Source organism: Nelumbo lutea, chromosome 5 (assembly GCF_056320005.1).
Source record: "Nelumbo lutea isolate HS-2025 chromosome 5, American lotus-T2T, whole genome shotgun sequence".
Taxonomy (NCBI): domain Eukaryota; kingdom Viridiplantae; phylum Streptophyta; class Magnoliopsida; order Proteales; family Nelumbonaceae; genus Nelumbo; species Nelumbo lutea.
The window spans coordinates 3,553,370-3,676,038 of NC_142688.1; the positions used below are offsets into that span (position 1 = coordinate 3,553,370).

The window sequence follows — 122,669 nt, forward strand, 5'->3', positions numbered from 1 at the left end:
GTGAAAAGAAAACTACTCAATTTGAAAAGAATACAAATGCAAATATATATACAATACAAAATACATATAAAATAATACAAAATATAAGATTTTGTACTCTGCATACTTGCATTTGTACTCCTTCCAAACTGAGCTAAAGAAAAATGCCAAATAATCATCTTTTTTAAAAAAGAGGAAAATAAGGAAACCAAATTAACCCCCCACAACGTCCCACGATGCATCCCCACTGTGTATTGGGAATATCTCCCAATGATAATACCATCATTTTTAAGATTATCATTGAAAAATATTCCCAATGAAAATGTTGTGGGCCGTTGTTGGGAGAACTCTGGTTGGGAGCTGATTTGAAGTCGAAAATAAGGACACATGATCCTCGCGGCAGTAGCATTCTAAAAAAAAGTCTGAAGAGCTGGCGATGTTGACACGTGTACGATTTACATTGCAATAGAGGAATTTCTCCATACAAAGGAAGATAGATCAGGTATGATGAGTGTGACGGTGCCGACTGGCTTTGTAAGTTCGTGTAGCCCCGTTACCAAAAACACCAAGGTAAAGGAAATGAAAGAAGGGATGTGAGAGTGAGGCATCATAAAACTCAACCCGATTTTTCAACGCCTCTGCTTTCTATCAAAAAAATTAGGGACCTAGGAAGCTTCCTGGACGCTGCTTCACTATTCTTATCCCATGGACCAAATTACGAGTTGGGCGTACTTGAAACCATTTTTTTTTATACGCCCTTAGTCATCATACCTCATTCAATCAACAAATTGAAACAAAAAGGTCGAAAATGCCAATCAAAAAACATATATATAACTTCTCAAAAGAAAAAATATATAAAATTAGAAGAATGAGGACATAACTAACTTCTTCAATCAAATAAATGTGAAATAAAATCAACAATAGAACTAGATAAATACATCTTCAATTCACCACAAACCGTGAATAAACCTCATAGAAGAGGTTTTTCAAAAGACTGCAAAGATTCTGTAATAGTATGGTTGGAATAGATCTACAAAGGATGGCAAAGCTCCAGACATAACAATCGCTACCAGAGACAGTAACAGCCATCTATAATTGCCTTTGCCAGAGAATTGCGAACGAGACTCACCATGAACCGCATCCTCCTGACTCAATCATAAAGGCAAATGTGAAGCTACATCTATTAATAACAATCACCTAATAAAAAATTCAAAAGAAGAAACCCCATGTCAAAACGTCAATAGAAAGAAAAGAAAACAGAAAAAGAGACACAAAGAATAGTGGGAAAGAGAAGAACAAATTATGGGGAAAGGCGAGAGAACAATGAATAGATAGAAGAAAAAACAGGGGGAAAGGAGAATCCAGATGGGAGAAAATAGAGAACAAAGCCTCAAGAAAAACTCAAGATGAAGCCTCTCTCGAAATAGAGCGAGAGAGAGAGAAACCAAATCGGAAAAGGGGAAAGGAGAACCCAGATGGGTGGCCCCCTTTGGGGACTCCCCGATGGGAGCCACCCCCGCTGAAATGAAAACCCTAAGAACCATTTTACGATATATTCAAAGTCGGCTAGTTAAATATTTTAACTCAGCTCGAATATTATTGAGTCGAGTTGGCTGGACTCGAATAAGTATTTAGTTTTTTTTTCCGCTTCAAGAATAAGTATTTAGTTGAATAGAGTTAAAGCTTTGGCTATGTTTGGTTTTGTGGGAGTTTATTGGAAAACGTCTTTGTATCAGTGATATTTAAGAGTATTGTGTATAAAATCATTGTTTGGTTTTAACATTTATCAAATAAATATTAAAATAGAAGCGTTTGAATTTATGTGTATAAGATATTAGGGAAATTTTAAATTCTCGTTTTTTTTCAACACCCTAATGTTTATTAAAATGAAATGGTTATATGGAGCATTGTAAGCTGAGGTGGAAATAACTTTGTGGGGTGTTACTTGAAACATCCAATCAAATAACAAAAACAATAAATGTCTAAAGCAATGCTTTTCAATTAAACGTTTATTTGATAAACACTCCATCTGCCCAAAAAAGCAAACACATACTTTGTAATATCTAGTTCGAGTAGCTCTTGAGCCTAGCTTCTAACAAAATAGTTTTTCAATATTTATAATATAAATAAATAAATTTATAATCAAGCTTTCTAATAGCAATTTATTTATATATTTTTATTTAGATATTTATAATATTATTTTATTTGTAATTTTTAATAGCAATTTATTTATAATTGGCCCGAGCTGAGTTGAGCTCAAGTAGTTCATGAGTATCGATACAAGTCAAGTTCAAGTATGAAACTCAAAATTAGATGGAGCTAGAATCGAGCTTTGAGTTTTGAATCAAGCTGGAACTGGAGCCACCCAAAACTTGACTAAACTCAGCTTAATTATACTTGAATTCGCATGAGCACTCCATAGAGTGCACCTCACAGCACATCCAAACCATGTATTGGGAATATTTCCCATTGACAAGTATGGGAGTTGCCAATGCATGCTGAGATGTTCATGTGGGGTGCCAATCTGAACTCATTACACAGGTTACAACTTATAATTAATATGTTAAAATAGTGAAAAAATATGCATAATTTCAATATTCAATAGCATATATTTACTAAGCAGTATTTTTGTAATTTAATTTCTGTTAATACAAAAGCCAGGCAATGCTAATGAGCCGAGTCCAATTTTTAGTTGAATTTTATTATAAAATTTTACTTTATTTTGTGTATCAGTGGTTCAGTTAAAGTAAAATAAATTCTGAAGTAAAATAAAGCAAAATTCAACATGAAAATGAATTAAAATTTGCAATTTTTTCACTTGCACTCTCATGGGTAATAGTGCAACAATTTAGCTAGATGGATCATTGGATCATTTACCAAGTCAGCTTTTTTTCTTTTCTTTTCTTTTTTCTTTTTTTTTTTTTTTTTGCTGCAATTGAATCGTTCAAGGCGAAGCTGACCTAGAAAGGTGGTTGGGTAACGGGTCAAACCCAGTTCAACTAGAGTCCAGATCTCCTATCCACGAGAGAACTCTGCCCACGTTTGTCTCAGTTATACATGGAGAACATCTCATCCTCTACATAGTATTATGCAGGGGGAGATGTTCCCAATTCACGAGGGTAGTGTATTGTGGGTAGGCATGGGCAGAATTCTCGTGGACAGGAGATCCGAAATCGTTCAATTATGCCAAAAGCAAATCAAGTAGAAAACAAGAAGCATTAACTGGTTCAAAGTGTTGGCATGCATGATGCACCATAAACAAATTACTTGTTCTGTGCTCCAAAGGGGTGATAGTACTAGGATCCCGGAGATTGATTTGGCAAGAATGGGGATAAGAACTTGGATGGGGATGGAGAATGAATTCCCCACCCTATCATACCTCAAATGTATATATTAAATTTATTTTCTAAAATAACTTTTAACTAAAATAGTTTTAGGGATTTGAGTCTCTAATGGGATTTTGTCTTTGTCACGGATTGAGGATGAAGAATAACTTTTATCGCTAGTGAAAATAAAGGATAGACTTATTTAAAAGTTGAGGTTGGGGATGGGGAGTATCATCCCCACCCCATTATAATTCTTAGGTCATGGATGCAAAAACTTAGGGTCCTTTTGGTTTGTAGTTGGAATTGAAATTGGAATTGGAATCGAATTAAAATCCTTCCTAATCAGAATCAGAATGATCCAATCCCATAATCTATTTGGTTCAAACAGTAATAGAAATGGGAATTGAAATAAACAGGAATGGGATTTTATTCCCAAGGGAGGAACAGGGAATGGCCATTCCCTTAAATGGGAGAATAACATTCTACCAGGAATAGGAATAAAATTCCCATTCCATCTAATCAATCAGTTAAAATCGAAATAGCCCATTCCAATTCCGATTCTAGACCCATTCCCCCAAACTAAACGGGCCTTAAGTGTTAATCTTTAAACTGAATATGTATGGGAAGGATATTAAACCATCTAATGCCACATGCCCTAAATCCCACTAATTAGGTAATTTTATTTACCCAGAAAACTAATACAAATGGATATGGTCGAAAGTCCAACACATAGCATGGATAAAAAATGGAGATTCAACTTCGGTTTAACCAACTGATGGTGGCTCAGTTGGTAAGGCCTGTGGATAGTTTTAATAGACTTGGATCAATTCCCACCGTCACAAGGATTGATGGGTTGTGGCCTGTGGGTACAAATGGCCCCATGAAAAATAAATAAAACCCTTTGGTTCTCCTATTCCCAAAACCAGAGCTAGACCTGGATTCAATCCAACCCTAGCCCTAATACATCTAATGTCGAAGTTCAAGCTAGGTTATTGGACTTCTATTTCAGGGCTTGGGCTTAAACGGTTAAACCTCAAATTGCACTTAAGCCGAGGCCTTGGTAGATCTAAGTGGTGTTTGAAACAATGGCTCAACCACAATATATTCCATTTTGAAACATGTCATGCCTCCACTGAGTGTTCGGTTGCACCGTAGTGTCACAAGGGACCATTTTTAAGCGCCTTCAAATGCCATCACCACGCCCACAACATGCCATCCGAGTGTCCAAGTGTGTCTTGGGTGAAACATTGCATGTATTTTGTATGGGGGGATTGCCAATAGCATTATTGTAATTTTGTAGTATGACTTTTTATCTTTTTGATGTTTCCTATTGTCACTCCCCCAAAAGCTTAACGTACTCTTTGAGGGGAGGGGAGGTAGTCGAGTGAGTCATAAGCGTGTAAAGGCTAAGCACGAGATTCCCTCGACACGGTACTATGTGCTTGTGCTTACCATCAATCAATGCAATACAAGTAGCCTTTTGACTAATTTGTGTGCCTTCTTGTTGCCTTTTATGTGTTGTTGCTTGCATTCGTAGGCTTTCTTGACCCCATCGAGCGCCGCACGGGCCTCGTTGAATAGTCCCACAACAGTTGGTATCAAAGCAGGAGCTCCTTTCAAGCCATTCGACCCACGACGCGAGTGACAACATGAAGCACAACAGGGACATCGTGGAGGAGATCGAGCATAGACTCTCCACATCCCATGAGGCCGATGATCCACCCACCGATGACATCGGCAAGGACAAGGCACCAAAGCCTAGCAAACGTGAGAAATCCACCAACAAGCATGCAGCCATTGACTTGCGCATGTTACGTTGTGAAGCCACTATGGGTGAGAAGCGAGATTCGTTAGACGAGCTACACCAAAACATGGAAACCATGGAGAGTATACTGGTGGAAGTGGAAGGCCGCCTAAGCGGAGTCATGGATGAGGTCCATGACATACTCAATGGCATGCTCAAGGAAATTTGCAGCATCGCGCGCCAACAAGAAGAAAGCTCATCCAACTCGCATGTCCAAGACAAGCTTGATAGCTTTCAAGCCCAACTCAACGAGATGAAGAGAGAGTGGGCAACATGGAGAAGAACCATCTCCACATCAATGGCCACTCAGGCCGAACTGAATGAGATGAAGACTGAATGGGCAACTTTGATGTTCGTCCTAAACACCTCCGTTGATGTCCAAGCTCAACTTGAGGAAATTAAGGGGGAGTGCGCCATCATGAAGAGAGCAACTACCAAGCAGGTTAGCACCTCAACCTTGCACACTCCTTCCTACATCAAGATTTGAGAGCCAACTCCCTATTCAGGCACTCGCGATGCACGAGAGCTCGACAACTTCTTGTGGCAAATGGAACAATACCTTGCTGCAAGCCAATGTTGTTGATGAAAGGACTCAGGTACATACAACTACAATGTATTTAACTGATACAACTACATTGTGGTGGCGCAGAAAGTGTGTTGACATAGAACACGGTACGTGCACCATACAATCATGGGTCAATTTTAAGCGAGAGTTGAAGAGACAGTTCTATCCAGAGAATGTGGAGTTCCTTGAACGCTGAAGGATGAAGTCCCTCGAGCACGGTGACTCGCTCCACTAGTATGTGAATGAATTCTCTGCTCTCACATTAGAAGTCACCAATATGTCAGATAAAGACCTATTGTTCAACTTCATGGATGGAAACGACGCAATGTTCAAGACCTTGCTTTTGCCATGGCCGTGGCCGAACAACTTAGTGAACTGAGATTGTCGGATGATGAAGGGACCAAGCCAGTCAGCCCATGTGCCGCACATTTGAGTAGGGGAGATAGACAATCAAGTCTCCCGAGAGAGAAGCATCCCTATCACAACCAGCCAGCACAGTACTAGAAGGGAAAGCACCCACAAGGAAGTCGCAGCTCCTACAACAAGTACCAAGGTAGACCAACCCATCCGCCTACAAGCTACATTTGTTGGGGGGAACACTTGACAAGACATTGCTCGAAGTGGGAGAAGCTAAATGCCCCCATTGCCAAGTTGAGTGATGATGACCATAGTGATGGGGAGTAGAGTATGCAGGCGCCAAGAGTGGGCGCCCTACAACTTTTCAATGCTATGATGAAGAAAGGGGCTACCTCCAAATAGCCCGCCTCAGTTAAGAGAGGACTGAGGTATGTTGATGTAACCATTGGCGGGAGGCCAACTAGGGCCCTAGTTGACACGGGGGCCACACACAACTTCATATCCATTGCAGAGGTCAAGAGACTTAATTTGGCCATCTCCAAAGAGCTCGACTGGCTCGAAGCAGTCAACACAGGTGCCAAACCAACTGAAGCCATGGCTCGCCGAGTAAGACTACAACTCGGTACCTAAGATGGAGAGATTGACCTCTCCATCGTTCACATAGAAGACTTCGATGTTGTCCTTGGAATGGACTTGATGATATAGGCAAAAGCGGCACTGGTGCCTCACCTTGACACCCTAATGATCTTGGACAAGTAGTCACCTTGCATGGTCAACATGATCACCACAACCAACACCAAGAAGAAACAAGTCTCAGCCTTGCAACTCCAACACCAACCTCAACCTTTGATGGCAAAGAAATCTACAACCACCACCACCATTGCAACCAAAAGTGATCGCAACAACTCTAGGAAGAAGTCAGCGCCAGCGTCAATGCCAACGTCGCCACAGCCTCAGCAATAGCAATAGAAGCCACCTTTGCAGCAAAAGCCGCACACGCCCACAACTGGTTGGCTTGAGAGAAGACCCAAGGCTAACTTCAACTATAACCGTACCCACTACCTCAATCATTGGGGAAAGCAAGTGTCACCCAAGCAATATAGGAATCACATTCTCACCCTTCCTCAAGCTGAACCACATAGTAGCACGGTGAGCAACCATCCTTGGGCAAAAAAATGCTGGGGAACCAATACCCAAAAAATCCAAACTATCATTTTGACCCAACCTTGGCCACCAATTTTCCTACCACCATCGAGGAACATCCAAAATCCTACCTTAAAGCAACCAAGCAGGGACTTAACTTAGGGACTAGCCATAGGTTTTCCCATCATCAAGAACATCCACAAGCCATCTACCCAACCTCCTATCTGGGCCTTGGAAGAAACCCTGTCTATGGAGCAGTTGAAAAACCTTCCTTCACCAACAAGAAGTTCAAGCCACAAGCAGAAGCTGGTCTTTGAGGATGAAGACGGAATTGAGTGGGGGAGAATGTTACAAGGGACCATTTTGCTACGCCTTCAAGTTCCATCACCACGCCCACAACATGCCATCCAAGTGTCCAAGTGTGTGTCTTGGGTGGGACATTGCATGTATTTTGTATGGGGGGACTGCCAATGGTATTATTGTAATTCTGTAGTATGACTTTTCATCTTTTTTATGTTTCCTATTGTCACTCCCCCAAAAGCTTAACGTACATTTTGAGGGGAGGTAGGTACTCGAGTGAGTCATAAGCGTGCAAAGGTTAAGCATGAGATCCCCTCGACACTGTATTGTGTGCTTGTGCTTACCATCAATCAATGCAATACAAGTAGCCTTTCAACTAATTTGTGTGCCTTCTTATTGCCTTTTGTGTGTTGTTGCTTGCATTCGTAGGCTTTCTCGACCCCATCGAGCGCCGCACAGGGCCTCGTTGAATAGCCCCGTGATAGTAGTGTGGGCCGAATCACACTATATCATAGAATGGTTTTCACCATATCTTAAAATCTTGTCCACAATTAAATCTCGTCGACCTTTCCGCGCCATGTCAGTCAATATCAAAATTAATGTTTCCCTACTTTGTAGAGTGCATTTACCCAAACTCACTAATTTCAAAATTGATGATTCCAAACTTTAGTTTGTGGACTTTTTCCTTTTAATAATTTGTATAAAAATTATGTTTTTTTATAAAATTATTTGATTTTATAAAAAATATTACTCTTGGCAATTTTCAATTTCTAATATATTATTGAATTATTTTTATATTTATTATTATTTATTATTTTTGTGATTTATTATTGCTTTTTATTAAATGGTTTTCACTAACTATCTTAATTATTCATACTATATACAAATGCATTAATTTGTATTTTCATGGTTAAGTTTTATTGTTCTATTTATAATGTATATTACTTTAAAAATAAAATTGTTTATTCTTGATTAAGAACATATATCATCACACATTGTAGGTTAGATGCATGGGATCAAAATATAGAATGTTGACTAAATTGCACAACACATTGTAGAATGCCTATAAGGTGTGATGTGGTTCAGTCCAGCCAGTTTTGTCCACAATGCATTATCGTATTGTGGAGTGGTTTGGACATGTCCATACCACAATTAAGGTGTGGTGTGGATGAAAATAGACCATCCAATATATCATCCACACTACAAAAAAAAAACCCTTGTTGATGAGCACAAGACTTAACCGTCTTGAAAAATAGTTATTTGAGTAAAGGTGATAAATAAAATAAAATAAAATAACATTAGACAAGATGATGATCAACGATATTCTCATCCTACCTACATATTATTATTGCATATAATCATTGTCTCTCCTCGTCAAACCTGAAACCTCAGCCATGTTTTGTCATGAACAACACATTTCAAATTTTCAATAGAAATAGATGTTGAAGATCATTTCTAATTTAAACTCCCAACATATGTTTTTTGAGTCCAGATTTCCTATCCACTCTCTACCCACCTTGAATTGCAGTCACACATCTATTAATTTATAATAGATATGTGTGGTTGCAATTCACGATGGGTAGAGTGTGGGTAGGAAATCCCGTTTGATGTTTTTTGGTCGTGATGGACATGTTTTTAAGTAGATGGAGTTATTATATGCTCCACTTATTACACTGTTATTACATCTCTATCTGTGCTGTAATTGGTTTTGGTGGACCTCTAAGAAAGAGAAAATTCTACTATAGTACCCTGAAATTTAGGGGTAGTGTCAAATTGGTCTCTGACGTTAATTGATTGTCAGTTATCTATTGGAAATGTCAAAAATATCCTTCAAAATAAGACATTGTTCATTGTCTTGTATTTTAATATTGGATTGATTATCTTGAAAGAAAAAGAGAGAAAAAATATGAAATATGATAGAAGGAATCAGGGAAATAATAAATAAAAACAAAAAAATAATTAGATAAAAGTGTATATCGGATTAAAAGTAGAAGACAATGATTTCATTAATTTAGAAACTCAAACACCTCAACCGATTTAGTCTCAGTTTTGAAGAAAATGAATAGTATTTTCTTTTTAAATATAATTTTGACATTTTCAACAGATAATTGAAGATTAGTTGGTGGGAAGACCAACGTGACACTTTTTGAAAATTTACGTAATGCGGTGACGAAGTTATCCCTGAGCCCAGGGAGATTCGCTGATTCGATCTCATCTAAAATCAGGCAAACCCAACCCGGCGGCTGAAGAAGTGAAGAGTCAAGTCAGGACCGCACAACATTAATCTCAAGAATAAAGTTTCAACCAGTGATCGATGTTTATCAAGAGAGAGAGATAGAGGTTGAACAAGTGATGATCGATCATGAGTACGTATTAAAAATTTAAAATAATGCACAGGTTTGCCCAAGCAGGAAAAACAAACAAATACAAGAAGGGTTCAACCAGCGGAGCCACGGTTCACTGCCTTGACGCAGTTGGTATGAACTTCGTACCCACAGTCGATGCATTGGTAAGCCCAGCCAAAGCCTTGCTCATCGCATTCGCAGCAAATAAAGGGTCCACCTCCCGTTCCCTCAGACACCAAGGTGAGCTCATGGCGATGCCCTGCATGGTACTCCGATAAGGGGAGACCCTTGGCTTCTTCATCCTTTAGCTTCTCAAGGAATTCCAATTGTGCCTTGGTGAAGGGGTATGCTTTCTCCTGGTAGAGGTTTATGAGGTTTCTCCCCTGCTTGGTGAGAGTCTTACCATCGGGCCCCAATATCACCAGACAAGGGACTCTTTGCACGTCGAAGTACTTGGTCAGGCTCCTCACGGTTGGGTCCCCAAACGGCAATGCTAGCCACGGCATGGTCCCGAAGTAGGAGTCGAACCCCACTTGTTCACTGTCGCTTGACACGAACACTATTTCAAAGTCCTCATTTTCTTTCTCTTCCACCAACATCTCTTTGATCTTATGGTAGATAGAGATCAGCTTCGGAGTAAACTTGAGGCAAGGTAGGCACCATTGGGCTGAGAAGTAGAGCCCAACAGTCTTCCCCACCAAGGACCCCACATCCACCTGCAAACACCATTACATTACATAATTAATTAAGAAATCTCAAGCCAGAGATATCTGTCACTAATTCAATCAGCACTAGACGACATATATGCATGGTTTGGAAACTTTCACATGTAGTTAATTAACTAGCGACATTTTCTGGACTGGAATGCCACTAGTGATTCAATAATAATTCAGGATTAATAAGTAATGCAGGCTAACCTGTTTAGGTACGGGATGGCCATGGCCCAAGAGAAAGTCTCTATTGTGGTTTGTAAGTAAGTTGGTTATGGTCTGATTCTCGTGCTTCTCCCTCTCTTCCTTCTCCAGCTCTTCTAACCTCTGTTTAGTAAATGGGAAAGCTCGGACACCATACCGATAAATGAGTTCAACACCATCACGTAATATTTCATCCTCTTCATTATCAGTACTGACGGGTTGGAGAATGATTAAGCATGGAATATCTTCGATTTCGAACCTTCGGTTCAAACCCTTTTTTGATTCCAGATCAGAGAATGGAATGGCAAGCCATGGCATGCTTGATCTATAACTGGCAAATGCATCACAGTCTTCATCCGACGATACAAACACCACTTCAAAACCACACCCACGACCCTTCAATTGCTCGTACACACCTGCTAGGATAGGTGTGAATTTTCGACATGGTGGGTACCAGTTGGCCGAGAAGTAGATGCCTACAACCTTGCCATCCAGGTCCGATACTTTCACCTGAAGAGATATAATCAACAAATAAGATCAGCCGGCCCAATCACCAATGCCATGATCCATCGATTCATTAATATCCAATATATATATATATATATATATAAATGCTGGTTTTGGTTTTCTGTTCTGAACCACCAAACAAAATTACAGCAAAGCTCATCAACGTGAATCATTTTTCTTTGTTAATTTTGATCAATTTCAAGAAAACATGACCCAATAGCTTCTCTGAAAAAATATCGTTCCTAAAATAGAAGCATATATAGGCCATAGAAAACATGTTTATGGTTCATAAAGTCTGTGTTTGGTTTGAAAGAAAAGGGCAGAGAAATGTGTACCAGGCTTCCCTAGCTAATTCCTTTCTTTTTCCCTACCTTTACTTTTAAACCAAACACAGCCCAAGTAACACATTTTCTAAAAACAAGAAACTAGAAAACATTCACGCATTCTAACTTTAATTATACAGTTTGGATAGAGAGATGTTAATAATTTCTTGTTTGATAACTAAGACTTTAAGAGTGATGTTGATATGGGCCAGAATCAGTAATGTTTGCTTAAAATTCTGAATCTAGTACAATTTTGGGTGACATGAGGATCACGTGCCATATGATTTCAGATATGCGCCCTACAGCACATCCCGCCATATATAGGGAAAATGATACTAATAGAAATGATGATGTCATCTGTAGATAGATACAGGGCGGATGTGCTGTGGGACGTTGTATGGCGCAGATGTGAACTCGTGGCAGATATGGAGAATCTAATTGAAAATAAAGTATCGATTCGATTTATGACACATGTCCTTCTGAGTTCTGAGATGTGGTCCATGGAGGGGTGATCTGAGCATTTAGCGCGTTTAACTCCAGGAAGACTGGAAAGCAAATAGGACTATAGGAGGTCCCATAAAGCAAAATGTAGATTAGCAGATGTTCTGGCTGGTTTTCGGGATTTGAAAAGCCATTATTACACAAATTGGGACCTCAACCTCTTAATTAAGCTAACCTACTTAATAAATAACAATAGATAATCAATTGATAGTAAGTACAGTGCACTGTCTCTAATTATCTACATTTATAACTACTGAAATTGACTAATCTGAGTGGGTAAGGGCTTTGCATTATTGACTGACATGTCCCCCGTTGAAAACCCATTTACAACATTTATGTTCTCCACTTCTTTGATCCAGGAGGCGGCTTGGAAATTGTAATTGAGAAGGATTTATGGCGAGCGCTTGTTCAGATCTACCCATCTTCAAACTCAAGTATCAATTAGAGAGAGAGAGAGTGGGAGGGGGAGATTATCTTTTGGGATAGGTGGGCGGCGGGGTGGGAGAGAAAATCTCTTTAAGATGAACTACTCTCTTGTTAAGAATATTAGAGAGCAAGATGAACTATTGTCTTAAAGGTTTAAGATTTAAGACACAAATTAAAAACCTTGAGATACATTTGTTAAGAATATTAGCTAGAACTAGAAGCTTTAGAGTATAAATTGATGCAGGAGGAACAAAAAGAATTATAAAAAAAATTAAAGTATCAGATCATGCGTCCGTACTATCTCTCTACGCAGAACGCACTCATAATCTGACCATATCGGATCTGTATTTCTTTTGTTTTGAACAATCAAAGTTAACGCGAGCGAGAGAGAGAGAGAGACCTGGTTTTCAGTTGGAGAGAGCAGAAAATCACGATCTTTGGAGGCCAATAGAGACGAAAATCTGGAGCTCGGTGCCTTGTAGGATTCACTGTTCAATACCCACATCTCATCTTTATTCATTTCCTTCTGGTTGTTGGTGGTGGTGTTCTCCAGACTGCTCACCTCATCCTTCTTCCTCTCTCTCTCTCTCTCTAAAAACATAAAGCACCTGTAAGGCTGCGACGACCCGTTCCTACATCCTTCCAGCTTCCAGGATTTTATATTAGAAATTCTGTTTTATTAACTACATGAGACATGGCCATCCATCATGTATTCTTACATTTGCATACATACCCCATCGTCACACATGTAGTGTCTGTCCTTTACATCTAAAGAGAGGATAACTAAAGTGTTTCACTGGCATACCGTAGTAATGACCCTTCCTCTTCAACATATCCGTTCCGATTAGCCCCAACTGAACCACCCGATATGGATAGATTGTCAAGATCATGGTATCTATTATCTTTTGGTATGGAAAAAACAAAGAAAATCTAAAGAAGATGGACCACGTGTAAGCGTGAGATGCTCTTTCTTTATTGATGGTGCGCAATTCAGCCGGTCCTACTTGTCAACGATCTTACCTCTGACTGGAGCAACGGGAAGCCTGAAACGGAGAAGATGAGGGAACTCCAGGGGGAACCCGGTGAGATTGCTTGGAAGCTCAAGTTAGTATTCTCTCAAAGGCAAAATAAAACCAGATGGCACAAAGTTTGCATACCTTGTTGTTGGGGGTAGGGGGCCTTTTATAATCACTTCGCACACTCACTTCGAGGCTTCTGTCAGGTCGGGTATGATTACTTTTGTGTTTCTGCCAGTTTGGGTGTCATCCCTTCTGTTGGGACAGAACCATCACTGCTCCTTGTCAGAGCAGTCTCTGTAACTAGAGATGGCGGTGGCAGGTGGCCGTTTGGAGTGCGGCTGTCAAGCATCAAATCTCAAGTCAGTTAGGTGCGCCACCCCTGGATACGAACTTCCTCGGTGTCAGGCACGGTACGGTTGTTCAGTTTGGCGTCCTAGAGGTGAAGTGCTGGAGTGGTGAGCGAGGTGAAGTCTTGGGTTCGGAGCTGTGTCCCGAACTGCCATAGGGCAGGCCAGTTTGGAGGTGCGTCCCGGACTGCCATAAGGCAGGCCAGTTCGGAGAGGAGTGTCCCGAACTGCCATAGGGCAAGCCAGTTCGGGTTACTGTCCTTTGAGTGGCTCGGGGCCTAAGGGAGAGTTCGGGCCCCTAGTAGGGAGTTCGGACCATTGGTTCCACGCTCGAAGTGCCTTTTGGGCGAGGGCTCTGCCCCCTAGGTGTCCGCTGCACAGACCTTCATGAGTGTCACGGAGTATGAGCTCGGCTTCGATAGGTCGCAAGCAACGCAAGTAGGGGAGCGTGTAGGACCGTCGGTACAACCATTTGTCTATTAAGACGTATTTGGCTGCCTGGCGCTGCACCCTCTTGGCTGCATTGTGGTCCGTAGGGAGGGTTCCATCTAGTAAGAAGCTCGCGAGTAGGTCGATCCAGCTCGGCTCTGCTTCAAGGACGGGAGCGACATCCTCTGCCCCACCGAGAATGCTAGGCCGAGGTAAGTCCTCTATGTACACAGTTTTCATGGTGTTGTGACTTGTGCTAGTTAACCGGGACAGGGCGTCGGCCTCAGTGTTCTCTGACCTCGGGATTTGCCTGATGAAGTGTGACAGGAAGTTGAGCAAAGCCTCTTTTACTTTCGCCAAGTATGCGATCATAGAGAGCTCGCGTGCTTCGTACTCGCCCGTAACTTGGTTGACCACGAGCTGGGAATCACTGCAGATGACTATGCTTTGCTCTTACCTTTTGCGCAAGGTTCAGCCCGGCTATCAGTGCCTCGTACTCTGCCTCATTGCTGGATGCCGCGAACTCAAAGCGTAGTGCATATTCCAATTTTGTGCCACCCGAGCCGCATAGGAATATTCCAGCCCTGTTTCCCTACTAGTTCGAGTAGCCATCTACGTGAAGGACCCAAGGCTCCTCACCCCAGTTCGCACTTGGCCTAACCAGGAGAGATGCCACACTGGCTGCTACTTAACGGGGTTTAGACTCTATTGGCTCGGGGGCTCCGGGTTTGCCCGAACTGGGGATCTCGGGCTCAACCGGCCCAGGGGCTTCGAGGCTGAATGTGCACTCGGTGATAAAATCTGCTAAGGCTTGGGCCTTAATGGCAGTCCGTGGCTTGTACTGGAGGTCGTATTCGCTGAGCTCGATGGCCCACTTCGTCAGCCAACCGAAAACTTTGGGCTTGAGTAAGACTTGTCTTAGAGGTTTGTCAGTCAAGACAACAACGGTGTGAGCCTGGAAATATGGGCGGAGTTTCCGAGCTGCAATTACCATTGCGTATGCTATCTTTTCTATCTGCAGGTATCTCGCCTCTGCTCCCTGCAGAATTTTACTAACATAATAGACGGGTCGCTGGACCCGATCTACTTCTTTTATTAGTATTGAACTAACCACCTCGTTGCTTGCTGAGAGGTACAGTTCTAAGACCTCGCCCTCCTCGGGCCTGGCTAAGGTTGGCACAGTGGCGAGGTAGCTCTTTAGCTCGTCGAACGCGAGCTAGCAGTCTTGGGTCCATTCGAACCCTTTGCCTTTGATTGCCTTAAAGAAAGGCAGACAACGGTCTGCCGATTTGGACATGAAGCGACTCAGAGCGGCTATGCGGCCGTTTAGCCTCTGAACCTCTTTTACCTTTTGGGGTGGTCTCATATCTAGGATGACCTTTATCTTGTCCGAGTTGGCCTCAATACCGCACCGGTTGACAATGTACCCTAAGAACTTACCCAAGGTGACACCGAAGACACATTTGTTGGGGTTCAGTTTCATGCTAAATTGACGCAGAATTTGGAAGACAGAATCTAAGTCTTGTATTAATTCCTGTGAGAATTGCGTCTTGACGACCATGTCGTCTACATAACATTCTATTTTCGTGCCAATTAAGGGTCGGAAAAGCTTATTTACAAGTCTTTGGAAGGTCACCCCAGCATTCTTTAGCCTGAAGGGCATGACCTTGTAATAGTACAGGCCGAACTCGGTTATGAAGCTGGTTTTTTCCTCATCGGACTGGTCCATCTTGATTTGGTTGTAGCCTGAGTAGGCGTCCAGGAAGCTTAGTAGCTCATGTCCCGAGGTCGCGTCCACTAGGCAGTCAATCCGGGGGAGGGGGAGGCAGTCTTTTGGGCAAGCTCGATTCAGGTCGGTGTAGTCAATGCACATGTGCCACTTGCCGTTTCTTTTTTCACCAGCACTGGGTTGGCTACCCAACTCGGGTAATGAACTTCCCTTATGAAGTCCGCTGCAAGGAGCTTTTCTACCTCCTCGTCGACCGCCCTCCAGCGCTCCGGGGCTAAGTTGCGTTTCTTCTGTCTAATGGGTCTGACTACAGGGTCAGTGTTAAGTTTGTGAGTTATAAGGCCAGGGTCAATACCGGGCATATCAGCCACAGACCATGCAAAAATATCTAAATTTTGAAGTAAAAACTCACTAGTTCGGTTCGTTGAGGCTCTTTGATGGAAGCACTGATCTGTAGCGTTTGAGCTGGATCTGTAGTCGAGGTCGGGATCGTGACCGTTTCCTCTATGGGCGAAGCTCGTTCCTCGCCCTGCTCCATAGGCCGCTCCAATTCGAGGTTGTCGGCTGCCTTGGTTTTTCCCTTCAGGGCGGCAACATAACACTTGCGGGACTCAAGCTGGTCGCCCCGCGCTACCCCCACACTGAAGTCCATGGGGAACTTCATTGCCAGATAGTAGGTGGAGACCATTGTCCGCAGAATATGCGTAATTGGCCGCCCTATTATGGCATTGTATGGGGAGGGGGTCACGACCACCAGGAAATCATCGTTGAGTCTGACTGCGCAAGGCCATGTGTCGACTTCCACAGGTACTGTTATCTTCCCCAGGGGCCTGACTTCCTCTCTGCTGAAGCCCACCAGAGGAGTGTTTGCGGGCTTCAACTCGCTTCTTTGCAACTGTAGTTGGTCAAACGCCGACTTGAAGAGGATGTTCGCTGAACTGCCTGAGTCCACAAGTACGCACCGGACTTCGAAGTCGCTGATCCTTAGTTTTATGACGAGCGCGTCATCGGGGGGATAGTGGACACCTCGCGCGTCGTCTTCCGTGAAGAAGATCGGTTATTCTGTCTTCGGCCTCTTAGGAGGGTTCTGTTCTTCTCAGGCTGCCTCGCGAACTGACGTCCATTCTGCTGCCGAACTGCACCCTGCTACCACCGAACCTCCTACTATTACATTGATGGTTCCCCGAACTGGCCTCTCTTTTGGAGGCGGTCACTGCAAGGCTTCGACCGGTCTACTGCTGGACTCAGGGGCATCCTTTCTGTGCTCCCCTTGCCGACCTACCTTATTATTATTATCATTATGTTGTACAAAATTTCTCAAGTATCCGCGACGGATGAGTCCCTCTATCTCGTCCTGAAGATTATTACATTGTTCGGTACTATGACCGTGATCTCTATGAAAACTACAGTATAGATTTTTATTTCTCTCGTTTGGATTTTGCGTAGGGGGCGTCCTTGATCGTCATCAAGATCTCGGTCTGCCTTGTGTTTAACGGAGTGTAATCCGTCCGAACTACTAAGGGGGCTCGGGACGGCTGGCTTGGCTTCGCCTCTCGGGCCTGGCTTCTTTTGTCGCCTGGGTTGGAGGGCTCACCTTCCCTTTTTCTTTTCTCGACCCCACCTTCGATTCTTTGGTTGATTTCTTCCTCGGTTCTCATGAACTTGTCCACGAGCTTGAGGAAATCGGCCACAGTCGTTGGCTGGCTAGCCACCATATGCCATTTGAACTCCTTGTGCGTTACCCCTCTCTTGGCTGTCGCGAGATGTACCGCGGGGTCTAATCGCGGTATCTGCAAGCATGCTTCATTGAACCGCTTGATATAGCTCTGGATGGATTCTCCTTCCCTCTAGACTACCCCGAAGATAGTTTCCTCGGTTCTGGGGCATCGCTTGCTGGTAACAAAGTGTGCGGTGAAGATCTGTACGAACTGAGCCCAACTTCTTATTGACCCGAGGGCTAGGTTCCGGTACCATGTGCGGGCCACCCCCTTGAAGGTGGTGGTGAAGGACCCATCATACTTGTCCAAAGGTGGGAGCTTACGGTCTCTGGGCATGGGGACTGCCAGGAGTTCTGATGCGAGGGGGGAAGGAACTGAGAGAATTGAGGCTGCTTTTACCTTGTCTTAGCTCGTCTATTCCTTTCCTCTAAGCTCGGGCAGGACACGGGTGGCAATTCAGCGACTTCGTCGGTGCCTTCGTTGAGCGGGCCTAGTACTGGCGCTGCTGGCCTCTATGTTGCCGAGCTCGATGGGCCCAAAATGTTGGTCTGCTGCTAAGGCACTGAACCAGTTCTCCATGAGCGGGAACTCGGGCTTGGAGCGCCGAGGTGCTAACTTTGTGGGCGAGGTTCCCGACCCACCTGCAAGCTGCAAGGCGGGGGTAATTTTTATTTTCTTTCGGCCTGGGGATGAGGCCTAACTATTTGGGGGGTTCTGAAGTTGGGAAGCTTTTCCTCGGTGAGGGCATCCACCTTGAGGGGAGGCCTTAACCGGCTTCGGAACAGGGTGTCAAGGTAGAAGTAGTGACTGGTTCAGGGGTAGCTGAGGGAATTGCTGCTGATAATGGTGTTGGGAGAGGTGGTGTAGTACCTAGTGCTGCTGGAGTTGATGCTGTTGGAATTGTTGCATTTGGGCTTGCATTGCCTACATGCATTGCATTAGGTCGTCCAGCTGGTTCTGGCAGGTCGCCAGTGAGACAGCAGTTAGTTCAACGAAGGTTGCTTCGATAGGGAGTGGAAGAGGGACGTTCAAGGCAGGAAGGTTCAGGGGTGCCACTACTTGTGGCGCACTCAAGCTGGGGGTCCCATCCGATGAAAGAGGGATGGTGAACTGCCCAATGCACACCACAGGAACTTGGAGTTGTTCCCCGGTGGTGGTCGTTTCTGTGCCACGTCCGGCATTGTTGGAGGAAGCCATGGGTGTTGGAGTTTTTGGAAGAAGAGGAGTTAAGAGAGGTAAGAGAGTTTTAGAGGGAGGCTTTTAGAAGCGTTACCACAGACGGTGCCAATTGATGGTGCGCAATCCGGCCGGTCCTAGCTGTCAATGACCTTGCCTCTAACTGGAGCAATGGGAAGCCTGAAATGGAGAAGATGAGGAAACTCCGGGGGGAACCCGGTGAGATTGCTCCAAATCTCAAGTTAGTATTCTCTCAGAGGCAAGATAAAACAAGATGGCGCAAAGTTTACATACCTTGTTGTTGGGGGTAGGGGGCCTTTTATAACCACTTCGTGCACTCACTCCGAGGCTTCTGTCAGGTCGGGTATGATTACTTCTGTGTTTCTGCCAGTTCGGGTGTCATCCCTTCTGCTGGGACAGAACCGCCACTGCTCCTTGTTAGAGCCGTCTCTGTAACTGGAGATAGCAGTGGCAGGTGGCGGTGGCAGGTGGCCGTTTGGAGTGCGGCTGTCCAGCATCAGATCTCAAGTCAGTCAGGTGCGCCGCCCCTGGATACGAACTTCCTCGGTGTCAGGCACGGTACGGTTGTTCAGTTTGGCGTCCTGGAGGCGAAGTGCTGGAGTGGTGAGCGAGGTGAAGTCTTGAATTCAGAGGTGTGTCCCAAACTACCATAGGGCAGGCCAGTTCAGAGGTGTGTCCCGGACTGCCATAAGGCAGGCCAGTTCAGAGAGGAGTGTCCCGAACTGCCATAGGGCAAGCCAGTTCAGGTTACTGTCCTTTGAGTGGCTCGAGGCCTAAGAGAGAGTTCGGGCCCCTAGTAGGGAGTTCGGTCCGCTAGTTCCTCTGGTCCTCTCGCCTTAGGCGCACTGTTGTGTCGAGCTGTTGCCTTTGCCACATGTTGCGTAATTACGAGTTCGGGCCAAATCTTCCTTCATCATTTATATAATAATGAATAATGAATAGGCAGGAGGGTAGGGCCATCGTAGGGGTGGAAAATGATAACAAGCAACAAAATGTATCCTTTCATTAGCCCCGAGAAACCATCATTGTCATCATCCACCTATCAAAGTGAAAGGTTAAGATTATGGAGGGGTCTACCGGTTAGAATATAAGATATATATAAATTGTCCCTTTTAGGTATATCGTGGGTAGGGCCTATATCAATCCTCTTTGCATACATATTTTTAACATCCACGTAAGGAATTTGATATGTTTGATCAACGACTTTTATTCCACCTTGTATTTATTCTAGTTTATAGGATTTCTTTCTCATCTAACAAAATGATGGCATGGTTGATACCCACAAAGATAAGTTTTTTTAGGCATATTATGATTGTCCAAAATGCTCTGCAAAGCAAACATTAAGAGGCTATATATAAACCTGTGGAGGCTGAACTCGTTGTTGGATTCTAGTATCCATCAACTATCACAATGGAGTGAGATGCAAGGGGTGGATTGTGGGTCGGTATTTTGTTTTGTTCAGATTGGATTCGAGATTGAAACCATTTTTGAGCTTTTGTATCTGGAACATATAGGTTGGCGTTTCCTTTCGGGGTTCCTCTTCATCCACCAAGATAGAAAGTCTGGTGTTCCTAAGAGGGCAAAGGCTTCTGGATTGAAGCCAATTTGTGTTGACAGCCAAACTACCCTTGCCTGTGTTTCCAGTGCAGTGCCACAGAGGACACAAATTGAGCCCCCTAAGTGTCTTAGGAACCAAATTGACTGCTTCATTTTTACGCCATTCATTAGGACTTTCCATCCAAAGAGTTGGCATCGAGGGGGGCTTTTGTGGTCTATAATTTTGACTACCTGATTTATTTTCGAGAGGGACCCATAGTTTCAGAGTATGAGAAGCTTCTGTAAGCCAATCAAACCGTGTACTCCCCATCCTTCGATCTTTTCCAAAGAAGCTTGTCCTCTTGGCTTTGTGGGGTCAAAGGAATATTTAGGATAGCTTCGGCTGATAGATCTGTGAAGACATGGTATAACAGTTGGGAGTTCCAAACCCCTTGAGAGGAGATGACGTCTTTGACCATCCAATTCTTGACATTTGGGTCTTACAATTTCTGGGGTTGGGGTTTATTAGAGGGAAGACTTGGGATCCAAGGATCATCGTGAGAGTTGATGCAAGTTCCATCCCCCACTTTCCAACAAAGGTGTGGTGTGAGATTGTTCCTGATACTTAGGATGTTTCGCCACCAATGTGACTGAGATCTCCCTAGTTTGACTTTAAAGATGGACTTGTTCCTTAGATATTTTGCCCAAATTTGCTCCTTCCACAGGTTTCGCTCTCCTGTTAGCAACCTCCAAAAATGTTTTGCAAAAAGAGCTTTGTTCATTGATTCTACCTCCTAAGGCCTAGCCCCCCCCCCCCCTTCAGATTTGGGTTTACAAATCCTACTCCAAGGGATATTGTGGCCTCCTTGTTTGCTTGTTTCACCCTACCACCCAAAATTTCATTGTAGTTGGTCCAGTCTCTTCAAAGTCTTCTTTGGGAATAATGAGGTGGACATTTGGTAGACAGGTATATTTTGGGTGACCGCTTTTAGCATGGTAGTTTTGCCTGCTTGAGAGAGCACTTTAGCTTTCTAAGTGTCTAGTTGGCTTTCTGTTTTTGTAAGAATTTCCGCATGAGGGCCAATGCCTCCTCTTGCTTCATCCATCCAAGCACCCAAGTACTTCATCCTATGTTGCATTAATTCCATGCCTACCAGACGACCCATGAGCCTCTGATGAGTTATGTGCGTGTTCCTACTGAAGACAATGCTTGACTTGTTGAAGTTTATTTGTTGGCCAGCTATTTGCTAAAATTGGAGGAGGGCTGATTTGACAGCAAGGAGGGATTTTGGAGTAGCTTTACTGACAATGAGGCGATCATTAGTAAACAGGAGATGGGAAAGGGGTTCTGAGTGCCTAGCTAGCTTTATGCATTGCAGCATGCCTTCCATAGCCTCCTTCTCTAGAATTTTTGTCAGCATCTACATTCCAATTATGAAAAGATCGGGTGATAGGGGGTCCCCCTGCCAGAGTCCCCTGTTAGTATGAAATAATTCAAGAGGACTCCATTTAATTTTATTGAGTAGGTGACAGTGGTGATGCACTGACTAACAAAGTTGCACCATTTCTCTGGAAACCCCAGTTTTCTTAGGGTTTGGATGAGGAATTCCCACCCCGTTTTATCAAAGGCTTTGGCCATGTCAATTTTTAACATTGCCCATTTTGTTTTTCCCTTCTGGTGCTTGATCTTGTGAGTTATTTCCTTGGCTAAGATTACATTATCTGCAATGTTTCTGCCTTTGATGAAAGTTGCCTAATTTGAAGCAATTATCTTGGGAAGAAGAGGTTTGAGCCTGTTAGCCATTACTTTTGCTAGCACCTTGTAAACTACATTGTAAAGACTAATTGGACGGTGTTGGTCTACTTACTCTACCCCTACTTTTTTTTGATATGAAGAATGGGTAGGTATGATTTAAATGTTTAAGTAGGTGTTGACGGTGAAAAAAAATTAGAATGAATTAATTCCTAATATGTGCCTGTACTTTTGGATGAAGAAAGGAGTGAAATCATGGGCTTTCGCACCTTGTGAAGATTCATTTAAAAGAGAGCTATTTTGACCTTTCTTCTATTGGTGTGTGAATAAATTAGTCTCCATGTAAACTGCCCACTTATTTTGAGTGTGTGCTATTGGAAAGCGTGGGACGATGGGATCATAGTAGTTGAACGATCGTAACACGTTACATGACCGCTAAAGATCAAGATTCTAGATTGATGTCCCGTTTTTTCTATAATAAAATACAGAAACGATAATCCTATGGGCTATAGCTACAGGGCCCTGCTGTTACAAACTCACTGTCTCACACGCCTAGCCTAACAGGGTAACAGTAGTAGTGTATAATATAAATGCATGTCGGCTACATTGGATCAAATTCCCAGCAGGGAGTAAAACTGCACGTTTCTCTTTTTTTTTTTTTTGTTAAATTCTCGAGAAAAATTCGATTCCGTACAGACAGGTGACACGTAAAAAGTGCCAGATGTTACATGTGATCCCCCTTTGAAGATGTTGGCCTGTCTCAAGTCTCAATTATTCCAAATCTTCTCGGGAATCGGGTCCACCACCAATTGCTATGGATATAGCACGTTACCCTTTCAGATCGTCCTGGTCACCCAAGATTCGGACACGTGTCTGAACAATGCCGTGTCGAAGTGGATAAAAGCCAAAAATGTGTGTCTCACACGTCCCACCAAGACCAAGACATATTGAAGATGCTGGCTGCACATGCCTCGAACCGTATCAGATGCCGGCACGCGTATCAATTATAGTTTCGAGGAAGCTGGCCCGAGGTAGCTTCCACTTGTAACGGAATGCGGAATTGAAGATAGAGGAAGAGGAGGATCTCTCACTCCGGTCAAGCTCAACTGCAACGATTACGATTGAACGTGGCCTGAAACCCTTCACACACACAAGAATTTACGTGTCTTAACTGCGACTGAGCATTTTTGACATGGAGGCCCAAATCGAATTTCCATTCACAAAATGTCAGCTTACCCAGTTACCCGGGCCCATTTACTGGATGGTCGACCCTCCTAGGCCCTGTTACCTAACTAGACAAGTAAGCTTCCAAACTTCAAAAGCCCAATCCAATCGAAGGAACGCAACCTTTAGCCTCTTTTGCTTTATTTCATTTAGGTGGCATGAAGCCATGAGTGCATGATTATTGGTTGGATGCGTGCACACCATGCTCTGATAGTAAGGTGATGACGCAGCAGGCTAGTTCTCTCTTTACATTGTCAAAGAAAAAGAAAGAAGGAAAGGAGAAAAACTTTGGCTGTCGACAGGCTTTCTCCACGTGACATGACACGTTAATTCATATAGCCATACCTTCCGCACTATTAAGTAGTACTAAAAAATAAAATAAAAATTATGAAAATAAAGACACGCTCAATATCACGTCTGAATTGAATTTACATTTAAAAAAATAAAATAAAATATAAAGATCATTAGGAGAGACTTAATCGTCACCATATTATAATGTATAATATAGATGTGTTCTGAGTCTTATATTGGCACCATTCTATATTGGGCTGCAAATGGATTGGATTTGATCCGATTTTTAAATTGAATATGATTCATTTAACTTGGATTCAGATATTTGTCTAGCCATAATTGAATCAAATTTGGCTATTGCTTGATCATCAGATGATATATACATATATAAAATATTAAGTTTTAGTATTAAAATTCTTCAGAATTACATTATATTTGGGATACAGATAAGCTTGTTTGCTTTATATTTAATTTTATAAAACTAGACTAGTTCTATATAGATAAATTCATATTCAAGATATCGGGCCAGATTAGGATATAGCTTTAAAAAAATAAAAAGAGGAATTCAACTAAACGGCCAAACCTGCTTCAATGCGTGAATGTGTACCGTGGAAAGAGTGGAAATAGGAAGATAAATGGACTAAAATTTTGGGATGGTTCATTTTGAGGTGAAAATAAACATCAGTGTTATAATAGTATTAGAGCACAAGTGCAAGTATTAATATGATACATGAGGTTTAATTATAACAGTATATGAGATTGGTATTTAACTTTGAGTATAACAAAGACCCCCTGGACTATGACCGTGAGACAAAGACTCCCCTTACCATTAAGTCAGATGGTAGAATGCATTATTTTTTTTTTTTTTGCCTTTTTTCTGTTAAAACCTATTTAACTTATTGTTTTCCGAAAGACGTGAAGAACAATCGACAGATCTCAGATACTCAAATTGGGAAAAAATTACTGTTCATCTTTCCCGAACTTATGATACACGAACAACACCTCAGATTTCTTCACATTTCTCTCTCTCTCGCCCGATATCTCTTCTTCCCCTTCCCCTTTCTCGTATCATTTGGGAAGAATAATCTGACGATGTCAAAATTTCAATTCTCCCTATCGTTGTCGCTCTAAACAAGCCCATTTTAGATTTATAGGGCTGAAGCTTTTTGATCGATCTGTTGGCTCTTCTCGGTCAATCCAAGACTCCGATCCTTGAAAATTGCTGCTCAAGAATCTGGCACTACCAAAAATCTCCCGTCACCACTGTAAATGAAGCTTGCGTCGATGCTCTTAAATTCAATGTAGTGACTTGCACCGGATTTCAGCAACAGGTCCACGGCAGGATCAGCATAGAACAAAACCCTAGGTCCTGAGTTATCCAAGCTGAATTTCCTTGAAGGTTCTAGAGATTCCGGGGATACGTGAGAGATCTCAAAGTTGGAGTACAGAACGGGATTCAAGGCCTTCGACCACGCAATCGCTTTGGCTGTAATTTTCTATTCATGAAGAGTATTCTTTCTGGGTTTCACACGGGAACCCATTTTGAGAGAAAGAGAGGGAGAGAGAGGGATTACCACCGATCACAAAGCTGGTCAAAATGGGTTCCCGTTAGATTATTCTTCCGAAACATGAAAAAAAAGGAGGGGAAGAAGAGAGAGAGAAAAAGATGTGAAGAAATCTGAGGTAAAAGGGATTATCACCCTTGCTGTTCGCGTGAAGTCGAGAACAGTGTTTTTCTTCCTATTGTTCGAATAATTATTATAAAGGTAGTATAGGGATTAACCGAAGGGGGTCTTTGTCTCACAGTCATACTACAAGAGGATCTTTGTCGCAAAACAAAATATAGGGGCCTTTGTCACAAATCCTATAGTACAGGGGGGATTTTATAATTTATCATTTAACTTTTATACAAGGTTCAAAGTATTGGAAACGTTATTGGAAAGACGATTTTAAGATACGTATTAGGATACACTTTGGACACGCATGCATATCGGAGAAAAACTAAGATACGCTTGAAAATATTATAAATACTTTAATAAATCATAAAAATACATCAACACTAAATACAAGACCTAAATGAGGTGTATATATATATTAAACTAATATATTTTAATGGTTTTATAAAGAAATAGACTATAACTAATTATAATTTCATTAAAAATCCTATGCTCAACTATAATTTATAAATTATAATTCATAAGTTTTAATGTTTTATGGGATGAGAAAAACCCAACTATTCTATCCAACCATAAAACATGCATTGGCACAACTTCTATATGCAAATATACTTACTAATTATTTATTGTTTAAATAATTATTATTTATTATTCATTTTAAAAAAATTATAACAAATAAATAAACATTATATAATATATTCGAAAAATAGTTATTAAAAGAAGAAATTTCAATTGGTCTATGGATATGATAGATCATCCATAGAATTATAATATATTCAATTGTTATGATCAAATGATAAAATATAATTAATTATTATTTATTTTTTAATTTTAAAAATATAAAAAATCAAAAAAAATATTAAAGACGAAATTTCAATTGCTCTATGAATATAATAGATAAATCCATAGATCTAAAACAGAAAAAACTTACATTTTCAAAATTTTTGTTAATTTATATTTTCTCCAAATATTTTCATGAAATTTCCATAAATCTATTGATAGCACAAAAAAAATTATGATTTTGAATGTAAGAAATGTAGATCAACATAAATTTAAACATTCAAGAAAAAAAATCACAAGACGCTATAAAAGATTAAAAAAATTACCTATTTTTTCCATATTTTTTCAAAATTTGAAACTTCTTTAAAAACAAAATTAACGATTCACACTTTTTCTTGCAAAATTTTGCAAATCTAACACTCTAGGAATGAAATTTGGAGTTTTAGAGTCATTTGGGGGTTAAAGAATGTTTATTTCGAAGAAAAAAAAAAGCTTACTTTCCCCCTTCAATTATTTTTAGTTTTTGGCCATATCTTTATCATCGATACGCTACCGATATGCCCCAATACACCCCCGATAGAGTCCGATACGCATAGAAAAAAAGATGAAGCATCCAGTTTTCATACATATCCTGTATCGATTTTTAAAAGATACGATACACCCTGTATTGTGCATATCGTATCGAAATTTTCAACCTTCCTTTTATAGCTTGCATGGGAACCAAGGCTCACATACTCTTTAAAGATACAGTGCAGGCCCCCGTATTAATGAGGAAGACCTTATTTCCTTTTCCAAGCAAGCAATGTGGGATTACGAGCCTTCACATGGTAGTATGCTATAAGAGGTTAGGAAAAGGTCTAGAATCAAGTTTAAACCAAAAGACAATGGGGGGAAAAATGGACAAAAGACAAAAAAAGAGGGAGAGAGCTTCGTGCATCCCTCTGAACAACAATACCCCCTATTCGAATTTGATCCGACTCGTTTACAACCCAAATTCCCAGAGCTCTCTCTCATCACTATTCACCAAAAAAGAGAATTCACATGCAAGGAGGGAAAATTGAAATACTCAAATATAAATCATTTTCTTTTATATTTTTTACTGCTTATACGTAGTCAACATTGAATCTAGAGAATCACAGATAGGGAGTTAAATTGCTACTGGAGAAAATAATCAGACAAGGGCAGTTGTGCTCTTAACTCATCTATGGATCTGTTGAGGCTGCGAAGAGCTTCAATATGGGGCTCGTCTTCCCCCACTGCTATAATTTTTGCAAAATTTCCCTCCCCAAAGTAGTCGACCACCCTATTGGCGGCTTCAAGACCTGTGACATAAGCTTTCTCCTGCAGGAAATGTAAATAGATGATGTTGTTTATTTTGTCTCAATCAATACAAAACAGCAGGGAATTTAATTAGAATGTTTACTAGGGAAGAGAGAGGAAAGAAAGAAAAAGAGAGGAAGAAAAAGAAAAGGTTTACACTTTGAGGCATTATAACCTGTGACCATGATCCATGTCGAGTTATTATCCAGTCTCCAGCCATGAACAAGTTTGGAAAAGTTGTTGACCCACGCATCATGTAATTGTAAGAACCTGAAGAAAAAGAGAAAGAAACATACCAGGAGGTATTTATCATAAGACAACTGTATTATTTGATGGTCTATTCACATTCAGACCAACAAGTTGCATCCCTCTGATGGTACCCAAAGGTTGCATTGTTGAATGAACCCAACTGCCCAATTGTTCAAGTAAAAAACATTGATCTCAATTAAGGTGCAGTACTTTTTATACCTCAAATCTTGTCAATGGGTTGCCAGTTTCCCCCAATCAACTCCATTCAACAAAGCCTTATCCCACCCATATGGGGTTGGCTACATGAATCCTATTCCATAATTCAACTCTCTCAAGGCATGTATTCATTAGAAAGTTGTAAGTCTTCAAGCCAGGGTTGTTTATTAACCTTTGAATAACAACCATTCAATATGGGTCAAATTTCCTTTACAAGGACTGCCACATTTGCCAAAATCAAGATGCCAAATCAATTGCCCTACATTAAGGGGCAAAAGCATGGCTAATGGTGAACAATGATTATTATTTTCTGTTGTAATGATTGCAGTATTCATTTAACGAAACAATGCACATCCACAGTAGATAAGGGAAATTTTCTATTTTCTACTAATAAAAGAATAAAAAAAATTTCTATTTTCTGTGCAATGAAGCAAACTGCTGCAGAAATCATCTCATTGCCAACTAACTACTTACCTGGAAAGAAGTGAGTCAAGGATTTAGGAAATCTACCCACTTCTTTCTCAACCACAGTAGCATCCTCAATGTCTTTAACGCACAGTGAAAGGAAAGACATCACTTTTGATGCTATCTGGTCATCCTTAAGTGGAAGCAATTGATTTGCATGATACTGCACAGAGCTAATGTTATAGGAGACAGACAAAACAATTGAAAACCATACTTATACATTCTTTGGTTTGTAGAAAGAGATGATAGTAAACTTACAAAGTCTGCTTCTATTATTGTCACTTGATTGTCCCGGTACTCATCATAAATAGCATTCAAGTCAAAGAAAGTCCACCCACTTGAATCATCAAAACCACAGCAAATATTGCATGCTTTTGGAATGTTAACCTGGTTATATATGGAGTTAAGCTTCCCTCAGTTCCCAAAATAGAGAAGAATATTTGGACATGGTGACAAGAAGAAATGACCTCCCTACTTAAGTCACAAACATGGAACATAATGCAGGATGGAAATTTCCTCAGCATGTATGTGAAATGCAAATCCTAGAGGCCTAGACAGATGCAAGCATTTCTCATGACAATAAAGGAAAGAAAAGAGTCATTGAACAGACCTTCCTATCAAGATGCAGTCTAACAGTGAGCACATCGATGCCTGACAAGTTCAAAATTCTCAGAAACTCCCCTTTTGTTTGTAGAACTGAACTATAATACAGTATCCAATTGTCAGTGAAACAGGATAAAAATTAAGGCTCAGTTTGGAAGGAGTACAAATGCAAATTTGTAGAGTACAAAACCTTGTATTTTGTATTATTTTATATGTATTTGCACTGTACATATCTGTATTTGTACTCCTTCCAAAATGAGCCTAAAGGAGAAATATGATTCTCCAAGTTACTTGCTTAGGTTATAAATAGATGTGCAATCAGATTTTGGGTTACTTTGAGAACAATAAGGGTGTTCTTAAATGCTTATAACTGTTGTCAGGCTTGAAGATAATCCTAGTAAAAGTGTTATGATTGGAGTGGGAGATATTCGGCAAGCTGTTTTGGAGGAAGGTGCTGGAGCCTAGGGACGTTTAATTGGGAATTTCCTTTTCTCTTACTTGGGTCTTCCAATATGGGCTAGGGTCATTGCTTCTTCCACTCGGCAACCAGTCCTAGATAGAATTGATCAGAGATTGGCGGGTTGGAAGGGGAAATTTCTGTCTTTTGGGGGGAAAACTTTAATTAAGAGTGTTCTTTCAAATTTGCCAATTTATTTTCTCTTCCTAAGACGTTTCATTTGGTTAAGTTGGACTCGGTGTGTAGACCTAAAAAAGATGCGGGTTTAGGAGTGAGAAGAGTGGGTGTATTTAACAAAGCTTTGTTGGGTAAGTTGGTTTGCAGGTTGGGGAGGGAGAGGGATGCCCTTTGGAAGAGAGTGGTGGCTTGTAAGTATGGAGTGGTAAACTTTGGGTGGGATGTGAGGGAGGTGAGGAAATCTTATGGGGTATGCGTGTGGAAGGGAATTTTGAAGTTCAACTCATTGTTGCTTCCTTTTTGCTCATGGAGGGTGGGGAGTGGGTCTAGTATTAGGTTTTGGGAGGATGATTGGACTGGAATTGGAAAGTTGTGTGATCTTTGTCCAAGATTGTATAATTTATGTGAGAAGGGAGTCCCTATTTTACACTTCTATGAGGTTAGTAATTGTGTTGTGATCTGGTGCCATAAATTTAAAAGACCTTTATTTGATTGGGAATTGGAGGAGTGCATGGAGTTGCTGGCTAAGCTTCAAGAGGTGGAAATTGACCCATTGTCATCAGATTGTCAAATGGTGGAAAGAGTGTAAAGATGGGATATTTACGGTCAAATCTAGGCATAATGCTTTAATGAGGAACCAGGTGGAGGCTGATGCAATTAGATGCGTTTGGGGAAAACCCATTCCCCCAAGAGCTGAAGCTTTTGCATGGCTGATTTCAAGAGGCTAAATTCTTACACATGACATGTTGAAGAAAAGAGGCTATCAATTCCCAACAGATGTGTGCTATGCTTTGCTGAAGAGGAGAATATTACGCACTTGATAGTTCAATGCAATTTTGTGAAAAGGATCTGGTCTTTCTTCTTTTATCTCTTTAAAGTGGTTGGATGGGCACCAGTGGACTCTGCTGGAATCTTTTGTGACTGGCTGAGAGTTTTTGGAAGTACTAAAGCAAAAATAATCTGGAGCTGCATTCTGTTTGCAATCTTCTGGGAGGTTTGCAGGGAGAGAAACAAGAGGATCTTTGAACGAAGAATGAAAAGGTTGGAAGAAGTTGGGGCGGAAACCTCTTCATTATCTGGTGAATGGGGTGGTCAAAGATTTTTTCCCAGCTTGTAGAGGCCTTAGACAAGGTGACCACTCTCCCCGTTTCTTTTCACCTTAGTTGCAGATGTCTTCAGTAGATTAATCACTAAGGTAGATAGGGAAGAGGAAGTGAGTAGCTGGAGAATAGGAAGGAACAATATCCAGGTAACCCACCTATAGTTTGCTGATGATATCATAATATTTTGTGAAGGGAGTGACAGGCAAAAAGTGAGGAATCTCAAAGCATTGCTACAACACTTTGAAGAGGTCTCCAATTTGAAGATAAACCTGGATAAGAGTTGTGTAGTAGGTGTTAATATGAATGAGAGGATTATTCAGTCTGTGGCAGATTGTTTAGGTTGTTCCATCTCTTCTTGGCCATTGCAGTACTTGGGTCTCCCTCTAGGGGCTAACCCAAAAGAGAGTAGTTTCTGGACCCCAGTGTTGGAAAAGTTTGAGAAAAGATTAACTTCTTGGAAAATGAACTACATCTCTATAGGGGGTAGAGTGACTTTATTGAGAGCTACCCTAGCAAACCTACCGATCTATTTTCTCTCTGTTTTCAGGATTCCTACTAGGCAAGCTAAGAAGTTGGAGAGATTAATGAGAAATTTCTTTTGGGAGCCAGGGGAGGAAAAGAAAGACCACCTAATCAATTGGGAAATAGTTTGTAGGAGTAAAGAGGAAGGTGGCTTGGGACTAGGAAGGTTAACTCTCAAGAATAAAACTCTTTTAGGAAAATGGTTGTGGAGATAGCCTAGAGAAAGGGAGAGGTTGTGGCATGAAGTGATGGCTAGTATACATGGTAGACTGGAAAATGGATGGGATAAGGGTGTATCACGTCAAGCTACGTTGGAATTTCCTTGGAAAGCAATCCAAAGTATTCTCCCTCAGTTTCTCAACTTTGTCAAGTATGATGTCAATTCCAATATCTCTGTTTTATATTGGGAAGACACTTGGGTGGGTGTTGTTGCCCTTAAGGACCAATTCCCGTCTCTCTATTCTATTTCCCTTTACAAGGAAAAAGCTCTCTATCATTTTCTCCCATCCCCTATTTCACCTCACTCCTTAAGTTGGGACTTTGGCTTTCGATGAGGGTTGAGGGATGATGAACTTAACAGTGTTTCAGATCTGTTGTCCCTTCTTGGTAGTGTCTTTCTAGACCCTCTTAGCTTGGATGTGAGATTATGGTCCCCTCACCCAAAAGGCTACTTCACTTGTGAATCCTTTTTCAAATCCTTTTGCTCTTCCCAAGGACAGTGGGGTTTTCCAACCAAGGAGATATGGCCTAGACCAGTTCCACCTAAAGTTATTATTTTCTGCTGGGAGGTGTTTTATAGAAAGATTAATACCCTGGACTGCTTGCAGAAGAAAATGCCTTCTTTGTGTTTGTTCCCTAACTGGTGTGTACTTTGCAGGGGTTAGTGGTGAGGATTGCTCTCACTTACTTGTATCTTGTTCATTTTCTAGTGCTATTTGGACTTGGATTTTCTCTTTGTTTGGATGCAGGTGGAGTCTGTCCACAGCTTTAAGTCAGTTGTTCGATCCTTCCTTTTTTGTGTGGCCTACAAAAAAAGGAAAAATAATGTGGAGATGTATTAGAGCAGCTGCCTTGTAGACAATCTGGGAAGAAAGAAATGCAAGGGTATTCAAGGAAAAGGAAAGAAGCATTCAGGCTGTTGAGGACAATATATTGATATATTGACTAGGCCATTCATTGGTTAAGAACTATGGACTTATTTCATACATTCTCCTTTGATGATTTTTGGAGAAACTGGATAGTGGTGGCTAACAGCCATACAAGGAAGGATAGGGAATCTGCAGTGTGCCTGAAGGATGGGAAAAGCTGAACTTTGATGGAAGCAGCCAAGGAAACCCAGGCCCATTGGGGATAGAAGGGGTGCCGAGAGATAAGGAGAGAAAAATATTAGCATTGTTTTCAGGCTCCGTAGGAATAGGAAACTCCAACAGAGCTGAGATGTTAGTGACGGTACAAGGTATTCAGATTGCAGAACAATTAGGAGTTCAGCCCTTGGTTGTTGAAGGGGACTCTAAGATTGTTGTGGGATGGCTGATAGACCCAGCTTCAGCTATGTGGCAACACAGAGACCTGTTGAAGAAAGTCAACTGGCTCACAAGAAACATGACCATTACCTCTCTTTGGGTGGGAAGATCAGCAAATACCTTAGCGGATGGGTTAGCTAAGCAAGGGGCTTCAAGGGAACGTTTATTTTGGGCTGCTCTGTAATTCTATTTCTGGTTATTTCTGTTTTTAAATTGATGTAATAGTTGCTAGAAGAGGTAACAACTCGTGCCTCCTCTTGGGTCTCCTGTATTGCCTCATAATTCTGGTTTAATAAATTATATTCATTCATAAAAAAAAAAACCTCTTCATTATCTGTTAGTTGGGTGTTGGTACTTCCAGAATTTGAAGGACTAAAGAAAGAAGATTTTTGGTTCTGACTTTTGGCATACTTTGAATGTTTAAGATGTTTGGCTTGGTTCATGACTCCTGGTCACCTGTGTTAGATGTATCTCACAGTAATAAACAAAATTTTCTTCTTTATTTATCTTCAAAAAAATAACAATAATTTAAAAAATTAAGCATATTTTAACGTGCACAAAGTATGTTTGTGAGTTTTTTATTTTTTTGGGTTGGAGAAGGCAATTATTCTTTAAAAATAAGCTAAAATATAACTGGTACACTGGACCAAATTTAGGAAATCTGGATTTAAACTAGAAAAGTTGATTTTCTCCTCCAGGAGGATAAAGCCTTAGATAAGATACCTATTGATAACAATTTTCTGAAGACTGGAAATTCCAATGGCAAGGACAACTGCATCAGCCTTGTACCTCTCTTTTCCACACACAACTTCCGAAATGCATCCAGTTTCCTCATTCAGAGAGAAATCTGTCACCATTCTTCCCTCCAGAAATTCACAACCTCTTTTTCTCATTGAGTCCATCCATGGCTTGAAAATTTTTTCTCCAACAGACCCACGACACCATTTAACATCAAAATGTTTCTGTAGACACATCACAAAAAGCTGCAGATGTAAAGAACCTATCAAGAGAAGCAAACTTGACAAGCTAAAAGGGCATGATGTCTTTGTGGGGAAAAAAAAGAATATAAACCTGGTGAGCTAGAACATAATAATATAGCATTCCTAATGTTGCAGCTGCGCTACATTGCTCTGATGGAGCAAACAAGCCCACTTGAAGCATTGGATTGATAATATCTTGATAAAGCCTTCCAGAGCAGCCAAACTGTTTAAAAAGTTCTTTAGCAGTCACTGCAAGTTACAAGATCAAAATTTGAGCTTAAAATATTTCAATTTTAAATTAACTAGTAGGATCAATACTTATCATCCAAAAATATTTTACAAAATTTGATAAATAACTCAGTTATCAGGATCTTTCATACTTGAATCATATTTTCTCCAAGCAGTGTCAGTGTTGTCAAAGTCAACGACTGCAAACCAAGGGCGGAGATGAGGTAGATGAAAAGGAAATGTAAGAGAAAAAAAATCCTATTACACAATTTTATTGACTATACGAATATAACACAATTTGTTGCTTGCCAAAGGACCCTAATTCCAAACAAATGAACATGTTAAAAAATAGATATGCATGTACAATGTAAAGAATAGTGGTAGTGGCAATGGAAATGATTAAAATTGAATTAAAAAAAAAAAAAAACTAAAGAAATCAAGGAAAGATGATTCAGTGGGGTGTATGTTTGTTTGTAAAGATAGATAGATAGATATATCATCATCATAATCATGGATGATCTTAACAGAAAATGATAATAAATGAAATCAAGGAAAAAGTTATAGATGTTTGTCCTGATTAGATCAAAAGGATAAACAGATAGAAGTTTCCACTTGGTAACTTGAAGAATATAAGTAATATGTAATGCAAGCCATGATGGATGATCTTAACAGAAAATGATAATAAATGAAATCAAGGAAAAAGTTATAGATGTTTGTCCTGATTAGATCAAAAGGATAAACACATAGAAGTTTCCACTTGGTAACTTGAAGAATACAAGTAATATGTAATGCAAGCCACTTTACCAAAATGGACTTGTAAGTTATACCATAGTACAAACGGTCGCTCAATATGAAGCTAGCATAGGGCTCACACTGCTGAACCTGTAGAACCATGAAAACTGGTGGCTACTGAAACTATGAAAAATTACAGGAATCCATACCTGCGGCTATCAGAGGAAGTGATGTCAGTCGATCCACCAAAGGGAGGAGAAGGAACTGGGAAGAATATGAAAAGGATTTTATCACGAAGAACTGTAAATTGTGTGCCGGTGAATGAAAGAACAAAATGTTCACCATTAATAATATCCACCATTTCTCAAAAATTATAGTACATAACATACCTGTGTGTAAAATAAAGGACCCAAAGGAGTTGGCAATTCAGGTTGTTCTTGGTATATTGGAAATTCAACCTGCATAGTAGCAATTTCCAACTCAATATGAGGTCTAGGCTTCTTTGTAATGTTCCCTGGAGGGTTCTGCTAGCTTCAAAATTATTTTAAACTAAACAGGACATTAGTAGATTTTGGATAATCACAGAACCAAGTGCTAGAACAAGGATCAAGAGCAAAACACCAAAACCAACTAGAAACTGAGTCATGAGAATTATATATGCCCATTATAGGTGAGCTGACAAAGTAAAGTCATGAGAATTTATTATTCTCATTGTTGGACGTACTGAAAGTATCAAGGAGCTCCATGACATAAATTACCTCCAAACCCTCTGGGGAGTATAGTGCTGATCTTGTCCAGCTAGTGAAAGGCTCGATTCCCAGTTCATCAACAAGGGAAAATATATTTCGATAGGGATACCAGAAGCCTGAATGAAAAAGTAGAAAATTGTTGGTTATTGGGAACTCCATGTCCATAGTTACACGCATTCAATTCAATACATGCTTAACTTTTTTTGGATAAGTATCAAGACATGCTTAATTCAACAAGGTTCTATCCTAACTATATGGTTCCAGTACATAAACCCTGTTTCACATCCCATTCTTTCAAGAACAATTTCTTCTGTCAACCTGTAAGGTTCCTGAACGGTTATGCTTTCTATACCAGGGAAAATAGTCCTACTTCGACGTTTATATCTTAACTTTTAGGCTGTTTTTGGTTTGACAGAAAATAAGAGAGAAACAAGTTGAGGGAAAGTTCTCAAGGCTCAGTTTGATAAGATTACAAATGCAAATATGCACAGTGCAAAACCTTGTATATTATATTTCTAAACCTTGCATTTACAATGTACATATTTGTATTTGACTACTCTTTCCAAACTGAGCCCAAGGAATTTCACTCTTATTTTCTATCAAAAGAACATAGCCTCCGGTGAATGCAATCAAATAAACTTGATGTGAATTCCTATAATCCCTCAAAAGGCTCTATCGAATCGGAAAAGCCAAATTACAAAATAAGAAATTAGATGCCACAGAGAAAATAGTAAGCATGCATAGCTAGCAGACATGTTCTTAGATACAGAAGACTTTCCAGCTTCAAGGAGGTGGTGAGCAGAGGTGGTGAGCAGCGGCTAGGCCAGCCCAATCAGAACCAACGACGACAAGTTTCTTCTTCTCGTCAGTATTACTTGGCAGACCATCAGCTTTGCAACAGAACCCATTACGTGTCCTGTAAGCATAACAAGGAGAGAGCCTCCAAGAAGCACACATACTTTCTCTAAGCTGAGACGAATGCAACTGTAAAGTCTGTAATCGCTCACCAAACAGAAGGCCACTATTAGAACGATGCAACTAGCTTATCGTTCGAAAAATTATTTTATCATATAAGAAAAAGAAAGAGCAATGCCGATGCGACTCCATTAGCCACAAACTCGAGCTGACGCTAGGTCGCTACTGTCCGTCAAACATGTGTAATCGCTTCATCTTTCACAGCAGCTATACGTAACGTCGAATCAATGGTCCAAATCCAATGGATCCCACTTTAGCAAATAGAAATCTAAAGGCCCACACTTCGTGGGCCGATATGGGCTGAAAGAACAAAAACCTAAACCGAAATTCGGAACTCGGGGAGCTTGAAGACTGTAGATTTTGGGCCGTGAGTGAGTGAGTATTTTAAAATTGATTTCAGCTTTTCTCCGGAGTTCGGAAGTTGCTAAAACATCTTTGATTTTATTTTTCCTGAAAACATGTTTCTTTGTGGAGGTGTGGGGTGGCAACTGGCAACTGACAACGAATAATAAGAGCTGGATATAGAATTATAGATATACCATGTTTATGGGCCTGGATTTGGTGTTCAACAGACCCAATCGGGTTCAGGCCTTACATATGCTCGACGGCCTGTGTTGGGCTATATCCTTTTGTCTCTGGGATGGGCGGGGCCTATCTTTAATGCACCTTCACAAAGCAGCCCAAGCCCAATGTCCCAAAGGCCCAAACTCCCAATCTTTGCATGACAGCATGACCCCAGGTAGGGGTGAGCATTATTCGGTTAAAACCGAATTACCGAACCGAAAATTTCGGTTTCGGTTTTTTCGGTTTTTGAAAAATCCGATTTTTAATAATTTTGGTTTTCGGTTTTGGTTTTCAGATTTAGAGATTCGGTTAATGGAAAAAACCAAATTAGCTAAAATTCATTATATAGTATTTAATATATATAATATGCTATATATCTATATAATCTATTATAATCAAATTAAATTTTATAATATATTATAATATATAATATTATATATAATAATTAAATTCGGTTTTTAACCAAAATAACTGAAAATCAAACCAAAAATTTCGGTTCGGTTATTTCAATTTTATTAAAAATTAGTTTCGGTTTTAGTTTTGGGCTTTTAGCCTTTTTAGGGTTTAGTAAAATCAGTATGGGGGCTAATGCGTGGTCTGTGGTGTGGCTTGTAGGAAAAAAAAAGTTGTAATTATAAATTAGGGACCTGGTATAAAACTTTGATTACTTTGGGCCCATGGTGAATATTCCTAGATCCGATGATGGTAATAATATACCGATTGTTATCCATTCGTTGGATTGGAATCGGGCATCAAAAGGGAAATGTGATCAACAGTTGCTTTGGTGATGCATCCGATCTCCACAATCCTACACCACCAACCATTCTTCTCCATCTATCTCTGTAAAAGTGAAATAGGAAAAGAAAACTGCGGGCAGATGCGCCCTCTCGGCTTTCGGCCTGGCATTGCTGGTATCATTTCGCTGCCACCCTGACTTGGCCTCATGTCCTGCCTGGAAAGCAAAACTGAAGGGAAAAAAACACTACACAGGACAACCACATCAGTATTCGGTAGTAACGTCACTGTTCTGCTCTTTTTTTTTTTCTTTCTTTTCTTTTTCTTCCATCTTGCATTCATGAAATCTTGATCCCTGTAGGTTGTAGAGCTAAATCCTAAAGAAAAAACCCTAACCAGAAAATAAAAGGAAAAAAAAGAAAAATTAAAACCAAATTCTGGACTCGGAACTCGAAAGTACAACCCCCAGAAAGAGAAGAGACTCAGCAGATGTTGTTATCAGGGTTTAAGATCTCAGTTTCAAGTTTAGCCCTGCAAAGAGGGCAGATGGGATTCCTTGACAACCACGAATCAGCGCATTCAAGATGAAACCCGTGGTTGCATCCGGGGAGCAACCTCGCCGGCTGACTGCTCTCGATCTCGTCGAGGCAAACTGCGCACTCCGTCCCCATTAACTCAGCACCGGTGGTCTTCGGCAGTTTCTCCAACTCCGATGCTGACAAACCCTTCTGCGGCAAAGGCTTCTCCGGCGAAGGGATGGATGCGGACGTTGCGGAATTCCTGGTGGCACACCACAAGAGGCCAAAGTAGACTAAGAACACCAAGCTCATGCCAAGGCAGGGGAGTAGGAGGGCGAAGATGATGGAGACCAGCATTCTCTGATTCTCTCTCCCTATCTCTCTGTTCTTCTTTGGAGGTTTCAGAAATGGTGGAACGGATGAGTATTGCGCATCATTGCGTGCAGAGGAGGAGAAAAATGGGGGAGGGTGGGATGGTGATAGTGGTAGTCGGGTACTGGTGCAGGTGCAGAGCTGGTGTTGAACTGGATTGCTGGTTTGTCGTCGCCCGTCGGTTGTTGTAACGAATTAATCGGCGGGAAATAACGGAGAGTTGGTGTTTGTTTGGGGAAGGGGAGGATGCGTTTCGTGGGAGACAAGAAAGAGAGAGAACTATAAATAAGGGTCTGCAGTGATAATTTGGTGATGACAGAGAGAGGGGTGGGGCCTATTACTACTGCTGTGTTTGCGCCGGTTCTGTTGCACTACGCATTCCACATCGTCACCTCGGTCCAATTTTGTTCTGGCCTTTTGGTTTGGGTGCCAATTGCCCTACAACTGAACTCACTCCTCCATAGTCTATACTCCATACATACACATTTATGAATTATTGAGAGCTTAATGAATACATGGGGAACGTAAGAACCAAGCTGTAGTCAGGAGAGACTATATAAGACACGGTATCAGCCAGGGGTGGGAACCGGTATACTTATTGCACCCACAGTTTCGGTAGTGGACAAAGCTTCTCTCATCTCTCTATCTGTCTGACCTGACGGGTCCATTTTAGTTTAGGTACGGTGTTTCTACTGGCATGAGACATGAGGGGAGAGCGACATACGTGTGAGTGTGACGACGACCGGGACAGATCAGAGAGACAAATAGCTGATGGAGCGGTGGGAGAATAAGGTTTTGATGGCCAATGATGTTGTGGTGTTGTAGAGTTGATCTGACCATTGATGTCCCACAATTCTGTGCTGGTGTCGCTAGCTCGACGCCTCGACCACGAACCGTAGGCAAATGCGCGGGGGGAGTTTCCTGATTCCAAGCAATGGGTGTGGGTGGTGCGTTTTACAAGAGTTTCGTTTCATATGATTTCGATTCACAAGTGTTATCAAGGTGATTCAGGAAACATCATTTGACGTTTCAAGAAATTCTTTCTTTTTCAAATTTCGAAGTTAATAATTACCAAAAATATATATATATTTTCTTGCCAAATACGCACCAATGATGTGGCATGCATGACACATCAACAGAAATATGATGTGACACATCAAGAAACGACAATTGCCAGCTGATGTGGCATACAGAAACGGAATATTTGTAAAACGCATCGGTGTCAACACCCACGTAGAAGGCTATCTCCGTCCTCCGTGTTGAAATTTGAAAATACAAATCCAGAGTCGTAATTGAGTCACCCGCTCATATTGAATCACATTCTCTCAGCAGGGTAGGCTACGGGCTACCTGTACAACCTGTAAAATTTCCCATCGCTGATTCATTTAAGAAATATCTTGTACGATGAGATGACAACTGTACGTTGAGATGTGATCATGCGAGAGCCAAACCAAGTTGAGTTCATGATTTGAAATATCATAATTATGTATCCGCATTGGTTTCGGAGCATACGGTTCGTAATTTCGATACAGGGTGTCTTTTAACTGTTTCACGGCGAAAAACTTTGGCTGTTTGTAAAAATCAGCCTTGGCTGTTTTAGGAGCATGCTGTGAATAATATCTTATCATCTCATGATGAGTGTGTTTAAAATAGGATTTAAATTCATTACTTTCTTTAGTTAAAAAGCGTGCCTCATACCAACCTCACAGCAAGTATTTGCCGCACATCAACATCTCCCTTATTATTCATGAGAGATGTTTTCAATCGTGAGATATGGCTGTGAGGTTGATATGAAGCGTGCTTTGTAAGGAGCATATCCCAATTCCATTGAGAGTCCTTTGACCTCTCCGTCCTTGTACCCAATTCACAGTACGTTTGCAGTATCACATCATATAAATTTATCATTATATTTTGGTAGATGCCTGCAAAGAGATCAGATCTGCTCCTCACAGAGGGTGTCTCACATGTACATCCATTGGGAAAATCTCCTGTATTTTTAAATTATCATTCATAGGAGATGTTCCCAATGCATGGTGGATGTGCATGTGAGGCGCCCAAGTGTGAGGAGCAGATCCTGTCTTGCCTGAAAGTTGGAATTCGGACCTTGTCTCATAGAGCGCACCTCAGTCCTCACACCAACCTCACAATATATCCCATAACATTTTGGTAGATGTTCCCTTCATGTATGATGGGATGTGCTCTGAGGAGAAAATTCAAATTTTATAAATTTTTATAGATGAGTGTGATGTATGAATGGCAACGAGACACCCTGGAGCGGGGATCATATTCCCCATCCCCACCCTGATTTTGAAATAAATTCCCCTCCTTGGCCCTAATACCCAATGGGGACAGGTTCCCCGTGGAAACCCAATTTTTTAAAAAATTTTAATTAATAGTATTTTTCTAAAAAATAAATTTGTTTAAATATAAACAATATTTTAAATATATTTTGATATATAAATAATATCAATATATACTATATATATTTAATATATTTATAATTAGGTTGAAGCGGGGCTGGGACCTCATTCCCCATCCCCAACCCCATTGGGTCGGGGATGTCGGGTACCCATCAAGGATGGTGAAAATTGCATCTCTAATGCTGTGGCCATTTTGTGAGGAAATCCTTTGACTCATTTAAAAAAATATATTAAAAAATTATAATATATGGAAACACTTAATGCCCAAATTCATATGATAAAGTGTATGAGTGTATCATTATACCTTGTTGGAGCCTGCTAGCATAGGACATAGGTGGCTTGTCAGCTGAAATACGTTGTTATTTTAACCATTTCAGCTGAAACGATCTCTCTCTTTTTTTTTTTAATTTCAATTCTATTTCAAATTTGTTTCTCTAATTAACACTTGTTTTCTCTCATTAATTGCTATGTTAAATCCTATTCCCTCATTAAATTCTACATTTAAATCATTAATTTATTTTTCTAATTAACTCTAAGTCTCTTTCATTAATTTACCATTCTCTCTCTCTCATTAATTTCCACTAATTACACCATTGACTCTTTTGGTTGGAGTACAAATTTATTAAAAAAAAAAAGAATATCTCCTTTATATGTATGTTAAATTTATTGCAGCTGGATGCCCATGATTTCATTATGTGGTAGAGTTTTTGTGGGTAGGAAATCTGGGCTATGCAAAACTATTGTAGTACAAATACTTTTAATGCAATTCTGATTTATTTTTACTTCAAATTTTACCTTATTTTGTTTGATTGCAGAACAAATGAAGTAAATAAGACCTGAAGTATAATAAAGTACAACTTCAAATAAAATAAAATAAAAATCATTTTTTTCAATTGCACTCCCATTCATTTTTATTAATGCAAACAAAGTTGTTTTGCAACCAAACAGAACTTTATTCACACCACCAAATCCACAATACTATGCTTCAATTACTTGTCATAATTATGTGAGTTTTAAATTTGAATAAACATTTTATTTTATTAGTTCATGCTTAATAATTAAAAAAAAAATACAATCGACCATTAAACTTTATATATTATAAATATGAACAACAGTTGTTTTTTTCTAAGGAAGCATGCAGGCATACCTTAATTATTCTATCATTTTTCAAAACTTCCCAAGTGTGTCTTAGTGGTTCATGCTTCACATAAACTATTAAAGATTGGAAATATGTGCTTCTAGTATTTACATACATACCTTATGCATAGTTTACCTAAGGCTTACATTTAGCGTCATTGATTCCTTTTTTGAAATTTATTTGAGTTTTCCTAGCATATTCATACATATCCTAATTTTTCTACTTTATCTATGCACATTTAGATACTTATCTTAAAATTTTATTTACATTACTCAACGTTTTGAATACTTTAAGGGTGTTCTATAGTGTGGATGAGAAATTGGTGGGTGTAGATTGGTACACACCACACTCCGTAGTAGGGACCAATCCACACCACACCATAGTCCACAACTATTCTGAATTGTGTCCACACCCCATGGTGGCGTTCTGTAGGTGTGGTGTGGGCCAATCCACACCACACTTTTTGATTCCATGTATCTCATATACATTTTATGGGAGATCTACACAATTGATCATAAATGTCTAATTTTTGCATTTTATATGGTAAATAAATTGAAAAAAAATGTGTCAATATGTAGATAATAATTTCATTTTTAAATAATTAAAAAAATATTATTTTAAATATTAAAAAATAATATTTAAATAATGAAAAAATAGTTAAGAAGGAGAACTGTCGAACTTATGCTAGAATTAACATTAAAAATTATTATTTTATTGATAAAATATTAAAAGTTCAAAATTATTAAAAGATTAAATAAAATGAGAGTAATTAGACCAATGCAACATGGGTGCATTACACTGAAACCTTCCCACAAACTATCTACATAATAGTGTGGACTATCTACGAGAAAATATTATGGACAATAAATTGGGGTGTAGCCAATCCCTGTCCATGCTATTTTATGGACGAAGACCATCCACACGTAGCAAAATGCCATATCTTACCGTGGATAGGAACAAAACGGTCCTGTCCATGATATATACACGCTACCGAATGCCACCTTAGTCTTTAAACATTGGTTACCTTTGGCCATGTCCTCGAGGGTTAAGGATTGAACTTGTTTCCCTAAAAGAAGGGTAAACTCCATATACAACTTATACTATTGAGGGTTTTCACTTAACCACCTAAACCTATTTTTAGGGGTTTAACTATTGAGTCCACCCCTAGGAATCTTAGCTCCACCCTAGGGATGGAATCAAGCATAAAAAATCACAACATATCAACTGATACGTATCATTCCAACAACATCCCGATACATGGAACACTACAAATCTAGTAACTTCGTTCCTTTTCATCTATATCGGATTGATACGGACCCATATTGAGCCGTTTTGGATCTACATCGACCGATAAGGACCGATATTTTGAATGTATCAACCTATACATATTGTAATATTATATTATCTCTCTCATAAATAAGCCTATTTAATAATACTTTGTCTCTCTAATAACTCCTAATCTCCTATAATTATTACCTCTCTCTTAATAACTCTTTTTTTCTTTTAATTAATAATTAATTACTACATTTATGACAATATTCAAATTCAAATTTTAATTTGACCTGCCATTAAAGAAATAAATTCGAAATTGACTTGTCATTAAACCAGCATATTTAAAACTAACAAATAAAAAAGGTAAGAAGAATTGAACCCTAGTAATTTGATTATAATAAATATAAACAAACCACCACACCATATTCAATTGTTGATTAATAGTTTATGTATTATTATTCTTAAGCAAATATTTTTCTTCTTAATGAATGTTCATTAATTAATGTTAAAATTGAGTATTAAAACTTATATACTAATAAACATTAATATAAATTATATTGATTTTCTGAAAATTAATACACATTTTACCCCTTCCATTATCTTCAATGATTACCAATTTGTCCCTATATAGCTATATCTCACATTTTATATAAACTATGGGTTTATATGTTTAAATAACTTGCTTTCTTTATAAGTGTTTAAATAACTTATTTCAGGTCATATAAAATTTATATTTATTGTTATTAATGTATTTTTTAAGATTTATATAAATATCCTAATGTATCCATGGTATCTTGATTTTTGATATATGTCCATACCTATCCAAAGCATATCCCGAAATATCTCTTAAAATTATCTTTTCAATACACATAATCCCAACAATCAAATCCACGGGATGCTCTTATCGTACGGGACCAAATGGACTCGGTAATAATTGGGTCCTGAGCATCAGATCCAGAATTTGTTAGCTTAACCGTCAACCCACCCATTGACAAATGTAACATTGTCGTGTACCACCATTTTCAATTCCCATGGAGGAGAAACTCTTCTTCAAAACTAGCAAAAGAAAACTTGGGTGCTTATTTCAGTTTAGAATATAATAAAATTCTGTATGGACCCATCCATGGACATAGGAACACACTGCCGATCACCGCAAATCTTGTCTTCTCTGTGCCTGTGGCTGCGTGTTGCCTCTGTAGATTTTTTCTGGTTTTGATTTCATCGTTTCACAAATTCCGACAAAGATTTGTGAGTACAGAAAACAGACGAATTCACATCTGCGCCCCCACATGCACATCAAAGCGTGCATTGAGAACATCTCTCATACTTATAATTGGAAGATGTTCCCAATGCACGGTTTGGATGTACTGTGTGAGGGTGCACTTTGTGGGGCGCCAATGTGATATCAACATAGGTTGGCAAGTCACACTCTATGAAGGTCGGATCTGCTGACCATAATATATTGTTAGCCACGTTTGTCCAGTCACACCGAGAATATTGGTGATATAAAATACAAGATATGTTCACAATGTGGGATAATCCTACGTCTCCTGAAAGTAAAGGAAATAGAATAATATCACCAACGTAAGGGCATTCCCGCTATATTATCATTTATGTAAAAAAAAAAAAAATGGTATGCTTACTTCAAGATGTTAATGTGATATTGTACTGTTCACTTAAGGAGTAATGGACCCTACAGGATATCAGGCATTGATTAATACAAAAATAAAAAATAAAAAATAAAAACGATAAAGGGCATTCAACAGCCAATAGCTAGGAAAAGAATTCAAGTAGAAATGTAAAATTGTGGAACAGTTAAAAAAAATCAAGCAGCCATAAAATGCAGTGCCACCACATTCAGTCATCCTAGGTTCACATCTGCCCCCCACAGAATGCGCCCCAGAAACTCTCCACATGCACATCTCAGTGTGCATTGAAAACATCTCCCGTATTTGCCATTGGGAGATGTTCCCAATACACGGTTGGGATGTGCTGTGTGGGACGTTGTTGGGACACATTCTGTGGGGGGCAGATCTGAACTCCAGAATCATGGCCAGAAAATAAATACCTTGAAACTGCACTCAGTTAAATCAATAGTACCGCTGAAGAAGGAAAAAACAAAAGAGTATCAACCAAAATATTGGTAGTCAACATTATATATTATACAAAGAAAAGAAGAGAAAACATACAAAAAGCACAGGCAAACACCGTCAACCCTTGAGAAGCGTCTCCATGGCTTCAAAGAAAATTGGAGCCATTTCAGGGCTAGGTGTTTTGATTGCACACTTAACGCCAGGAATACCAACAACAGCTGTTAATTCAATCAGGAATGGGATCCCCCTGGGGATCTTCGCTGAGAGATACAATACTTCCTGATTTGCATGCCTCCTCTTTGCGATGAGGAACAAGTTGGATGAAGCAAGGCGGTCAAGGGTGGCTTCCACACTGTTCACCACAGCGCCTGGCAAGTCCTTTGTGACCTCATTTGAGTCAGGCAGGGACTTCCATGTCTGCGAAGTATAAAGGCAATCCAAATTGATTACTAAAGCAGGCTTTGACCCATCTCTCCACCAAGGCAACAAAAAATCGGGGAAAAATTCATTTGTGGGCTCCACTTCTTGAAGCAAATATTAAGTTAAACTTTGATGGATGTGCATGTGCCATTCAAAACCAAGAAACTTGAAGGATTGTGGTGTTTTCATAAATGAATTCTTCAGGAATCACTTTGTTAACCTATTTTGGACCTCAAGTACTGCGTTACATCATCAGATCTCTAATTCGGGGGGAACCAGGCCCTGGAGTTGGATATACTTTTTGTTTTTCTTTGACCATGTTTTGTTGGCTATTTAGAGGGTTTTTTTTTTTTTTTTGTACTTTGTCCTCTTTTTTCATATGTTCCTCGTCATAAAAGAAATCAACTGTGTAATATGATAAAAAAGGCAGAAAGATATGAAGAAAAACAAATCCTTGAGAATTTACCTCAAGGAAGTTAGCACGCTCCATTTTACCATCCTCAGTAAAGAAGACCAACAATGAAATTTTGTCATTGAAGTACCACACCGGCTGTTGGTTGTTTTTAACTGCAACCTGAAGAAGGGTACTAGGAGGACCAGGAGAGAGATTCTGGAACAGCACCATTGGCAGAAAAGTCCTTGCCGATGTGCCTGGATGCAATTGTGGAACCTAGCTAACAGAAGAAAATGATCAGTTTGACATAAAGGCATTGAAAATAAGCCAATTCAAGACTGTATGATGCGTCTACCTGCAGAGGTCCAGCAGCTGCAAGACCAAATGTATTTTTGTTGAACTGAATCATGAACCCATCAAGTGTAATCTGTGTATTGTTCTCAAACAACATGCTGTAGAATATCTGTCCATCATGGCGTGTAAGCTGAGCACTTATCTGTAGGCCTTGACCATTTAGTAACAAAGGTAAAGGAGGGCTGCAGAGGCATTTTTAGAAGACTATGTTTGTGTCATTATGCACAATGTCTATATATTGTCAAAACTTTCAATTGCATTACTAGTACAATTCAAATCCAATAATCCTTACCCACTAGGTGCTGTAGCATCATCAACAGGGACAAGTGCATTATCTAGGCCGATTAAGTCACCCAGTAAGTCTGGCACTGGAGCAGCAGGGGCTGGTGTGGCAGGTGCAGGTTCTGGCTGCCTCATAGCTGCATATGGGGCATTACCTGAACTAGTTGGTACTGATGCACCACCATCAGCTGCATGAGTTGGGGGTTCAGAATAGCCTGCTTCACCCCCATCAGGATATTCATCATCTTCTGGTCTTTGGACTGCAGTTTTTGCACGGCTTACAAATGCATCTGGGGGCTTATGGTATACAGAAGACAGAGTAGCAATATTTGCTAGAAGCTCATCGAGAAGTGAAGGATCAAGCTGGTTAGAATCATCACTGATAACAGGCTTCTCTGCTAACACAACATCTTTGGCTGCCTGAGATAAATGGGAATCAAAAGGTAAAATATCACTACTTTTAAATGCTATAAAAACACATAGCCCTAAAGGTGTCTAAATAGGCTAGATCTACCTCTGGATCAGTTGAAAGAAGCCGCCAGTAAATATAGGCACGATCTCGCAGATCTGGATTGTCAGTCTCTACGGTGGCATTATTCAGAACAACCTGTAGAAGTGCAGTTAAAGCATCAACCAAGATGACAAGAAATCACATGCAAGAACATTTAACAATTGTATGGTTAAAGACTTTGTTCCCAACAAGAAAAGTAACATCAACCCCTAGACTGCATAGGGATCAGTAGCATCATCAGATTTTGTAGTTCGCTACTATAATTTGTAATAGCGGCCTCTCTGTATGTGCAAGGGTAAGGTTGTGTACATCTGTCCTCCCCAGACCCCACATTGGCAGGAGCCTCATGCACTGGGCAGCCCTACTATAATTTATAATAACAGCACATGCAGAACCTCACAAGTGGAATGTAATGTACAACCTATCTGCATTCCGTGCTTTACATATCTAAATGACTTAAAAACTATCATTCATTTACAATTATCAAAAAAACTATCGTTCATTTTTTTTTTTTGATAAATAAAAACTATCATTCATTTTTTTTTGATAAATAAAAACTATCATTCGTTCCAAAGAAATATTTAGTGACAGTTATGGAGGAACACATACCTACAAGTAAACTCATGAAAACAGGGGTCCCACCCCTTTACAGTTGGGAACAAAAATGCCAAGATAGTTCCAGTACATACACTAATCATGTTGGAACTTGACACATGACAACCTGAATCCTCAAGGGAGGAAAAGGAAAAAAAAACAAGATAAATTTTACAGTTGGCCAACTGGTCTGGAAAGAATTGCCACCTTAAAATCTAATATTTCACATATGGGTCTGTGCCCATTTTCTGCAGATGGACAATCTATTTGATTCTTCTTATTTTCATGGTAAAAAATCCATAAAAATCCAGTGAAAATTTACAGATCAGATAGTCAAAGATCATTTCTTCAGGCTAATTCTTGGCCTTGGCAATGTGCTTAGGTAGACATATCCAGTGGTAGGTTTCCAGGTTTCCTAAACCTATGTACATGAGACACATGTTTGTTATTGAAGAGTAAAGAAGGAAAATATGCTTGTGTGGAAATAAGCAAATTCCACTGCCATTCATAGTTTGTCAAGGCATTGCCTAGGCATCAACTAGGTGACTAGGTCTCCTTGGCTAGGCACCTCATCTTAACGCCTAGAGGCAACTAGGCATGCATCTAGGCAAAAAGGTGCCCGACTAGGCAACAAAAATGACAAGGCAGACACTTTATTATAATATCATTCATATGTGTACTAATATCCTAATACTCCCTCCCTCCCTCCCTCCCTTGTTCTTTTTTCTCTTTTACTTTCTATCTTATAAAATTATAGCCTTCTTTAGTTGCTTATTTGATATGAAATTGTTGTATTAAATGTTTATTATATTAATATTGTTTTTGAAAGTATTGAAATTGACACATTTGTAATACTATTGTCATAGACATGATGATTTTCCACGTTTTGAGAGGACTTATAATGTTCTTTACAAAGAGAACTGCTATTTTGTTTGTTAATATTCATGTTGAATGGTATATAAAACTAGAAAATTAAGCAAACTTTAGCTTTTTTTTTTTATTTTATGAAATTCTTCTCGCCTAGATGCCCCACTGTTGTGCAGAAAGCCAGAGTACCCTAGACACCTTGACAACTATGCTGCCATTACAAGGAAATTATTAAAAAAAAAAAACGGTGATAGGGACAAAAGGACAACAAACACAGAGAATTATAACAGAAACAAGTGGTTTATTTTATGGAGAATTATAACCATAACATCTTGCCAATTTTCAGTTCTAGTTAATGGAGGGGTCAAGGACTTCTTCCCAGCACGTAGAGGGCTCAGGCAAGGAGATCCTCTTTCTCCCTTTTTGTTCACACTTGTGGCAGATGTGCTCAGTAGAATGATTTCTAGAGCAGATAGGGAAGGGCTAATAAGAGGTTGGAGGATGGGCAGGAATAATGTCACAGTGACTCATCTTCAGTTTGCTGATGATATCATCATCTTTTGTGAAGGGGGAGACTTGGGGAGAGTGAGGAACCTAAAAGCTCTTATTAAATTCTTTGAGTCTGCTTCAAACCTATCAATTAACTTTGACAAAAGTTGTGTGGTGGGAATCAATTTGGAACATTGGGAGGTAGAAGCTATAGCAGGTTATCTAGAGTGTTCCATATCTGATTGGCCTTTAACCTATTTGGGCCTTCCGTTAGGAGCTAACCCAAAAGAAAGTTGGCTCTGGTATCCAATTGTGGAAAAGTTTGAAAAGATGCTGGCTGCTTGGAAAAGAAGTTACATTTCAATAGGGGGTAGAGTGACCTTGATTAGGGCGACACTCGCTAATCTTCCGGTTTATTTTCTTTCTGTATTCAAGATACCCTCAAGGGAGAAGCCAAGAAGCTAGAAAAGGTGATGAGGGATTTCTTATGGGAGACAGGGGAAGAGAAGAAGGACCACTTGATTAGGTGGGAGATAGTCAGTAGGAGTAAGGAAGAAAGGGGATTAGGATTGGGAAATCTAGTTCTTAAGAATGAAGCTTTACTAGGGAAGTGGCTTCGGAGATGACCGTTAGAGAGAGAAAGGTTGTGGCACAAGGTGGTGAATAGTATTCATGGCTGTTTGCAGAACGGTTGGGATGCCGGGGTATCTCGACGGGCGACTCTTGCAACACCCTGAAAGGCCATTCACGGAATTCTACCCCATTTTCTCAATCTGGTCAGGTATGATGTTAATTCTGGACACAATGTTCTTTTTTGGGAAGACATTTGGGTGGGCAACCAACCTCTTAAAGACCTTTTTCCCTCTCTTTACTCTCTTTCCCTTTATAAGGAAGAGCCCATTTCCAGTTTTATTTCCTATTCAGACTCTTCTTTGGCCCTAAACTGGGATTTTGGTTTCCGTAGAGGGTTACATGATGATGAAAGTGCTTGTGTTTCAGATTTATTGTCTTCACTTGAATCTATTTGTTTAGATCCCCTCAAACCTGACACAAGAATTTGGACCCCTAACCCGAATGGTTTGTTCACTTGCTCCTCTTTCTTCAAGTCCCTTTGTTCCACTTCTGCACCTCAGAATTTCCCCAATTAAAGAATTTTGGACTAGGCCCATTCCCCCAAAGGTTGTTGTTTTTTGTTGGGAAGTTTATTATGGTAAGATTACACCTTTGAAAACATACAAAAGAGAAGACTAAATTGGTGTTTATCCCCTAATTGGTGTTTTCTTTGTAAATCTCAGAATGAGGACTGTCACCATTTACTGATCTCTTGCTCCTTTACTACAGCTTTATGGAATTGGATTCTTACGTTGTTAGAGTGTAAGTGGAACCTGCCATCTGATGCTAGTTTGTTGTTTAGTTCGTCTATTTTTGAATGACACACAAAGAGAGGGAGAATTATGTGGAAGTGCATAAGAGCAGCTTTGTTGTGGACGGTTTGGGAAGAAAGGAACACCAAAATCTTTTGTGAAAACGAAAGGAGCTTCTCGGAAGTTAAAGAATGTATTTTGACAAGGGCAATTCAGTGGCTGAAAACTCTAAAGATGTTTGATCCATACTCTTTTGATGACCTATGGAGAAGTTGGTTAGTAGTGGCTAATACTTCTACCAGGAAGGACAGACATGGGGTTGAACAGATGCCACCAGGGGAGGAGTTTATCAAGCTGAATTTTGATGGAAGTAGCCGAGGAAATCTAGGACCTTCAGCATAAGAGAAGTGCTGAGAAACAAAGATACTAACATGATATCTTTGTACTCAGGTCCTGCGGGTGTGGGAGACTCTTTAAGGGCCAAATTACTAGCTGCTGTACAAGGAATCCAGCTTGCAAATCAGCTAGGCATAGAGCATCTGATTATTGAAGGGGATTCCCAGGTGATAGTGGGTTGGCTAAAGGATCCAGACACTGTTATTTGGGGTTTTAGAGATCTCCTCGAAAAGGTCAAATGGTTAGCAAGGAATATGACAATCAGAGTTCAATGGGGAGGCAGATCAGCAAACTCATTGGCTGATTCACTTGCAAAACAAGGGGTTTCCCAAGATACTTTATTTTGGGCTTTAGTGTAATTTCTTTTGTACTTATAATTCTGTAATTAGTTTTAAAGGAAAGGTCGCATCTCGTGCCTTTCCACGGGTTGCATGTAACTCTTATTTGCTGGTTTAATAAAATTTCACTCATTTATCAAAAAAACAAAAAAAAAAAAATCCTCCTGTTCTTTTGTTACCGGTTGTTTTATTGATGGATAACTGAGAACTTTATTAATTTGAGAATGGTTTTTGTTTGCTTTGTAGAACCCCACCTCTCTCTCTTTCACTCTATTTTCTTTTTTCTTTTTCAGTCCATCTAGTAGAAGGGAAAAAAACGTTATGGAGGTGTGCAAGGGCAGGCTGGGCAGCATTCTTGTAGTCCATTGGGGAAGAGAGGCAAGGGAGAATGTTCAGAGATAAGTTCTAACATAGAAATGTCATCATAGAACACATTAGATTGGATTCGGGTGGGATTCCAAAGAAGTGAAGACATCTTATGGAGTATGTGTGTGGAAAGGGATTATGTGTTTCTAGTCAGCTTTTCTCAATCTTGTGTCCTTCAGGGTTGGTGTTGGTTCAACAATCAAATTTTAGGAAGATGATTGGCTGGGTATTGGAAAGTTGTGTGATCTTTGCCCTCGTCTGTATAGGTTGGGTACGAAAAATAACTCCATTACGGAGAATTTTGAGATCAATCAAGGTAGAGCAGTATGGTGTCCAAAATTTTGGAGATCTCTCTTGGATTGGGGGATTCAAGAATGTTTAGATCTTCCGCCATAACTCCAGTCAGCTGAAACTCAGGTGGAAAGGAAGGATTCAAGATGGTAGAAAAAATCTACAAATAACCTATTCTCAGTTAAATCTTTCTACAAGACTTTGTCAAGGCCAAATGGAGAGAGTTCAAAATCTAAAGGCATCTGGGGAAACCCTGTTCCCCCAAGGGTGGAAGCTTTTGCTTGGCTAGTGGCATTGGATAACATTTTGATTTTAAACCATCTTTAAAACAGAGGTTTTCACCTAGCTACTTAGCTAGCAGATGCTATCTTTGTGAGAATGTGGAGGAGATTGCCTATCATCTACTTGCTGAGTGCCTTTTCTCCAAGTTCATTTGTGGCTGCTTCTTCTTTGGGCTCTTCAAGTCTAGAGGGTGGTCTCCCAATTCAGTGGAGGAGATTTTCTCCAAGTGGCCAAAGGTAAGGGATGTCAAGGGAAAGATCGCCTGGAGCTGCATTCCTTTTGCTGTCTGTTGGGAACTTCGGAAAGAAAAAAAATAGAAGAATATTTGAAGAGAATGAACAAACAAGGGATTAAATGACATTACCATGTGGCAAAAGAATTACGGACTGGGTTCTCACTCTCCCAGAGTAAAGGAATCACAAAAGAAAACCTTGGTTCTGGTTTTTTGGAACATTCTGGAGTTGGCTTAATAGTTTCCCTTTTGTTTTGTTTATGTATTTCTCCTTTTTTTTTCCTTCAGTGTTTCCTTTATGCTTGCTTTGCTGTCCTTTGTAGCTTTGTTTTCGAATGATATGTCATCACTATCAGATGTACTTCTTTCTTTTATTAATAAGTTTTCTTTTTTATTTATTACCGAAAAAAATAGAATGCATTAGGTTGAAAGTTGTCCGTTGGGTTAAAACAGTGGGGCTGTTTAACTCTTGGTCTACTAAGAATTGTTGCTCCTCAATGAGAACCACAAGCAGCACATTTAATCAAATTAAATTTTGATGGATGCAGAAGGGAAAATCTGGGTCAATCTAGAATAAGAGGGGTCTTCAGAAACCGTAACAGGGATGTCCTATCATTGTTTTCTGGACCAGCAGATCATGGGAATTCAACTAGGACAGAAATATTGGTAATACTGCAAAGTTTGAGGCTGGTAAAAAGTAGTGATGTCAATGGGTCCGCTCTACCTGACTGAACCGATTATGTCAATTCTGGAACTGTGGTTTTTGTCCCGATTAATAATTGGGTTAGGAATGGTTCTTGCTGTTCCAAACCGATTAAGGTTATATGTAGAGCTCTTTTTTTGTAATTTTTGTTATATTTTATGTTAAAAGAGTAAATTTAATAAACAGTATATAAGATTTTATGTTTAAAAACACATTTTATCAACATATAAACAGTTTAGTATTTTACTTTCAGTTTTATGAAGGTTATTTTATAAAAATGAAGTTCTAAATTGTTATTATCATTGGTAATTATAGGTGCCAAGTATAACCGGGTCTAATCAGGTCAGACCCGATTGTCCTGATTAATAATTGGTTCAGTTTTGGGTCCTTACTATCTTGATTAATAATAGGAATGGGATTGGTACACCATGTCTCGAACCAGACCCGACCCATTGACAACTCTAGCAAAAAGTCACAACCTCAAATTTGTTAATTCAAGGTGATTCCAAAGTGGTGATGAGCTGGATTCAGGAGGCAGAAAGAACTCCTTGGCAATATAGAAATATTATGAGGGAGATGGAGCTGAAAAGCAATAGAGTGCTTTATGTGTCTTGGGTATAGATCAGCAAATAAGCTGACTGAGGCTGATGCTTTGGCAAAATAAGGGGTGGAAAGAGAACTATATCTTTTTCTTGTTATTTCATCAAAAAATTAAGTGGTTCATTTATCTGTAATGGCAGAAAATTAAATAAAAATAACACAGGCAGTGGACATATTATGCATAATCAACTCTAGAATTGGAAATTGGGGATGGTATTATGCTAGGTGAAAGATCATGGATTTGGCATTCATGGTCGATTCTGAAAGTCTGAGGAAAAAAGATTGGGGAAATTGAGAAGTGGCTGGACCCCTGGAGGGGCTGCACTACATAGCCTCTCTGGCGAGGGATCAAGCCTCCCATAGTTCCCTATAAGTTGGTGATGGGAGAGAAAGTCTGAGAGATTCTGAGGAGGGAGGGAGGGAGAGAGAGAGAGAGTGAGAGGTAGAATGTATCTAGTCATAGCTGATGGTCAATTTATTATTTTGTTATTCTAGTTGCCATTTACTTTTCAGTTTTATATTGTTATGTGTTATGATGTAAACACCAAGGGCAGATGTGTCCTTTCATGTAACTAGCATAACATATAAATATTAAATTGAACTGGCGGCGGCAGAATATTGAGATTCTGTTCTTCTACTCAAAACCTGTGTTCTACTGCTCTCTCACCACTCTTTCTCCTCTTTCTTCTTCACTTTCTCTTCTCTTCGAACCTGAAGTTTCTTAGTGATCAAGACTGATAGCAGTCTTGAACACCTACATGGTATCAGAGCCAAGTTAGGGTTTCTCATGTGAGCCTAATACTATCCGACCACATGAGAATCTCCTAGGACTGGAAGCTGAAAAGAAGGAGTTCGCAGACTGATTCTTGGAGATCGCCAGAAGTGTTAGCAGCTATTGGAAGCTTGTTAGGGTTGCAGAGTGTTGGTGGTCAGGAAGGATCAGAGAAGACTAGGGTTCGGGTAACCCTAGAAGGCAGTGAACATTTTTTCCTTGTAAGTTATTTACTTTCTAAGAGAAGTTCTATCAGAGAAGATAGGTTAGACCTATCTGGAGGGGGAGGCCGAACCATTCTAGGGTTTTCTCTCTTCGATTCACTAGGGTTTTACAGCAAACCCTAGGCCGAACTGTCTCAACTTTGTTTCTCACTGCTCTAGGGTTTGAAAGTGATCTTACGGCAAGCCCTAGTGTTAGACTGAACCTTGTGATCTACCTAGAGCTGCCCTCAAGTTTATTGTTAGCATTGATCAGATTCTAGGGTTTCTTATTAACCCTACTGTAAGTCTATCTATACGGTACTAATTGGATTGTGCAACTAAATTGTTCACTTTAAGGACTGTTTAAAACCCTAACTCTGCCAAGCATATCAGACCTATTTTTAAGCTGTTTTCAGAGTCCTAAGGGGTTAGAGCTCTACAGACAGCTACTGCTGTGTTGGCTAGTTGGTTTCAGATCAGAATTATCCCAGTTTTGTGCACATACACTGTGAATACAGATCAGGCCTATACTGTTTTTGATTGTGATTGGTAGTCTAAATGTTGTTTTGAGACTTGACAGAAATGGAGTTTAAAAATCAGGCAGAAGGCAACCTTGGGAACATCAGTTATGGTAGTGTTTCTGAGATGGGTGGTCAGATTACAGCCGTAAAGTTTGATGGATCAAACTATTTGGAATGGGCCCAATCAGCCATGATGACTATTGGTGGAAGAGGTAAATTAGGGTACCTCTTGAGAGACATGAAATAACCTCCTAAGGGAGACCCGACATATACCAAGTGGATCCAAGAAAACTACTTGATTATGACATGGCTGTGTAATTCTATGCAGCCTCATATTAGCCGGAATTACTTGTGGGCAAAGACAACTAAGGAGATATGGGATGTTATGAAAGATACTTATATCCAACCCCTTAATGTTGCCAGAGCATATGAATTGAAAAATCTTAAACAAGGAGAGAAACCGGTTTCAGTATATTTCTCTACCTTGCAATCCCTGTGGCGTGAGATTGATCACTTAGAGACTCTTGAGTGGGAGAGTCCCGAAGATGCATAGATATATAGAAAGCAGGTTGAGACAAACCGGGTATTTGAGTTTCTGGCAGGCCTAAATTCAAAGTATGATATTGTACGACAACAGATTTTGACTAGAGACAGTGTGACTCTCTCTCAGGCATACTCATTTGTACACAGTGAAGAGACCAGAAGGAAAGTTATGATACAACCTCAACCCCCCACACCAGCCTTTGTAGCGGTCACCCCAAATCAGGGGGTGATTCAGAGAAGGACAGGAGGAAGAAAGACAAGAAGGATGTGGTATGTGAACATTGTAAGAAGCCCAAACATACAAAAGAAACATGTTGGAAACTACATCCTCACTTGGTTCTTGCGAAGTTGAGAAGCAAGAAGGGCACTGCTCATGTAGCCGTGAACACTGATTCAGCATCCTCATCTGGCACAAAAGGAACATCTTTAGAGTCCTTAACTGCAGTTCGGGCTGCCCTGGTACAGTTAGAAAAGGAAGTTGGAAATTCAGCTCAGCCACCGCAGTCACCATCAGCCCTTGCCACATCTGCCTTCGCACATTCAGGTACTCGAGCTTCAGCCTATCATGCCTCAGCTCCAGGTACTACTGAACCTTGTTGGGTAATAGATTCAGGTGCATCCGATCACATAACTAGCTTGCCTTCACTGTTTACTACTTACCATTTGTCTTCTGGTAGGGATAAAGTATCTATTGTTGATGGCTCCCTGGTTCCTATTTTTGGGAAGGGTGACATCAAGCTATCAGATACTATCTCCCTGTCATCTGTCTTGCATGTTCCTAAGCTTGATAGTAACCTTCTTTCAGTCAGTAGTATTACCAAGCATATGAACTGCTTAGTAACCTTCTTCCCTGACCGATGTGTTTTTCAGGACTTGGAGACGAAGAAGGTGATTGGGACTGGCCGTTAAACAAATGGGATCTATCTGCTCGAGGAGAGGTTCCGTCAAGAAGAGTTAGTAGAGAAGATGTCTTTTGTTTCTCAGAGTGTGAGTCCAGTTATGCTTTGGCATAACCGATTAGGTCATTTGTCTTTTCGGCCTTTAAAGAGTCTGTTTCCAGCTTTATTTAAATCTATTGAGTTGTCTCAGTTACAGTGTGAAAGTTGTGAGTTTGCTAAGCATTGTAGAAAGCCTTATTTATTGAGTAATAAAAGGAGTGATAATTCTTTTGATATTGTGCATACTAACGTTTGGGGGTCTTATCATATCCCTTCCATGGGTGGGTACAAATATTTCTTGTTATTTGTTGATGACCATACCCGTTTTTCTTGGGTTTATCCCATGCGTTCACAAGAAGAGGTACCTTCCCTGACCCAAAACTTTCACCAAATGATCCTAACCCAGTTTGATGTCGAGATCAAAGTTCTCAAATCTGATAACGCAAAGGAATACTTTGCTAACACGTTGACATCTTATCTTCTTCATCATGGGGTTATCCACCAGAGCTCTTGCTCTCATACACCTCAACAGAATGGAGTTGTCGAAAGGAAGAATAGGCACATTTTGGAAGTGACTAGAAGTCTCATGTTTACTTCCTGTTGAGCAAGAGCAAGTGAAGAGAGGAGAGGAGAAGAGAGAAGAGAGGTGAGTCAAGTGACTGAAAGCCCTCCAGAACTTAGGGGGCGAAAGAATGATTTTATTATTTATACTAATACAGTCGAACAATATAAACAGAGGAGAAATTACAATAGTACCCTTATGGTACTAAACCTGAATACATAAACAACTGTCAACACTCCCCCTCAAGTTGGAGCATAGATATCAATCATGCCCAACTTGTCACAAAGATCATGATGTTTAGAAAGGTTTAAAACCTTTGTAAAGATGTCTGCAAGCTGGTTCTTAGAAGTGACATAGGGGGTACACACTTCGCCTGTGATAACTTTCTCTCTGATAAAATGCTTGTCAACTTCGATGTGCTTTGTTCTATCATGTAGCACCGGATTGGCAGCAATGCTTATAGCTGCTTTGTTATCACAACAAATTCTTTATCCACGTGCCTTCAGCGACCCCGTGGGCCATAGCACGATATTTAGCTTCAGCACTAGATCTAGCCACCACATTTTGCTTTTTACTCCTCCATGTAACAAGGTTCCCTCCTATAAAGGTGCAGTAGCCACTGGTAGACTTTCTGTCACTTTGGGATTCAGTCCAATCTGCATCTGTATAAACTTCAACTTTCAAATGTCCGTGCTTTTGAAATAACAAACCAGTACTCAGATACTTCTTTAGATATTGGAGGATTCTCTCTGCTGCTTTAAGATGAGAAGACCTAGGAGCATGCATGAATTGACTAAGGACACCAACAACATATGCAATGTCTGGGCGAGTCATAGAAAGGTATAACAATCTCCCTACAAGCCTCTGAAACGGTTTCACATCCTGGAAAGATTCACCACAGTTGTCACCTAATTTATGGTTGGGGTCAATGTGAGAGTCAACTGGCTTCACCCCCATCTTCCCAGTGTCCTGAAGTAAATCTAGGATATATTTCCTTTGAAAAATGAAGATACCCTTCTTTGATCGGGCGACTTCAATTCCAAGGAAGTATCTGGCAGGTCCTAGATCCTTCACTTCAAACTGAGTAGCAAGAAAAATTTTCAATTTCTGAATTTCATCCTCCCAATCACCAGTAACAATTATGTCATCCACATATACAATTAGAGCAACAATTTTACCTTCTCCTTTTCACAAACAGTGTGTGATCTGATTGACATTGCATGTATCCTTTCTGCTGAACTGCCACATGGAATCTACTGAACCAAGCTCTTGGTGATTGTTTCAGCCCGTATAAGGACTTCTTCAACTTGCACACTTTCTGTTCATTGCCTTGGGCTAGAAAACCAGGAGGTTGAATCATGTACACTTCCTCTCCAAGGTCACCATTCAAGAATGCATTCTTGATGTCCAACTGGTGTAAAACCCAATCCAGATTAGCCGCAAGAGAGAAAATGACTCTAATGGAATTCATCTTGGCAACGGGGACAAAAGTTTCTGCATAATCAACTCCATACACTTGAGTAAATCCCTTTGCCACTAAGCGAGCTTTATACCTTTCCACTGTTCCATCAACCTTATGCTTGATTGTGAACACTCATTTACATCCAATTGGAACCTTTCCCTTAAGAAGATCAACAAGTTCCCATGTGCCATTTTTGTGAAGGGCATTAATTTCTTCCCTCATGGCATTTGTCCATTCAGGAACTGAAAGAGCTTCTGCCACATTCTTAGGGATAAGGAAAAGAAAGCATAGAATGAGGGTAAAATGTTCTCACAGGAGACAAAGTTGGAAATGGGATGTTTAGTGGTGCACAATCTAACACCCTTCCTGTGAGCAATAGGACGGTCAAGATCATTAGCAGTAGAGGAATCATTTTCAATAGATTCAAGGACATCATTGGGAGCCAAAATACCTGAGTGAGTATGATCCTCCCCCGAGGAGTCTGGTGGCACTGGAGGTACAGGTTCCGGGTTCTCTACAGCTCTTGAATTTGGTTGGCCTTTGCGACGATGAGAAAAAACACGAAAAGGTGGAGGGTCAGGGTGAGAGGGAAGCCGAACCAGTTTCTCCCCATGCCTACACTCCCCCTGAGGAGAAACAGGATAGAAAGGCTCATCTTCAAAGAAAGAAACATCCATAGAGACATAGAATTTATTAGAAACAGGATCAAAACAACGGTATCCCTTTTGAGTGAAGGAGTAACCAAGAAATATGCAAGGGATAGCACGATAGTCCAATTTCCCACGAGTGGGAGACAGATTTTGGACAAAACACCGGCAACCAAAGACACGAGGAGGAATAGAAAGAAGGGGAGCCTTAGGAAAGAGAAGTTGATGTGGGGCTTTGTACTCTAACCGACGAGAGGGCATACGGTTTATAAGGTAAGTGGAACAAAGAACAGCTTCAAGCCAAAAACCATTTGGGAACATTCATATGAAGTAGTAAACCCCGAGCCACTACAAGGAGATGTCGGTTCTTTCGTTCAACCACACCATTTTGTTGTGGTGTGCGGGCACAAGAGCTTTGGTGAAGGGAACCATGCGAAGCAAAAAATTCCGTGAGGTCACGATGAAAAAAATTCTTTTGCATTGTGATTGAAAATTTTGGATTTCAGTTTGAAATTGAGTGAAGACCATCCGCTGGAAATCTTGAATGATTTTTGGTACTTCTTCCCTGGTTCGCGTCGGGTATACCCAAGTATATCTAGAATAATCATCAATGAGGGTAATGAAATACTTGTAGCCACTCTCAGATGGTAAAGTAACAGGGCCCCACACATCAGAATGAACAATGTGAAACGGAGATTCAGATTTACTATTTCTTTGAAGAACATGAATTCTACAATGCTTACTCAACTGACACGTTTGACAAGAAAAATCAGAAACAAACATTGACTTAAACAGTTCTGGGAATACAACTTTCAAAGACTCAAAAGACAAATGACCAAGACGGCAATGCCATAAATAGACTTTTTTCTTACAGGACTGACTCATAGACTTTGTAACATGAAGACCGGCCTTATTCTCCAGCATGTAAAGTCCAACAGCCATACGACCCCTACCAATCGTCCTCCCCGAGGCCAGATCCTGAATCACACAATGAGAAGGGAAAAAAGTTATTGAGCAATTCAAAGAATTAGTAACACTACTAACAGAGAACAAATTAATGGGAAAATTTGGAACATGAAGAACATCAGAAAGGATAAGGCCAAGAGGAAGAGAGAGAGTTCCTTGACTGGCTATGGAAGAGTATGATCCATCGGCTAGTCTCACCTTGTCTCTTCCAAAAAGAGGGTGATAGGTTTGAAAGTAAGAGGATGTACCAGTCATATGTTTTGATGCTCCAGAATCAATGATCCATGGAGAGTCAGGGGTGTGAGAAGCAACATGGAAAGCAGTGGCAGGGTTACCTGACGTGGATGCAAATGAGGTTGAGGGAGGAGCATCCATCTGACGAATTGCTCTACCATAGAGCTCTAAATGGTCACGAAGGGAATTCATAATGTCCTCCCTCGGGTCAGATCCAATGAGATGTGTCTGAGTCACAGTAGATATGGGGGGCTGATTCTCCCGAGTAGCCATGTTGTTCATGTGATTTTTCTTTGTATTTTGTTGTCCGTACTTCTTATTCACCTCTGAACCTTGCTTCTTAGTCAGATCTTGAGCCCATTTTGATTTCCCATGAAGATCCCAACAGGTATCTTTGGTGTGTCGGGGTTTCTAGCAATGAGTGCACCACAATTTTTCCTTATCTTCTGTTTTTTTCTGGAGATCTCCTTTCCGAGAAGAAGATCCCACACCAGTAGATACACCCCCTTTTGCAACCAACACAACAGCATCCCCACCAGGGTTGTTCATCAAATTTCTCCTGCTTTCTTCAGACTGTACAAGAGCATAGACTTCCTGAACAGATGAGATATCCTTAGAGCTGAGAATCTGAACCCTGATAGATTCATACATAGGATTCAGACCATGTAAGAATGCAAACACCCTTTGCTGGGAGACAAGCTGTTTGTACTTCTTAGCATCCTCATCGCACTTCCAATCCACACTCTAGTAGTGATCCAACTCCTTCCAGACCGATGTTAAGTCAGAGTAATAGACCGATAAACACATCTCCCCCTGTCTACAAGTAGAAGATGTTGCCTGCAGTTGATAAATTTTGGCATAGTGTCGCAATTCTGAATATGTAGACTTTGTTTGTTCCCAGATTTCATTGTCAGTTTCAACCCACATGAAATTCTTCCTGATTTGAGGTTGCATGGAAACCAAGAGCCAGGACATAACAATACTGTTCTCCTGATTCCATCTATCATATTCAGCACTCCCGGAGGATGGTTCTTTTATCCTCCCATTAATATAGCCTATCTTCCCCCTTGCACTGATGTATAATTTGATCCCTCTTGACCACTCCAGGTAATTTAAACTATCAAGAGGGACAACAGCCATAGGAAAGGATAGGTCACCCCCACCCATTCCATTCAGCATTGAGGAAACTCAAGATGTGGCTGAATCTTCACTGCCCATGACATCTGAATAAAAATTGAAACAACAACCAAAAGAGTACAGTTGTACAAGGCTATTTCAGAGATAGGTCCTTCTGACCACCGGTTTCACTGAGAGCAAAAAAAGAGCACTGCTGTTGCAGTACAAGAACAGGTCCTTCTGACCTACAGTATCACTGAGAACAAACAACAAACTGAACACTGCTGTTGCAGTACCGAAACAAGTCCTTCTAACCTACAGTTTCACTGAAACAAGTCTACACACTATTGTTGCAGTACAAGAACAAGTCTAAATGACCTAATTAGTAGGTCTGATAGCTAACCAGTCAAGGAGATCAATAGGGTAGTCGAACAGTCAATCAATAAGATTAATATTGAGCAGACAATCAATCGGATAAACAAATCATCAACAGTCCACAATACCAACAAAAAAAGGTTTGAATACAGTTACTGTGTTAAGGAATACAGTCACTTAACAGTAGGGCAGCCAAACAGTTCATCAAACAGTAGGTAGTCGAACAGACAACAGTAGGGTAGCCGAACAGTTCATCAAACAATAGGCAGCCGAACAAAGAAGGATGATCGTACCTCTTTTAGTTTCAGATGATAGTCTCCCTTATGGTAAACCAAAACTCCTACGAATCCTCAAACAATAGGCAGCTGAACAGAAGATGAGCAATACTTCTTTTAGTTTCAGATGATAGCCTTTCTGAAGACAGAACACCCTCTACAAACTGCAAACAATAGTCTCTCTATAGTCGATCAGACAGGAGGAGCAATTTCTGGGCTGGAAGACGAAAAGACTATAACTTCTGGGTCGAACTGATTTCACCAAATTAGGAGTTCGATTGGAGACAGCACTGGATGCAACAGTAGTTAGCTTGACATCACCCTTCAGGCCTAGACGACTTGCTCTAATACCATGTTGAGCAAGAGCAAGTGAAGAGAGGAGAGGAGAAGAGAGAAGAGAGGTGAGTCGAGTGACTGAAAGCCCTCCAAAACATAGGGGGCGAAAGAATGATTTTATTATTTATACTAGTACAGTCGAACAATATAAACAGAGGAGAAATTACAACAGTACCCTTATGGTACTAAACCTGAATACATAAACAACTGTCAACACTTCCAATGTTCCCATCTGCTTCTGGGGTGATGCTATCCTCACGGCGGTATACTTTATTAATCGGGTTCCTTCCAGGGTCCTGGATATGAGATCTTCTTTTTCCCTTCTACACCCACGTGAGGACTTGTTTTCTATTCCTCTTAAGACATTCGGTTGTATCTGCTTTGTTCAGCTTCTCGGACCCCATCACTCCAAGTTCGAACCCAAAGCCTCCAAATGCATCTTCCTTGGTTATGCACAAACTCAAAAGGGTTATTGCTACTATGATCCTGTCTCAGGGAGGAAGTTTGCCTCCATGGATGTCACTTTCTTTGAGGGGACACCCTATTATCTTCGGGTTTCCCCTCAGGGGGAGAGCAGTCAAAGGGATCAGGAGTTGAGGGAGAGCTGCAATGGTGAGGGTGGTCAAAGGGATCAGGAGTTGAGGGAGAGCTGCAAAGGTGAGGGTGGTCAGAGGGATCAGGAGTTGAGGGTCTATCATAGGCAGTGCAGGCAAGTTGATCCTGACCATTAGCAATCCAGGCCAGCTCCAATCTCATCTGCAACTCCAGGTCCAGGTACTACAGTCCCAGGGCCCACAGAGACTTCATCTATTGTTGCCATTTCACCTCCTACAGATGATCTTGACCTTCCGATTGCAGTCCATAAAGGGAAACGACATTGTACCACATCTACAGCCCACTATATTTCCCATTTTTTATCCTATAATCACCTATCTCCTACCTACAGGTCCTACTTTAGTTCCATTTCCAATGTCCCTATTCCAAGAACAGTGCAAGAAGCCCTATCCGTCCCAGAATGGAAAGATGCAATGCAAGTTGAGATGGATGCCTGTTGAAAAACAACACCTGGGAGGTAGTTGATTTGCCCAAAGGAAAGAAACCAGTTGGATGCATATGGGTATTTACGGTGAAGCATAATGCAGATGGATCTATTGAGAGGTAATAAAGCTCGGTTAGTTGCAAGAGGGTTTACACAGACTTATGGCATAGATTACTTGGAGACCTTTGCCCCGGTAGCCAAGATGACCACTATTCGAGTCTTATTATCCTTTGCAACAAGTCACACTTGGCCTTTATATCAAATGGACGTGAAAAATGCTTTTCTGAATGGAGATCTGCAGGAAGAATTTTACATGCATTTGCCTCCTGGATTCTATGATGCAGAAACAGGTAAGAAGGTATACCGGCTCAACAAGGCTTTGTATGGTTTGAAACAGTCACCTAGGGCTTGGTTCAATAGATTCAAACTAGCCCTTGTGAAGTTTGGTTATGTACAGGCCCAGTCAGATCATACTCTATTCATCAAGAGGGTAGAGTCCTCCTTGACACTACTGGCAGTATATGTTGATGATATTGTGGTCACAGGGAATGATAGCCATGAGATTGAGTCCCTTAAATAGCTCATTCATCAAGAATTTGAGGTGAAAGACCTTGGTGTACTCCGGTATTTTTTGGGTATTGAGGTTGCTAGATCCAAACAGGGGATCTTTATCTCTCAGAGGAAATATGTCTTAGACCTATTGGCAGAAACTGAAAAGCTAGGTGTCAAGCCTGCAGATACACCAATTGAACAAAATCACAGGATTAGTGCAGAGAGTGGGGAGCTTCTTGAAGACAAAGTTATGTTTCAGCAATTGGTAGGAAAGCTCCTATATCTATGCCTCACTCAGCCAGATATTACTTATGTTGTTAGTGTTGTCAGCCAGTACATGCATTCTCCTAGAACCACACATCTTCTTGCGGCAGAAAGAATCTTAGCCTACTTGAAGAGATGCCCGGGTAGGGGTATACTGTTCAAGAACAACAACCACATGAAGGTGGAGGTCTATACGGATGCTGATTGGGCTAGGAGTGTTGATGACAGAAGGTCTACCTCAGGATATTGTGCTCTTGTGGGAGGAAACCTTGTCTCCTGGAGAAATAAGAAACAAAGTGTTGTCTCCCGGTCAAGTGCTGAAGCAGAATACAGGTCCATGGCCAATGGAGTGGCTGAAATCCTATGGCTAAGATCTCTACTTGAGGAGTTGGGTATTGAGTATGAGAAGCCCCTAATGTTGTATTGTGATAATCAAGCAGCCACTAATATAGCACATAATCCAGTACAGCATGACAGAACCAAAGACCGCCATTTTGTACGAGAGAGGGTCCCATCTCAAGAAGTATGCCTCCTTTACATCACATCCAGTATGCAACTAGCAAACATCCTCACTAAAGCCATATCAAGAAAGAAGCTAGAAGCGGATCTATCCAAGTTAGAAATGATGAACATTTACTCCCAACTTGAGGGGGAGTGTAGAGAACATTGATGTGGGCCCCACAGCTGTGGTCCCACTCTGTCCGTAGGGTAGAATGTATCTAGTCATAGCTGATAGTCAATTTATTATTCTGTTATTCTAGTTGTCATTTACTTTTCAGTTTTATATTGTTATGTGTAATGATGTAAACACCAAGGGCAGATGTGTCCTTTCATGTAACTAGCATAACATATAAATATTAAATTGAAGTGACGGCGGCAGAATATTGAGATTCTGTTCTTCTACTCAAAACCTGTGTTCTATTGCTCTCTCACCACTCTTTCTCATTTTTCTTCTTCACTTTCTCTTCTCTTCGAACCTGAAGTTTCTTAGTGATCAAGACTGATAGCAGTCTTGAACACCTACACTAGGAAGCCCAGAGAAAAAAATCATCATCATCATCATGATCTAAGCCTTGTGACCTTGTCCCAACCATATGGAGTCAGTTACATGAATCCTGTTTCACCATTTCGTTCTGTTTAGTGTCACATTCATTGTTAATTATTTGTTTTAAGAGAAAACCAGTCAGAAATTATTTGCTTTAAGAGCAAGACAGCTGGACAAAATGTCTCATGTTGATTGAAATAATGAAGATAAAAAACAAAATTACAGAGGTTTAATAAATTACAGTATACCTGAATCATTTGTTGTGGGCCTTCAGTTGGCTTCTTTAGAAACAATTTCACAGTTGCAGTTAGCAATTGCAACTGGACAAGGGCAGGCTCCTCTGGAAAACTCTCTAAGAAGCTTTCAAGGAGCTCATCAGCATTGTCTATCCGTTCTGCATATTCTCCAATTATCCATATCATTGATGCCTGTTGCAACCAAAAGAATTTTTTGCAGAAATATGATAATAAAAGACAAAAAGACAAAATTATAGAAGTCAACATGACTGGACAAACTAGAATACCTTCGCTTCTGGCTCATCTAAAGTGTCTAAGCTCTCACAGAGTGTTGCAATAATAGACTCATAGCTGCATAGAAAGATAGTAGGCAATAATAAGATTCCAAATGACGGTGATTATCAATTACTGGTCTGCTGGTATAAATGTTGACTGGACACACCAAAATATTTGCAACTTACGTGTTAGGATATCTTCTGAAAATGTCTTTAATTACTATAATGGCCTCCTGGACAACATAGTTAACCTTTATTTTTATCAGCTCAAGCAAAACGCTTATGCACCGCTCAGCTGCCCTCTCTAGCTTAATAGCACAGCGGCCAATAGCACGAACAGCCTTTCTAACAAAATCCACATCTACCTCTGTGGCATACTCTTTGAACTCCAGTAGAACCTAAAATAAAACAACAAAATATGTGCATGGAAAGAATGCAAAGAAGTTACAAAGTTAGATAATACAATTTAGGATTACGTTGGATCACATTAACCAAGGTGCCACTAAAAACAATTATATACCTGGTCTATGTTCCTATCAGAAGCAAGCTTTATCATGATTTCCAACTTTTCCATCTTCACATAAATTGGATCATTGTACTTGCAAAAGAAAACCTACCAACAGATATTGCAGCAACACATTCAGAGTTCATAGCCACCCTACTGAAAAAAAAAAAAAGAAAAAATAACACTAAACAAGGACTCCACCTTCCATATATAAAACGAATACCTAACTTCTGCAAATCGCACGTAGAAAAAATATGCAAGGATAGCCCTTATCTGTTCTGTTCACTATTAATACCACGTACTATGTTGTGCATGCCTCCACACTTGTATTTAAAAATACTAAGCTAGGACTTAGATTTCAAATCACCTTAATTTCATGTGCAAGGATAGTAGGCCGCCTTTGAACAATAAGGTTGATGTTTCTCAGTGCCACATATTGTATCTCGGGTTCTGCAGAGAGTAATGTTACAAGAGGAGGAGCCATTTTCTTGCAAAGATTTCTGACCACATCAGTGCTAGTGATGAGTTCCATTTGTTGAAGGATCATCTGCAACATCCATATAATCATGTAATTTTATGTACAGATGCTGTAAAGAAAGAAGATGTGGAGATCATCAAAGTCTTTTCAGTATACAGGTGAGCATTTATAGCATTATCAACAATGATGATAGTACAGTTTAAACCAAAGGCAGTAAATATAACCTTGACAGCCGAAAGCACAACTGCACAATTTGCATGTTGAAGTCGTGGAGTAACTCGCTCCACTATATTTTCAGCTTCACGAGCATCAGCTGCTTTGTATTTGGAAAGAGCATCTAATATGAAAACTTGACCCCATCTGTACAACAAAAAAAAACACTCAGGAAACCTTAAATAAAAAAGGAAAGCTTAATATAAAAGAAAAAAAAAATCAAGTATATCATTCAAATTCCCTTCAAATTTGAGAAAGGTACTTGCATCAATAGAACAAACTAGGAGTTGGATACAACCTTGGGACTCATAAGTCATAATAAATGAAGTATCAGCTGACTGAGCCAGCTTTAAAGCCAATTGAGCTGTAGATTTAATTTTCTTAATGTCTCATGAGATTTATGTGGGTTTTCCCACTATATTTATGTCTATCATAATTATTCCACTTTATCCTAATATTTCCCAAGTATATCCCGATACATCACTCAAGGTTGCCTTTCTGAAACTCTTTGCAATACCAATACTTTGAACCTTGTACCACTGTCATAAAAATAAAATGTCTCCACATACAGAGAGAAAGGGAAAACCATGAGAACAAAACCATACTGCATAATGAACAAAACCATTTGGCTAGTAAAAATAAGAATACAGTTATCTTCTATACATAATCATACTGCATAATGAATAGAAAGAAAATTAGATATCAAAGTGAATAAAGATATTGCAGTTTGCAGAAATGATTGTAATGAAGTGCTTTGCAATCTTTGGCAACCAGCAAAAATGTAGAACAGTGCTAAGGACATCATGAACTCACATTAAAACTACATGAGCATGAATTTCAGTGAGAAATACACATCCATGTGGATTATTGTGGATGATCCACTTAAGACCAGGATCCCCGCCAAGAGCAAGTTAAACAAGAAGAACTAGAAGGTTGGACTTAAAACCATAGAAATAGTTTAATTAAAAAGGTAACAAGTGAGTGTTAACTAAATGAACAATCTGATGTATAAAAGTTATATACATAGAAATTAAACATATAACTACTTCACCCTTAGGCTGAGTACAACATTTCCCACATTAACCCCAATCTTCTAATAAGAAAAATGTAAACAAACCATAAATACACTTACACTAGCAGAAACATTGAAATCGGATAATCAGATAAGCAAGCAATTCATAAGAATGAAGTGAATGGGTTTCTTTTGCTTGAAATGACATATCAAAAGGTAGAACCACCATACCTTTATAATTAAAGGTGCTATTTAAAGCAAAAATATTTTTAAGCATACATTTACTCATCCATGGAGAGAAAACAGACATTTGGAAAATGTTATAACAAAGCTTGCCCTTCCTTCCAAAATATGAACTTACTCAGTGCACTCATTTAAAGCAGTCAAGAGTTTTGAAAGCGTGTGACTTGTGATTTCAAAAATGGTTCTAGTACTGTTCTCTTGAATCTCTGCAAGAGCTGCCACAGCATTTGCAACAACCATTGGATTATTGTCAGAAATCAAATCCTTAAGAGTCTCCAAGAAACCTCTATCTTCCACTAGTTCAGCATTTATATCATAAAGTTTGGCAACACAAATAGCTGCTGTCTTTCGAACATAGGGATCATCATCCTGTCAGAGATACAAGCCATAAGAAGAATCATAGAAGTAGATGATAAACTCCATAACTAATTCCCTGTCTACAATGCAAAGGCTCGATAGTCACACACACACACACAAAAAAAAAAAAAAACTAATAATTAATAAGCAACATTAACAATCATGTAAATGAGCGAGGAAGCATTCATATTCAAGATCAACCTTGAGACATCTTTGAAGGGGATCACACAGATACTCGGTAATTTTATCAACACGAATGCACCCCATTGTCCGTACAGCTAAAGCACGGATCAAAGGATTTGGATCCTGAGAATCCTGCAAAGATTACCACAAGTGAAAAGCTGAGTAGAGATAAGGAGAAGAATGTCTGGACATCATTACTGTAGTTTCTTTTTTTATCAATAACAAGTATGTTATCATTACTGTAGATAACATACTTAAATATAACATATAAAAAAACTCTTATTTTGAAACAGAAAATTATGTGTACATTTATGAATGGCAATGTCATGTCATAATGAAAGCATTTAGGAATATTGAATCAAGTATAGGACACTAGGACAGGTGCAAATCCCATGTTAAGTTTTTTAATTGATATGGACACAAATGCAAATAACATATGCCTGTTCATGGCTCACCAAATCTAGCATCAATTAGCCCCGCTGTGGTTAAAATATCACCTAGGCATTGACTAAGCAACCACCTAGACAAGTGGTATAGATATAAACATTTTACTTGGAGCAAATAATTATGTATATACACACACATACACTGTTCATGGGCAGCCCATCAGTCTCAACTTTACACTACTTCAGCTGTGCCCATTCAAATTTTGGCAAAACCTGAACCCGAGCCTGGCCCATGTATGTGTAATCTATTTTGGGTCATAGGAGTGTATATAAAGATAAAAGTTAGATTATCAATCCCTTTATTTTTGTGTGTTTTCGTTTGAAAGAAGCAGCACCATTTTCAAGGCACCAAAGCGAGGCTAGGCGATAGTGTGGCACCATGTCGCCTAAGCAGGCACCTAGGCATTGCCTTGGTAATAGGATTTTCTTTGAATAAAAACCATGAGCCTAGGGTAATTCCCTAAGTTCCAATAGCAAATTTTACTTTTTAAAATCAAGCTTTCTTATAATTTTTAACTTCCTGATCATAGCCTTCATCCTAATTTTTCCCTCAGCCACCCCTAAACTTTTAAGCCTGACTTGCTCAACCATAAAAAAATTTAAAAAAAAAAAAGTTGTGGGATGGATGGAACCAAAACACTAGTTACCGTGCACCATTTGACAAATATTTCCATCATAATAGTTTTATTTATTTATTTGGTCAAGCCATAGCAATAGTTGAAATGTTGAATCAATAACAAAATCTAATTGGAAAGCTGGATCATTACCTTCACAAATGTATTTACAGCAAGTATTGCTAGATCAGGTTGGCTTTTAGCATAGTTTATAAGGTATAAATAGACAAGCTTCTTCAGCTCCAAATTCTCTGTTTGCATGCAATTTACAACATCTGTAAACAGCGATGAAACATCCTTCCCAACAGTCATTGCAGCAATCACCTTCTTTACAGCATCTTTTTTCTTATCCTATAAGGTAAATTAATAGTGTAAGTTTCACATGGCCAATCACACATTCTGAAGAGAAAACATAGAGGTAGAACAGTAATAATAGAAGGCAGAGCACCATAACAATAAAAGCAAGTACATTTAAACTGTAATTTGAAAATAAACCCACTTATTTGTTAAATTGACATATTTAGACATCATTATAAGATAATATTACAATTGTCTCGTGGCAAAAATAGGATAAAGTGAAAAAGAAAAATAGGTGTTACTGTGTTAGATTAGGGTATCTTTGTAATGTGCCAATGTACATACATTAATTTATATATAATTGTATATAGTGGGTTTGGGTGTTAATCAGTTCAGAACAAACAAAACTAATTCCCACCCAATTATCATCGGGACATATAATGCAGAACCAGACTAGGTGTGACATGCGATCATTCTCAGCCCTCTCAGCCCAGCCCGGAAATCCGGCCAGGACCAGCTTGCAAAACACACGCACACATATAATATGTTTTGTTTTATTTGTATAATATATTGTACAAGTATTATAAAATGACATATATAATAATACATTGTACATTACATTTTGTATTTACACACATTATAACATGCATCTTATACATATACTGTATGTATTATAATATAAAACAATATAACTATTAAATATAGTATATTTAAAGGCATAGGCCCAATGCCCAACCTGGGCCTGTACAGACCCGGGCCCGGGCTTATGATCACTCCTAAACCCAGCCTGGGCCCCAATGATCACTCCTAAACCAGACCCTATATAATTGGGTTGGTTCAGTTTGGGTCTGTCAGGTCTGGCCAACCCATTAACAGCCCTACTCTTGTTCAAGAATCAGGCCAGAAAAAAGATTTGTTCGAGATCACATCTGCGCCTTACAGCACATCCCAACCGTGTATTGGGAACATCTCCCAATGACAAGTACGGGAGATGTTCCCAACGCACACTGAGATGTGCATGTGGGGTGCCCTCTGTGGGGCGCATATGTGAACTTGATTTGTTCAAACCAAGTCAGATTATTCTCTTTGTTTGTAACAATGGAATCATCATTACCATCAGTCTAGTATATGTGGATGACACTATCATTGCTAGTAATACATGTTAACTATTTCCACTCCCAAGGATCAACTCAATGCTCGATTCACACTAAAGGACCTTGATCCACTCAAGTATTTTTAGGTATCAAGGCTGCCCAGTCCAAGGGACATTTATCTATCTCAAAAGAAATATGCTATTGAATTGCTTGAAGATGCAGGTTGACTTGTCTCTCTACCATCTACAACACCTATGAAGCACCTCCTCAAACTTATACCAAGGATGACAACCCCATTCTGTCCAACCCCTCTCAATATTCAATATTAGCCCTTAGTTGGATGTCTTCTCTATCTCGCTACCACTTGACCAGATATTGTCTTTCTTGTTCAAGTTCTCACCCAATTCATGGATGAACCACACCAACCTCTAGGGGTGTTCAAATTTGGATGACAAACCAAAACCGAACCTAACCAAACTGAATAAGTTAGTTCGGTTCGATTAATCCAGGTATCAGTTCGATTTATTTTTTTAATTGGTTATCGGTTTTGGTTTGGTTTGGTTGATATTTTCAACCAAACTGAAAACCGAACTAGTGCTTTTATTTAGTTAAGTATATAAAATATTTAAATTTTAATGTTTTATTTAATATTTTATACTTATTAATTATCATTGTTAAAGTGAGCCGAATAGGGGTAGTTTAGTCATCTCATGTTTGTTAAGTACCTTGCTTATGTGGCATTTTTATTAGAGATACTCTGCCCCACACTTAAGTAAGGGCAGTTTAGTCCTTGTGAATGTTATTAGCACCTAATAAACATTAGGGGGTCGAATGATTAGTGAATTAATGAGTTTCGACTAAACCCTCCTGTTCTCTCTTTCTCTTTTCTTCTTCTTCCTTCTCTCCTGGTTCGGATTACTGTAGCTGCATTCGAAACATGGTATCAGAGCGAGGTTCCTGACCTGCTTCAGTTTGTAAAGCATCTCAGTTGTGTTCGTGACACCTTCTTCTTCATTTCTGGTTAGTTAATGGAAAGAACTGGTTCGCCCTAGGTCTGAAACATCACAGCTCGTTTCTCTCCGCTGCGCACAGTCTTCTTCATCAAGGAAAGTGATTTCAGCAGTGAATGGTTGGTTGATACTCTCAAAGGAAGGTTGGTTATCTAGTCATTTTGTGCTGTTGGTATTTCTGGGTAGAAACCCTTCAAGAATCAGTTAGTACTAATTAGAACCTAGAGAACTAGGTTCATTGTTGCCCTAGAACGGGCTGTGTACAATAGCCGAATGGTGTAGGGGCTGCTATAAATGGTCGAGTGGGATAGAGCTGCTGCAGGTGGCCGAGTGGTGTAAGGTGTAATGCAGTGACCTTGCCGAGTTCTTTGTGGTTGTGCAATGCCCTCTTAAATGTGTTAAACAAGTCTGAACTGGGTGTAGCAGATTTGACTGTGTTAATGGTGCTTGTGGTGCACAACTTTTATTGAGTGGTTGTAAGAGGGCCTAAATGTGATTAGTGAGTGCTAAATTGATGCTTATGTGGTTCGTGGGTTTGTGAAGTCAGCAGTAGTGTGAATAAGAACAAGGCGTGGGCTCTCACTGTTGTGTTTAGGGACTGCAATAGGTGCTGAAATATAAAACTGTGAATAACATCAGTCAGCTTGTAGCTGAGAAGTAAGGTTAGAGGCAACTGTGAAAGAGTACAATGGCAGCAATAGGAGATGGGTATAATGATCAGAAACCTAGTGTGGTGGTTTCCCCCGACTACCTAGGGGTACAGATGACCTCAATTAAACTGAATGGGGAAAACTACGTTCCATGGGATAAATCTGTGGAAGTTTTTCTCAAGGCAAAGAGGAAAGTGAAGCATGTAAAAATGAGAAGCCATCGGTTGACTCTCCAGGATTTGATGATTGGGAACAAGAAGATGCTCAAATCATGACTTGGTTGTGGAATAGTATGGAGCCCAAAATTAGTGCCAACTTCATGTTCCTTAATACGGGTAAGGATATATGGGAGCATGCTAAGAAGCCATATTCTGGACAAGATAACACAACAAGAGTATATCAGCTTTATCAGGAGTATTTTGATTTACAACAAGAAACCAAAACACTAGAAGAGTACTATGTCTACATGAAGAATATAAGGAATGAACTCAATGTCTATCATCCCCTCACTCTAGATATTAAAGTTCAGCAACAACAAAGGGAATAACTAGATATTACAAGATTCTTGGTGGGGCTGAAATCGGAGTATGAGCCAGTTAGATCCCAAATATTAGGGAGCTCCACCCTTCCTACACTTAAGGAAGTATTCTCACGGCTTTGCAGAATTTCTTTGGGATAGACAGAGAATCTCACACAGTCTGATAGATCAGCACTTGTGACAGTTAGAGGAGGTGGACACAGTACAAGAGGAGGAGAACATGCCTCCCGAGGTGGTCGTGGCAGTTCCATGATTGGTCGGGGTGGTCGTGACTCGGGGGGAGGCCGTGGCAGAGGGAAGAATAACTCTGCAAGGAAATGTACTCATTATGGTAGGGAAGGACAAATAGTGAATTTCTGTTCTGACCTACATGACCCTCCCTCCAAATGGGCTAATCATGCTGTAGCAGGTGAGGTTGACATCAGTGACAGTAAACAGGCAGACCGTACTCCTCTCCCATCTACATTTACTTCTGGGAGGGAGATGGTGAGTGTACCGCGTGATGAGTATGAACGGTTCCTTCAAACTACTTCACAGCATACCACTGCCACACTTGCCCACTCAGGTATTGCTTGCATAAAACCTCTCCCTGGATTATTAACTCTAGAGCCTTAGATCATATGACCAGGACTCCAGGTGTGTTCTCATCTCTTTCTGAAACCTCCACATCACAAACCGTTACACTTGCCAATGGGTCCTCATCTCCCATTTGTAGTGTTGGTAATGTTGACATGGCTTCTATGCCTTTATCATCTGTTTTATATATACCTAAGTTTCCATTCAATCTTATGTCTGTTAGTAAAATAACCAAAGCTCTTAACTGTTCTATTACCTTCTTTCCTTCCACTTGTGTTCTTCAAGATCTCAAGACGAGGAAGAAAATTGGTGGGGGGCATGAATCTGGTGGATTGTATTATCTTGACAGTGGTGGATCTTCAATTAGTCTTCAGAGCTCACTTACTCCTCTACAATGGCATTGCCAACTGGGACATCCATCTCTCAAGGCTCTCAAGATTTTGGTTACGTCATTGAGTCATTTATCAGTTTTACAATACGAGTCATGTCAGTTTGGGAAACATCGTCGTGTGTCCTTCAGTCCAAGAGTTGAGAGTCGTATGTTGAGTCATTTTTCTTTGGTTCATTCAGATGTTTGGGGTCCAATCAAAATGATCTTATAATGGGTACAAGTATTTTGTCTCCTTTATTGATGATTGTTCAATAATGACATGGATTTACTTAATGAAAGAAAGAAGTGAATTGTTTTCCATTTTTCAAAAATTCCATGCTGAAATACGCACACAATTTGGTGTTCCAATCAAAATTTTCTGTTCAGATAATGGTCGTGAATACTTTCTTACTTCATTTCAACAGTATTTAGAACAGCATGGCATTATTCATCAGACCTCATGTGCATTCACCCCTCAACAAAATGGCGTAGCTAAATGGAAGAACCGTCAGCTTCTTGAAACTGCTCAGTCTATTCTTCATCACATGAATGTTCCTAAACGGTTTCGAAGTGATGTTGTACTCACTGCATGTTTTCTCATTAATCGGATGCGCTCTTTCATCCTTCATAGTCGGTCCCCCTTCTCTATCTTGTTTCCCACTTTATCTCCATTCCCATTAACTCCTCGTGTCTTTGGTTGTGTGTGCTTTGTCCACAATCTGAGTCCTGGAATAGACAAGCTAAATGCACGCTCAATTAAATGCATCTTCTTTGGCTACTCACGGACTCAAAAATGGTACAAGTGTTATAATCCCATTACCCGAAAGTGCTATGTCTGCCCTGATGTCACCTTTTTTGAGTCTGTCCCCTTCTTCTCAAGTCAGTGATCCCCAGATGTTGTTGTTGGAGTAGACTCATCACCTCATCCAGTGCAGATCACCACCGAACGGCCACCAATCCGGCAAGTGTATACACATCGAATGACACCGGCCCCTCCTCCAGCTTCTACCTCATCTGCGGATCCTCTCATGGCTCCTATTGTTGAACCTTCAGACCTTGACCTACCCGTTGCCTTACGGAAAGGTAAACGTAGTTCTACCCTCCATCCCATTTCCAATTTTGTCTCATTATCTCGTCTTTCTACCTCACATCGCCAGTTTGTTTCACTTTTGTCATCTATTTCCATGCCTAACAATGTTCAAGAAGCTCTTAGTTCACCCGGGTGGCAGCGGACAATGGAGGAGGAACCTTTCTGCTCTTTAACATACTCAAACGTGAGAACTTACCACTCTCCCACCTGGTAAGCATGCTGTGGGCTGTAAATGGGTGTATACTGTGAAATAGTTGCCAGATAGTAGTGTGGAGCGTCTGAAAGCCAGACTTGTTGCTAAAGGTTACTCACAATTGTATAGAGTGGACTACATGGAGACATTCTCTCCGGTGGCTAAGATTGGTTCTGTTCGTGTACTAATTTCCCTGGTAGTTATGTATGATTAGCCTCTGTTTCAGCTTGATATAAAGAATGCCTTCCTCCATGGTGATCTTGTGGAGGAGGTATATATGGAGCAACCACTTGGGTTTGTTTCTCAGGGAAAGGATGGTAAGGTATGCAGATTGAAGAAGGCAATTTATGGGTTGAAACAATCGCCGCGTGCTTGGTTCGGGAAGTTCAGTGAAGTGAAAAGTTTTGAAATGAAGCAATGACAGGTTGATCACTCAGTGTTCAACTATGACTCAGAAGTTGGGAAGATCTTATTAGTGGTCTATGTGGATGATATTGTCATTACTGGCAGTGATAAATTAGGGATTGGAAAACTAAAGGTATTTCCGCAAAATCATTTCCAAACAAAAGATCTTGGAACATTAAAGTATTTCTTGGGAATAGAAGTTGCCAGGTCAAAACAAGGTGTAAATCTGTGCCAAAGAAAATATGTTATTGATCTATTGGAAGAAATAGGATTGTTAGGTGCAAAACCTGTTGAGACCCCTATGGAACCAAATGTTAAGTTGAGCAGTGATACAGGAGAAGTATTTGAAGATCCTGGAAGGTATAGACGACTAGTGGGGAAGCTAAACTATCTAACTATCACGGGACCTGACATATCCTTTGCAGTCAGTGTGGCGAGCCAATTCATGTAGAACCCCCGTATACCTCACTGAGATGCAGTTCTTAGAATTGTAAGGTATCTGAAAGGAGTTCCAGGTCGTGGACTATTGTATAAACCAGGAGGAAAACTTGAAGTAGTGGGGTATACAGATGCAGACTGGGCAGGCTCAGTGAATGATAGAAGATCTACTACAAGCTATTGCACATTCCTTGGAGGAAATCTTGTGACGTGGAAGAGTAAAAAGCAGACAGTTGTGGCCAGAAGTAGTGCTAAAGCTGAGTATAGGGCCATGGCACATACTACCTGTGAGTTAGTGTGGTTGAGGAATCTTCTACAAGAAATTGGGTTTCACATGGATAAACCTATGAGACTGTATTGTGACAACCAAACTGCACTCCATATCTCATCCAATCCTGTATTTCATGAGAGAACAAAACATATAGAGGTTGATTGCCACTTTGTGAGGGAGAAGGTCCTTGTTGGAGAGATAAACACAGAACATGTGGGCTCGAATGATCAATGGGCAGATTTGTTTACAAAAGCTCTAAGCTCAAGGAAAGTGAACTATCTATGTAACAAGCTGGGATTATATGACATATATTCTCTAGCTTGAGGGGGAGTGTTAAAGTGAGCCGAATGGGGGTAGTTTAGTCATCTCATGTTTGTTAAGTACCTTGCTTATGTGGCAGTTTTATTAAAGATACTCTGCCCCACACTTAAGTAAGGGCAATTTAGTCCTTGTGAATGTTATTAGCACCTAATAAACATTAGGGGGTCGAATGAATAGTGAATTAATGAGTTTCGACTAAACCCTCATGTTCTCTCTTTCTCTTTTCTTCTTCTTCATCTTCTTCTTCCTTCTCTCCTGGTTCGAGTTTCTGTAGCTGCATTCGAAACAATCATCTTTCCCAATGACCAATTTGGCAATTCCCATTGGGCTTTTGGGCCATTCTAACTTTTAATTAATAACACTTATTAATTATTAATTATTCATTAATTGTTAAATGTTTAACATTTATGTGGAATCAAGGCCCAACTGAACCGAAAACTGAACCAAACCGAATTGAATTCAGTTAGGGTCGGTTCAGTTCTGAACTCTAGTTTGGTTCAGTTCGGTTGGAGAAATGGTCAAACCAAATAGTCAGTTAGGTCCTCAGTTCTAATTAAACCAAACCAACCGATTGTACATCCCTACCAACCTCATCCCAAAGCTACCCTTTGTCTCCATACATCAAGCATGACCCTGGCCAAGGTATCCTCTTATCTTCTAATAGCTCCTTAACAACTGCAACTTTCCATGACCCTAATTGGACTAGTTGCAAAGACACCGGGCACTCTATTACCAGATATTGTATTCTTTTAGCCATTCTCCTACATCATGGCAGTTCAAGAAACAAAACATTGTAGCCTGATCTTTTGACAAAACTGAATACCGCACTATGGCATCCACTTGGTTTAAAATCAAATGACTACTTCATCTCCTAAGTGATTTGCATGCTCCCCATTCCAAACAGGTTATCATGTTTTTGTGGCAATAAAGCAGTTCTCCACATCGCAGCGAACATTGTATTTCATGATCATACTAAACACACTAAGATTGATTTCCATGTCATTAATGAACAGCTTCAAAAAAGGATTAAAAACTGCTGACCTCCCATCCAATGAACAACTTGATGATGTCTTCACCAGACCCCTTTGCTCACCTCAATTTTTTACTATCATTTGAAAGAGTCTCTCCACCTCCAATTTGAGGGGGAATATTGGAAATAATATGGAAGCTCTTGTCCAGTTGAAATGCTTCCTGTATTTTTCCCCTTTTGTTATGATTTTGATCTCTTTCAATGGATAGAGATCTCATAGAGTTTGAATACAGTGTACCATATTCAATAGGGTAGATGAACTCTCATTCCAATCAAAATCATTAGGTCTTATGCACAAGTCCTATGAAACTTCTGGAATTCTCTATTTTACACATTCAACTCGGTACCCCAAGAAAATTCCAAGTTTGCAATTCTCATTAGACCTTTTTTCGACACCACCCTACTTGCAGATATCACATTTTAAATTGTTAAACTACAGCTTGAATAATAAGATACTTGAATGCATCAGCTAAAATAGAGTCTTCTTTTTTATCAGTATCTAGAAAGAGTCTTTCCACCACAAAGCATCCTCTTCGAGTAAGTGTTCTTGGGAAACTGTCATGATCAGGAATTAAGATTCTCTACATTTTTAGAAATAGGGGTCCAATAAGAGGCAATGTTTTTAACATTTCTGGAGAAGAACTAGTCAAGTTTGTCATCAATAATCAATAGCATCTCCTTGTACCAACTATCCGTGAGTGAGATAAAGTTACATATTTGCAATTAAAAGACAGAACAATTTGCAGCCTTCTTGGCTTCTCATCAAGATTAGCTGAAGCTAAAGGTAAAGAGTAGCATCAACCTGGGGAAACTCATCTTGGGAATTCATTAAAAAATCATTGGGAAGGTTAAGAACTTAAGATCCTTTGGATGCATTGAAATGGAAGATATGGAAAAGTAAGGTCCATGATTAGGTTTTGTCTCTTCTCGGCATGATTGGATTGTTTTGGGAGGATATTGCCACCATATTGGTTAGTATCAAGTTCAATTCCATAAGATGAATGGTGGGGATCTATTATAGAACAGCTTGAAAATTCTAATTTAGGACATATGTTTTGAAAATTTTCCTCTTTTTCTTATTGATTTGTTTAGAAAATAGATGAGCACAATAAGTATAACTGTTATCGACTTCGAGCAGCATATGTGCTTGTCAAAGCTGCAAGCCGTTAAGCAGCATCTCTAGATGAAATTAGTTAAGATCAATATGTGTTCAAGAACAGACCTAACGCCATAAGGAGAAAAATAAATTGCAATATTACTAGCAAGGAGAAGCAAAGGGATGTTCAATTCGAGCTTGAGTTTCAAATACGGCATGGATCTCATCAATTCCAGAGCGAGAAAAGCAGACTAAGATGAATAGGAAACAGGAATAGTCAGATATGGGAATTGCCATTCCAATGTGACCAGATAAAGCTGAAACGAAAGGGAAGACCTAAGGATCTGCTGAGATCGTTTTTCATTGATTAAACAAACATGAAGATCCACGATGATGAAACCACAAGGAAATCGGATCAGAAATGAAAGTTCGGAAAATGAGGCGGATTCAGAAACGGAAATGCATATGTCTTGTATGGATAGAGGAAGAGAAACAAGATGGTATTACCTTGTACTGAGAATTGAGCTCGTCTTTCAGTTCAGGGATTTCTCCCTTTTTGGTGGTGGAGAAATACTTGGAGTCGTGACCGCTCATCGCTTCTTCGCTCGCTCGGTGCTCTCGCTCTCTGCTCACTCGTCCGACGACGGAGCAGCCAAAGAAGAAATTGCCAACAGAACCAAGGTGGTTGATCTTGATCAAAGAAATAAATGGGCAAATTTTAAAGTCGGACCACTCCTCCAACCGGTATACGTATACCTTCTTTTTAAGCCTTGACCATCATCAGCAGATTCTACACTGCAGCAGATCTAAAAGGGTCGCCGGTCTATTTGAGGGCAGTGTTTTAAAACACGGGTTAGACGGTTTAGCAATTCAACCACTCGATTTAACAGCCAATGGCCAAATAAACAGCCCTTTGTATATTTTTGAGAGAGAGACAGTTCAGCCCAGGGAGTACTGTTGAGTAGGTGCCAACTCGGAATTGATGTCAATTCACGGGTGAACATTGGTACATAGAATGTGAATTTTTGTCAATTTGAATGTTTATACCTTTGTAGTGGAAACCAGAAATATGCATTAGGCCTGTCAATACTTCTCCGTTTTTTTTTGGGTGGGGGTATTTGATGTCATGCAACATTGATTACATATCTGCTTGTAAATTAGCATCAATTCCGAGCTGGCACCTACCCTAACTGTATTTTGGGTCTAAAATTCTGACCCTGAGCTTAAAAGTTCTTAGAACAAACATTACTAACTTCTTTACATGCAGAACTTATAAAAGAAAAAAAAAAAAAAAAAGAAACATAAAATTTCACCTAGACGCTATTGCAATTCCAAAAGGATGAAATCTACAAAAAAAGGTCTATTGGCAAAAACCCTAACATCCAAAATAAGCAAAATCCACTGTACAGTTGGGAGTTTGAACTACTCAGAAAATTTAAAAATATAATGTGTAAAATGAGAGCTAGGATCCTCTGTTCGTACTCCCATCTTTTATGTGTCCATATGTTTTATTCATACTCCCCTATTTTTCATTAACTGTTCTACTCGTATCCCTTAGAATTACAATTAACCAAGATATCTCAGTTAGTTATCTATATTAATGTTAATGTTAATAAAAAAGAAAATCCAACCCAAACCATTCGTAGTGTAGTGTGTTGTCTTCTCCAGGATGGTTGTAGTTGTCTTTCACCAAAAAAAAATCCCAACACTGGTCAACCTTTTCAATGACCTCTGATCACCAAGGGCTCAAGTATTCAGAAGTTTTTATGGATAGACATGCATTTCAGTTGACTGGTCAGAAGTTTTCCAGATATTATTTATTAAAATTCATGCATGGGTTTTGATTGGTCAAAACTCTTTTTATATCATATCTTTCCTATGTCATAGATTTTCCTTCTTAGTATTTGCAACAAAAGTTTTGGATAGCCACATAACTCATTACGGAATGGGAAAGCTTTTATAAAAGCGGGGAAGAGACTATGGAGTGAGGGGGTAGTTGAAGAGGGGTTGAGAAAAACATGGGGTTTAGTTATTTAGGGGAGATAGTGGGAGAAATTTTATTAGAATTCCTTTGTTCAATAGAAAATTAGAATGAAGATTTTGGAACAAGTTTTGAAGTAGGACAAGGGTGACATGTGGACTGAGTCACTTTATACATGTTAGTATTGAAACCAAACATGTTATATTACATGACCTCTCCTTTCTCCCCTTGCCCAACCCTGATTTTAGAGTATGTTTCTTATTCTTTTCCTAAATCTCCTATGCTACCAATTCATCATGAAAGCTTTTCCCTTTTCCACCCCATTTTTAGAATTCTATACAACGAAGCCAATCTGATTATGGAAGGAAATTTCCCAACAAATTCCCTTCTCAAATCCAATTTCCTCTTTAGGGGGGTATTCCTTTTTTAGATTTTGAGAGGGGGGAAAGTTGGTCAATGGGATTTTGGTTCCCATTGACCAAGAATCTCATGTTTTTTTTTTCAGATTTATGTGGGAACCAGGGAAAATTTATTTTCCTGGGTCTCCTAGGTGGATAAATAATTTTCCCACCTAGTGGAAAGGTTGTCAATACTTGAATGGGACAAAAATACCCCTTTTAATAGTAGATTTTTATGGCTAAAATGGTCATTGCCTTATTTACCTAGAAAAAAAAAACATGGGTAAATGCACTTATCCGAGTAAGTATTTCCCAGGAAAAACATACCCAAGTAATTGCATTTACTCGGGTAAATAACTTACTGAAAAGCAAATGGGGCCTTAATGTTTTTACCTCTAAAATGTAAGAGTTTCATTCTCTCTCTCTCTTTGGCATCCTATTTCCCTCAAGAATTCTACCTTGCTCAAACATCTTAGCTCTCAAATCTTCAAAATGCCTCTCTTTGTTTAGGACCAAAAAAACGGGAGCATAATAGGTCGCCACATTGCATCAACGAAACAAGTAGTCTCTCTTAATTTTTCAATCTGTATCTCTCACTTATTAACACTCAATTTTCTCTCTTTATTTTGGATTAAAAAAGAAAAGCAGAAATAGGCTCACATTGCAGCTCACTCCTCTCGTCTAATAGCAAAAAAAAAAAAAACGTAAGATTTAAATAGAGGGAATTGAATGAGGTGAAACGTGATTCTACAATTTAAATTTTACAATTAAATAGGGACTAAATTTAAAGATTAATATTCATACTTTTAATAATAGTGTAAACATAGTATTATAGATGTGTCCAATTTTTTCTATAATTTTTGCATTTCTGTGTGAAAAAAAATTGATATGTCACACTTATTTTTTGTTTAATATTATAATTATACAATATTAAACATGTGCCTAGATTTTTTTTTGCAAAATTTATATATTTTTTTGTATTTTTATATTTTATTAAATTTTATTATTATTTATGACATTAAATATTAACACATTTAACCCAAAAGTTGAACTATTGATCATTGCCAAATAGTAAAATAACTTTATTTTAGTTAGTTCTAAACTATGCATTTCGTTTTCATTATAAATAAAAATAATTGTTGTTTATTACACTTATTTTTTAATTTAACTAACAAAAATATCATAAACGTGCCTACTTTTTTCTATATTTTTATAATTTTCTTTCTTTATTTCTTTTTTAAAAAATTTATTACTTAACTATAACTTCTTAGGTTGATCAATATTCGGATGGTTGAATTGCTTAGCCACCACTTTGATAAAGAACAATTGTGTTTTCTCTTTTTGGCATATCATTTTTCTTTTGTTCATTTATAAAAAAAAAAATGTAATATTTAAATAGAGGGAATTGAATTAGGTGAAAACTACTAGTTCAATTTACAATCTAAATCATATAATTAAATAATGACTAAATTAAAAAAATGAGCATTTTAGTCAAAAGAAAGTTTTGCAATATTATTCGTATTTTTAATAGAAATGTAAATATAGAATTGTAGATGCGTTCAACTTTTTTCTACATTTTTTTTGTATTTTTGTGTGCAAAAGTAATTATAATATATCACATTTACTTTCTATTTAATATGATAAATATATGATATTATACATGTGCCTAAATGCTTTTTTTTTTCAAATTTTGTGTATTTTGTTCATTTTTTGTAATTTTTATATTTTATTAATTTTTATTATTTATTTATAACATTAAAGGTTACAATAATTAACCCAAAAGTCAAACTATTTATTATTAAATTTTATATTTCATTTTTTATTATTTCTAAATTATGTATTTCATTTTCTATTATCAATAAAAATAATTATTATTTATATTACACTTATTTTTTAATTTGATTAATAAAAATTTTATAAATGTGTCTAATTTTTTCTATAATTATTTATATTTTTTAATTTTTATTACCTAACTATGACTTCTTAGGTTGATCAATTTGATTTAGATGCACTACAAAAAGAATATGATTTTTAGCGGCAGTCAAAACTGTCGCTAAAAGTCCCTAAAACGGCCACTAGAGACTTTACCGGCAATCGACAAACTGCCGCTAGAACAATTGTCACTAAAACGTTCTAGCAGCAGTTTTCGTGGCTGCCAGTATAAATTTTAAGCTGCCGCTAGAAGTGTTTTTAGCGGCAGAAGTTTTTTTTTTCAAACAACCTTTTTTTTCTAATTTTCTTCAAATTTCCTGTTCTCTTCTCTGTATTCATTTAAATAGAAATAAAATACGAAAATAAATATGCATCATTACAAATAAAATTTAAAAAAACACTCTCCATTCAAAATAATCACAAATACACTTTAATTTCAATTTGATAAATTCTTGGTTTGTAAAGAATTTTCAAGGTAATTTCAATTACAAATAATGACACCTAATCAGACTTGAAATGATTTCATAGATTGGCAAGTAATTGATAAACTTTCATGAAGGGCAGCTTCGCCGATGATCAAATCTCTGTAGCTTTACAAAGTCAAACTCGGAGCACCTGCATGGTATATTCAATTCTTTTGCCGATTCATGTTGAAGTTAGTAACCTTCAGGTCCTTGGAGAAAGATAGAGAAGCCAAAATCCATTTAAGAAGTTGTAGGTTGAATTAAGTCCAGGAAATGAACTAGCCTTCTATTATGGCTGGCCTATGAACTGGATAATAATCCTTTAGTTGGAAATGCATCCTATACCAGCAAGACATAGATACTCTCTTAGTCTTTGATTCTCAATGTTTGATGATCATATTCATTGAACTCGTGCAAATTTACTGGTTTGACTGGTATAGATCTTGCATGTAAGATATTGACATGTTTTCTTTTCTCCTTGAACTCACTTTTTTGATATCTGATCTTTCTCTTTTTCTCTTTTACAGCATATATGCTGAGTTAAGTACATCTGCCAAGGAGGATAACCCACAACCTACAGTTGAGCAGTTCCTGAGTCTCCATGCAAGCTTGAACAGGGCTCGTCTTGTGGCTGATTTCCTATCGAATTTTTCGTGCCAATAACAGTAACCCAGATAAGATTTTATGCCCTACAGGATTGCTGATAGTTCTGCACACAAAAGGTGAAATAAAATTTTCAGTAACTTAAGCAGATATCATGTCAGGAGCACAATGAACATTCTCATTAGATTCACTACTAAGACCAGAAGAAAAGAAACTCAGAAATTAAATTAGTATGTACCCTCGGTAATGCAGAGAGAACACTGTCATTATCAAGAAACCTGAGCCCATCTGGTTGATGCCTGTATACAAAATAGTAATCACTGAGCAAAAAATAAAAATAATAATCATGGAACGGTTCATAAAATGCTTTTACTCAGTAACAGTAGTTAGGGAACTTTTGTAAAATGGCTATACAAGATAAGAGTCAGGAACTTTATGAAAAACCAAATGCAGCTACTGTTTTCTTTTTCTCCATTACCTCTATATCAAAACAACAAGTTCAAGTCATACATAATCCAAACCTACCAGAACTATATGGGCACAATCATGCAACTGCAAACATATTTGGTTGTTTGAGCTTTTTGAAAAGTAAAACAATTCTGAAATTACTTTGACATTGTAAGTCCACATTAGACTTGCTAAAATAGGTTCATAAGCATGTAAGTTCCATAAGAGTATACTAGGAGTGATAAATCCTTGTCTAAGACAATGAACAATGATTTGGAGCTTATATAATTTATATTAATGAAACCGTCCTTGATTAATCAAGGGAAGAAAAGATGGGAATTTATCATCAGTTATTATGATTAAGCTAATGAACTGACCTTAATTATGACCTTAAGGACATCAGAACCATGATCTATCACTGTCCTGGCAATTCAGAACTGAGTAAGATTAGTTGTCAGTTGGACTGTAACTGCTTCAGTTTCTCTACAACATGCTTCATTGATGGTCTCACAGAAAGTGCCTCTATTGTGCAATTTGATGCCAGGCTTAACATGCCCAATAGATTCTCCTTTGGCCTTGCTTCCCACAGCTATCCTCTCCATGCCAGGCTTAACATTATCCTCTCCATGCACAGGCTCCTTAATTAGAGGTGCCCGATCACTAGCAACACCAGAATGGCAAGTTTGCAAAGCAATGAACTTATTATCCACAATCGTGTTGTTCGAAACTTCAGTATCAGAATGAAGATTGGTTGTGCAGTCCGCTAGCATACCTGGTTTTGGAAACCCTGTCTGACACTCAAATCAACTTGCTGCTGCACCCGAGCATGACCTTGATGATTGGAACCACTCTTTTCCAGATTCTGAGTCTGATTGGAACCCGAGCATGCCTTCCAAAACATTAAATAACATTTTTATCAACTGATCCAAATATAGTGCTCTCTAAAAACAAGCAAACATTAGTGATAACAACAAGCAATCAAATATACAATGTGGCTAGCTTCCAGAAAGAGAACATCAACTTTAGAAAACCGGCACAATCCACAAACATAGCAATTCCCAAAATGAAAGTGGGAACATCTCAATTGACCACCAGTCAGTCAACCACAGTTGTGGATAACCTGAAGAACCTCTTGATGAGCAATTCAGTTACTTTTGTATTTACCAGTTTGATATTGTTGGATTTCTGCAGAACTTGAAGGTCCATGAAAACAGAAGGCAGTATATGATATATTAATGGTTGCTGTTGCACTTGGTATGGCTTGTTGCAACATGGAAATTTACTGGATGGTCACTGAAGCTTTTGGCTTATTGAAATTGTTCTCCTTTTTTACCATCTTATCAGGAAGCAGTCAGATGGGCCATTGCTACAGCAGAATCAGCAACAGCATATGAAATATCCCCGATACATCTAAGATCTATTAACCCCTTGCCTTGCCAACACATCAGCCATACTATTAATAGATCTCTATATTAATATAGGACATTCTGCAGGACATTCACTCATCATATTTCATTTCTCTAACCTTCTTCCAGTTTTTTGAGAGATCTGAGATTTTGTGAGACTGCAACAGTTTGTGAGATAGAATTTCCATGTTTTTTTATCTATATTCTACTTTGTAGAGTTTTGATAGATCTGTAATTTTGTATTATGGAGATTTGATAAGACATTCCTTAGTGCAGCCTATGTTCATCTGTTGAATTCTCAATAAGTTCAAATGATGTTCATGAAATAACATAAGTAAATATCAAATTGCTTCAATATTTGAACCCATAGTCTCCTAAAGCATGATCAGTCTTAGATGAATTTTCTACTGCTTGAGGGATTTGACTCATTTCAGTGATAATCTGTTGTATTAAGCATATGATTATCTAATTTTCTCACCAATACTCGTATCCTACCAGACCATCTCTAGAGCCTATTGCAGGTACAAAACACTTGAAATGATACCAGAAACTGAATTTCTCAGGTTGGTTGCTCGTAGTTCAGCAGTTTAACTACCTTGCTGGGATTATCCAGATCATGAATAAAAAAGGGAAAAAAAGTTATAAGCAAGAAAAAAATAGAAGTAAGTGGACAAATTAATAAACTTTTAAACATTATTAGAAATACAATTATTTTCAGAGTTTGACCATTGTTTCAAAAACTGAATCTGTCATCAACCCAGAAAGCCAGCCAAGCAGCAGGCTTGGACACTTGTGCTGTGTTGTCGTTGATGTAGACCCGATACACCCAAACCAAAATCCTGGTACCTCAAAAAGGGACGGATGTCAGATTTGGAAGTCTGTTTGAGAAGTTGAAGTAGCTCCCAAAATTAAGATCTTTATTTGGTGAACTCTTCATAATGGTTTCCCTATTAATTATTACAGAATCAGCTTTACAACTTTACATGAACTCTTCTTTACAACAGAATCAAACTTTACAGAATTATTTCTACTAATAATTGCTCTAGTTGATCACCTACAAGGGGATTTATCATGCTTACCATACAGCCATCTGCACAATTATATGTGAAAATGCTATTTTCCCAGAATCAGAATTTTCAAATTTGATTTTCCATGAGAAAAAAACAACCAAATTCTTTGTGTTATTCTCACCAAGATTATCATATGGATTTTTAGTTCTTTTAGAAGTATGAGAAATAACACTTAGAACTTGAGATTCTAATTTAATCGACACATGGGCAGATTTTCTTATCTATAATCACTAATTTGGCGTATATAAATAAAATTCTAGGTATTCCCTGTTCTAGAGAATTGTGAAATCCTTCAAAAATTCTAGTTTCTATCTATAAGAAGCAAACAACTTCTAATCTCACCATGTGTTAATTAAGTGGATAATCGGCAAGATGTACTTAATCAGCTGATTAAATCCAAAGAAGTCTAGAATGGAAATGTGTGTGTTTGAGAGAGAGATTGTACTGTACATTGGAGGATGATTCATGCAGCGTTCCAATTGCCAAATACATGAAAAGGCAGCGAGAATGTGATGTGGTGTTTGATGGATAAGTGATAATGTTTTCCTTATGCGTACCGCAATTCTCACTAGAGTCATGGATGCACATGGCTCTCACGCTCTTCAAAAGTCAGGAACACGCTTTATTTGCTGCTGCACTCACTCATGGCTAAATCCAGCAACAAAAGGAAATCCAAAGATCTAGGGCACCGACGAAAAACCTATCAGTTTCTCTTCCAACATTTGGAAGTTTTTTATTGCAGTGTTTTCTTCCGTAATCATCTTGGCGGCATTGCCATTCACATCTCCTTCGTCTGGGATGTTTCCACCATAAACCCTCATCTTTCTCGTCATCTAATTCTCTCTATAAAATAAAAAATACGGTAGGGAGAACTATTAAAAGGAGCATGCAACCAATCAAAATGAAATGTCAGATCGAATACAAACCTGCACCGAACCCTAGGTTGAAGATTTAGATGTGGTTGCCGTCGCCGGTTGGTGTCGTCCAAGGAGAACATAGAGAAAATGAAATGTGAGATTGAAAAGAGAGAGAGAGAGATTTATCGGTGGTTAGATGTCGTGCTGTGGTTCAATCGACGCCGGTGGTGTGAACTGTGAAGTTATATAGAGACGACAGAGAGAGACATAGAGGGCGGGAAGAGAGAGAGGCACAAGGGAGAAAAGTTGCTAATCGACATAGAGGGTTTGATTATGGTATAGAAAATATATAAATTTTTACAATTTAATTAATAGTATTTATCAATGAAAATAACTTAAAAATATAAAATTTAATAAGAAAAAATGAGATTTGATAACTTGAGCATCAAACTAAATGAAATGCGTTTTAGTGAGTTGAAAATTAATAATTGAAGTTATATTTTCAATCTTTATAATTAGAGATTAATTAAATATATAAGTGTGAAAATTCTAGTAATCATTAAATCTGACATTAAAATTATAATAAAATAACTTTTATATCCTTTATCAAACAAATAAGAAGAGAGTAATTTAATCAAAAAAATTTACATTACATTCACACTTTTATAATATATATTAGAGTCATATAAAACTATCTTTCGTTAGCATGGTCGCCTTATTGAGTGACCACTATACCTTTTAAACGGGAGAAGACAATATATTTTACTGTAACTTGGCATTCCACTCTGGATCCAAAATCGAATCCAAGTATATAATTTTTTTCGAAGGCCAAGTATATAATTTATTATGGGGTGGTTAGTCTAAGCAGCAGTCTAGACCATTTTTCGAACCAAGCCCAACCAAAATCGGTTTATCACCTTTCTTTAGAATTATTATGTGGTTGGTGGTTGGTCTACCCAGCGGTCTGGACTGCTTTTTGACCCAAGCCCGACCGAAATGATTTTTTCATCACTTTATTAGTTAATTAATGTTAAATAAATGTAATTAGTGAAAATTTTGAATAATCTATGGACTATGATATATTTAATATTATTCTTGATAAGATATAATAATATTATTGACATGTTTAATTTATTTTGGTTATCTTAATAATTACCAAAAGATTATTACCATTATTAATATGCATGTTTATTTTTTGGAAATATCAGTAATTTATTATTTCATAAATTAATTTTTACCCAAAATTATAAATTTTATCAATTAAAAAATTTATTACCAGAATTTTATAAAGAAAATGTTTATTTTGTGGAGATTATTATTTTTATATAATTATTTTCACTATTTAATTTGTGGATATTTTACATATAATTAATGATAAATTTTATTTTTATAATAATATTTCATATTATTTATTATTGTAAATATAATTTATAATTTTATAAAGTAAGTAAGTTAAATTTGATAAATTTTAAAATTAATTAAATTACCAAAATTTTAATTTATTACCGTTATTTAATTTGTGGAAATTAATTTATCATATTATTATTGATAAAATAATTATTACAATGTTTAACTTCTGAAAATAATTTATTTTTGGTATGTGATTAGTGAGAATTTTGAATAATATAGAGTAAATTTTAATATTCAATAATTATTGAAAATAACTGCAAATGTTTTATAATATAATAATATTTCATATTATTATTGATAAGTTTTAATATTTAATAATTACTGAACATGTTTACTTCGTGGAATTAATTTTTTCATATTATTATTGATAAATTTATTTTTTAGTATTGATATAATAATATTTATTATTATTCTTGAGTAGTTTTAATATTTAATGATTACTGAAAATGTTTAATATGCGGTAATTAATTTTTCTAATGGTAATTTATGACCGTTATTTATTTTGGGCCTTTCATATTATTATTTCCGTTATTTAACTTGTGGAAATTATTTTTTAAATATTATTTTTGGTTATTTTATAAATGTTGCATTTATTTATTTATTGGTAATTTATGCTAATTACTCATATTAATATTACAAAAATTATCAAATTATTTTTACTTTCTCTTATACTTATTTAGCAATAATTTAATAATAAAAATTATCAATAAAATATACTAAAATCCAGTAACTCCGAAAATTTACGAAATATATAAGTAGATTTTCTGAAATTAGCACATATTAATAGGAAATATAAAAAATTACTACTAATTAGCTGAAAATTACTAATAAGTACAAAAATGTCAAAATTATTAAAAATTACCAAAAATTATCAAAAACTTACCCGAAAATCACCTTGTACCGTTGTACGATTGATTAAAGGCTGAAAGGGTCTTTGTGGCTTTTACAATTAAAGTCCACGCAATTCCTGATAGCTGTATTTGGTTTGAAGGAAAAGGTAGGAAAAAAAAAGGAAAAAATAGAAAAATCTTTATAAATCTTGTATAGATTTTCCTGTCTTTCCCTTCCTTTTTCATACTTTTTCCTTCAAATCAAACATTGCCTAATTGAGTGGTATGGGCTTGAGCTGTTGAGCATACCACGATAAGTACACTTTCTGCGGTAAGTAACAAGTGGTGGATCTCTCATCAACGTTGGAAGGATTGACTTGGGACTATGGTTATGCTTTGGAGTTTGGACTTTTTTGTTTACACTTTGATCAGGATCTTTCTGATGGACAAATTTTCCTTTTATTTTTATGCAATTTTTATCCGCACATCAAACTGGGTTCACGTGTGTCGTAAGAACAAGATTTCGGTCAAGTGTAATTGGCAAGGTTATATTCCGTCACGTTATCAGCAAGTTGTAGCAGGACAACTAACAACAATGCAGATATTTGAGGAATAAGTGTAGGTCCACTTAGACAATTTTTTTGTCAACAAGGGTAACCTTTCGTTAATATTAAGAATATCGTAGGGTACCAGAATTAAAATGAAAAGTAAAGGCTGCCCTTTTTTTCCCTACTTATTAGGGATGTTAGGCCCAATCCGACTAAATCGACCAATTCGGACTGATCCAACTTGAGGTTGGGTTTTTATTAGCATCGATCGGTTTTGGGTTGTACAAGTTCATAAATCGATGGTTTGGGTCGGTTTCAGTTTTTTTGTGTGAAAACCGAAATTGATCTGATTTAGTTCCTAATTAACTAAAAACTGAAATATCTGAAAATATATATTCCAATATCTATATCTAAAAAATATATATTATGAAATATGTCAGATATATTTCCAAAAAATATATATTCCAATATATTTGTATGTATATTTTTGTTTATATATATATATATATATATATATATATATATATATATATATATTTCTAAAATACATATTTCTAAAATACATATTTCAGTTTTAAATATATTTCCAGAAAACTAGGTGGCCATGGAGGGCGTTGATGAACTTAGAGCCGAAACTGACCCAAATCGACCAACCCGACTCAAACCGACCAAGCCAATTTTGCTTAACACTGGGTCAGTTTCGGTTTCCATCTTAGGTAACCCAACCAGGTCGGGTCGGTTGGAAAAACCTTAGTAAACCAACCCAACCCGACCCATGAACAGCCCTACTACTTATTTGTTCTCGGCATAAATGCTATCTCAATCTCATGTTGAATGAATTCGAAAAGGGTCATTTATTAATTATTATAACACCCTTTATAGTTTCACAAATATAATTAAACTTATCCTATAACTTACATTTTACTAAAACATCTCTTATAATTTGTAACTTATTTACTTAATCAATCTCTTATTAAAAACTATTTGTTTTGTCATACAAAAATAGTAACATGATCACTTGAACTAAGTGAAAAATGTTTAAGTACATGGACTAATGATTGTTTATTTCAAAAGTACCCTTGAATTGAGGATAAAATGTTCAAGGGTATGAATTCATTGTTATTTTATTCCAAAGTATTCCTAACACTTTTTTTATATTTATCGACACAAAATTCATGTATAAATTCAAAATATAAGAAAAATGAAGACAAATTCAAATAAGGCCCGTGGGCTAATTTGAGTTTGTGGGGGTAGGGCCCATTTAGGAGCCCATAAAAATTTTAATGTCTATACTATAAAAACAAAATTGATCAAATAGAAAAAGATATAATGGTTTTCGTGTTTTATCAGAGGCAAAAATGACATTTTTTTGTTTTTTGTTTTTTTTTTAATTAAATTTATTTGAATGGATGTTAGTGTTGAAAGTGTCATTTTCCACTTTCATGTAAGGGAAGTTTGATTAAGTAAATTGATTACAAACCATAGGAGATATTTTAGTAAAACACAATCTATATGATATGTTTTAGTAAATTAATAAAACTATAGGGGGTGTTTTAGTAAATGACCCATTCGAAAATGGTGAGTTAAAGGGATGTCATTTTGGTTATGGTTTTTGTACCTTAAACTGCCTTTCATTTCGCATCTGATATTTTAATTCGTGGAAAAGCAACTTTTAAGGGATTTCCTACATTCAAACATGCTTGTAGACATTTTGTTGTTGGTCAGTTCAGCTCATTAATCTTACTAAGGTGGCGTTTGATAGCACTTTTTAGATATATGAATTTGAAAATATTGCTTTCCAGACGCCACATTTGTTTGGTATTGCATATGAAAAGTTTTTTCAGATCTAAAATTTTAATACTCAAGCACACCACTTAATGTGTTCAGACACGTTTCAGACATGACTTAAAGTCAAAAATGCCTATACCCCATTCAACCTCTCTCTCTCTCTCTCTCTCTCGTATTCATATCATCGCCGTTGCAACTCTCAACAGCAGCGGTTTTCTCTCTCTCTCCTCGCCATCCAGTTTAGAGGCCCACTTACAACAATTTTAACTTTGCTTAGTATGACCAAACCATTATTATCATGTTGTGTAATAGGTAAATTGGATGGCCCGTTTAAAGTTAAACATGTCCCAGCAATCATGGGTATCTCGATTCTAACTTTAATGGATAAAGCAACTATCTATATTAAAAGAAATAGGGATGTCAATGGTGGTGGTGGGGGGGTGGGGGGGGGGGAGGTTGTAGGGGTCTTTATACCACACATCCTAAAGTCTTGGTGGGCAAAAAAAATTCATAAATTGAGTCATTTGATGAACTGGCTCACTTATGACCTTCAAACAAAACAAAAGGGAGCATAACTAAAATATTGACATAGATATTTTAGGGGATGTCCACACATTGCTCTTTCAAGGCTTGAGCTATTGAGCCCCTATTTCGTTTCACTTAAAATAAGCATTTATTCAAATAAATACTTAAAATAAGTGGTGAAACCACACATTAAGTAGAAAATAAGTATTTATTCATGTTTGGCAAAAAACTCAAATAAGTACTCATTTTGAAAATAAGTGCTTAAAAATAAACAACATTAGATTAACTTATTTTAAGTGTTTATAGAATAAGTACTTATTTTATTTTGGTAGGACAAAACTATCCTAAAAATTAATTATTTAATAGTGCCACGCGTATGAGACATGGGCCAAGTGGCTCACACAAAACACTATATACTAAATAAGTACTTAAGATAAATGTAAGTGGTTTGAGAAATGACCTTCAAATACTAATAATTATTTATTTAAATAAATACTTATGAAATAATTACTTATTTCTAAAACCACTTATTCATCAAACATACAAACCAGAGATGGAATAAGAGAAAACGGTAAAAATTTCACTGCCTATCACGCACTAGAATAACAGCATCGAGGACTGATTGATTTGGAGCTCTAACTCAATTGTGGGCATTCTATTTCAACATGACTACCAGCAGGCTGTAGCTCAAGAAAAGAATTATTACGAGACGAGCAAACAAGACCCGTGGAGAACGAGGAACAGTATTCCACTACTTGATAAGCCTCCCTTGTTGATATGCGGCTTACATAATCTCGTTATTATTTCGAGTGATTCAATACACAGAAATGTGGTATTTTGCAACAGCCTAGCATTATGTGCAGACCAAATGTGGTAAAAGCCAATTGCCATCCATCCTAACACTGAAGATCTTTAACCAGGATGAATCTTCTACCTGATCAAATCTGAGACCCCAGACAATTGTAGAAGAGATGCCCTAAAGTTTCCTTTTGATTATAGCAGATAGTATAGATTTTTTTTTTTTGTTTTTAGAACCAAAACCCTTGCAAAATCTATGTGGTTGATAAAGAATTTTGGGTGAGAAAATTTCACTCTTAGCCCTAAATCACACCCATTGCGCTTCATTTAATCTCCTCAAAATATGAGCCTGAAGAATATCGGATGATATCTGAACTCTGAAGGTGAAAGAGTCCAAGGATTTCCTCTCTATTCCACTGCCGCCCCAACTCAGTTAACAAGTTCCTCATTGTGAGGGGAAGTTGTGTAGCTTCTACTCTTAATCCATCGATTGTTCCAAATTGACAATTTTCTCAGTCACAGAGAGAGTTGGCACAAGCAACGTTTGAGAGAGATCTCATGTTTGGATTTACCAATGAATTCCAGACCACACAACTTTGCTATAAAATATAATAAATAAATAATAATAATAGCAAAAAAAAAAAAAGGACTCAAAAACGTATAAGTTACACTAACCACAATTAATGGGTTTTTTCCTGATTTTGACGCGAAGCAATTTTGTCCGTCTTGAGCAGCCAGGAAGGCAGAGATTGATGTGCGCAATTGATGAGGAAAATTCTACCTATCAGACGGCAAAGATGCATTCAATCATATATACACATTGATGGTCAAAGATTGCCTTACTTGTCGTCTACCAATTGAGCATCCCAGTTTCATAAATCATAACAAGCGCTATACTATAACTAATGCACCATTACGATCCAACGAGGATTATCAGGTATCAACGCTTCTTTTACTCCTTCCTAAAATTAGAAAACTGAAAAAACCAACTCCCTCTCCCTCTCTCTCAGTGAGTCAAAAAACAACTGTAAAAGAGATCATACACACGTTTATGGTAGAAAGAGCTAGAGGAGAGAAGAAGATTTGAAGAGACGACTGAAGAAGAGAAAACAAAAAGAAAAGAGACAAAGATGGAGGTCTCTCTCTCCGTCGGTCCTGACCGAGCCATCGTCTACGGCAAATCGTCGAGGTCCGTCTCGGTTCAACCCTTCTGTCGTCGAATGGCAACAATAGCGCAGCTGGGAAGCACCAACAACAACCGTTTATGGGGTATGGTCCTTCCCTCCCGGCGCACATTAGCCAGGGCTTCCACACTCGTCCTCGCCGCTTCCAGAGCTGACGACTCCGCTCCTTCCGAGATGTCTGTCGAAAACGCTCTGAAACTACTCGGTGTCTCCGAAGGGGCTTCCTTTGACGACATCCTTCGCGCCAAGAATTCTATCCTCTCTTCCTGTAAGGACGACCAGGAAACTGTGGCCCAGGTTTCTTTTCGTACGCCCACGCCGAATTTTATGAATTCTTTTGTGAATGAATTGGAATAGTACCAGTTCCAGATATCTTCAATTTTGTCCAACTGGTTCTCCTCATGGGTTTTTTCCATACTTTATTTATTTCTTTTTCCTGCTTATTATTTTCTTTAGGGTGTGCCTTAGAGTAAGTAAAATATCCACATGGTTTCGCGTATTTATGTTTTGGGTTTGGTTACAAGAACTCAAGAAGACACAGTGATCTGCTTGAGCCTTGGACTCACTGGAAGAACTAGAATTTCATTCTTGGTTGGTGAATTTACGTTCTGGGTTGCTTATTGAAAGACCAATTTTAGGTTGAGGTGAGAATTGAGAAATATAATTATTCTTTCTGGGGCAAGGAGTTTTGAGACATGGGTTGCTCACTTTAAAAGCTGGAGTCTGGAGGTCTGCTTGATCTTTTGACCTATTCATCTATAGAGTACTGTAGTTGCTTCTAGCTATAATTGAAGAATCTCTTTAGTTGCTATGTGTCTTTGGAAATATGGTTTGACGATTTCTTGACTTGACTCCAAACCACTCCAGTTTCCATTCCTTCCCAAAGACTACCGACAAATATTTGAAAAAAAAGTTGGAAAAATGAAAAAAAAAAAACGGGCTGCCTTTCTTTTGATGAAAAAAGTGCCATTACCCAAGAATGGCTCCGGCTATCTGGGATCTTGGAAGCGATTGCAGTTATCTATAGTCATGTGCATCACTTCTTATGTAACTAACAGAAACGTATTTCCCAGTGGGCAATTTCTAACTTGAGAGATATTATTTACCAGTAGCATTACTGGTATTGTAGGCATTGCTTGGACATTGTTCTAGACTTTTAGTTTACCAGTAGCATTACTGACAGTTGCCACTTTATGCAAGAGAGGGGAAAAGACAAAAAACAAAATTTAGGTCCATATCCAGTCCACCTTTCCAAGACCCCAGATAGCTAGGACCAAGTTGGGTAATGGCTTTTTTAATAGTTAATAGGTTTTGGCATCCACTAAATTTGTTCTATTTACTTTTTTTAAATCATGTTTAGAGGTTTAACCGTATGGTCTAAACTCTAAAGAGGAAGAGGTCAGGTTGAGTTTGATGCACTGGAATTTATATTAGGGAAAATTCCCAATTAGTACATTGTACTTTGGGTCGAGTGCAACTTTGGTCCTCGAACTTTAAAATGTGAAAATTTAGTACTCGAACTTTCAAGGATTTGGGACTGTTCATTTTTTATCAATGTTTCGGTGGTTGATAAAGAGAATTAGATGACACTTGAGGGGCATTTGTGTCTTTTCAAATGCCACTTAACAGTTAGTTAACAGACTGGTTAACAACAGGTACTATATTGACACATTTTGAAAATTCGGATACTAAATTGTCGCATTTTAAAGTTCAGGAACTGAAGTGGCACTAGGCGCAAAGTACAATGTACTAATCGGGGATTTTCCCTTTATATTAATAGAAAAGCTTCTCATTGAATTTCTCTTGTTGAATGACCAAGCTAGGCTAGTGATGGGAGTAAAATCTTGCACAACCACCAAAACATGCACCATAATGCAATTGGTTTCTAGTCCATAATGTCCAATAGATGATCGTTTCATTCAAGGAAATTCTGTGGTTGTTGTGTTTTAGGTGGAGGCTGCATATGACATGTTGCTTATGCAGAGCTTAACACGGCGTCGGGCAGGAAAGGTTGTAAATAGCGGCATACGTTATGCTGATGTGAAACCTGTAAATGCTATGCCTCAATGGTTACAAGCTACAGTCAAGAATGTCCCAGTTTCAGTTGAAACACCATCTACAGGCAGCTTGGCTATACAAGCAGGGGTATATGGAGCATTAATGGGCTTAGCATATGCGAATGGAGCCTCAACATCAGTAGGGTCATACTCTGGGGCTAATGTTCCTGGGATCATCTTAGCTACAAGCTTTGGAGCTTCATTATACTTCTTGACAAAAAAGAATATTAACCTTGGTATGGTTCCATTTTAGTGTTAATTTTAGATTTCTTACACAGATTTTTTTTAGGATTTGAAGGAATTAATACCTGCATGGATTATCTGATTTAACATTAACTCTTAGTCTTAGTTTAATGAGTAAAAAATTAGCAAAATGAACCCATACCTTTTGGGTCTATATGTGCATGTTTCTGTGCAGAAGTGCTTATCTCTGTGAGTGCTTGCATGCATTGGTTTTGTGATTGTGTTAACAAGCTAGTAGGTTACCAGAATGGTCCACCTTAAAGATGAACTTATAAGAAATAGTCATGGCCCTGTGCTCTCAGAACTTCCTATATTAGATACAAAGTTTGTATGCTTTGAAAAATTCCACTTGTTTCACACTTCCCAGATATTTCAGCTGTTGCTGAATTTGATTTGTAGCTCTTATTCTTATAAATCTTTTATTACTAATATAAAAGTTCTATTTCTAAATTGATAACTTGTGTCACACTTATGGGTTTGTATTAGTTTTGAAGCAGTTGGAATTTGTTTTGGGTCAGCTTTTGAGTCTAAATTGAAATTGTATGTTATATGTTGGCTTCTTTGGTTAAAGATGTAGAGATCAAGGGAATGTGGAGCAGATAAAGACCATTTTGAAAACTCAGCTTTAAATAAGTTGCAATAAGACCATAAATGCATATATGTCCATACAGTAGAAATTTTGTATAATACATGTTATCATGTTATTAAGTCTATGACCCATGAATTGGAACTTTGGAAGCATGGAATATGGATCAAAGTATTGTTGTATTGATACACTCATATTGATATATATATATATATATATATATATAATATTTTCAGTCCAATCTTTCAGGAACAAATGTAAGGTGGGGTTCTAATGTTTAAATCTATAGAGCCCCCCTAAATCCTTGTACTTGGCGTTTCAGTGACCCTGAAAACCGATACACATTTATATTTTGAACCATATTTTGAAGAAAGCTTTTGAGCCAACATGGAGGAATGAGATGGGAGAATAAGAAAACAATTTGCTTGATGCTAGGGAGATCAACCATTATGTAGACAATTGTGGCTAAGTTTCAAGAGAAGAGAAATATCTTGATATGTTTTTATTGACTTATAAGTTAATTGGTAAGGTCCCCAGAGATAATCCAGTGGGTTTCAATTTTAAGTGTTGTAACAAACAAATTGAAATGATTAAGGGCATATACTATGGAGTTGGACAAAAAAAAGGCACACACCATAGAACAATGACTAATCTGAGAAGACCCGCCCAGAGACAAGATTTCCTTTCATAGTAATTATTCACCAAAGATTTGCTTCCATAGTAATTATGAAAAAAGTAATTATTCACCAAAGGTTGGGATTAGTCCAATGTCACACTCTGGATGTCAATTCATTAACTGGGCATCTATAGGTTGCCATTTAACCAATCAAAAAAATAAAAATCTACAGGCAGCTATGTGGTTATATTGTTCAGGACCTAGACCAAGTGTAAAATCAAACAGAGCTCTTTTAGCTGAGCCAAAAAAATTCAATAATGATTAGAGAAACCCTGACTATGGTAATAATTGTTTGACCATAGAATATAAAAATTCTATCAGTTTTACAAGATTCAATCCTTGTCATTATTGAATCTATGCAGTCTAAGTTGCAGTGCAGTAATCATGTAAACAGGGTGGAATTTGAAATTTCGACAAAGTATTTGACCTTTTTGTTAGGTACTTGTTCATGGTGAATATTTCATTAATAAGTATGAACTATGAAGCAGCAGGTAGAAAAACTATGCAAATGGTAGCAATTATTTAACTTTAGAATGTAATGTTTTGTCAGTTTATATGGACTTATCCTTGCCCTATTGAACCTATGCAGCAATGTTTAGTAAAACTGCAATGCAGGATTCATATTAGAGGGTTAAATTTGAATTTTCAATGAAGCATTTGATTTTTTTTGATACATCACCAGTCATGGTGAGTTTTTCATTAATTCATATAAAATTACAAGAGCTTTGCAGAAAGAAAGAACACCAACTATACCTAGGATCACATTCAATTGGTTACAAGATGATCTGTATTTCAAAATCACCTAATTAATGTTTAGTAGTTCAATATTCTACCTCTAGTATAGAAATTGAATTAATCAAGTTGCACACACTAAACATACTGGCTACTTGGTCCACAACTTTTCTGGCTACAAAGTCGTCCGTCGTCCCGCAAAATAGTGTCCTGAATTGTTTATTGGGTGCTCTTATTGGCCCTTTATCCACTTCTGTTTTGATGCTGAAAGCTCATTATGATGAAAGATCATTCCACATGCATTTTATTATATACGTAAAAGATCTATTTGTAATTTTGCCAATTATTTCCTAATATATAGAACCTTTTGGGAAGACTCAGCAATCACATGCCTTGGTAGTTTTTGCCAGTAATCCACTCTAGAAGCAATAAAATCCCCCAGGTAGGATTTTTAGGACCAGGAGAGTACATAATGAAGTTGTCACCTCTAAGTGTTTTCTGCACATGTTAAGAGAGGTCATGTTCACCAAGACATGGTTTCTATAGATAAGAATAAATTTCTGCAGTTTAAGTACTCTTAAATCTTAACAACCCATAGTATAACAAATTTTCTGCAGCAATCATATTTGTCTGCCAGTTGAAAGAATTTCCTATTGGAATGGTTTCAGCCTGAGCTATCTCTTCTGCAGTGATGAAATTGTGGATTCCAAAATTCTATTTATCCCATGCCTGCAACAAAGTGGGGAGGCTGGATTTCTTGTGTTTTTTTTTCTTTTTTCTTTTTAATAGCAAATAAAAGAAATTTCATTAAAATTGAAAGGTATAATATTGACCAGGGTGATGATCTTGCACCCCGCTACAATATCATTGGTTCTTGTTTGTTGGGGATCAGAAATATTCTTTTCCAGGAGATAATCTGGTGCACCTTGATAAAAGGATTGAATTCTGCATCAATGGCTGAAATTGTCACAGATGTGGAATGATGAGGCGTCAAATGGCATGCCCCACCAAATGAATAGATTTAGATTTTTGCCTTTGCTTTCATGAAGCCTGGATGAATGTATCTGAGAGGTATTTCACCATGTCTTTTACAGGGAAGGCCACTGCAATAACTATTGGGGGCCTCGTCATTGGTGCAGCCGTGGGCTCAGCAGTTGAATACTGGTTGCAGGTAGACATTGTCCCATTCCTTGGCATACATTCTCCTGCCGTAGTAGTAAGCGAATTCATACTTTTCTCACAGCTTTTGACCTCCTTGTACCTAAGATAGTCTTTAGAGCAGTAATCATCTTACCTTGAAACTCTGATGTTTGTAAGTATTATTGTAACTGCCGGGCGGTGTATTCTTTAGCCCAATCCTATAAATGTTGCTCTTTCTTACCATGTATGATTATCATGGGAAATACAAAAATGCAACAAGGCTTGCATCATTAACAGATTTTGCTCATAAAATGCTGGCAAATATTTATAGCTATTACGTCATTTTTGTTGATTTTAGCAGTCTCAACTTAAAGAGCATTCCAAGTCTCCAACAATAAAGACGTAAACTCAGCCACTGTTACTGATCTGGTCTTGACTTGTCTGTTGTTGGAAAGAAAACGCAAGGGTAAGGCGATTATGGTAGCTGAGCTGAGGTATTAACGCGAAGAGTTTCACTTTGACATGAGTTTGCCATCTATACCTTTTGGACTTGCATGGCGGGAAAAACAGCTTTTTTTGCTGTGATCCATTCGAGAAATTGAATCTTCAATTCGATCTTTTGACGAAGGAAAGACCTATTATATTACGCTAAGGAGACTGATCAAGAAGTAGGTGCATGCATACACAACCAGACAAAAACATCACTTGTGGGATTAACTCGGGAAGTTATGAATTAAAACCTGGCCGCACTTGCGAAAACGAGACAAATTCAAGTAGATCAAAATCCACTCCGGCACTTGGGAAGTTAATCATATTCGTTGTTCTTGTATATGCATGATATTTTCATTTTCAAGGATTTAGTTGATAAACCGATACATACTGTAACTGTAGTGAATGAAACTCAACGATTGGACCTGACCTGAGCTGCTCTGTGAACTGTGAAGCCCAGTTGCCTCCCAGATGTTTATTTTATTTTTTTTATCAGTTTGCTTTTACCACTTGTCTCTCATTGCTTCCACCTAGAAGTCCGTTTTCCAAGTGTCACAAAAGACAAGAAAATCAATTTATATTATATATAGTAATAAAAGTAGGTAATCAACAACGTTTTCCTGGGCTCAGAGCAAAGGAACTTTAGCCTGTGTTTGGTTTGAAGGAAAAAGATGGCAAAAGGGAAAGGTAAGAAAGCCCATATAAACAAAACCAAACACAGCTTTAGGTTTAGGCAGAGACTGATTGCCTCCCTGAGAGGGTTACGCCCAGTTTCTAAACCAAGCAGGCCTCCCCTACACGCTCCGCCTGATTTCTAAACCACTCGCAGAATCAATCACAAGCAAGTTTATGTACCACAAATTTGAAATTTCAGTCTCTTAGCATACCATTCTCTTACCTTTGGAGCAAGCAAAATGCTCACAAATGCACATAATAGCCATCCCCTTTGTTAACGATGGGTATGATTCGAGGGATTGAGAGCCAAACGCCGATACCTAAACAAAAACTACTGAGGAGAGAGTCGAGGGGAAATATCGATGACTTGCAGTCAAACTACCCTTGTTAGCCATCATAGTCCTCCGCTGCAACACCAAACCAAGTCTTACATAGGGATCGTCCACTTTAATTCCTTTGACACAGCTTGTCACTTATTCTGAGCAAGAGGGATGCTAGACATCAAGATGTTACATCTCCTAAAACAAAACTGTGAGCAGGAACAGAGTCTATTGACAAAAAATAATCAAAACAGGGCTACTTCCTAGAGCCTGTCATAAATAAATGTCTCAGCGAGCTGCTTCGACAAAAGCTAATATACAATTTCACAACTTGATTCCCATCGTTACATACCATTTACTTCAACTTGAGAAGAACCTTCAATGTAGGATGGGTTCCCACCCTTCCCATTTGCCTTTTCACTGAATGTCACAAGCTCATCGTACATCTTTAGGGATGCCTTGGAGAATTCTGCAAGTGTCTCGAAAACTGAAGAAAATCCAGTCTGAAACCCATTTAGCGTGATCTGCTGTGTTTCCTGCATGCAATTATGGTGTTTTGACTTCTCCATCTCCAGTCTCTTCCTAAACATATCTAATAGGTTCCTCCTCTCTGCCAAGTACTCAATCCGTTGCTGAACGTCTGGCTCAATTTTGTGTTCTGAAAGCTTGGACTCGAGAATCCTGGTCTCTACCTTCTGGAATCCAAGAACCCTCCGGTCAAGTTCTTTAGCAAGGTTGTCAACCTTCCTCTTCTGTTGTTGTTCCTCCCCTTGCTGAACCCACAAAGCTCGGATGTCTTTTCTAAAGCTCTTGAGGGCATATATTACCGTCTTATCGGGCAATTTCTCAAGGGAGTTTAACCAACTATGACAAATCACGAGCAATGGAGGTCCACTAGCTCGATATGGTGGTATTGAAGACCTGCCCCTGGAATAGAATTCAACTTCAGGGACAATAAACTTGGACAGCCACCCATCTAGAGCTTCCACATAGGCTCTTTGTGCAGTAATGTACCCAGAAAAACACTCAAGCCAATTCTGAATTTCAGCCTCGAGCTGAAGGGTAGCAAGACGATGTGAATCATTGCAAAACTTTCCATAAGCAGGGCAGGTAAAGGATCTCACTTCAAACATTATGCGGTTCTGGGTTTCATGAGATTCCAACATAATCTTCCAGGTTTTCATTAAACTGCAAAAGTCCAGGTGGGGGTTACATATAAGACCAAACAAGGGGGAGAGGAGGGGGGGGGGGTTACAAGTTTTGCAAGCAACAAGTCTGTACCGTTTAATGCCTTACCCTTGTAGCAGTTCAACCAGCTGTGGCTGCAGTTCTTCATCTCTTAATTTCTGAATTCTGTTTGAAATTGACTCAGCACTCTTAATGGCAATCAAAATTCTAGTATATAAATCTTTTACTGTAGCTCTGGTTTTGTCCAATGAACGAACATCATCTCCCCTACCATCCTGGTTCCGCAGTTGTGAGCATTTTCGCTCATAAAGTTTCCGTGTGTTGTCTCCAGCCTACAAGGCAGGAAAAAAATTGTAAAAGGAGTTATTAGGTCTCGATGCAGTACTAAATTATTATTGATAAGAGAAAGAAATTTGCTGAGTTATTGCATATCTGAAGGGATCTCATGTCAAAGGTTTGACAGGATGGCCTTAGACATTATGTCTTATCTTATGTCAATGGACCAGATATTGGTTCAATCCGACCCAGTCCAATATGAACCCATTACAAATGGACCAGGTCCTATCCAATCCAATAAATACTTTGGTCCAACCCAAAGCCAGTCCATTGACAGTTTGACACCCCTAATTATGCCCTCGGCCAAAATTTGTTTCTGACCAACAGGTGTGTAATTTTGGAAGGTTTCAAACAGCCAATCATATCAACTAACCATTTTCTCGTGCAACATACTGCATACTTAAAATGTTGCATCCTACAGCTCTTCCATGCTGAATGACTAAAATCAGGCCAATCATTGAACTAGATTTCTAGGTAGTGTAACTGAAGGATACTAGCATTGAAAATTATATGGCAACACCATGAAATTATGATATAGAATGACCTACCGGAAAGTTCAATCATAAATCTCAAGGTTTTTTCATAGAGAACAGCATGATCCAGTGTTAAACCGAGACTCTAAAAAGGACAAGGGGAATACCAAAAAAATCTAAACTAAATAGGGAGAAATGATTCGGAGTTTGTGTATTGTGCGCATGAACGTGAAAATAAGAACATTTAACAGGGGATTTGGTTCAATAATATAACAGCAGATTTCAGACAACAAACCCAATGGTGGAAAAGAATGGCATTGGCTCTAGAAGCAAAGCATGAAAGTTGAAGTGGATGTAGAAGTAATTGAAATTTGTTTACCTTAACTTCTTCGTACAACTTCTTTTCCCAAGCGTATAACCTTCCTAGCGTCAGTGAATGGCTCCCTGATTCCATTCCTCCATAATCATCAAAGAGGTCGTTCTTAAATTCTGTCCATGTGGAGGAACTTTTGGAACTGGACGCGAGGAAACTCTTACAAGATGAAGATTGAGACGAAGTAGACCTGTGCCACGTTATGGCTTGGATGATTTTTGTGGAGTTCTCTGCATTTAATTGGTATAAATAGGTTAGTTACAGGCATAGTTGGATTTACCATTACGTAGAAATTGATAAATATGAACCAACGCAAGTAATGGTAGAATAAGTCATAGAGAGATATCTAGTTTAACAAATTAAGCTTCCTTGAAATCAGAGAGGAATACCCAGATAAGAGATAACAAAAAATACAGAGGAAGTTGAACCCCTGTAAACTGAATGTGCAACTTTTTACGGTTTTACCTGGGAGGACACCACAAAGTAAAGAAATAGCTGAAAAGGAGAAGCTGAGTTTCACATTGTTTTAATCACGGGATCCCCAATCAATCAGATTTTATTGTAAGGTACAAAATTAAATAAAAAGTATAAATAAAAAAATAAAACAAACTCCTCCGCAAATTTGCAGCAGAAAAAAAAAATTAAGTAGACCCACATACGAATCTAAGGAGAAACGTAGAAAAATGAACACTTGTGTACAAAGAACCCACCTTTAATCTCCTCAAGACCAGATTGCAGATGAACTCTATTGGCCTCCAGCATCCTGGAGACATCCTTGCCAGAGTCATACGCCCTTATGAAGTGGTCCTCCACATCCTTCAATGCTTCCAATAATTCCCTACCCCTTTCAGGGGTATCAATCACAGTGAGCCCCTTCTGCTCTCCACCGTTCAAATTAGCACTGCTCACTACATCTACAACCTCTGCTCCACTTTCTTCATGTTTCTCATCTTCCGCAACCATCACTGCATTCTGCTCTCCTCTTTCTCTTTCCTCGTCTTCTTCCAGCTCTGGTATCCCTTCCTCCTCCCTCACCACCTTCAAGTCTTCATCGGAGCTCCGACTGAATCCACCAATCACCTCTGCTCTCACTCCGTCGAACGGATTAAAGAAGTCCCACCCGAAATCCCTCTGTGGGGACGGTGGTGGGGGCATTTCTGAGTAAAAATACTGGCAACCCTCATGTTCTTCTTGTTCTTCTCTTCCCGCTTCCTCCTCCCTCCTCGTCTCCGAAGAGTCTGAACAACTGGAAGAATCCGATGACTGACGGGCAGCGGCTTCTTCTGTTGATTCTGATGGTGCCTGCTGGAGAAACATGGGGTTGGAGATTACGTTATGGGTGGCGGTAGAGGGTGAGGAAGGACAAGGGGGAGGGAAGGTGATGAGGAACGGCGAAGGTGGAGAGGAATGACGAGCAACAAAAAGCCTTATCGCCGCTGCAACGGCGTAGAGAGAGTGAAGGTATCTGCAATGCGCATCGGCGAGGGTGTAGCGGCGCTCCACCGCTGATTTCAGGAGGCGTTTCCTTTCTCTACAGAGGGTGACTACTTCTTCTTCCCCCTCTAGCTTAGAGGCTACACAACCCATTCCTCTGTTGCTAAATTAAAAGTGGGTTTTGCTAAAATGGCAGTGCTGGGTGCTAGCTTTAGGATAAAGCAGCCAGCATGGTTCTTTTAGAGAAACCCATCTGCTTGCTTAATAAAACAGAGTTGGGTTTCTACTGCCGTGGAGGTTGTATTGGTCTTAAGAGAGGTTTCAGACACAGAAAGAAACGCAGGTACTTTCAGGTCAAGACATCTCATTTCTCGGTAAAATAGACAGGGATGTCTGGCTTGATGAGAAAAACAAGTGGAGGACTGGATAGTTCCAGTTTTGGCAGATGGAAGGGGAAGGAAGATGGTAGTTTGGGAGAAATGGTTTCAGAAGAGGCCCGATAATGAGAGAACAGTCTTCATATATAGAAAATAGCTTTGTCTTCTTTTGCTCTTCTCTGGTTCTACTTGTTATGTTGAAAGAATGGTGATGTTGGATAGCAGAGAGGTTTTGTAGGAAGGGAGCAGCTGGGAGTAAGAGAAAAGGCAGAATCCAGGTAATAAAGTCTGGGGTCAAGTCCTGCTTCCATCTTCACTAATCTCTAGCCAATGAACCACCTGGCTATGGTATCCGAAGATTAGAAAGGCAAACCATTTTCTTCTATTTGATGTATTGGAGCAATGCATTTCTGCTATCTAATGGAGGTTCTGCTAAATTTGGCAGCTATTTTAGAGAGAGAGGGAGAGAGGGTTTTGGTCTGGGGGACCACGGGGACAGTGAGAGAAAAGAGGAGTCAAAGGTGGTAAGAAGGTTAGAGTCAGAGTGACTCTGAGAGAGAGAGAGAGGGTAGTCTTTGTTTTTAGTGTTTTGTATTTCTAAGTAGTGACAATTAATAATTAATGACAATAATGATAAAAAGTTATTAAATAACCGGGACAGTGGTTTTGTTGGTCTGTTTGTTATTTCACTGATTTGTGAAACGTGAAGATTAAGTGAAGTTAGTGAAGGTGAAATGTGGGTTTAGTGGGGCTCTGGGGACAAAAAGACATAATTATCCTTTCCTCTTTCTGAAAGGACAATTTTATCCCTAAGAGGAAAGAAGTAATCCCCAGCCCTTGTAAACATCAAATCAGATACCTGGCTGGAGACCTTCAAAGAATCTCTGAAGGACAGCAAGATAAGGGTAAGGATTTGGTGGATTTTTGGTGTGGGGGGTGCATGACTGGGGGTTTTCCGGACAAAGACTGTAATTTTTTTTTTTTTCTTTTCTGTAAATAATACATACGTACGTATGCGGTACATCCCGGTATTGCTTAACCATTATCTTCTGCGACTCTGCGAGGGAGGTTAGTGTTAGCTACTTGCTGCAACTCTGGAACGCCTGTGTTGCCTTTTATCAACCACCATCAGTTGGTTGGAAACACGGTGCTCAATGCATATTTTCAACCAATAAACGGTGATGGAGTCGTGGAGGAGCTGTGGCCCTACCAAATATTCTATTGCAAATGCATATAAACCTGCCTCTAGAGTATGAAGCCCTTCTCTCTCTCTCTCTCTCTGCACCTGCTTCAAACAATTGGCATGCATGTGGAGTAGTCCGGCAGAGAAGCGCCATTAACTCAAGAGATCTCTTTGCTAAACAGATGCGAGTCTGCGGCAACTGAATCTTGATCTTCTCTATAGAAGCAGAGAGGATCAAGATCTTACAGTTTGACGGATCCCATTAGGGAAATACCAATTTCAAAAATACTTTTTAAGGAAATGCCAGTTGAACCTTTATTCAGACTCAAGAGTGTTCAGACATCAGGGTTCAACCATCTAACTGCATGAGTTTGTACTTGCCAGCCAAATTAGCTTAATGCTGGTCTAGGCCACCATACGGGTCAAGTAACCCTAGACCTAGACCCAAGTTCATGCTGCAACCAATTGGCAGAACTGTGCAGACCTGGACGGTAGACTAGACTAGCAAAGGTAAATTTTGTTGGGTATGAGCATATGTGAGAGACTCTGGATGGGAGGATGGGTATGTTGTTAGTCGTTCAAATCAATTGATTGTTTAGTACAACAGATTAGTTGGTGTGGAAAAAGCATTTTGAACCAAAGTAGACATGTGAGTGTCATCTTCTTTTGCTTGCTTCTGCTTTGTTGCTGTTACTGTTACTCTGTTGGTGTTCTCTCAGGCCAGGCGCAAAGGAGCAGCAAGGGGCTTGATGGAAGAAAGGAGGAACCTTTCGTGGATATTGAAACTTGTACCTTTTAAGAATAAACAAGTAAATAAAGGAACAGTTTTAGAGGAATGGGTCTTCATGGGTGGCGTGAATATGCTCTGGCACATAAGAAAAAACAGTCTTTCCCCCTCGTAAATCCCTCGCCACCAATCTCTCTCTCTCTCTCTCTCCTACCTCGCGCACTTATTCGCCCAGTTTAGTGTCCTAAACCCTAATTTGCTCGTGGATTAATAGAGTAGAGCATTAGAATTTAGAAGGGATTAATATCAGTTACCTGTTACGCAACGGAGTCTCAATTACAGCAAACATGTCGCAGAAAGCATTAAAGGGACATCAGGTGGAAATGGGTTTGTTGTCAATGCTTGTCGCACTCACCAAAACAATCATCGCTTTGCTTGTATTAACATTTTGGGCTGTATGTATGAATTATGAATTATGAACGGTTGTTGTTTACAAAGGCCCGTGGATCCAGGCCCTTCAAAATAAGGCCCAAAACTCCAGTTCCAGATTTGGTGCTAAGAAGAATCTTATGTCCTGACTCCTGAGTGGCTGAGAAACAATGTATCTAACAATCGTAAAGACTAAAGAGCACCCAAACGCTCTTGACTGAGAAGTCTTTTGGCCAAAGCCATTGAAAAACGCTTTTTATACTGTATGTACCGTGTAAAATGATAAGAGAATTTTGGGGTTCGCATAGTAGCACCTTTCATATAGCATAAAGATTCTTTTTAGTTTTTACTTCCCAAAAAAAAAGCAACTCTTTTCAGTTTTAAACATTATTTGTCAAGAAAAAAGAAAGAAAAAAAAAACAAGTTGCTTTGAAGGAGAAAAACGAATTACTTTTGCCGCATTACGCCAACTTTGTGTTGTTTTGTCTCATTAACAAACCATGTTTTGTGCCTCTATACAATTGTGCTTCTCGAACCAAAGTGCAATTTATATATGTATTTATGTAAATGGTGGGGCAAAGCTTGAATTGGACATGTGCTACCCAAAGACTAAGGTCCCGTTTGGTTTATGGGAATAGGGATCTGAATTGGAATCAGAATCTAACTGTTTAGTTGAGCAGAATTGGAATCCCATTCTCATTCCCGGTGGAATGAAATTCCTCCGTTTGAAGAAATGGCCATTCCCTCCCACTTTGGGAATGAAATTTCATTCCAGCTGATTCCAAATCCAATTTGAATCAAGCAAACTATGGGAATAAATAATTCCGACTCCAATTCTGACTGCAAACAAAATGGACCCTAAGATTGGGCCCCTTCTGAAAAATAAGAAAGCCCAAGGTTTTGGGTTCAAGTCCAGCCCGAAGGCTGAACATCCAAACCCAACACATTTAAAATTGTGGTCTGGGTCAATCTGGGCTGCCCAAATGCGCCCCTGTACTATTGAAATAAAATTACATCATAAATTGTCAATAGGTACCTGATAGTCAGGCAACTGGTCCGGAATATGAATCATCATTCCTGCTGGAATGGGATTCCTCAAATTGAGGGAATGGAAATTCCTTGTCCCATCTCTTAGGAATGAAATCTCATTGCTGCTTATTCTAATTCTCATTCTTATTCTTTTACGAACCAAATAAATTATGGGATTGGACCATTCTGATTCCAATTTTGAAAGATTTAGATTGTAAACCAAATGGACCCTAATAATAAATGGGTAGAGATTTTAAGAATTTATCGAGGGAAGAAAACCATATTTAGTTAGAGAAACAATTTATTCGCTTTAAATTTGTTTCTTCTATCTATTCCATCTTCTTGACAAAGTTGAAGTTACTATAATTTTGTGCTGGCAGCACCATATCATTCTTGGGCAGTTGGGCCTGAGGCAGAAACTTGAAGGACGGTGACTCCAATGGCCCACGTTCAACGAGTGCTTTCTGTTCGGCAGGAGCTGCCGTGGTGGAATGAGTGCCATTTGGAAGATTAAGCAGGACATAATCAGCTTTAACAGACGGCGCATATGCGCTTTTTAGTTTTTGCTGTATTGATTTCAACTCCAGAAAGCAAAAGCAGTTCTTTCAGTTAATTTCGCAAAGTAAACCAACGTGTTATCTCTCTATCTCCACCCTAGCCCACGGATAAATATTTTTGAGGAAGAAGAGGTTATTCGAATTGATGAGGAAACAAGTGAAAACTGAAAACCCTGCCCGTGCCTGTCTAACATTCGCTCAAAAACTCATACCATCTCTTTCTCCAAACGGCATAGAGAATGGGTAGGAAATCTGGGTTCCTCATTCTCACCTCAAGAAAGTTAGGATTAGTATAGGAGAAAACAAGTTTCCATTTTCCGAGCCGGTAAGATAAGGTTGGTTTTATCTATCATCTTCTCACCTGAGGGCTTTCATATTTAGTTAATCGATAGGTCACCTGTTGTTTCATAGAATAGGAGTCTTTAATAGGTATGTCCATTGTCCACTCCAGAGTAAACAACATACTATCTGGATCGACGCGCTTCACCAACAGACTGGATTAGAGTCAAGCGGTCACGATCTTCTGGCAACTCATAGTAAAGTGGCAAGCCTAGGCTAGGACATAGGAGGCAGGCCCGCTGACCCTTCCAGATTCTGGCTCCCCACCAATGCACCAACAGGTTTTAGTCTCGGATGCCCAACCCGATGTATGAAATATGAATCACTTGGGCCTTGGGTACAGAAAAAAAAAAAACACAGTACGCAAACCCCATCGTCCCGAATAATGGAATTACCAAAACCCGGCTACCAAAGTACCAAGTCATTCAATCTATGATCCATCAACGGCACTCGAAAAGAACAATACCTCATACCCCATAGCTCTAGCTACAACTAATGAAGAAACAGAAAGGAAGAAATTGCTTTGAGCTGTTCACATATAATTTGTCGTCAATGACACTCCGTCAACGGTTGCTGTAGAACATCATCCACGGAGCTATAACAAAATAAATTCAATTTCTACCAGAATAGACTTCGGTAACAAACAAACAGGCCCAAGGGATGGGGAAAAGGAAAAGATGAACTTCGATTGCCAAGGAAGCTGTTTCACACAATTTACAGAAGCCAGATTCGAAAGAAGACAAGTAGGAGGATCTGTTCCAAGGAAATAAATTCTTTCCTTCCCCACCTTTTTTTTCTTTTGAAGCTCCGAAACTAAATTCATTTACCTGTCCCCACAGTTAAATGTTATAGTGTACACTAAAGAATTCAATGCCTCCTACTCTCTCTCTCTCTCTCTTGAATGCTACCTGACAGTCACAGAGGATTCAAGTAGGGTCACATATTAGTACAACAAAGAGAATAAAAGAGATGGCTTCATCATGTGGTACCAAGTTCCACAGGCGTGGCACAAGGGGCAAGAGTGTTTGCAGGTAGGTTGATCCCACCCCCTCTCACAGACAGCGTGGGACCTTTGACTGTACTGGCCCTGCTCACAAGGTTTGAGTCGAGAAAAACAACGATGACTGTTATGTCGTCGTGGAAATGCCGGCGAACTCCACGGTCTATCTTCTTCAGGTCTGAGTATCTCATTTCTCTTTTCTTTGCTGCTTCCTGCAGTGCAGCTTTCACAAGCCTCCGAGCACTTCCCTGCATGAGCATAAGAACTTTTATACCAGTAAGAATAAATCTCAGATCATGTATTTCCACCTAACCAGGCAAAAATATATTGTTACATTTTCCTGGCTGTAGCACCGAACTGAAGGGGGTGGTCCATTTTAATTTATACAGTACAGAGACTTTAGTCAGTTGGGCACATGTGTGACATGTTATAAAAGACACCTAGACAGGAATCAGGTGGAGTGGACTAGTAAAAAAACATGCAGCAGTAAAAAAGCTCAATACACCCAAGAGGACAGTGAATAGACAAACCCTTTAATAATAGGTCCATCCACAATAAAAGCATTAGTTTCTATTTTCCCTTAAATATAAGTCGTCAACTCCAGTGGCTAATTAAAAGGTTGCCCCCAAAACGTTTTTTATTGGTTACTATAATGCTGTTCCAAACTAATCAGCAAATTTTCAAACAAATCTCTTACGTTATTAGCAAAAATGAAAATTTAGACAATATACATCATCGAGGTGCCCAGGATTCTGGATTTTATTTCATGTTAAAATGGTTAATTCCACTGACGTCAAGGTACACTAAGGCTATCTGATCCATTATCCAGATCCAGGTACCCAGGATTCTAGATTTTATTTCATGTTAAAATGACTAATTCCACTGATGTCAAGGTACATTTTACAGACAATCTACTAGATGATGGAAATTAATCTCTTAGGTTATAGAAATAATGATTCCCAGGTAAGGGTCTGTCCAGATAACACTTACACTGCGTGGATGATTTTGAACAATATTGACTGCTTCTTGATTGCTAAGGTGCTCCCATAGACCATCAGATGCAAATATAAGAAATTGATCATGTGGCTGCAATTGATGCACTGAAATTGATGGTTCGGAGCTCAGTATTGGTCTCCTGAAGGGTTCACGCAAGCGGAACTTAGAATACAGAGGTTCCCTATTGAACTCAGCCTTCTTCAAGTACACATCGCCAATAGATCTAGAAACCTGCCAGATGGGAAAAAACATCAGAAAGAAATCATTTGAAGGTCATAAATCCTGTTACACTACCGAAAGGAAACAAAAATGAAATATTAACCTTAATTCTGAATAAGTTTTCAGTATCTACAAAAACCTCAATTAAATCTAGTAAAAATGAAAATAGACATTCTAAGCAGCAACATTTGGAAGCGCCAGCCCTAATTGCCAGTTACATAGGTTATGAAATTCATACTTATCAGCGGCATCCCAATTTATTAACCTTAAATCCATTATCTTTATTAAAAATAGGCTTACCAGAAGCCTAAGATAGTAAAAAAAAAAGTTTACAAATGTCAGCCCCCCATAGAAGATTCCCAGAATGCATCTTCCCTATTGGCTGTTTCCCTTACTAAAAGAATCTTCAGATGTGTTTGTTGATGCTCATATTAGAAATCAAAGTTCTGCCCTCTTATTGTGTGGAAATGAACCGTTGAACCTCCTATCTATTGGCAAATTTCTGAACCAGAAAGAATTGTTCAAAATCTCTGTCCCCAAAATGCACCACCAAAATATTTTTTGATTGGTAATGGGACACCAAAATATTGCCCCCAACTCTTTCAATAACCTGTCAGCACTTCCATTCCAAGTTTTCTTTCATTTCCACAATTTTATTTTAATGAATAACCAGCTCAAAGAGACTTGTTAATGCAAAAGATGAAAAAATTGCAATATTCTAGTTTATCAACAACTCTTTCAAGGAAAAATAACTTATCAAAGATGCATAAACAAAGCCAAAAACCAGATCCTAGGACTACATTATGCAGGCACAGAAGCACCCAATAGCATAACATCTCTACCCAGCTACACTGTCTACGCCTATCTCATTACCTATCTGAGTGAGGTATCCAATTGTGGGTACCTCATGCCAGTGCTCTATACTGTCTAACATATTTCACCGTACTTTTTAATTGGGGACATTGCATGGTGATGGTGAAATCTCAGGTTGACTAGTGTGAGAATGCAGATTTGAGCCTGAAAGTGACCAATTCATGCTAAAATGCAAAGTCTTCCATCTAGTAGAACACTTCCCAACTCCCAAGACCCTGGATAGTTGGAACCAGTATTGGGTAATGCCTTTGCTTTTTTACATCATTTGAGTCTTACTCCTACATTAACTGCACCATGATTTCTAAATATTGGAATGTCGGACAGATATGATTATGGACATATTTTCACTTATTTTTAAATCATTTATGTAATTGAATCTTATGGACACATGGACTCATCTATTAAGAATGGAATATAGTTAAAATATTTCCAGTGCACTTTTAAATTATGTGTAAATTGACACTTGTGGGCATGAACTTTGACGTGATTTCTAAAGATTGACATGCCAGACGGTTAAGGATACAAGGCACCATGCCATATCAAGATCCACCATTGCCATATGCCCATGTCCAAGTTGTTCAACTTCATCCATCCCAGTAATTTTTCTTTCCAATGTATTTGTTCTTTTTTCTTTGATAATCTCAATCAGTGCATTTGTTCTATCATCAGAATAACTTGGCAAAATGTAACCTTTTTCAAGGCAATTTCAACATCTTCGCACACAACTGAGATAGTTCTATTGCTTCTTTCCCTCATAAGCCTCACAAAGACACAAACTATCCAAAACATCCACTTAAGGCTAAATTCATTTTTTATTGTCAGCACGATTTGACAAGGCAACCTTAGCAAATTACAAACTTCTACAAAGCTCAAGTTAATACGAATATGGTCAAAGACATAGGAAAACTCTCCATAAATAATACATCAAACTGTAAGATTGACAAACCACACTTTGTAATAATATAATCAAAGCAATGATTACGACCTAGAACAAGGAAAATCAGGAGAAAACATTGCAATTCGAGCACAAGTTCAATGAAGATAACTGGATACATTAGGCAGTATCTATGTAACTACATATGAAGCTGGAAATAAGAATACATAGTCTAGTTTATGGGCATTTAAATGGTTTAAGATCAAGTCAGTGATTTTGAAGTACAGAATAACCCAGAGATTATGTCTCCAAGATTTGTTTAGACAACAAGATAATATTCTCAGTTCAAAGTACAGCCTAGCTCTCAAAAAAGTTCTGGTCAAAGATACAATAAAGAGAAAAAGATGCTGATGACCCAGTAGCTGAGATGGTCAATTGGCGTCTCTCCAAATATGGAGGCGCAGGCCTACATGACTGTAGGCTCTCTGTGGAAAGGTCAGTGAACCTCACATGCACCCTGTTCTGTCCCAATCCCCTTAACCCTCCTGTCATGTGTAATATGTAATACCAAAAATAAACAGAAAAAGATAAGCAGTAAAGAGATGGGGAATAGACTGGAAAACTACACGTCCAGATGTCCCTAACTAAGCTAAAAAAAATATTAGCCCTCTGCCACTTCATTACTTAACATTCCATAGTCCCATCTCTAGTATGTTGTGGGTCTTAAGAAACAACCATCAATACTAGGTCTCTAATCAGGTTGAATATAGATCAGATTCAGCTACATCTGAATCCAATCTGATTATTGAATTTCCAAATCTAAATCCAATCCAAAATCCAAAATATTGGACTCAATTCAGATTCAGGTTTAATATGACTGCACTTGTCATTAAAATAAAAAATAAAAAAAATAATTATTTTGAACTTACACATGAAATGTATATAATATAAAATATTATAATATATATGCATTACAAATAATTGGACTTGGATTTTTATTGGATTGGATGAAGTCAAATCTGCATCCTATCCAATAGGTAGAGTCTGTTGACAGCCTTAATTATTGCCATGTCACAACTTCAAAAAAAGACATCTTAAAGTTGGACAGTAACACCTACACGGTCAATAGTGGGCCACCTAAGCCAGTAACAACATAACTTGCATTTTTTTTTTGAAGAAGGTATAGTATGGATTTGTAATGACTAATGAAGAACCCATGTACACCAAGAGACCATACAATATGAATATACAAAAAGTCAAGTAAATTGCATTTGATTAGTGCCAATTGCACAAAAAGAGTCTCCTTCAGGGGAAAAGAAGTACAGAGTATTCTCCTAAACAGTTTATGAACTCCAAGACATGAAAACATCATGCCTTGTATCTTCCTAACAACCAAATCTTCTGACTGTATTTTGCTTTCAAATATCTTAGCATTTCTTTTGACCAAATACCCTAAATGACAGAAAAAGGGGCTTCAATTGATTCCAGACAACATTCTGCAGCCCAAATATTCCTCTCACCCAGGTCCAGAAGCTCACTGAGAATTTGTAGTTGAAAAATACATGGTTCACCAAGCCATCTCCCAGTCATGAGGATTTCTTCCAAGGAAAAAAAATTCCTTTACTACTGTTAGCAATAAAAAAGGCCATTACCCAATGTTGGTGCCAGGCTCCCAGCCATCTGGGGTCCTGGGAGGGGTTAGATAGGATATGATCCTACCTTTGGCATTTTTTTCACACGAAATGACCACTCTCAAGACTTGAACCTGCGTTCTTACTCTTGACAACCCAAAGATTTTACCATTACACCAAGTAATGGCCCCTGTTAACAATTAAAACAAAAGAGATCCAAAACAAATTGGCAAGTAACTGTACAAAATCCCCAACAAAAACCAATCCTAGGCTAGATCAAATGTCAAATTACTTTTCTCACTTGAAACTTACCATTGAAGGAGATCCTACGTGCTTAACTAATTATGATAGGGATAAGCATCAGTTGTCTAACTTTTCCTTGTGTACCCATTTTATGTCATTACTAGGATGTCCTTCAACAACTTGCTTATAAGCCAAACAACTCCTAGTAAATTTGAGCACAGGGAAAAGAAAAAGTTGTTTCCTTTGATTTGTTGGAGCCACTTTGAATCCTTGATAGACATGAGCAATTTGATTAGGACTTAAAATACATATATATTACATTCTCATTGCAGATTTAAATATAAAAGCTTGAGTCTGCTAGCTCTGGTGGGAACATCACTGAATGCATATTTCTAAAATGTTATTCGGTGTGAGAGCATAGTTCTCAGTATAAGATAGACCATAGTAATTCAATTAAAAAGAGTGGTAGATTGGCTGCAGAAATCCACCTATCAACCTCACCCCTCTCACCCACCCCCCAATTCTCCAAATTGTGTAAGATCTTTCATAAACTCCTGCACTATTTTCCAAGCTTGACAGCATTCTGTCAAAACAGTCACACATATGTGGAAAACCCATGCTGAAATTGTGGTACCAGCAATATGTGGTTGCTGAAATTGTAGACCAGGTGTTTAATCATTAATGTTCACAAATATAGTATATATCACATACTTATCAAAAAAATATAATATATGTCACATATATATGCACGCACACACACAACAGGGTTGGCAGACCTCCTAATGGACAAATGGACCCTTCATTGGTCCACCCACAATGCTATTTAAGAAATCATTTGTTCCCAAGATAATATCAGAGATCAATTTTCAAGGTTGCTCACTGGTATGGTTTCACAGGCATTTCAATTTTCTAGTGACAAACGAGGGTAAACAAGGTGTTGGACAAGAATTTATACCAGAACTTTAAATACACAATACAGGCAACAGCCCTATTAGGAAGTGCCTAGGTAACATGGGTAACAACAAGGGGAAAAGGGTTCCAATCATTCATGTATCAGACGCCTACTTAAAGGGAGCAAATAAAGTTAAAATCCCTTCAGTGCATAGCCTCAAGGGATCCCATTCTCTGAGTTCTGATGGGGTATTGCTTGAAGGTGATTCAAGGATTATTATTGTCCAGTATTGCTCATCTAGCTGCCCATGTAGTCTTCCTTCTTCACTTTATACCTTGGCTTGTTCTAGATTTGGCATCTCATATCCTTGAAAAGGTTGGCTGGGTTGATTCTAATGCTCAGAAGTGATACTACAGATACGTCGAAAGGTGGATATGATCTTTTTTTCTGACCGTTGGCCAGGGTTTGGTATGTTCTTGGCATGTCCATTCCCTACTTGGATTCTAGGTTTTTTCCTACATCTTTCTCTGTTCCTTTCATTTCTAATTTGTAATTTCATTATTTACTTTTATCTAAAGAAAAGGTTGAACAGATTAACCTTTTTTTTGCCATGGCTATTCTCTCCTTGAATACAAACTCCTCTTGCATCTTCATTGATCATTTCTAATAAAGTTTTCGGCATTTACTTTCTACCCAAAGAAAAGGTTAAACAGATTAATGAGATCTGGGAATAATTTTAAAAAGGTGACTGATTAACTTACCTGTATGAGGCCCTTTACACGCCATACATTGTGCTTCAAAACTACAATCCGTGAGTCATCCGGGTGCAAAGAATGCAATTCCTGTCTCACAGACTCTATGCCCGCATTGTGCTCCGCTGAAAGCTGGACAGAGAGCACCTCCCCAGTTGCCTTGACAAGCCTCCCTAGAACAACACGAGAGTCTCCAAGGTTGGCAACATATAGGGTCCCTCCACATATCACACCGACCAGGCAGCAAGATCCAACAGCTGCAATCTGGGGTTTCATTGGCCACTGTTTAGTAACGACAGAGAGGAAACCTTCTTCTGTTGCCTGAAATGCCTTTCGTATTACATCTACTGACATGGACTGTTGCTCGGAAGTGAACCCTAAAAACAATCATTAATTCAAATGGAAGCGTTAGAAAATAACCAAGTGATCTCCAAGTTCAAACCACTGATCAGAAACGCAACAGAATCCATTTGCATGTATGAAAAGTCAGCCTGTTGTCTGATGTTCCAATGGAGCCGGGTATCTTACGTTTTAGATGATGAAAGAGGTGATCGTTGATGTAGCGTGACGTCTCAGGGCCACCATGCCCATCGTATACACCGACAAAAGTCCCGTATGGCCCGGACTCGAGTGAGCTCAAAGGGCCCGACTCAATCTGACTTTGATCCTCAAGCAAATTGTTGGCCTGAACCACGGCCATGGAGAACTCGCCATTCAAGTGCTGCCCAGTGTCTTTATACCATAGAAGCCCATCTTGTCGACCCACAGCATCCGAGCCCGTATGGACATAACGATCCGACGATGGCCGCCAACAGGCCCTCAGAAGGTTCATCAACCCCGATAACATACCTCATCTCATCCAAACCAGCCTCCAATTTCTCCACATCTACGAAATATGTAACACGAATCCAAACCCCACTAGATAAAGAAAGCCACCTGCCTTCTCCTCCACTGCACAAGGAAGCACAACCACAAGCATAAATCAAAAGAAAAACCACAGAATTAAAACAAAACCAACACAAATTGAAGAAGCCGAAAGTAATTGAGGGGAGAAAGGAAAAGGTAAAACCTGCCTTTCTTGGTTTGCTTCAGTTAAACCTCTCGCTAATACAAAGCGAAAAAGGTCTGGAATCTTAAACCCACATATGTTTCTCTTCGAAACAGAAGAACTAAGACAAATAGAATCTAAATAACCGCAGAAATTGAAAATATATAATATATATAACTATAAAAAAAAACAGCAAGCAGCTGTGGAATAACAAGAAGTCAAAATACACCTTTCCAAATCGACAAGGTCTTAATACTCGAATCAAAAACCCATCTCCATTTTCACACTTTGAGAAAAACCGGAAAATCAAGAAAGCCGAAAAAGAAAACCCTTAATCCGGAAAATTACACATTTTCCCAAAACAAAAAAGAAAAAGAAAAAAGCAGTACAATAAGAAGAAACGGACCTTATTATTAGGCTTTTCTCCTTTCTTGTTCCAGGACAGTTACTGGGTTCTACAGCTGGAGACGATGGAGATCTGAAAAGAGAGAGCAGTCCATGTGATTCCGAGAGCGTTAGATCTGTAGATCCATCAAATCAGATAGAAATAGATGAGGCATCTCCCTTTCCTTTTCTTTTCTCGCTCTCTCTTTTTTATCTCTCCCTCTTGTGGATGAAGGAGTAGGCAGTGGAGAAGATTGAACAAGAGAAGAAAACAACAAGGAAAAATGAGTTTTCAATCAGCCGAAGTGCCGATTGGGCGAACTGAAACTCTCAGCAGACAATCCCATAAAAACCAACAAGGGAGAGCTCAAAGCCAGCAAAGCAGAGGGGCAGCTATGGGCTCCACTCCACACAACGAGAGAGAGACAGAGGTTTTCTATTCTTTCTTTTTCCTTTTTGCAATTTTACACCAATCAACTTGTTTGGCTGCAGTGCAACCCGAGTAGCAACGGTCCGCTCTCGCTCATGGTGGGCCTTTTTCAATGTTTGGACATTTTGAACTCTGCAGTGCAGAGTGCAGAGGGTGCCGACCCCTTTTTATTTCCGTGGATTCTAAAATGGCAATGACGTAAAACGGTAAAAAGGTATAAGTAAAAAACAGTGAAAGCGTTAAAATGATACTTGCTAATGTGCGCCATGAGCACCTTATTGGGTAGTAACTAGCAAGTGAAACACACGTATCAGATGAGACGACCCCACACCCCAACCCTGCGTGATGTTTGTCACATCCCAATCATCTTATTTATTCATGGGCCCCGTCTCCCATTAGATTCTCTCTCTCCGCCCAGATAATTCTAGATGAGTGGCTCTAACACACCGCAACAATTGCCAGGACTTTTGTTTTGGTGAAGAGAAGAGAACAATTACTATAATTCAGAAGCAGCTGATCACTGGCGAGTTGTTCCGGTTTAACCATTTCGGTTCAACCATCCGACCAAACTCGATTTAGGTGGGGAGAGATGCAATAATTAGGCAAACCCAATCCAATCTTGATTCTTGAAGCCTGGTCTGGACTTGACAATGACATGTTTGCACCTGGGCACACTGCAAACGAGATGGAAACGAGTCATCTAAACCACTATATACACCTCATCCAAATAATGAATGGGAACCCTTAAATTGGGAAATATATTTCATTTACAATTTCTTTTATCACAATCTACACATTTCAGGGGATTTTGACCCACCGGCCATGCTGGTGAGAGCCTACAGACTCACACCGATGTATAGTAAACACTGGTAGTGGTATCTTTATTTGTGATCGGTTGGTTACACAGCCGCCTATATGTAATAGTAGGACCAACAAATTCAAGCTTGAGATTTTAATCCTACATCTTTACGTACAGAACACGTCGTGTATTGAGAATAGGGGTGGATTTGAGTGAGCCCAATTGAATATCTGTTTATTTGAGTTAGGTTTATCACAATAATGTCAGATTCAACTTCGATTCGAGCTAGATATTTAAGCTCGGACTCAAAAGCTCGCAAGTTTAAATTTAACTGTGAACCAAATTTCTTATAAAAAAAAATTAAATATATATAATTTATTTTTATTTTACATATAAAAAATTAAAATTTATAAAAAATATATATATATATATATATATATATAATTATTTTATTTTATATTAGGTTCGATTAGGCTTAAGAGCTGAGTTTTATTGAGCTTAAACTCAATTCAATTAACAAACAAGCCCATATATGATGCTCGAGCTCAAATTAAAATTAATTCAAACTTAAATAGCTCATAAAAAACTCAATTATTTTTCATCCCTAATTAGGAACATTTCCCTCAGAGATATTCCTAATAAGCAACTATAATGCCCTATGGGTAAAGATCCGAGCCCCTTATTTGAGTGGTGCCAAATAACTTTGTTGATCATTAGTCACAAGCAATATTTCATCTATGGTGTGTATGTAATATTAATTCATTTTGATGATAAATATATCTTATTAAATATAAAAATATACATGTAAACCAATAAAACAACAGTCAACCAGGTTTAAATTCATCAATTACAATCGATGAATCCCTTCAATGGCAGTGGACCTATGTCACCCTATTCTGATGGGATGGATTGATAGGGCTGAGCATGCCTAATGAAAGAACTATTCCTTCTTAATGCTGGCACCGCCCTTGATTGGATTGATTCAGAACTTGCTCACATCTGAGGTTAAACAGTGCATGACAGTAAAGTTTCTAAAGACTACTGTGATGA

The 122,669-nt window shown here is 38.8% G+C and overlaps 6 protein-coding genes and 2 long non-coding RNA genes across 18 annotated transcripts; 1 reads left to right on the top strand and 7 right to left on the bottom strand.

Annotated features, from left to right (window-relative positions):
• Nucleotides 1-9,815: 9,815 nt before the first annotated feature.
• Nucleotides 9,816-13,226, bottom strand: LOC148849881 (putative nucleoredoxin 2). The gene is made up of 3 exons (XM_088946187.1): nt 12,891-13,226; nt 10,737-11,243; nt 9,816-10,535 (listed from the first exon to the last, which is right to left on the bottom strand). The coding sequence occupies exons 1-3, from the start codon at nt 13,089-13,091 to the stop codon at nt 9,912-9,914; spliced, it is 1,332 nt and encodes a 443-aa protein (XP_088802313.1). The 5' UTR covers nt 13,092-13,226; the 3' UTR covers nt 9,816-9,911.
• A 14,026-nt stretch (nt 13,227-27,252) lies between these two features.
• Nucleotides 27,253-39,595, bottom strand: LOC148849882 (uncharacterized). 5 transcript variants are annotated; one of them, XM_088942350.1, is made up of 11 exons: nt 35,523-39,595; nt 35,154-35,222; nt 34,974-35,028; nt 34,185-34,232; nt 33,896-34,053; nt 33,548-33,786; nt 29,050-29,140; nt 28,698-28,826; nt 28,449-28,602; nt 27,685-27,779; nt 27,253-27,530 (listed from the first exon to the last, which is right to left on the bottom strand). In XM_088942350.1, the coding sequence occupies exons 1-11, from the start codon at nt 35,688-35,690 to the stop codon at nt 27,345-27,347; spliced, it is 1,392 nt and encodes a 463-aa protein (XP_088798476.1). In that variant the 5' UTR covers nt 35,691-39,595; the 3' UTR covers nt 27,253-27,344. The 5 variants fall into 5 exon arrangements, 3 of the variants coding, with proteins under 3 accessions (XP_088798476.1, XP_088798475.1, XP_088798477.1); XM_088942349.1 differs by having other exon boundaries at nt 27,667-27,779; XR_016098590.1 differs by having other exon boundaries at nt 27,477-27,530; nt 27,685-28,146.
• Nucleotides 39,596-44,339: 4,744 nt separating this feature from the next.
• LOC148849883 (uncharacterized) lies at nt 44,340-45,202 on the bottom strand. The gene is made up of 2 exons (XR_016099663.1): nt 45,151-45,202; nt 44,340-45,057 (listed from the first exon to the last, which is right to left on the bottom strand). It is a non-coding gene; the product is annotated as an uncharacterized LOC148849883 (long non-coding RNA).
• A 390-nt stretch (nt 45,203-45,592) lies between these two features.
• Nucleotides 45,593-80,989, bottom strand: LOC148849884 (beta-adaptin-like protein B). The gene is made up of 15 exons (XM_088946937.1): nt 80,382-80,989; nt 70,649-70,846; nt 69,454-69,567; nt 69,014-69,264; nt 67,652-67,787; nt 67,317-67,496; nt 66,965-67,057; nt 66,631-66,842; nt 66,457-66,520; nt 66,182-66,361; nt 47,565-47,657; nt 47,061-47,470; nt 46,770-46,950; nt 46,487-46,690; nt 45,593-46,017 (listed from the first exon to the last, which is right to left on the bottom strand). Exons 1-15 carry the CDS (start codon nt 80,466-80,468, stop codon nt 45,718-45,720), a joined length of 2,703 nt encoding a protein of 900 aa, XP_088803063.1. The 5' UTR covers nt 80,469-80,989; the 3' UTR covers nt 45,593-45,717.
• Nucleotides 80,990-84,573: 3,584 nt separating this feature from the next.
• Nucleotides 84,574-89,352, bottom strand: LOC148849885 (uncharacterized). 2 transcript variants are annotated; one of them, XR_016098631.1, is made up of 6 exons: nt 89,102-89,352; nt 88,733-89,018; nt 86,472-86,588; nt 86,077-86,359; nt 85,491-85,551; nt 84,574-85,358 (listed from the first exon to the last, which is right to left on the bottom strand). It is a non-coding gene; the product is annotated as an uncharacterized LOC148849885 (long non-coding RNA). The 2 variants fall into 2 exon arrangements; XR_016098630.1 differs by having other exon boundaries at nt 88,626-89,018.
• A 6,409-nt stretch (nt 89,353-95,761) lies between these two features.
• Nucleotides 95,762-102,544, top strand: LOC148849886 (protein CHAPERONE-LIKE PROTEIN OF POR1, chloroplastic-like). Of its 4 annotated transcripts, none has more exons than XM_088946853.1 (4): nt 95,762-96,412; nt 98,066-98,408; nt 101,504-101,580; nt 101,908-102,544. In XM_088946853.1, the coding sequence occupies exons 1-4, from the start codon at nt 96,062-96,064 to the stop codon at nt 101,953-101,955; spliced, it is 819 nt and encodes a 272-aa protein (XP_088802979.1). In that variant the 5' UTR covers nt 95,762-96,061; the 3' UTR covers nt 101,956-102,544. The 4 variants fall into 4 exon arrangements, with proteins under 4 accessions (XP_088802979.1, XP_088802980.1, XP_088802981.1 ...); XM_088946854.1 differs by having other exon boundaries at nt 101,911-102,544; XM_088946855.1 differs by having other exon boundaries at nt 102,005-102,544.
• Nucleotides 102,545-103,154: 610 nt separating this feature from the next.
• LOC148849887 (protein ALTERED PHOSPHATE STARVATION RESPONSE 1-like) lies at nt 103,155-108,219 on the bottom strand. Its single transcript, XM_088946847.1, has 4 exons — nt 106,114-108,219; nt 105,410-105,633; nt 104,330-104,553; nt 103,155-104,221 (listed from the first exon to the last, which is right to left on the bottom strand). The coding sequence occupies exons 1-4, from the start codon at nt 106,988-106,990 to the stop codon at nt 103,378-103,380; spliced, it is 2,169 nt and encodes a 722-aa protein (XP_088802973.1). The 5' UTR covers nt 106,991-108,219; the 3' UTR covers nt 103,155-103,377.
• A 3,920-nt stretch (nt 108,220-112,139) lies between these two features.
• On the bottom strand, nt 112,140-120,972 carry LOC148849888 (putative protein phosphatase 2C 60). 3 transcript variants are annotated; one of them, XM_088946848.1, is made up of 5 exons: nt 120,413-120,972; nt 119,487-119,909; nt 118,968-119,335; nt 113,469-113,705; nt 112,140-112,726 (listed from the first exon to the last, which is right to left on the bottom strand). In XM_088946848.1, the coding sequence occupies exons 2-5, from the start codon at nt 119,803-119,805 to the stop codon at nt 112,457-112,459; spliced, it is 1,194 nt and encodes a 397-aa protein (XP_088802974.1). In that variant the 5' UTR covers nt 119,806-119,909; nt 120,413-120,972; the 3' UTR covers nt 112,140-112,456. The 3 variants fall into 3 exon arrangements, with proteins under 3 accessions (XP_088802974.1, XP_088802976.1, XP_088802977.1); XM_088946850.1 differs by having other exon boundaries at nt 120,032-120,433; XM_088946851.1 differs by lacking the exon at nt 120,413-120,972 and adding an exon at nt 120,028-120,390.
• Between the last annotated feature and the right edge of the window lie 1,697 nt (nt 120,973-122,669).

Bases quoted from the DNA above. Each gene is read 5' to 3' on its own strand.
- LOC148849882 (XM_088942349.1), bottom strand. From the start codon at position 35,690: ATGCGTGTAACTATGGACATGGAGTTCCCAATAACCAACAATTTTCTA. The intron at 34,054-34,184 runs GTATGAAAGATC...TGTAACTTGCAG, and splicing joins TTGGAGAAAATATGATTCAA to TGACTGCTAAAGAACTTTTT. The intron at 28,603-28,697 runs GTAAGTTTACTA...AGCTCTGTGCAG, and splicing joins CAATAATAGAAGCAGACTTT to TATCATGCAAATCAATTGCT.
- LOC148849881 (XM_088946187.1), bottom strand. From the start codon at position 13,091: ATGTTTTTAGAGAGAGAGAGAGAGAGGAAGAAGGATGAGGTGAGCAGT. The intron at 11,244-12,890 runs GTCTCTCTCTCT...ATATCTCTTCAG, and splicing joins TCTCTCCAACTGAAAACCAG to GTGAAAGTATCGGACCTGGA. The intron at 10,536-10,736 runs GTTAGCCTGCAT...TGGTGTTTGCAG, and splicing joins GCCATCCCGTACCTAAACAG to GTGGATGTGGGGTCCTTGGT.
- LOC148849884 (XM_088946937.1), bottom strand. From the start codon at position 80,468: ATGAGCGGTCACGACTCCAAGTATTTCTCCACCACCAAAAAGGGAGAA. The intron at 66,843-66,964 runs GTATATAATTGT...GTTTTATTTTAG, and splicing joins CTGATAGGAACATAGACCAG to GTTCTACTGGAGTTCAAAGA. The intron at 47,471-47,564 runs GTAGATCTAGCC...CATTTATCTCAG, and splicing joins TTCTTTCAACTGATCCAGAG to GCAGCCAAAGATGTTGTGTT.
- LOC148849888 (XM_088946848.1), bottom strand. From the start codon at position 119,805: ATGTTATCGGGGTTGATGAACCTTCTGAGGGCCTGTTGGCGGCCATCG. The intron at 119,336-119,486 runs GTAAGATACCCG...GATTGTTTTTAG, and splicing joins CCTCTTTCATCATCTAAAAC to GGTTCACTTCCGAGCAACAG. The intron at 112,727-113,468 runs GTAAGTGTTATC...ATGCTCATGCAG, and splicing joins TTCAAAATCATCCACGCAGT to GGAAGTGCTCGGAGGCTTGT.
- LOC148849886 (XM_088946852.1), top strand. From the start codon at position 96,062: ATGGAGGTCTCTCTCTCCGTCGGTCCTGACCGAGCCATCGTCTACGGC. The intron at 96,413-98,065 runs GTTTCTTTTCGT...GTTGTGTTTTAG, and splicing joins ACCAGGAAACTGTGGCCCAG to GTGGAGGCTGCATATGACAT. The intron at 98,409-101,503 runs GTATGGTTCCAT...TGTCTTTTACAG, and splicing joins AAAAAAGAATATTAACCTTG to GGAAGGCCACTGCAATAACT.
- LOC148849887 (XM_088946847.1), bottom strand. From the start codon at position 106,990: ATGGGTTGTGTAGCCTCTAAGCTAGAGGGGGAAGAAGAAGTAGTCACC. The intron at 105,634-106,113 runs GTGGGTTCTTTG...AATTAAATGCAG, and splicing joins TGGTCTTGAGGAGATTAAAG to AGAACTCCACAAAAATCATC. The intron at 104,222-104,329 runs GTAAGGCATTAA...GGACTTTTGCAG, and splicing joins CTGGTTGAACTGCTACAAGG to TTTAATGAAAACCTGGAAGA.